The sequence below is a fragment of the Dasypus novemcinctus genome, chromosome 22 (assembly GCF_030445035.2).
Source record: "Dasypus novemcinctus isolate mDasNov1 chromosome 22, mDasNov1.1.hap2, whole genome shotgun sequence".
Lineage (NCBI taxonomy): Eukaryota > Metazoa > Chordata > Mammalia > Cingulata > Dasypodidae > Dasypus > Dasypus novemcinctus.
In genome coordinates this window covers 67,510,022-67,628,398 of record NC_080694.1, presented here as the reverse complement: position 1 = coordinate 67,628,398, position 118,377 = coordinate 67,510,022, and the positions used below count along the sequence as shown (strand labels likewise).

At 44.8% G+C, this 118,377-nt stretch overlaps 1 protein-coding gene, 1 non-coding gene and 4 pseudogenes across 3 annotated transcripts; 1 reads left to right on the top strand and 5 right to left on the bottom strand.

Annotated features, from left to right (window-relative positions):
* Window positions 1–22,319: 22,319 nt before the first annotated feature.
* On the bottom strand, window positions 22,320–34,437 carry LOC111765018 (U2 small nuclear ribonucleoprotein B'' pseudogene; annotated as a pseudogene).
* LOC111765056 (small nucleolar RNA SNORA73 family) lies at window positions 33,284–33,489 on the bottom strand. The gene has a single exon (XR_002797517.1). It is a non-coding gene; the product is annotated as a small nucleolar RNA SNORA73 family (small nucleolar RNA).
* A 13,214-nt stretch (window positions 34,438–47,651) lies between the features above and the next one.
* LOC101427472 (patr class I histocompatibility antigen, A-126 alpha chain-like) lies at window positions 47,652–53,826 on the bottom strand (annotated as a pseudogene).
* On the bottom strand, window positions 47,652–99,896 carry LOC101432742 (patr class I histocompatibility antigen, A-126 alpha chain-like). Of its 2 annotated transcripts, XM_058285443.2 has the most exons (9): window positions 99,712–99,896; window positions 99,310–99,579; window positions 98,799–99,074; window positions 97,962–98,237; window positions 97,738–97,848; window positions 97,316–97,348; window positions 97,116–97,163; window positions 96,925–96,951; window positions 47,652–51,249 (listed from the first exon to the last, which is right to left on the bottom strand). In XM_058285443.2, exons 1-8 carry the CDS (start codon window positions 99,773–99,775, stop codon window positions 96,947–96,949), a joined length of 1,083 nt encoding a protein of 360 aa, XP_058141426.1. In that variant the 5' UTR covers window positions 99,776–99,896; the 3' UTR covers window positions 47,652–51,249; window positions 96,925–96,946. The 2 variants fall into 2 exon arrangements, with proteins under 2 accessions (XP_058141426.1, XP_071067141.1); XM_071211040.1 differs by lacking the exon at window positions 47,652–51,249 and having other exon boundaries at window positions 94,013–96,951.
* Window positions 67,055–68,013, bottom strand: LOC101431852 (general transcription factor II-I pseudogene; annotated as a pseudogene).
* Window positions 74,951–76,211, top strand: LOC101432287 (neuroepithelial cell-transforming gene 1 protein pseudogene; annotated as a pseudogene).
* Window positions 99,897–118,377: the final 18,481 nt, after the last annotated feature.

The following is a 118,377-nucleotide window of genomic DNA, read 5'->3' as shown; positions in this document are numbered from 1 at the left end:
TATGGAGAATATATAGATGAAATAAAATAACACACAATGAAAATACTTACTTTATACCAGGCTCTGTCCTTTTTTTAAAATTAATGTTAATAGATCACAAAGAACATTACATTAAAAAACTTAAGAGGTTCCCATATAACCCACTCCCCACATCCCCACTCCCATCATTTTCATAAATTGTATTTTTTGAAGATATATACATCTCAAAAAATGTTACATTAAAAAACATAAGAGGTACCCATATACCCCCCACCTCCCCACCCTACTCCTCCCACACCAAGATCCTCCCCTATTATTGCGGCACACTCACTGCACTCGTGAACATATTTTGAAGCACTGCTGCACCACATGGATAATAGTTTACACTGTAGTTCACACTCTCCCCCAGTACATTCAGTGGGATTATGGCAGGATATATAAAGTCCAGCATCTGATGCTGCAATATCAATTATGACAACTCAAAGTCCCAAAAATGCTCCTACATTACATCTCTTCTTCCTTCTCCCTTCCCTCAGCCATTACTGTGGCCATTTTCTCCACTTCAATGCTAAAATTTCTTCTATTACTAGTTACAATAGTTTCAAAGTAGAATATCAGTAAGTCCACTCTAGTCCATATTTTATTCCTCCATTCTGTGGACCCTGGGATGGTGATGTCCACTCCACCTCTAGATCAAGAGGGGGCTTAAATTCCACATGGATGATGGATGCAATTCCTCTGCTTTCAGTTGTAGGCACTCTTGATTCCACGCTATGGTGGTTGACCATCATCACCTCCCTGTTAGCTGACCTGGGTAAGTCCAATGAAACAGAGAGTAGGAGTTGAAACTCTGCTGAGGCTCAGGGCCCAGCTGGCACAGGGGAATCCAGAAATTCAGGTCCCCTGAGTATACACAATCTCTAGCACCAACCACAGGTTCAGTAAAAGTGACAGAAGAGGCATGAGTAGAAAGGTCACATCTGAGTCTAGCTCCATTACACTCAGGAGCTCAAATTCCAAAGTAGGGCCCTCAGACATAGCACAGAACTCCAAATCCATCTGCCATGGCTATGTACTCTGTGGGTCTCTGTAGCCTTCAGGAGAACCAGTACCTAGGGTTGTATCTCCTTTGGCCTTTTCTAGGATCCTGCTGAGGTATGCATAAGCACAACTCCTCTGATGTCCTCCCATCTCTTTTTTGAAGTCTCTTAGCCATATAAACTCATTTGTCTTTGCCATTTCCCCCTTTTATTCAAGGTCAAAAAGCAGTTTTTAACACATGATCCTACATGTCGGCTGAGATATTCTCCTGGTCTGAGTTGACCCTTTTATTCAAGGTCTCTTTCTAGTTGCATCACCAGCTAGTGATTGGTAGTAATCCCTCAGCACCAGGGAGGCTCATCCCTGGGAGTCATGTCCCACACTGTGGGGAAGGTAATGCATTTACATGCTGAGTTTGGCTTAGAGAGTGGCCACATTTGAGCAACATAGAGGCTCTCAGGAGGTAACTCCTAGGCACTCTGAAGCTCTAGGCCTAGTGCATATTTCAGGCACACAGGCTCATAAGCATAATCATCAGTATCAAGGTCTCAATATTGGATCATCCTTCCTTGTTGGTCTTTGCTGTTGCACTTGGGGGATTATTGCTTTTCCATTGGGGAATGTAACAGAGCTCTCCTGGGTAGGAATTCAGCACTCTCTCAGTTGATATTTGTAACTGTAACTACTATGAAAATACTCAACATATATCAGAACATTTTTTATGTCTCCTATATATGTGCCCTGGAATTCCCTCCCACCCATGTACCCCCCATCAATAACACTCTACACCAGTGTTCCTCCCCTGCCATAGTTGAACCTCACTGTGGTACAAAACTTCTTCAACAATGAAGCCTAACATAATGTCAAATTCAATTAATAGGAAATTGAAATATAGTGATGGCTTTAAAGTTTAGAAATAGAGTACACAGTAATTTAGAAATAATAAAATAAAGTAAAAAAAGTTGGTGTATTAAAAAATGAAAAATATTATAAGGCTTTGTTTTTAACATTTTGCCTTTCATCACTGTAATATGTGTTGCCCTGTATGTACAGTGGCAAGGCACTTTCTTTCATTTCTTCCTTAGTGTCTACATTCTTTCTTTTTTTTCTAATTTTTAATTTTGTCTTCAAAAAAGGTTTAGATCACAGTAATTCACACATACACTATAGAGGACTCCCATATATCCAACACCAAACCCTTTTCCCCTTTCCCCAGCAATGATCTTTTTACATATTCATGTTATATTTGCTTTAGCTGATGTACAGATTTTGAAACCTAGCTATCAAACATGCTTCCATTTTGATTTAGATTATGGTTCATATTTTAGGCTGTACAGTTTTCTAAATTTTTAGTTACATTATGGTTTACATTTTAGCTTATAAACTTTTATACAATTTTGGTGTAAGTTAACATGTCCTATATCCATCATTACATGAACTTATGGAGGACTTCCATTGGACCCCAGTTGCCCTGCTTCCATCTATTCTACACCTCTCTCCCCCTTCCCTCAGGGCCCACAGTAAAAAATCAATCTTCACTACTGGAGGGACCAGATTTACAGGTACTTCCAACAATGTTGAGGACTTGACATATTAGACTGCCCTAACTGATTGGGAGCCCCTGAGTCTCTCGAGAGACACAATTCCCTCTGTTTGAGAACATCAGGTCTCCCCAGGATGTGGGTACACCTTTACACTCATTGTATGGGTCTCCACCCAATGATATAACACACTATGAAAATATTTGCACTCACATATTCTGTAGAAGCCTGCCCCTGTACCATATGCCCCCCTGTTAAGCACCTTAAGCATGTAATCCTTCCTTATTATATTTTCTAAAGAGTTTTCTTAACATTATTGTTTCAACCATATACCTGACAGTGTCCCATATTCAACTGTTTCCCCCATCCCTACCTCCAATTCCTTGGGCGATCTGACCCATTCTCCAACCCTAGCCCCTCTCAAGCTTGCAAAGCCCCATCCAAAGATATCCCTATGTCCCATCTTATCACCTTCCTATACAAATACTTACACCAGCTTATCATAGACTTCACCCAAGTAGGCAACAGCTCACAATTTTCCTCTCCCTCCAAATTCCATTAAGCCTGTCTTCCAGTCTCTAGCACTGTGAGACAGCTTGGTTTGCTAGTTTCATATCAGAGAGGTCATGTAGTATTTGTCTTTCAATGCCTGGGTTGCTTCACTCAACATAAGGTTCTCAAAATTCATCCATGTTAATACATGTGCTTATAGTGTATTCATTCTTAAAGCCGAGTAGTATTCCATTGTATGTATATCACATTTTATTTATCCATTCATCTGTTGATGGGCATTTGGGTTGATTCTAACTTTTGGCAAGAGTGAACAATGCTGCTATGAACATAGGTATGCATATATAGGTTTGTGTCCTTGTTTTCAGTTCTACTGGGTATATACCCAGGAGTGGAATTGCTGGGTCATATGGCAAATCTATGGCTAGTTTTTTCAGAAACCACCAAACTGTCCTCCAGAATGGCTGGAGCCTTCTGCATTCCCACCAGCCGTGGTTGAGTGTTCCCTTTCCTCCACATCCTCTCCAGAACTTGTAGCCTTCTGTTTTTTCGATAGCTGACTACCTTATGGGAGTAAGATGGTATCTCATTGTAGTTTTTTTTTTTTACCAAAATATTTTTTATTGATTTTGTAAAGATATTACATTAAAAAAAAATATATGAGGATCCATTCAACCCCACCACCCCCACCCCACCACTCCCCCCCCAGCAACACTCATTCCCATCATCATGACACATCCATTGCATTTGGTAAGTACATCATTTGCATTTCCCTAATAGCTAGAGATTTAGAGCAATTTTCATGTGCTTTTTAGCCATTTGTATTTCTTCTTTTGAGAAGTGTCTGTTTAAACCTTTTTCTCATTTTTAAAATGGATTGTTTGTCCTTTTATTTTCAAGATAAAGGAGTTCTTTATATATGCAGAATATAAATCTCCTATCAGATATATGGTTACCAAATATTTTCTCCCATTGTGTAGGCTCTTTTTTCACTTTCTTGACAAACTCCTTTGAGATGCAGAAGGCTTTAATTGTGAGGAAGTCCCATTTATCTATTTGTTCTTTTGCTGCTCGTGCTTTTGGTGTGAAGTTCATGAAGACATTTCCTATTACAAGATCCTGTAGATGGTTCCCTACATTGCTTTCCAAAGTCTTTACAGTTTTGGCTCTTATATTTATGTCTTTGATCCATCCTGAGTTGATTTTTGTATAAGGTATGAGATGGTAATCCTCTTTCTTTCTTTTGCTTGTGGATATCCAATTCTCTAGACACCATTGGTTAAAGAGGCCATTATTTCCCTGTTGTGTGGGCTTGGTGGCCTTGTCGAATATCAGATGAGCATATATATGAGGATCTAAATCGGAACTCTGAATTCGGTTCCATTGGTCAGTGTGTCTATCCTTGGGCCGATACCATGCTGTTTTCACTACTGTAGGTTTGTAGTGTGTTTTGAAGTCAGATAGTGTGATTCCTCCAATTCCATTCTACTTTTTCAATATGTTGTTGTCTACTCAAGTTCATTTTTCTAGTTCATTAAAAAATGCTGTGTTGATTTTTTTTGGGATTGCATTGAATGTGTAGATTAATTTTGGTAGGATAGACATCTTAATAATATTTGGTCTTCCTATCCATGAACAGGGAATATTCTTCTATTTATTTAGGTCTTCTTTGATTTCCTTCAACAGTGTTGTGTAGTTTTCTGTGTATAACTCTTTTACATCTTTAGTTAAATTTATTCCTAGGTGTTTGATTTTTTAAAATTTACTATTGTAAATTGTAGTTGTTTCTTGATTTCCTCCTGAGATTGCTCCTTGTTGGTGTACAGAAATGCTACTGATTTTTGCACATTGATCTTATAACCTGCAACTTTACTGAGCTCATTTATATGTTCTAGAAGTTTTGTTGTAGACTTCTCAGAGTTTTCTATGTATAGGATTATGTCATCTGTATTTCTTGAAGGGCAGGTTTCCTGTTGGCATACATGCTTAGACTCTATTTATCTGTGAATATTTTGTAATCTCCATCACTTTTGAATGCTAACTTTGCTGGATAGAGTAATCTTGTTTGGAAATTCTTTTCTTTTAGTACCTTGACTATGTCATACCACTCCCTTCTTGCCTCCATGGTTTCAAATGAGAAATCTGCACTTAATAATATGGAGCCTCTCTTGTATGTGATGTTTTTCTTTTCTCTTGCTGCTTTTAGTATTTTCTCATTGTCTTGAGCATTGGATAATGTGACAAGTATATGTCTTTGGGTAGGCCTGTTGAGATTTATGCTCTTCGGGGTGCATTGTGCTTCCTGGACATGTACATCCATCTCCCTCAATAGTTTTGGGAAGTTTTCAACCATTATTTCCTCCAACCCCTCTTCTGTGCCCTTTCCCTTCTCTTCTCCTTCTGGGATGCCCATGATGCATATGTTTGTGCATTTTGCATTGTCATTCAGGACCCTAAGTCCCTGCTGGATTTTTTCTATCTTTTATTGATCAATTCTACTATCTATTTGATTTAAGATGTACTGTCTTTCACATCACTAATTCTTTTCTCTGCATCTTCAAATATTTTGTTATTTGCTGAGAGTGTATTCTTGATTTCTTGGATTGTGCTGTTGATTCCCATCATATCCGTTATCTTTTGTGTTTGATTACAATTTCTCCTTTATGCTCTTCAAGTGTTTTCTTAATATTCTTAATCTCTTCCTTCACTTCATTAAATTGGTACATGATACATGTTTTGAGAGCTTTAATTAGTTGTTTAATGTTCCACTCCTCTTCCTGGTTTTCTAGTTTGTTAATTGGATTGGAGCATGTTTTCCTGATTATTGACATGATCTGTAGTTTTTTCTTGCTGTGTGGTCATTATTTTTTCTTGTTGAGTTTATGCAGTTGATTAGCTTCTTCATCTTGAGGTTTAATAATAGTTATTTTTGTGTCCATGTTAAGTCTTCTCTTTGTCACTTTGGTCTTCTTATTCTATTTCCTTATTGTTGGCTAAGTTCACTTGAATGAAATATTAGGGCCAGAGAAAGCAAAAGGGGTAAGAAAATAAAAATATAATAGTAGTATTGATAGTGAATGTTAGCAGAAGACCCATGTGAGATATAGCAGAATGGACATTGAACTCATTTAAGCTGTGTAGAGTTATACAAGTAAAAAAGTGGAGTACCTGTAATGAGATAGTAAACTATATATGGGGAGGAATATAGGGTGAATTAAAGTGCCAGTGTGGTCAGGAGAGAGAGAAAGAGAAAAGAAAGGACAATAATATAAAGAGGGCTAAAAGATAGAAATCAGAATAGAGGTATTAGAGATAAAAAGTCAGAAATATTGGGGGCTAAACAGAGAGGTGGAATGTAAGAGAAACAGCAAATGATGGAGGATAGAAAGATGTAAAGGAAAGGGGATAGTGTTGTTAGCCAAAATCAGTACACACAGAAAAGAGGAAATTGAGGATGAGGAAGCACAGCAAATAAGAAATGTTCCCTACAGCACCTTGAGCAAGCACTAATTTTGGTGTAGTCTCACCAGATAAAAGGCCAGACTCCTCCTGCTGTGTTGGTTCCTGAAACAGCCCACTCCTGCAGGATTCCATCTCTACTCTGCAGGCCCTGGGGTCCATATTGGTCTTTGGTGGAGGGCTGTGTAGATGTTTCTATTCAGCTGGCAAGAACTTGTTGAGTCCTGCATCCAGCTCTCACTCACACTCTTTGGATGGTGAGGGTACGGCAGGGTGGGGGTCCCTGCTCCTAGCAGCCTGTCTCACAGTAAACAGTAGAGTCCCCACTCTGCCCTTGAGGACAGGCACAAATCCAGGCTCCAGAAGGCAGGCACTACCTCCCTGCCTGTGGCTTGTGTTCCCTCCCACTCTCGCACTCCCTCCCATTTTCCTGCTCGCCCATCATATCTCTATGTTGTCTCTCCAGGTGTGCTGTCCTTTCTTCTTTCTTTTTTATCAGGATGTCCTGGGGATTGAACCTGAGTCCTCCATATGGTGAAAGGAAGCTCCATTGCTTGAGTCACATTCACTTCCCTATACCAGTCTTAACATTTTGTATGTTTTTGGGGGGGATTTTTTCCCCAATGGCAGCAAAAAGTATCCTGGTTCCTGCTAAATTACAGTCTTCTTTCTCTTAAGATATGATTTTCTGGGTTCATTTATAATGTGCAAGCTTGGTATTTTTAATCAAATGAAATTCTTATGAAATAGATTTTCTCCTAAGTCTGGATTCATCATGACTTTTCAGTACCACACAATTGTGATATTAACAATATTTGCCAAAACTTACAGAATTTTGCAGATATTTGTATTATTTAGCAGTGTTTCTTTATTTTACCAGTGTTTCTTTGGTAAATCTTGCATGCAGATTTTGAAATTTTAACATGGGCACTTAAGAATCTGTGTGGGATATACATATGTCATATTTCAAAATTTACATTGAAATATAGTTTCCGTGGAGAACCATAAAAGTTAAATTTTTCCATTTTATCAACTGGAATGCTATTAGTTTTCACTGCATATCCTCATTTTCATCTATTTAACTTACAAATTATTTTATTATTGTAGTGTTGTTTTTAGCATTTGCTTTTATTTTTTCTTTAATAGCTTTTCAAATTGGCATGTCTTTTAAATATTTTTCTTTTTGATTAAAAGTGTGTGTATGTGTATACATTTTAAAATGTAGTATTTTGGGGTAGTGAATGCACATGAAATGATGTAGTATATATTCCAGACTACTGAAAGAAAACCACCTTAAGAATTTTGTTGAAAGTTTTAGCATCTAAAATGCAAAAAGAAGACAAATTGATGGGTAATAAGTTAAAAAAAAAAAGGAAAAAATAACTTTGTCTTAAAATAAAAATGTCTGGTTGTGTCAGAAGGTGAAAGAAGATAGAAAAAGCTAAGCTTGAGGGGGTATAGTAAGTTGTAGAAGGCTTGAGGGACAGCAAATGCTTTTTGCCTTGGTTTATAATACCTGCAAATAATGAGCTTGAAAATATATAATGAAATATGTGAAAATTTCACAATATTAAATCAATTTTAGTGGATTTATTAATTAGATAGAAAAAAAGACTGGTGAATCATTTACCATAAAATTTTACATGGAGGGTATATAGTGAAATTAGAAATTAATTTCTCTCTGTTAAAAATAGCAGTGGGTACATGGTCTGGCCCCAAAAAAACCTAAATCATGGTATGTTTATAATGATGTCAGTTCAAGTTAATGCTACTATTATGTAAAATACATTTGGCCAGTGGAAATGAAAATTGGAAAAGACTGTAAGTAGATCACTCCAAAAGATTTCTCTGTATAAATGAATTATACAATTTTAAAAATATTTTGGGAGTAAACAGAAAAAAATTCGTAACTTGCAAACCAGGAAAAGAGAAACCATGGAACAAAGAAAGCTCAATCAATTCAACAAAAATATGAAAAAAGGGAGAAAGAAGACAAAGGACTGATGAAAAGAATTCATAAAATAACATGATAGAATTGATATATCAATAGCTATAGTAAACAAAAACAGAACAAAATCATTTGTCAAAAGACAAGCTCCTAGATCAGGTTGTTAAAATACAGCTATGCTATTCACAAAAGAACTCATAAATGATGAGACTGAAAGATTTAAAATGAGGGAAGTGGATGTGGCTCAAGAGATTGGGCTCCCACCTACCATATAAGAAGTCCAAGGTTCAATTCCTGGAGCCTCCTGGTGAAGGCAAGGTGGCCTGTGCAGAAACAGAAGAACACACAGAGAGCAGACAGCAGCAAAAAAAAAAAAAAAAAGAAAAAAAAAGAAAGGATTTAAAATAACTCCAGGCAATGACTTCCAAAGGAAGGAAAGTTGAGGTCACTGTATCAATATCAATATTAAAGAAAATATAAAAGGCATTAGTAGGTTAGATAAAGAGGGGCACTATATACTGGTAAATGAACAATTTATCTGGAAACTAACAATTCTCAGCTTTAATGCATCTAATAATTCATTGCAGAATTACACAGAGACTTTGATAAGGCAATTTGGAAGCAGATGTTCAACACATCTCTCTCAGTTGCTGATATTTAAAGACAAAAATATAAGGACATAGACTATTTGAACCACATAATAAGATCCTTCTGTGGGAATGTGGAGAAGCATGGGAAAGATACAATTAATATAACCTATGGACTATAGTTAACAGTAATAGTTATCTAGTAACAGTAATACAGTTAATATCCTTGCATCAATACCAAAGATGTCCTTTGATAATAATAGGAGGGTATGGAAAAATATGCCTAATATACTCTATGGGCCATAGTTAGTGATAATAGTGTGATGATATTATCTCATGATCTCTAACAAATGTTTCACAATGGTGTGTTGTGTTGGTTAAGGGTGTTTTATAGGAATTCTTCACATGTGCTTGATTGTTTTGTAAGTTCACAACTTCTGCAATAAAAAAAATATTTTAAAAATACCAGGATTCTTGTAATAAAGATACAGCATATCTGAATAACAAAATAAGAACCTTCTAATGGGTGTACATAAAATCATGACCTTAGTGAAAATATACACTTTTGAGCACTCTTGAAACAGGAAAAAAAATGACCATGATATGGGTGCAAAAGCAAAAGATATCACTATCAAAGCAAAACATTCCATTTGTTTAAAATTCTCTTCATTTTCTTCTTCCATGTGTAAGTGTTTTAGCTTCTCAGCCTGCTCTTTTCTCCTGCTGCTAACCCATAGAATTCCCATGGTCTGGGGAATGTTGGCTCTTCTTAGTAACTGTGGAGAAAGGACAAGCAGAAAGAACAGGTGGAGGCGGGGCAAGATGGCATCTGAGTGAGTACATCTCATAATCTCTCCTGCAAATAAGCAGCTGATTAGGGTTGGAATCTTGCCAGAGCGGGCTGTTTCAGGGGCTTGCAGGGCAGGAGGTGTCTGGACATTGATTTGGTGAGACATTGACAAAAGAGGTTCTTGCAAGAGCAATAACTTTGGGTTTCTGACAAGGAGGTCAGAAGTTGTGGGTGGGACCCTTTCTCCTAGGGCTGGTGGCTGTGGCAATCCCTGAAAACTGTTGGTTGTGCTCCTGCATTTCCAAACCCCGTGTTTACCAGATGCGTGGTTCCCAGGTCCATATCCCCTAAACCCCTGCAGCCCATGCTCCACAGACTCACATACTTTGAGTCCACAATATCCCAGACTTTGCATTCCTGAATCCAGCACACCCTGAGGTCCATCTGAGGTCTGTTATTACCCTAGCCTTCTGCTTTTTTAATTTTTTTTTGGAGCTTTGAGGAACATACCAGCTGGCTTGGGGAGAGCCTGGGAGGAAAGGAGAGGCAAATCTGCTGAGAAAGCCCAATTTACCTAAATGTTCTGGGATAGGAAACTTGGTATGGGAGAAGGTGGAGTCAGAAAATAAATTAGCCTTCCCTAGCACACCTAAGGTGGAGGGACAGTAGGACATGCTTTCCAAGCTTCCAATAGCATATTTGGGGTCTCTTGTGAAGTGTAGGTGCTCTCTCACTGGAAATAACGAGTCACTGTCTTCTGTGTTGAGTTGGTTCACCAAGGACCCACTTGAATCTCCTACTGGACCCCTCATGCAGCTTTCCTGCTGCCCTGGGAGAGAGGGAAGGGAGGAAGGGAGAAAGGGGGAACATCAGATCCCTAAGCATTTTATTTAACTGCAAAGAGGATTCCTAGCTTGAAACTTTGGGTTTTTGTTGTTGTTGTTGTTGTTGTTATTTCTGCATTGTCTCCCGGTTTTTCTTCCTTTTTATCCCCCTAAGACCCTTTTTCTTTTCTTTTCTTTTTTTCTCTTTTCCTTGCTTGCTTCCCCCCCCCCCTTTTTGTCCCTGCCACTTTTTTTGTCTTTTTCTTCCTTTCTCTTCTTTTATATTTTTATTTGTTTTATATAATAGGTACTGCAGGGATTGCTTCATATTTGCTGTGTTTCCTCATCCTCCATTTCTTCTTTTCTGTGTGTATTGATTTTGGCCACCAACACTATCCCCTTTCCTCTACATCTTTCTATCCTCCATCATCTATTGTTTTTCTTACATTCCACCTCCATTGTTTTGCCCCCAAATTGTCTGACTTTTTATTTCTAATACCGTTATTCTCTTTCTGTCTTTTATTCACTCTTTATATTATTGTCTTTCTTTTCTATTTTCCTCTCTCCTGAAAACACTGGCTTTTTAATATATACTTTATTCCTCCCCATATTCAGTTGGCTGTCTCATTATAGGTACTCTACTTACTGTTATAACTCTACACAGTTTACATGAGTCTAATATCCATTCTCCAAGATCTCACATGGTTCCACTGTTAACATTTATTATTAATACTACTTTTCTTTCCTTACTCATTTTGCTTTCCCTGGCCCTAATATTTTCCTTCAAAGTGAACATAGCCAGCAAGAAGAAAATAGAATAAGAAGAACAAAGTGACAAAGAGAAGACATAACACATACACAAAAACAACAACTAATTAAACCCCAAGACTAGACAAAGAAGCTAAGGAACTGATTGAACCCATCAAGATAAAATGATGACCAGACAGCAACAAAAAACTACAAACCAAACCAATAATCAGGAAAACATGGCCAAATCCAATGAACAAACTAAAAACCAGGAAGATGAGCAGAACATCGAACAAGCAATTAAAGCTCTCAAAACATATATTAAGGACCAATTTAATGAAGTAAAGGAAGAGACTAAGAATACAAAGAAAACACTTGGAGAGAATACAGAAGAAACTGCAATCATACACATAAAGATAACAGATATGATGGTGATGAACAGCACAATTCAAGAAATCAAAAATACACTCTCAGCAAATAAAAGCAGTTTAGAAGGGGCAGAGGAGAGAATTAGTGATGTGGAAGACAGTACATCTGAAATCAGATAGTCAAACTGATTGATAAATGATAGAAAAAATCCAGCTAGGACTTAGGGACCTGATGACAATGCAAAACACACAAACATACACATTATAGGCATCCCAGAAGGAGAAGAGAAAGGAAAGGGGACAGAAGGGGTGTTGGAGGAATAATGGCTAAAAACTTCCCAAACCTACTGAGGGAGATGTCCAGGAAGCACAATGCACCCCAAACAGCATAAATCTCAACAGGCCTACTCCAAGACATATGCTTGTCAAATTATGCAATGTTCAAGACAAAGAGAAAATTCTAAAAGCAGCAAGAGAATAGAGAACCACCACATACAAAGGAAATTCCCTAAGATTAAGTGCTGATTTCTCATCTGAAACCATGAAGGCAGGAAGGCAGTGGTATGACATAGTCAAGGTACTAAAAGAAAAAAAAATTCCAAGCAAGAATACTCTATCCAGCTAAGTTAGCATTCAAAAATGATGGAGAGTTCAAAATACTCACAGATAAACAGAAACTAAGAGAGTATGCCAACAAGAACTCTGCCCTTCAAGAAATACTAAAGGGAGTTCTGTAGGAGGAAAGAAAAAAACAGGAGAGGCAGTGTTAGAGGAGAGTGTAAGAGCAACTAAAAAGACAAAAAGAGAAGGAAAAAATCAAACAAAATATGACAAACACAAGTCCAAAGAAAATATTGTTAACATAAATAATTCCTTGAACATAATAACACTGAATGTCAATGGATTAAACTCACCAGTCAAAAGATTCAGATTGGAAGATTGGATAAGAAAATATTACCCATCTATATGCTGTCTATAAGAAACACATCTTAGACCCAGGGATTCAAGGAGGTTGAAAGTGAATGGCTGGAAAACAATCTTACAAGCAAACAATAACCAAAAAAGGGCAGGAGTAGCTATATTAATATCAGACAACAGAGACTTTAAATGCAAAACTATTATGAGAGACAAAGATGGAAACTACATATTAGTGAAAAGGATAATCTTTCAAGAAGAATGAACAATCATAAACATTTATGCTACCAACAAGGGCACCTCCAAATACATGAGCCAAACACTGGAAAAACTAAGTGAAAGAATAGATGACTTTACAATTATCGTGGGGGACTTTAATACACCACTAACAACTTTGGAAAGAACATCTCAAAAGAGAATCAATAAAGAAACAAAAACTTTGAGCAGTATATTAAAGGAGCTGGACTTAATAGATATATACAGAATATTACACCTAAATACAGCAGGATATACATTTTTCTCAAGTGCACATGGATATTTTTCCAAGATAGACCATAGGCTAGGCCACAAAGAAAGTCTCAATGATTTCAGAAAGATCAAAATCATACAAAATAATTTCTCTGACCAGAGTGGAGTGAAGCTCAAAATCTGCAAGGGCCAGAGGCCCAGATTTCACACCAAGATTTGGAAGTTAAACAATACAGATGGGCCCAGGATGATATCTCAAAAGAAAGAAATAACTACCTTGAAACTACTGAAAGTGATAAAACAACATACCAAAAACTTATGGGATGCATCAAAAGCTGTACTGAGAGGGAAATTTATAGATGTAAATTAATACATCAAAAAAGAAGAAAGGTAAAATTGAAGAACTAACTGTACACTTGGAGGAATTAGTAAAAAAACAACAAAGTAACCTCAAAGGAAGAAGAAATAAATAAATAACAAAGATCAGAGCAGAACAAATTGAAATAGAAAATAAGAAAGCACTTGAAAAGATAAGCAAAACCAAGAGCTGGTCCTTTGAGATGATGAATAAAATTGACAAACCCTTAGCTAGACTAACAAAGAAAAAAAGAGAGGAGATGCAAATCCACAAAATAAGAAATGAGAAAGGAGATATCACCACTGACTCCACAGAAATAAAGACTATCATAAGAGGATACTTTGAAAAACTATATTCCAACAAGAAGGACAATTTAGAGGAGATGGACAAATTCCTAGAAACACAAAAGCAGTCTATATTGATGAAAGAGGAAATGGATGATCTCAACAAACCAATTCAAGTAGAGATAGAATCAGTCATTAAAAACCTCCCAATCAGAAGAGCCCTGGGCCAGACAGCTTCACAAGTGAATTCTACAAAACATTCAAGAAAGAACTAATGCCAATCTTGCTGAAACTTTTCCAAAAAATTGAAGCAGAAGGAACATTGCTTAATTCATTTTATGAATTACTTAATACCAAAGCCAAACAAATACACCACAAGAAAGGAAAATTACAGACCAATTTCTGTAATGTACCTAGATGCAAAAATCCTCAACAAAATACTTGCTAATCATACTCAGCAACACATTAAATGAATTATACCCCATGACCAAGTGGGATTCATTCTGGATATGCAAGGATGGTTCAACATAAGAAAATCAATGAATGTAATACACCATATAAACAGATTGAAGGAAAAAAATCACCTGATCATATCTATAGATGCAGAAAATCATTTGACAAAATACAGCACCCTTTCTTGATAAAAACCCTGCAAAAGGTCAGAATACATGGAAATTTTCTGAACATTATAAAGGGTATATATGAAAAATCCACAGCCAATATCATTTACAATGGTGAAATCCTAAAATATTTCCCTCTAAGATCAGGAACAAGGATGCCCACTATCATCCCTTCTATTTAACATTGTCTTAGAAGTAAGTGCTCGAGCACTGAGGCAAGAACTAGATATAAAAGGCATTCGAATTGGAAATAAGGAAGTGAAAATTTCATTATTTGCAGATGACATGATCCTCCTATACATAGAAAACCCAGAGAAGTTACAACAAAGTTTCTAAAACTCATAAATGAGTCAATAAAGTTGCAGGTTATAAGATCAATGCACAAAAACCAGTAGCATTTCTGTACACCAATAAGGAGCAATCTCAGGAAGAAATCAAGAAAGAAATATCACTTACAATAGTAAATAAAAAAATCAAATACCTAGGAATAAATTTAACTAAAGATGTAAAAAACTTATACACAGAGAACTACACAACACTGTTCAAGGAAATCAAAGAAGACCTAAATAAATGGAAGAATATTCCCTGTTCATGGATAGGAAGACTAAATATTATTAAGATGTCTATCCTACCAAAACTGATCTACAGATCCAATACAATCCTAATAAAAATCAACACAGCATTTTTTAATGAACTAGAAAAATGAACTATGAAATTTATTTGGAAAGGAAAGAGGCCTCAATTAGGCAACAACATATTGAAAAAGAAAAATGGAATTGGAGGAATCACACTATCTGACTTCAATATGCACTACAAAGCTACAGCAGTGAAAACAGCATGGTATTGGCACAAGGATAGACACACTGACCAATGGAACCAAATTCAGACTTCTGATTTAGATCCTCACATATATGCTCATCTGATATTCGACAAGGCCATCAAGCCCACACAACAGGAAAATAATGGCCTCTTTAACAAATGGTGTCTAGAGAATTGGATATCCACAAGCAAAAGAAAGAAAGAGGATTACCATCTCACACCTTATACAAAAATCAACTCAGGATGGATCAAAGACGTAAATATAAGAGCCAAGACCATAAAGACTTTGGAAAGCAATGTAGGGAACCATCTACAGGATCTTGTAATAGGAAATGTCTTCATGAACTTCACACCGAAAGCACGAGCAGCAAAAGAACAAATAGATAAATGGGACTTCCTCACAATTCAAGCCTTCTGCATCTCAAAGGAGTTTGTCAAGAAAGTGAAAAAAGAGCCTACACAATGGGAGAAAATATTTGGTAACCATATATCTGATAGGAGATTTATATTCTGCATATATAAAGAACTCCTTTATCTTGAAAATAAAAGGACAAACAATCCATTTTAAAAATGAGAAAAAGGTTTAAATAGACACTTCTCAAAAGAAGAAATACAAATGGCTAAAAAGCACATGAAAATTGCTCCAAATCTCTATCTATTAGGGAAATGCAAATCAAAACTACAATGAGATACCATCTTACTCCCATAAGATTGTCAGCTATTGAAAAAACAGAAGGCTACAAGTTCTGGAGAGGATGTGGAGGAAAGGGAACACTCAACCACGGCTGGTGGGAATGCAGAAGGCTCCAGCCATTCTGGAGGACAGTTTGGTGGTTTCTGAAAAAACTAGCCATAGATTTGCCATATGACCCAGCAATTCCACTCCTGGGTATATACCCAGTAGAACTGAAAACAAGGACACAAACCTATATATGCACACCTATGTTCATAGCAGCATTGTTCACTCTTGCCAAAAGTTGGAATCAACCCAAATGCCCATCAACAGATGAATGGATAAATAAAATGTGATATATACATACAATGGAATACTACTCAGCTTTAAGAACGAATACACTACAAGCACATGTATTAACATGGATGAATCTTGAGAACCTTATGTTGAGTGAAGCAACCCAGGCATTGAAGGACACATACTACATGATTTCAATGATATGAAATAAGTAAACCAAGCTGTCTCAGAGAACTAGAGATTGGATGATAGGCTTAAAGGAATTTGGGGATTAGAGTAAGGTTGCGAGCTGACACCAACCTAGGTGAAATCTATGATAAGCTGGAGGTAAGTATTTGTAAAGGGAAAGGCTAAAATGGGGGTATAGGGATAATTTTGGGTGGGACTTTGCAGGCTTGAGGGGGGCTAGGAATGGGATGATGGGTAATATGGCCCAAGAACTTGGGGGGAGGTTTGAGGAATATATGAATATAGGAGATTGTCAGGTATGTGGTTGAGAGCATAATGTTGAGAAAGTTTTTTCAAAAATATAATAAGGAATGTTTCCTGTTTAAGATGCTTAAAGGGGAGAATCTGACACAGGACAGACTTCTAGGGAGTGTGAGAGTGCTCATTTTTTAATAGTGGGTTATATCATTGGATGGAGACCCATAAAATGTGAGTGAAGGTATACCCACATCCTGGGGAGGACTGATGTTCTCAGATAGAGGGAATTGTATCTCTTAAGAGAAATGGTGGCTCCCAATGTGTTAGGGCAGTCAAGCATGTCAAGCTCTCAACACTGTTGCAAGTATCTCTGAACATGACCTTTCAAGCAATGAAGACTGATAGTCACTGTGGGTCCTAAGGGGAGGGTGAAAGAGATATTGTATAGATGGAATCAGTGTAACTGTGTGGCAATGAAAGTGTTCCACAAGATTATGCAAGGATGGATATAGGACATGTTAAATTACACCAAAAATGTATAGGGGCCTATATGCTAAAATGTAAATCATAATGTAAAACATAAGATAACTAAAAATTTAGAAAATTGTGTAGTCTAAAATATAAACCTAATGTAAACCCAAGTGTAACCTTTTTTGAAAGCTATTGTCTCAATATCTGTACATCAGTTGCAGTAAATACAGTATAAACATGTAAAAAGATTATTGCTGGGGATGGGACAAAGTGTCTTATGTTTGATATGTGGGAGTACCATATATTGTATATATGAATTACTGTGACCTAAAACTTTTGTGAAGACAAACTTAATAATTAGAAAAAAAAGAAAAAAAAAGGACATAGACACTGAGGAAGAGATGGAAGAAGTTGCCTTGCCAATGTGCATACAGGGCAACACATTGCAGTGATGGAAGGCAAAATATCAAAAACAAAGCTTTTTCTTTTTTAAATTTTTTGATACCCCAATTTACTTTTACTTTAATTTTTCTAAATTAGTATGTATTCTATATGTAACCTTTAAACCTATCATTATATTCCATTTTACAATTAATGGACCCTGGCAATATATTGGGCTTCATTTTTGAAGAAGTTTTGGATCACAGAGAAGTTCAACAATGGCAGGGGAGGAGTACTGGTGTGGGATATTATTGACAGTGGACACATGGTTGGGAGGGTGTTCTCCAGGGCATATACAGGGTACATAAATAAATGTTTGGATATTTTCATAGTGGTTACAGTAAAAAATGACAACTGAGGGAGTGCTGAGTTCCTAGCCAGGGGAGCTCTATCACATTCCCTAATGGAACAGCAACAATCCCACAAGTGCCACGGCAAAGATTGAAAAAGAAGGACGGTCCAACAATGAGCCCTTGATACTAATGACTATGTGTGTGAGCCCGTGTGCCTGAAATAAGAACTAGGCCTAGAGCTGCAGGGTGCCTAAGAGTTACCTCCTGAGAGTCTCCACATTGCTCAAATGTGGCAAGTCTGGAAGTCAAACTCAGCATGTAAATGCATTGCCTTTCCCCCAGCATGGGACATGACTCCCAGGGATGAGCCTCCTTGGTGCCAAGGGATTATTACCAAGTATCAGCTGATGATGTAACTAGACAAAGACCTTGAATAAAAGGGTCAACTCAGATCAGCAGAATATCTCAGCCTACATGTAATATCAGGAGGAAAAAATGCTTTCTGACCTCGAACAAAAGGGGGAAATGGAAAAGACAAATGAGTTTATATGGCTATGAGTCTCCAAAAAAAAGCTGGGAGGACATCAGAGGGGTCACCCTTATGCACACCTCAGCAGAGTCCCAGAGACAGCTAAAGTAGGTACAACCCCGGATATTGGTTCTTCCGAGGGTTTCAGAGACCCAGGTTTTATGGTCATGGCAGATGGAGTTCAGTGCCATGTCAGTTGGCCCTACTTTGGAGTTTGTGTTCCTGAGTGTGATGGAATTGGACTCAGATGTGATCTTTGTTCACAAGGCTCTCCTGTTACTTTTACCGGACCTGTGACTGGCGCTGGGGTTTACTGTATACTCAGGGGACCTGAATCTCTGGACAGTCCATGTGATAGCCAGACCCTGATCCTCAACAGACTTGCAACTCCTACCTTCTGGTTTATTGGACTTACCCCAGCCAGCTAACATGGAGTTGAAGAAGGTCACCCACCACACCAGGGAAGCCAAGAGTGCCTACAACTGCAAGCAGGGGAATTGCATCCATCACCCAAGTGGAATCTAAGCATCCTCTTGATAAAGAGATGGAGTGGACATAACCATCCCAGGGCACACAGAATGGAGGAATAGAGTATGGTTTAGAGTGGACTTACTGATATTCTATTCTGGAACTATTGTGATTAGTAATAGAAGTAAATGTAGCATTGATGTGGAGAAAGTGGCCATGGTAGCTGCTGAGGGTAGGGAATGGGAAGAAGAGATGTGATGTGGGGGCATTTTCAGGACTTGGAGGTGTCCTGGGTGGTACTGCAGGGAGTTTCTGGACATTGTGTGTCCTCCCATGGCCCACTGACCATGTAGCAGTGCTCAGAGATGTATTCACCAAGAGCAATGGATGTCCCATGATGATTGAGGAGGTTATTGTTATAGGAGGAGTGGAGTGAGGGGGGTGTGGGGTGTATGGAGATCTCATATTTTTTAATGTAACATTAAAAATATAAAATAAAGACAAAATGTAAAAAAAGAAAGTAAAAAAAGAAAGAACAGGTGGTAGAGTTACTGGGACTCTAACAATGGAAGAAAGTATACCACTGATGTGGAGACAATGACCATGGGAGTTGCTGAATGCAGGAACAGGGAAAAGAAGACATGATATGGGGGCATTTTCAATATGTGTCCTGAATGATGTTGCAGAGACAGAGGCAGGACATTATATATATTATATATCCCACTGAAGGGACTGGGGGAGAGTGTAAGCTATAATCCATGTGGTGTAGCCATGCTCCAAAATACATGAATCAATTGCAATGAATGTACCACTCTAATGAAAGAAGTTGTTGATGTGGAAAAAGCGGGGGATGTGGAGAGTGGAGCATATGGAAATCTCCTAAATTTTCTAATGTAACATTTTGTGTGATCTATGTATCTTTTAAAAACAAATACCAAATATATTTTAAAAATAAAGAAAGAAAAAAATAAAAAGAAAGATCAGGCAGTGATGCCCTCTTCTCAGCTTGTCCTGCTGAGGTGTCTATCCAAGAGTGAAGACCATCACAGTTCCATGGTCAGAGTTGTGTGATGACTTAAAAGCACACTGTTCTTTCTGTTGTCACAAAACTGTTCTTGTGAATATTATTTGTAATAAAAGATTCTTTCAACACCCTTGAACTCCAAATATTATCACTATGCTCTGTAGGATACAGTAAATCTTTTAATTTCTAAAGTGTCTACTTTGTTATTGATTTTCTATTTAATAATAATGACTCTGGTAAATATATTTGAATAGACATTTCTTTCTAAAATGTAACAACTTCTCAGACCTTGGTGTCAGCATGCAGGCCCCTGGCTTCTTCCCCTCCTACCAGGGGACCCAGTGGGAAGCTGATAGGACACTTCAATCTATGTCTGAGCAGAGTGAACGATAGTGGTCAAACATTGTCCATGAAGGATATGTTGTTGCTCTAAAAATATCAACAAGAACTAAAAAATAAAATGTGCCACTCAACTGAAAATAAGACAATACTTTTATTTCACTTAGGAATCAAAATTTCACCTTGGGACTTAGGTCATTATCCAAATTCTAGGCATAGTTCTACCCAGCATCAGCACCAGGCAGGAGGGTTTCTAGAAGTCCCCAGTACCCAGCTTCTTCACATCACACATGGCCACAGCCACTTTTCCTGCATGCCACTTGACTGCCTGTCTTCCCAGAGCTCTCCACTCTAAATCCACTCATCTCCAAATCTCTCGTTCTTCCCTTCTTCCATCCAGTCCTTTAGGTGTCACTTCCTGTCCAGCTCTGGAGCAGTCTCAACTCTTTGAGTTAAAGGTCACAGGCTATCCAATCCATTCCCCTGCCTCCCGCTGGGTTACTATACACCCAGCACAAGTGTGCAAGGTGCTGCTTCTGCTCCACAGCAGATCTACCTGTGATTCTCTCTTCTCCACCATGTCTTTCCTTGGCCTCCGATGGTAACCAATGTATTGGGAGGCATATTTTCCCCAGGAAATGTGTGTGAACCTACACAGAGGTGGGGCAGGGTAAATTAAGTGGCCACCACCCTGGGGTTATGGTTCGTGGCTGTGCCTCCCCTCAAGGCCTTCACCCTCACTTCAGAAGTGATCCTACCTAGAGGAGGGGGCTGTAGGGTGCCAGGTGGCAGCACCCCTGGAGATGACAGGACTCTTCTCCTGAGGACGATGGAGGTGACCCAGTGCTCCAGGCCAGCCCCTACCACCCTCAACACGCTGTGCTCTAATTCCCTTCTTATTCTGTGTCTTCCAGAAGATCCTTCAGAGATAGGGCAGGTTTTACTCTTTGCCTTTGCACATCCCTGGTGGCCACCATTCTGCTTGGTGCATAGTGGGCACATAGGAAATGCTTCTTGAGGGTATGAGTAATTAATCCCAGTATTCTGGGGAGAATCCAAGATGAGCAGTGGGGTCCCACAGGAACTGCTTCCTCAAGGGCGGGGCCCACTATCCACTGCTGGGCACTGCTTGGGGCATCCATGGCTACACTGAGGATGGAATGGGGTGTGTGAAGGGTCACAGGTGACGCTATGTCCTTGATGTGACTATGCCATGTATCTGTGTGACAATCGCTAGGTGCATGTGGTTCATCTTTGTGGGAAAAGAGAAGAGAGATGCTCATTGCTTACCTTATTAGAGTGCTTCTGATGTCCTAGGAGAGAGAGAGAGCAGGGATTCAGGTGTCACCACTCCCAGTCGCCTTGTAACTAGAAAAGACAAACACGACACTGCTAGACCAGTGTCCAGGCCCTGGGTGAGGGGAGGTCACCTGATCCCTGGAGGCACCAGGTATCAGGGGTTACTGCACTTCAGGGACATGGGGATCACCCACTTCTTTTAAAGACTGAGGGGGCGTGACCTGTACCTGCTGGTGAGAAGTAAAGGCTCACCCCAAGGTCTCGTTTCCTCAGTGCAGAGTGCTGCCCCTAAACCATGTTGCCCTCCTGGTGCCTCATTGCACCCCCAAATCTCTCCCACAGTGCAAGGAAGCAAAATACACCAGGATGTACTTCCCGGCTGATGGAGGGGACACTGGGGTTATGTTTGCACTGGAAATACCACCTGCCACTTGTTTGCACAGTACTTGAAGTTTTCCAAAGTGCTATGCTCACTTCTATTATATTGTTGGAGTCTCACAAAATCTCTGCGTGGTCATTAAGTAAATTATCGTCCTTATTTTAGGGGTTGTGAGATGGAAAGATTGATGACAGAGAGGAAAATGGCAGAGGATGCTTGCTGAATCATGGACTGGGATTCAACCCTGCCAGCCCTGTGGTCCCCCTTCCACTCGGGGTGCAGAGGTGTTTGAGTAAAGGAGAGATGTTTTAGGAAAGGAGAAAGTGCAGGAGCTCCTAGAGCAAGAGGGCACAGGGAGGGACAGGCTTAGAAGCCTGTCAGGAGCTCTGCTGCCGGTCTCTTCCTCTCCTCCAGCTCTGCAATCAGGGGCTGAAATGGCAGATCTCCCTAGTGGCCAGGAGGTCGACCTCTTCCTGGTGATGCAGGATGCTCTGGTCCAGCCCCTCCAGCTGGGCTAGGAGCACGCTCTGCTGCTCCTCCAGGAACCGGCTCAAATGAGCTCAAATGAGCAAACTCCGAAACCACCTTCTTTCTCTTGATGGCGCCTTGAGTCTGAGGGTGGGGGCAAAGCCAGGAGAAGTCACACCTCTGCTCCTCCCCTCCTTTTCCTTCTTCCTTCCATCACTCCGTCTCCCTCCTGGCTCAGACCCATGCCCTGAGGTTCGGTAGTTAAACCAGACTTGGCGCTGTGGCATGCTTTCCTTCTTACCTGCACCCGTTTCTGAGAGATACTACCATGTGCTGTCTCAGCTCCACCTGCTGGAACTTCCCAAAGGGATGGGGCTTGAGGAGGGGATAGGAGGCAGGGGAACAGGCTACCTGCCTTTTATAAGTGGGTGCCATGGGCACAGCACTCAGCTCCTCCAAGGCAGAGCCTCACTTGATCTCTACAGCAGCTTGAGGGGCCATGACTATTTTTCAATCTCTATTTCACAGATAGGTAAACTGAGGTCAGGGAGTTGTTTGAGGTCATTTGGCTCCTTACTGCTGGAGTCAGGACTCAAGCCCAGAATGGCCTCAAGGCCCAATGTGCTCTCCCGTCCTGTTTCAGGGAGGCCCTGGGCCCTGATAGAGGGGGGGGGGCAGGGAAGCTGACCACCAGAAGGACGTGAGTCTCTGACTCTCTCTTGTCTGGATTCCTTGAAACTCCTCTCTCTTTGCTCAGACTCTCAAGACACTTCTGAATTTGATCCTGGGAGAAGGAATATGAACTATTTAGATATTATTCGTTGAAGGTGTCATCTCCCCTACCCTCTGTGTGACCAGGAAGGAACCACGGCCGTAGCTGACCCTGCCTGGACCTCACTCCTCCTGGACGGCGTGTGCTCTTTGGTCCTGTTCTTCCTGATCTGGACGGCGTGTGCTCTTTGGTCCTGTTCTTCCTGATCTGCCCCCCAAGAATGTCCATCAAGCCTGCCCTGATAAGGGGCCATCAGAGGCCAGGACTCAGTTTCCACTCGAGCTTTCCTTTCTTCAGTAAGCATCCTAATTTGTGTCTTTGGTAAGTGACACCGGGGATCTGTCCTGAGCTTCTGAACCTATGATCTGCCTTCTTTGAAATTATTCCAAGTTTGTGCTCATGTCCCAAAGGGAGTGAGTCCAAGTAACAACCCTCCCTTATGAACAAATCAATCATCTGCATGTGATTCTGGAGTGAGAAGAACTCGGGTAATGCCAAAGCCATCAATGAAATGCTTTATCAACTATTAGCTCTAGAAATAGAGTTAGGAACATAAACAGGTACATACTCTTTAACGCCCATATGTATGTAATTTCAGAAATACACATGGAACTCACAAAGTGTGAGTTAACTATTAACACATCCGCACACTCCTAGACAACAGTTTGTCCTAAAGCACAACACAGGAGGGGCAGGGGTGGGGTAGATGGGAATCCCCTTTCCTTTCCATGTAACATTTATGTGATCTAAAGGTTCTTTAAAAATAAAGAAAAAAAAAAAGGAAAAAGCACACAGCACAACTAATAAAAGCGCACACTCACTCGATGTGAACCCACAGCACTTCGTAGCTGTCAGTGCTCTTCCCTTCCAAGCACTAGTGCTCACACAGCTGCCCTTGCCCTCCACAGACACGCAAACCCCAACCCAGACCCCTGCAGTCCACCCCCCTGACACGTGCGCAGACACCACACTCACATTTCGTTCATACGCTTATTCAACGAGCGCATATTCAGGTCCTACTGTGTGTGACGCACAAGGCAGCAACACAGAACACCCAGGAAAACCCAAAGCAGACACACAGCCCCACCCCAGGGAGCGGCCCCCTTTCCCACCCGGTAGGGCCCCCGCGGCCTCCAGGCGGCTCCCACGATGCACACGGTGCCCCGTCGCCTCCCCGCACAGCGCGCACAGCTGCGTCGCGTCGTCCTGGCAGAAGTGGAGCTTCTCGCGTGCTCCGGGCGCACGGCCTGCTCCTCGGGGCCCGGCGCGGGCAGCAGCCGCAGGCGCTCGAGGCGCCACCACGCCGGGAGCTGCCAGGTGGGCCGGAGGCGCCCGGGGCCGAGGGGCTCCCTGCAGAGCGGGCGGCTGCGGGGCGCGTCGGGGCTTCCCGCGGGCTCGCAGTAGCGGGCGCGGCAGGAGTCGTGGCCGCAGGCGATGGTGACCCGCTCCCTGAGCGCCCTGGCAGATGGGGCAGGGGACCTCCTCGGCCAGGCTGCTCATGGAGGGGCCGCGGTCATGCGGGCGCCGGGAGGGCCGGATTCCAGCCGGGTCCTCGGGCTGGCCCTGCATGCTCGGCTGAGGATGAGGGCCGGGCGGGCAGAGGAGCGGGCCACGAGGTCACACTGCTGGGCGCGCGCAGGCAGGGCACACCGCACACAGGGTCGCCCGCGCATTCACGCATGCACTCATGCATGCAATTATGCACACACACGCACGTACTCGCACACACACACTTGCACACTCATGCAATCACACTCACACACGCTCGCACAGGGGAGGCCTCCACGTGCATCTCTGGTGGCCGCTGTCCCCTCTACTGCGTTCTGAAAGGAGTCACACACCTGCCACCAGTGGAGACCAGAAAGCAGAGAAGAGCCCCCACCCCTGATGGGTCACCGTTCCTTCCCATCCCCCCACAGACACAGAGGAAGGAAGTGCTGGCCTCTCTCTGCCCACGGTGGAGGGAAATCGCTCTTCTCTGGGGTGTGGAGGGGACAAGGCCATCCCAGCCTCCTGGCAATTCCTCAGGCTGTCTCCAGGAAGACTGGCGTATCAGCCAGCCCAGGTCCACCGGCCAGTGGGCAGGGGTCCTGGGGACCCAGATAAGATGCTGTGCGCGGCTGTGCAGGCTCAGATGCCCTCGCGGAGGTGCACTGCCGGCCCCCGCAGCCCCCACACTGTGCCCTGCTGGGGAGGAGGGAGAAGAGCAGAAACGGCCCGCCTTTGTCTATGTGATTCTGTACCGCAGGATAGAAGCACTGCAGCATTTGCTCTTAGTTATTCTGCCTGCTACTCTGCAATGTCAGTGCACATAGGCTCTCCATTTTATAAATGAGGTTTTTTTGCTTGCCCAAGGTGACACATGTGGGAAGGTGGAGGGACCGTAATTGACAGGGAAGTCCTGTGTGTCTCCAGAGCAGGGCTGCCGACAGAAATAGGATGCGAGCTACATGTGAGATGTAAACTTCTAGTAGCCAAGTGTAAAAATTAAAAAGAAATGGGTGAATTTAATTTTTTCGTTTTTATTTGTCTTTCTTAAAGATACATAGATCACAAAAAATGTTACATTAAAAAAATATAAGAGGTTTCCATACACCACACACCCCACCCCACCCTCCACTCCTCCATCAACAATCTCTTTCATCATTGCGGCACACTTATTGCATTTGGTGAATACATTTTGGAGTACTGTTACACCACAGGAATTATAGTTTACATTGTAGTTTACACTCTCCCCCAGTCCATTTAGTGGGTTATGGCAGGAAAGATAATGTCCTGTATCTGTCCCTTCAATATCATTCAGGACAACTTCAAGTCTGGAAAATGCCCCCATGCCGCGACCTGTGTAGGTGAAGCGAGAACCTGAGGGGAGGTGCCGGGAGCTTAAGAAAGACACATAGAGACACAGACAAGTTTAGAGGGGACCAGGTGGGCCAGGGCTAGCTGATGGCAAAGCCAAGGCGCCAAGCTGGCACCACAAGCTTTATTTAAAGCAGTTAACTAGGTCACTGTTCTCAGAGCAGGAGCCTTCAGGCGTGAAGTTCTTTGAGGAGGGTTTTCTTAGAGTTACTTCTTATCAGGACATCAGTTCTTCTTTGCTTACTTGCAGGTACAGTCACGGTTGACGACACCCTCACCTCTCTGCGCACATTGATCCTCCCTAGCAACGTGGCTTGAGCCCCGCACATTACTTCAGGAATCCCTACACCCCATATCACACCTCTTCTTCCCTCTCCCTGCCCTCAGCAGCTCCTGTGGCCACTGTCTCCACATCAATGATACAATTTTTTCCATTACTAGAGTCACAATAGTTCTATATTAGAATACCAGTAAGTCCATCCTAATCCGTATTTTATTCCTCCATCCTGTGGACCCTGGGATGGTGATGTCCACTCCACTTCTAAATCAAGAGGGGGCTTATATCCCACATGCCTGATGGATGCCATTCTCCTGCTTCCAGTTGTAGATATTGTCAGTTCCCTGGTGTGGTGGTGGATCATCTTCACCTCCCTGTTAGCTTATTTGGGTAAGTTCAATGAACTGGAGAGTAGGAGTTGCAACTCTGCTGAGGCTCAGGGCCCAGCAGGCACATGGACAGTGCAGAGATTAAAGTCTCCTGAGTATACACCAGTGCTAGCAACAACCACAGGTTCAGTGAGTGTGACAGAAGAGGTATGTGTAGAAAGGTCACATCTGTGTCAAATTCCATCACACTCAGGAGCAAAAATTCCAAATTACAGTCCGATGGCAAGGCACTGGACTCCAGAGCCATCTGCCATGACTACAAAACCTGTTTGTCTTTGTAGACATGAATTTAATTTTGATGATACTTTTTTTTTAAAGATTTATTTTTTATTTATTTAATTCCCCTCCCCTCCCCCGGTTGTCTGTTTTCTGTGTTTTTTTGCTGCGTCTTGTTTCTTTGTCCGCTTCTGTTGTCGTCAGCAGCACAGGAAGTGTGGGCGGCGCCATTCTGGGCAGGCTGCACTTTCTTTCCCGCTGGGCGGCTCTCCTTACGGGGTGTACTCTTTGCGCGTGGGGCTCCCCTACACGGGGGACACCCCTGCTGTGGCGAGGCACTCCTTGCGCGCATCAGCACTGCGCATGGGCCAGCTCCACACGGATCAAGGAGGCCCGGGTTTTGAACTGCGGACCTTCCATGTGGTAGACGGACGCCCTAAGCACTGGGCCAAAGTCCGTTTCCCGATACATTTTATTTAACCCAAAATATCCATAATGTCATTTCAACATGTGATTAGTATAAAATATTAAAGTGATATATACATTCTTTTTTATTTGTGCTAAGTCTTTGAATCCAGGGCACACCTCAGCTCGAACCTGCCACATTTCCATGCTCAAGTATGGGACAGGGAAGCTCCAGAGCCTGCATTCTTGGGGTGGTGGGGTCAGGCAGGGTGGGAGGGGGGCTGATGTGCTCAGCATTTTTAGTGAAAGAGGAAAACAGGGCGCTGGGCTGGTCCATGGGAATGGAAGGAGGCCAGTTCTCTCCCAGGTGCAGGCGAGGAGACCAGGAAGCTGGCGTCTGACCATCCTTCTGGCCTGTCCCTGCTCTCTGCTATATGGCCTGGGAAAGTCACCCGGCCTTTCAGTTTGCATCACCTTCTCTGTAAAGTGACACTAATGACACCTGGCAAAGAGCTGTTGCCAGAATCAGATGTAACAAAAGAAAATACTAAGCCCTGGATAAATGTGACCAGATTTGTTTATTCCTTCTTTAAAAACTTTAACTTTATTTTTTAAAAATGTTACATTCAAAAAATGTAAGAGGTTCCCATACACCCCCACTCCCCTCACCCCACTCCTCCCACATCAACAACCTCTTTCATCATCATGACACATTCATTGCATTTGGTGAATACATTTTGGAGCAGTGCTGCACCACATGGATAAGAGTTTACATTGTAGTTTACAGTGTTCCCCAGTCCACCTTGTGGGCCATGGCAGGACATACAATGCCCAGTATCTGTCCCTGCAATACCACCCAGGACAACTCCAAGTCCTGAAAATGCCCCATATCATATCTCTTTTTCCCTCTCCCTGCCCTCAGCAGCTACCATGGCCACTTTCTCCACATCAATGCTACTGTTTCTTCCATTACTAATCACAATAGTTCCATAGTAGAATATCAGTAAGTCCTCTCTAATCCATACTCTATGCCTCCATCCTGTGGGCCCTGGGATGGTTATGTCCCCTCCACCTTTATATCAAGAGGGGGCTTAGATTCCACATGGATGATGGATATAATTCTTTTGCTTGCAGTTGTTCGCAATCTTGGTTCCCTGGTGTGTGGTTGACGTACTTCAACTCCCTGTTAGCTGGCCTGGGTAAGTCCAATGAACCAGAGGGTAGGAGCTGCAAGTCTGCTGAGGCTCAGGGCCCATCTGGCACATGGACAGCCCAGAGATTCGGGTCTCCTGAGTATACACCAACCCCAGTGTCAACCACATGTTCAATAAAGTGACAGAAGAGGCACGTGTAGAAAGGTCACATCTGAGTCCAACTCCATCACATGCAGGAACACAAATGCCAAAGTAGGGCCAAGTGACATGCCTCTGAACTCCAGAGCCATTGGTCATGACCATAGAACCTGTGGGTTACCCTGATTCCATCTATTCTATACCTCTTTCCCCCTCCCCTCAGGGCTCACAGTGACAATCAATCTTCATTACTTGAAGGACCACGTTCACATATACTTGCAACAAAGTTGAGGGCTTAACATTCTCAACTGACCTAACCCATTGGGAGTTGCCAATTCTCTCGAGAGATACAATTCTCTCTGTCTGAGAACATCAGTCCTCCCCAGGATGTGGGTATACCTTCACTCTCACTGTATGGGTATCCACCCAATGATATAACCTACTATGACATAAGGAGCACTCACACACTCCCTAGAAGCCTGCCCTGTGTCAGATGCCCCCCCTCCCCCCAAGCATCTTAAATATCTTATTATATTTTCTAAAGAGTTTTCTCAACATTATAGTTTCAACCACATACCCCACAATCTCCAATGTTCAAATGCTCCCCCCAGCCCATTTGACTGAGGTAGCTTTCTCTCTCTCTCTCTCTCTCTCTCTCTCTCTCTCTCTCTCTCTCTCTCTCTCTCTCTCTCTTCTTTCCCAACACCAAAGTATTGCATGAAGGTTTCTCATTTTCTCCAACCTGCAGTGAAGTAAGACTGAACCCCAGTGGTCACTGGCGCCGGGCGGTGGCAGTGTTGGGAGTAAAAGAAAGACCAGCGCGGTGAGATGGGAGGATGCGCAAAGCAGGGCAGCGTTGCGACCCTGACGCAGCCCCCACCTCCAGGCCCCCGGAAGCCAATCGCCTGCTGCAGCACCTGGACTTGTCCGGGGCGCCCCATCCTGAAGTCCATGCTCTGCTACTCGTGCAGACAGGAAGGGCGTCCCCTCCGAGTTCTTCCGTCCCCTGCTCATGACAAGCCCTGGCGAGGAGCGGACATTGGGGTGCTGGCCACTTCGAGGTGCCCGGAGAGTGGACCACGCAGCTGGCGGGGGCGTCAGGCGGCTCCCGCTGGCCTTGCCGCCATGCTCTCTGGCCTCTTCCTCTCCTTTGGATCATTTGAAAGTGACTCGGTTTCAGGGAAAGGGGATTCCTGTGCACAGGAGGGAGCCAGAAGCTAAGGGGCCTGGGAAGGCGCCCCCAAGCATGAGAGGTCCCCCCACCGTGGGCGGCTGGGAGGGGGCACCTGCCCGGCTTGCCTGGGTCCCTGGAGGAGGCAGCGACGTCTCCGAGCACACACCTGCTGCTGCCCTATCTCCCCCACCCCTCACCCAGGTGGGTCCAGCACCCAGCAGGTCCTGCACTGCCAGCTCTGCAAGCACGAGCGGTAGAAGTACAAGGCCCTTTGCCCCTGGTCCCCGGAGGAGACGCGCTTGGAGGAGCTTGGCGAGGAGATCTACGTCTGCGAGAATGACAGCGCTCCTGGGCGAGCTCTGAGCCTTGGGTTCTTCGAAGAGGCTGTCCTGGTGAAGCATGTGGCTCGAACAAGCAGGTGGGTGCCCGCTTACCACATGAGGGATCCGGGATTGGGTTCTGGTGCCTCCTAAATAAGAGGATCAAGACAGTGAGCTGAGGCAAGGAGATGACACAGAGAAGACAAACAGCTAAGAGACACAAGGAGAGACACAACAAGCAGTAGCAGAGGTGGCTCAAAGGAGTGGGCCTCTCCATCCCATATGGGAGGCCCCAAGTTTGAGTCCCAGTGCATCCTAAATAGAAAACAAACAGGGAGAAATAAATAAAATAAATCTTTTTTAAAAAATAACTTTCTAAAAAGTAGAGTCCGTGCAGCCATGCAGGATAGGAAGCCTGGTTTCCCCCATGCTGTGTGGGGCACATAGCAGGGTGGGCACATGATGAAGAGCTTCCACTTCTGCCCCAGGGGACCCTGAGTTTGAGGGACCCCAGGGGACATGGCTGCAACTGGCTCTGTGGGAGCTCACTCTTAGGGGTCTCGAGCTCCAGGCTCAGAGGACTCTCCACATGGAGTCAGCCCCGTGGTTGCCCTATGAACCCTCCAGTGCAGTGAAGAATTGGCCTCACTGCCGGCAGAACCCCACCTGAGAAGATACACCCCTGCTGGCTGTGGGCAGGTGCTCCTGCCCCAGGATCCACCTGAGCCATGGACTGACCACGACCCTGAACTGGGGTCTAGGTAAGGGAGGAAAGGGAAGGGCATCCCGCAGGCACACCCCTTAGTTTTGAGAAAGGGAGGTGCAGAGGAGCCCAGCACTGCAGGAATGTCCCCTGGGGTCAAGGGCACTGGCCACTGCCTGCCTCTCAGAGCTGGCCCATCCTCCAGTCACCAGGTCTTAAAGAGGCTTCCCCTGAAACATCTTGGTGTTTAACTCTGCCTTCCCCACAGCCAGGCCCCCCCAGCTCTCACCAGACTCAGGGTGCTCTCAGGATGCTCCCTCCTGCATTCTCACCCCTTCCATCACCCCCTCCTGTGCCTTCCACTATCCCAGAGTGACTTGAGACCCCAAGCCAGACCATTTCCCAGGATCTGGTGATTCCACCAGGAATTTAGTCCAGGATCTTGTTTTTGAAACCTATATTAGGAATGAAGAATTGTATTTTTTAAATATATATATATATATATTTTTTGGTATTAAGTAGTATTTTCTTTGCCTCCTGCAGACCTAGAGCCCCTCCCTGGAGTGAGCGCCATCTTCCCTATTAGCTCAGATCTCCTGTACAAACCTCTCTCTGGTGCTCTCTCCTCCCTCTTTCATCTCTTCTTTCTTCACAGCTGTCTGGACTCTGGACCAGGTTTCTCTACCCACTGGCCTCATCCTTACAGACAGTTTCCTGGAAGCACCAAGCATCTCATGGAGTCTCAAGTTCCTTGCTTCAGAATGAAAAACTCAAGAAGGTTTTTTTTTCTTCCCATATTTTGAATGTTGGTAAATTACATTTCAATAGTGATAGGTTTGTAACTGAGAGTTAAACATTAACAAATGGCTAGGATCCCTGAGTCATTATATGTAGTTGACTTTGTACTTTCCAGTGTATTGCAGAATAGCCAAAAGACAACATCTGAAATTATTGGAACTTGCTGAACTGGAGCCTAGATGCCTTGATCTTTGATACTGGTGGTAAAACTATGTAATATTTTTTTTGTGACTGTAGAAACCTGGTGACTGGCCCCATTTGTAACCCCCTTGGCTTGTTTTACAAATTTAAAGTCTTATGATCACTGGACAGCCTCCTAATGTTTATTAGTGAAGGCACTTGAGCCTCCCAGGACTACCCACCCTAATTCCTAAACTCTTACTAGATGGACCTCGATTGAACCAAATCAGCCCCCTGACATGGCAGTGGTTTCTGTGACTAGGCATGAGGTCAATCTGCACATGCTCAGTAATTAGTCATCTCAACTTCCTCATTCATTAGCATAAAACTGCCTGTCTTTGGATACTATAAAATTATCATAATTACTGCAATTAGTAGAGACAGATTTTAGGCCCCTAGGTCTTCTGATCTCTTGCTTTGCACTTGGCAATAAACTCTTTCTCTCTTTAAAACGTGGTGTCTCAGGAATGGGTTATGGGAACACATCGGGCAGAGAATGCCCCACTTTTGCTCCATAACAGTTTCTTCAGAAAATTGAACTACTGAAGAAAGTAGCAGTTTCCCCCACCCCCAGCTAATTTCCTGTTGAATGGAATATGAAAAGGTAAAAGAATACTGGTATATATGGCCTAATTGTAAGGCCTCTGGTTCTAGGTTTGAAGATTGAAGGTTCAAGTTTATCTGTGGATACTGCTTTCATTCTATGCCCTTCCTAATGCAGGTTGCAGAAGCTCTAGTGTCTTCTGGATTTCACTGCCAGCAGCTGAGGATCTGATGTGCTCGAGTTTCTTTTTTCTCTAAGAGACTCTCAATGGATGAAAATAACATCCTCAATCAAAGAACCACTCAGCGACTATACTGGCTGGCTCTGGTGAGACTGTGAGCAAGAGGCAGCCTCTCTTTCTGCCTTTGTAGCCTCCCTCCAACCTGCGATGATGGTCGTAAATTTACCTTTTCTCCAAGTACAGGTTCTGCTTCCCTTCATAATTCTGCTGCTAAAACAGTAGCAGAGGTAGTGCCATCAAATGTCATCATCTTGAGCCTTGACTCATCAACTAAGACGTCAGTGGCTGGGTTGTGAACATCCATGGTTTTTGTTTTTTATTTAGAATAGCTGCACCCTAACCTTTTTTTTTTTCTTTCTCAAAATCATCTTTGTTTGAATTCATAAGTACGTTAGTTTAATAGACTAATCTACTTTGCTCTTATTCTCAGAATACATGAGTTTATTTAGTACTTTAGATATTAAAACTGGTAATGGTTTTGTTGTGACCTGAAAATTTGTATTTCTATCCAATTCCCATGATTCTGTCTTTAAGGCTGGAATTCTTTGATTTACTCAGTTTTTTAAAAAGCTGAACATGGAGATGTGTGTCAATTTTCAAACCTCCATGATCATCTTTATGATAGCATAGCATCCACTTTCACACCTTATATTTCAATGTCAAGGCTTTGCTCCTCCTCTCTCCTCAAATCTGAGGTATTTTCGAATTCTTTTGAGCATTCCTAGATCCAGATTGGGACTCATGAGAGAAGTGTTTCCCACATGATTTGTCTCCTCAGTCCTTGTCCATAAGAGTCGGAGAAGCTATAGGAATATGCAAGTGCAAGCTCCAGAGCTGGCTTCATCTCCACTGTCATGGAATGGGACTGTGCGTCACTGCAATGAGCCCTGTGCTCACCCATGCCACCTGGAAACCCCAACCTTCTTGAGGACACTTTCCTGTCCTCCTCCTTGCTCACTTTTTCTCCTTCTCTTCCTGTCCTTCTCTCTACCCCGCCTCTGTAGGTGGGCACTTCTCCCTTCCCCTCCCTCCTTCTATTCTTGAGTGAAATTCAGCACACTCCAGGTCCAGCTTCCAATCGTTTGACTTTCTGTGTTGAGATTCTCCTGTAGCTGATATTTTTATTTACCATGTCACTTTCTAATTTCTTTCTGTCCCTGTACCCCAGCACAGCATTTCCCCAGCACAGGCTGAGGCATGGCCGAGTGGAGGTGAGCTCTGCAGCTGGGGGAATAGAAAATAAGTGAGTGTTTGAACCTGGTGGGGCCGTAAGAATCTGTGAGGATCTAAAATGTTTTTGGAAGAAATCATCCAAAACAATAAATATGAATTAATAGCCACACCAAAGTTTGAGTAAAGGCAGAAAATCCATGTCTTCCAGGTACCTAGGGACTTCCAAGGGGAACTGATTAGACATCACGAATAAGATTACCTCACTAGTGTCTTCTGGTAAGTGGAGGAATAAAAATAGGTGGGGGGTCAAGAACCCGAGGATTTGCTGACTACTTCCTTGGGTGTTAGTTGAATTTGGTGTTCCCTGACCTGGCATTGGTCTGAAGTTGTTGCAGTCTCTTACACAGTTTTGACTTTTTCTTTTCTTTTCTTTGTTAACTAATATGCCATGCATTTGAGTTATTATATAGAATCTATTTTTGCATTCTGCATTGGTACTGGTTTACCATAAAATGGAAATCTTTGTAACTGACTCAAGATGTTTGTGGATGAGCCCAATTCCTTAAAGATATCCAAAACCTGTCCCCTCATCTTGGTAGTCTTTAAAGCTACCATATCTACCACAAGGTCAAGCTGAGAAAACAGGGCACACAGGGATATCTCATTTTTTAAAAAAAAATTGTCATTCTAGTTGTTGATATAAACTGTGTGGTTTGGCCTGATATCCATGCCTTGGTTTAAATGGTCCAAATAACCTGAGGCCTTCGTCATCTCTCCTGTGGGCTGAAAGCCAGAAAGTGGTGGGCATTCTCTTTTGTGAAGTGCATATTTGCTCTTCCTGATTGAATTTTCAGCCTTTTCCACAGTTTTCTGTAGGAGTTCATCACATATTCCAGATAAGGATCCTTTGTCAAATTAAGTATTGAAACATCTTGTCTCAGACTATGACTCATTTTGTTTTCTAAGGATGGAGCTTGAAACTTTTTATAAGGAGAGAGAAGAGAATAGCTACAGAGGAAAATGTTGATGACACAAGAAAAGCTGCATCTGGCATCCTTCCAGGTGCTTGTGGAAAATGTCTCAGATAGTGTTCTGGGGAGCAAACCTTGGAGCAGGCTAATGGGGTAGAATATTTTAGGATCAGAGGGGCTGTTATCTAGTCTATGATCCCATAACAGGACAGCATCTCAAGAGGACATGTTTCAGAGGTTTAAGAAATCATGGGTGAGCAGTTGAAGAGGGTGCATGTTCAGGGAGAGTTTTGCCATCCCAGGATACAGAGAGGGTGGAGCACATTCCCTGAGGATGAGGGCGGTTAAGGTCAGCACCCCACAGGTCTGAGAGGGGTGGATCTGTCCCCCATGGATTAGGGAAGGCCAGCTGGTCACCTCATTGCTCTGAGTGTGTTGAGCTTGTTTGCCAAAGGTTAGGGGGAATGTTGTCTTCATGTCACTGTACTAGGGGTGTTAATTCTCTAACCCAAACATTGGGTAAGGTGTGGCAATCACCCCAACACTCTTGAAGGGAGAGGTCTGGAGATTGGTTGACTCTCAGATGCTTGATGAGGTAGAGTCAAGAAAACGACCATTGGGCAAGCCTGTTGAAAGGATGGGTTCTCATAGGCACCAAGGAAAAGAAACCATCATCTCAAGAATGACTCTCAGATTTTTAAATCAAATGGAGGAAGCTCTGTAGGTTTATTGAACCATAGAGGACCATTACTCATGTTTCCCTCCCAATTTCTCCTTATTGCAATAAAAATGTTTATCCTTTGTCTGTTCATTTGTGTATTGGAAACAGATAAATTGTTTTGTAAGTTTCAGCAGTCTATAGCAGACTAGACTTTGCCCCAAGACAAACTGTATTTCTTTAAATTGATTGTGATATGATTTAGTACTGGCATTGTTACTGATTTACGGTGTTTTCAGATATTGTAATGTCTTTTTGTAATTCAGAGTACGGAGTATAGCAGTTTGATATGGTTACAAATTCCAAAAATAGATATTGGATTATGTTTGTAATCTGGTCTCTACCTGGGCATGTTTAAGTTATGATTAGGTCTTTGATTGGGTCACATCATTTGGGCATTGAGTCCCCACCCCTTTGTGGGTAAAATGTAAAAGATAAATGACATGGCAAAGGACAGAGTTGAGGGTTTTTGATGTTGGAGTTTTGATGTTGTAATTTGATGCTGAAGCCTGAAGCTGGAGCCCTGGGAAGTAAGCACACAGAGGAAAGAGATGCAAGCCCCAGGAAAAGAGGAACCTGAGCCTAGGAAGAAGCAATCCCTGGGAAGAGAGGAACCCTGAACCCAGAAAGAAGCAAGACCCTGGAAGAGAGGAACCCTGAACTCTCACAGACATCAGCAGCCATCTTGCTCCAACACATGAAAATAGACTTTGGTGAGGGAAGTAACTTATGATGTATGGCCTGGTATCTGTAAGTGCCTACACCAAATAAATCCCCTTTATAAAAAAAAAAGAAACTGTGGGTGTATAACAGTGGTCATTCTATCTGGCCAAATATGATATCTTCAAAGCACCTCTTCAGAAATATGGCAGATGCGGTCACCCCTCCGGCTGAAGTGTGGTTTGCTGGCCTGGCAGGGGAGCGGCCGCGGTAGGCCTAATTCCGCTGCCCCCATAATAGGGTGGCTGGTCGGACTCACCGCCACCCCTGAAGGAAGCTCGGCATGGGCGCAGAGTGCCCTCGGGTCTCCCCTTCTCGGCAGCCATGCTTCCGCGGCCGCCCCTCCTCCCGGATTGCGCCACACGATGCCTTCTTTCTCCCTGCGCAGGCGCAGGGCAGAAAATTCCAGTCTGCCCTTTTCCCCTCCCCCGACAGCAGCAACAGCCAGGTGTGGGCGGAAAGGTCCAGCCCGCCCTTTTCCCCTCCCCCGACAGCAGCAACAGCCAGGTGTGGGCGGAAAAATCCAGCCCGCCCTTTTCCCTTCCCCCGACGGCAGCACAGCCACCAATCCCGAAACCCTGCCCCTTCCCCCAGCAACAGCGACAGCCAATCTCTAACCACCACCCCTCCCCCGTCCAGTACCGCCCACTGACCTTTCGCCGGCGGCCAATCAGAATAGGGCGTGGCTTCGACCAATCAGCCTTCCCCAGCCCCTATAAAACTGTTGCCTCTCCCTCAGTAAAGTGGACTTGCGTGTTTACCTTGTCTCCGCGGTAGTTCTTCTGCCGTGCGCCCTCCAGTCCTGAGAGCCCCCGACAAGGGCCTGGCCTCCCTTGTCCCCAGTTCGTCGCCTGCTTCTCCGGGCGACCCCTTCGTCGCCGGCTTCGCCAGGCGACCCCATCAGCCGAACCGCGCAACCCCTTGTGAGACCGATCCCTCGTCTGCTGCCGGACCGACCCCTCGTCCCAGGTGGGACCGACCCCTCGTCCCAAGCGGGACCGACCCCTCGTCCAGAGCTGGACCGACCCCTCGTCCGCAGCCAGACCCCACCTCTACCGACCGAGCAAGCCGCCGCAGGCAGATATTTCCAGGAGCATCTTCATGTAATTTCTGTCTTGAGGTAAGTGTGGCTCAGTGGTCATGTGACTTTTCCTGCTGAGAGGGTGTGAAACCATACACATCCATCTGCTTTCACAATCCCCAACAATTCTCTACTTCTCCCTTTTAGATGTTCATATTGAGGTAAGCACATTCCATGATGTTTTTCTATTTCTACTCCATGGGTCTCTGTACCACCCATTGTGGCCATATCAGACAAGGAAGAGAAAGAATTAGAGAAAAAAGTGTTGGCCAGCTCAGGATTTCTTCAGTCATGGGGGTGGCAGGGAAGAGGCTCAATAATTCATTTTATTCCCTAGTTTTCTGAGTAGTGTTTACGTCATGCAACTGCTGGAGGCGACCAGTTGGAAACCTTCTTCCTGCTTTGCCTCTTCCACCTTTTCTGCCCCCATCATCTGACAATTCATTTATTGTCTGGAAAATTGGATCCTATTTTCAAATTTGGATAGCATGGGAGCCCATATGGTTTGGGGTGAGTGATTAGGTGATGTTAGCAAAATACAATTAAATATGAAAGTATCCAAGAACTTTCCTAAGGAAAACCTTAAGTAATATTTTTGAAAGATTATCTGAAGAAACTATGAATTTTTTGAAAAAGTTCAGTTGGAAGCTGCTGGACTGAAGCCCTGAAGGTGCTTCCTTTGATCCTGGGCTTCAGCAGCACTAGCTCCTTATCCCTCCCTTTACAGTTGCATTCCAATCCCAAAAAGTGTATATTCAAATATAATTTTTACCCTTTTTACAAATACTATCAGGGTATGTATATGTGTGTGTATGTCTATACATATATCACATTTTCTATGATTATATATTCCACTGAGTTCTTCCCTAGTTGTTCATTGACAGAGTGCCTATTTTATTCAAAATTTCAAAACCTAAGAAATGTGGGGGTAAAAAATTACACTACTGCAGTTTCAAGTATTCATATCTGATTTGATGAAATGGATGTATCTGGAGGAGTGTTTTTAATCACAGGAAATGTGGAAAGACCTGTTTTAAAAGAACCATATTATTATTCAAAGCATTTTGTCTCCTGTGGGAATTAGCAACTGTCCACACATCCAGCAGTCAGTCTGGTTTTGAGTTGCAGCCACTTCAGCTGCCCATTTCAGGTTTCATTTCCTTCTGCTTGGCCTGATATTGCTTCTATTCTTTCTTTTTTTTTATGTATATAGAAATGCCTTGCTTAATAGTGCCTTTTAACTTAATAGAATAGGGGTTGTGGATGTGCTTTACTAATTTTCCTCTTGACATTAGCAAGCATAGGTATTAGTATAAATATTTTATATTGTTGACTTGGATTCTGCCTCTAGGTGTGCTTGTCCCTCAATTACTGCTCCAGGATATTCTCAGAAGAGGGGCATGTAGAATGTAAGAATGGGTTTCTTGAGGGTGTAGTGGGAGACCAAAAACCAGAGAAGCCATATATTCATAGACAATACAAATTCACCCCTACCCCGACCCCATATGTGCATCTTAAGGCACACTGTGCATATTCCTAAAGCACAATAGCTGTCTGTACTAGAACCATTCTTACTACCTATCAGTAACTTCAAAGAAACATGTTTAGCATCTTGCAAATCCTAACTTGGCTCTGTGCCTTCCTTGTTCTTACCCCACATAACCCCCTGTAACCCACTAAGTGGCATGGAGTGCTACTGGGAACGTCCTGCAGCCACCCAGGATCAGCTTCCTGGTTTGTAAATTCCTTAATAGAGTATTACTATTTTGCTAAAAAGAAAATAGAACCACTTTACTGTGCAAGTTTTGGTGCAGTATATGCAAGGAAAATCAAATTTTATAAATTAAAACACCAATTTTCTGTTTGAATCCACTCCATTATTAAACTTTTGGATAAGGAATATTGAACAATATCAGAATGCTGTTGAACAATTTCAGGAAAATCATAAGTATCATGTCTTCAAAATATCTCTCCGGCCTTATGCTCTTGCATGGAATATCCACATTTTAAGTTATTTATGCTTTGTAATTCAGGAAAGGACAAAAATAAGCATTTCTGTATGAATGATTTCCTCAAACATCTACAAGAGGACCTAGAATACTGAAAATGAAAGCAAAAGGGAAAAAAAACTCATCCAGGCACTGATATGAATACTCTTCTTTTTCCCCCTCTAATCAACTTATTTCTTGAAAATCTGTAGGTTATTTTTGTTGCTGTTGTGGTTTCAACTATTCTTTCTTCTTTGAAAATCAATTTCACTTTCACAGTCTCTGCTTTTCAGTGACAATTCCTGAACACTGTGCCAGGAGAATGTATTCTATAATACTCCAACATCAGAACTGCATTAAGTTGCAAAAGGAAGATTGATATAAAATGGGAATCAACATTAAAGTAGGGGCATTGACTGTAAAGGAACTGGGAACCACATACTTTATAAATTAGACCACCTAGATCTTCTCAACTCGGAAACTTGTATTTTCTTTCATTTGACAAAAAGTTACCTCATTCTAACATTGGAATTCCTCCAGAACAGACTGTGAAAGATGCTGTGACCAATGCTAGACCTTTCTAGGACTGGATCATTATAGGCATGGTATCCAAATTCTGGGTCTCCTAAGAAGTACCCCTTTTTCCATTCCCTCAGTTGCTGGTGCTGAAGTAATGTGTTGAGGGGAAAAAAAACAAACCAAGATTGGCTATTTGCTGAGAGGAGGTCATATCTTGGGGTTTTAGGATGGTGGCAGTAGGAATAATAGATGCTAGAGTGCAAGTTCCTGTCCATAACATACGAAGCGTTAGGTATGCAGTGTTAACACACAGAAAATAAAAACCTGGGCCTGCAAGTGTTAGTGCCATTGAGGGGCCTGAGGGAATAAAATAGGAATGTGGGTGGTTGGGAATGTCGAGTATTTGGTTTCCACCATATATTTCATTAACACCTAAAGGAGAGTAGTGGGGTTTGGAAATATCATATGTCAGGTTAGTCTGACAGAGGAGATTTCAGAAAAGAGAAGTGAAGAAATTTGTTGTTTTTTTCCCTCGGTTGTAACCTGGTTAAATTGTGTAATTGTCCTGATCGTGTTCCTACTCTGAATAACTTGGTTTGTCTACAGTACATTTTTTACTATATTTTTTATTGCTTACTCGTGTAGGTAGTGTTTGATTGATGTCTCAGTCATCCCCAAATAGGGTTGAATTAAGATGTTTGCTTGGCACTTTGAAATCTGCCTGTCAGTGCAGTGTAGTAGTGTTAAAGAGTGGAGTGTGAATACAAGATGTAGTGGGTACATGTCCTAAAGTAGTTGCATAAGGTCATGTGGATAGGTATTTAAAGCATAAAAAAGGTTTGCCCATAGGACTATGACCATACCAATAGTATATGAATTTTCCCCCAAATGAGAGATGTTTAAAACCTGATGGAGAATAAGGATATTTTCATATTCTGGTCAACTTGGGGGGGGGGGTCTGTAACTCATCAGCCTCCAAAGCCTGTGTGCTGTGGGTGGACATACAGAAGAGTTCCTGCGCTTAGAGGAAAGGTGAGCAAAGATGGCATTCCAGTGTGGGCATGCTCAGGGCATATCCAGCAGTTGGAATGGTTAATTGAGGTTGCTAAGGTTTGGATGGTGTCTGTAAGGGGATGGTAAGTGGTCTTTTGAGAGGTTAGTACAAAGACGAGTGAAGGGTAAAATATAGGATGTTCATCATAGAGACACTTTAGTCAGTAAAAAGGAAGAGGGTGGCAAAGAAGAAGAGGATTTCTTCAGGGTAAAATTCAGAAAGCTCTCCTTGTTTCCACAGGTCCTGAGAGATGTTGAGGTATTGCTCCAGTGAAAGGGAAGAGGGGGTGACAAAGCCAATCAAGTGTGAGGAAAGAATGATACAAACATGGTGACCTTGAGTAACAATTTATGAGCTGGCGCCTCCAGATTTAAGTGTAGTTACAACTGAATGGCAGGAAAGAAAGGGAGAGAGAGTAGAGGGAAATGGGGCCAGTGGTAACTGGAACGTTGTCTCCTTGGTTTCTTGTGAGCTTCAAGTGTAGGTCTCCAAGGTGTTCACAGGTGTAGATACCTTGAGCCTCAGGATCTATTAATTTGCTGTCTACAAGAAGGCAGAGGAGCAGGCTCTAATCTGGAAAAGTGTATCCATAATGGAAAGTGTACAAGTTTTGCTGCAGTGAGAGTGGTCAGGAGAACAAGAAAAGGAGCTGTCCACTTTCGGGTTAAAGGCTGGGGTGAAAGGCCTTTAGGGACACCCAGTCACCTGCATGAATAGGCAGCGAGGGGCGGAAGGTTCCAGCACAGGAAGAGTGGAGTCAGGTAGCTGGTGCAGGAATGAACGCATTTGGGTTAGGCCGACTATATTGCTTTCAAAATCTGATGATTGGGGGTATATTGGCAAGGGTGAAAGGGCGTCCATACAGGATTTCAAAGGGGCTCAGAAGTGTGGTTTTCGAGGAAGGGTTCAAATTCTAATGAGAGCTGAGGGCAGTTCAGCCCATGGTGTCTGAATCTGCATTGTGAATTAGGTTAAATATTGTCTTAGAACCCTATTCATACACTTAAATTTTCCAGAGGGCTGAGGTCTGTACGGCATATGTAACTTCCAGGTAATTCCTAAGGCACTATAATGCCCTTTTGTGATCTGTGGGGTGAAGGTTGTCCATTTACCTGACTGCAGAGAAGAGGGAAGGCCAAATCTGGGAATTATTTCTGTTAACAGGATGTTAACTACAACATCATCCAGCTTGGAGGTGATGGAAATGCTTCAACCCATCCAGAAAAGGTGTCTACAAAGACCAAGAGGTATTTAATCTTCTTACAGGTGGCACGTGGGTAAAGTCTAGTTGCCAGTCTTGTCCTGGCTTAGAGCCTCTAAATTGGTGCACTGTGAAAGAGAGAGGTGTGGAGGCTCCATGGATATTAGTTTGCTGACAAATAGAGTAGCTGTTTGTAACTTCTTTTAAATGTTTTAGAGTTCAGGACAGAGTAGAGCTAGATAAGAGTTGTGAAAGCATTTTGTGTCCTACGTGGTACTGGTTGTGCAGGGAGGTGAGAATGTCATGGGTTTTTATTCAGGTAAAACAATCTTCCTGTTTTTCATGAACCACCCCTCAATTTGCATTGCTCCAATAAGGGGGATCTTTGAGGTTTCCTCAGGTGTATAGGGGGAGGATATGGAAGTGCTGGAGAATGGGTGTGACGGTGGAGTGGGAACCTGAGTGGGGCTGGGTAGCCTGCGCTCTGGCTTCAGTGTCACCTCAGCTATTGACAACAGATATGGGGGAATTTGATTCTTGGTGCCCTTTGCGGTGAATTACAGCAGCTTGGCTTGGAAGTGATGTCATTTTGATAGATTGTAGATGAGATTTTCTTCACAATGGAGGATCGGCTAGAAGTCAGGAACCCTCTCCCCCACCAGACAGGGGTGTGTGAATGTAGGGTGTGGTGTGCATGTTTGGAGCCAGTAGATGGATATTTAGGGCATGTCTGTGCCTCTGACCAGTGCCCTGGTGAGGGCTGTGGGCTCAGCTTGTTGGGCGGTTGTGTCAGGGGCAAGGGGTGATCTACCTCAACAGGCTCAGTTAAGGTGACAATAGCATATCCAGCCTGAGTGGTGGTGGCAAGGTTTGTAGAACTGCCATCAGTAAACCACATATGAGTAGGATTAGGAAGAGGGGCATCTAGAATATCAGGAAGGGGTTTGGCAAGGAGATCAAGCACTTCACCAGTCATGTATGGAATTAGTGTCAGGCACTTCTGGGGATGGTTGGGTTCAGTGAGAAGGAGGTGGCAGGGTTGAGAGGAGAACAGTGGTGCAGGGAGACTCTGGGTTTTGTAGAAGGGTTGAGAGGAGGAAAACGGTGCAGGGAGACTTTGGGGCTTTGTAGAAGGGTTGAGCGGAAGGGGAGGGAAGGAGGAAATGAGGGGAAGGGGAAAAACAAGAAGGGGTGCTGGATTGTTTACAATTGTCCTTTCTGCATTATTTGTTATGATCATTGTTCTGTTAATGTAACAAAATACTTTCATCAATTCCTTTCATGGCAAGTGGCATTTCATGGCAAGTGGCATTAGGTAGTAACTCAGAATTCCAGAAAGGGCAATTAACAACAGAAATTATGTACAGATAGATAGATGTAAACACACAAAAACATGTTTCCTGTCCATCTGAAAGACTTCCTTGAAAATTACTTGTAATTCAGTACTGACAACAATGAATTTTCTCAGTTTTTGTTTATCTAAAACAGGGGTTCTTAACCCTTTTGTTCCCAGTCCCCCTTGCCAGTCAGGGGAAACCGTGGACCCCTTATTAAGTCCATGCTATCCTGTGTATTATTTAATAAATATACCACACCCACAACACGTCCCACAAGAATAATGTTTCTTTTTTTTTAATTTGAGCTCATGGACCTCTTGTTAAGAATATCTTATCTACAAGATCCTTTACAGTATAATTTTTTTTTAAGATTTATTTTATTTATTTCTCTCCCCTTCCCCCCCCCTTCGCCCCCCACCCCAGTTGTCTGTTCTCTGTGTCTATTTGCTTTGTATTCTTCTTTGTCAGTGGCATGGAAATCTGTGTTTCTTTTTGTTGCATCATCTTGTTCTGTCAGCCCTCTGCATGTGCGGCGCCATTCCTCCATGCTGGGTGGCTCTCCTTACGGGGGTGCAATCCCTGCGTGTGGGACTCCCCCTCACGGGAGACACCGCTGCATGGCAGGGCACTCCTTGCGCGCATCAGCACTGCGCGTGGGCCAGCTCCATATGGGTCAAGGAGGCTCGGGGTTTGAACCGCGGACCTCCCATGTGGTGAACAGACTCCCTAACCACCGGGCCAAGTCTGCTTCCTGACAGTGTAGTTTTAACAATATTGATTTTCCAATCCATGAGCAAGGTCTATCCCTCCATATCTTTAGGTCTGCTTTTATTTCCTTTTACAATCTGTTGTAATTGTCAGGGTAAAGGATTTTCATCATTTTCATTAAATTTATTTCCAAATATTCTTTTCCAATTTTAAAGGAAGCTTTTTGAATATTAGAATAATTTTTAATTTACAAAAAAGTTGATGAGCTATTACAGGCAGTTGCAGTTATCCTTCACCCAATTTCCCCTTTAGTTAGTACCTAAGCATTGTAATTTACTACAACTAAGAAATAATGACTAGTTTATTATAATTGCTGAAGCTATAGACTTGGATTTCACCAGTTTTTCCATAAATGCCCTTTTCTTTTTCTATTCCAGGATCCAACCCAAGATACCACATGGTGTCAGATAAGGAGTTTACAATATTTGTAACTATTGATAAATATTTGTATGTGGAGGACTTTTAAAATTTCATTTTCTGGTTGTCATCACTAGTATTTAGTAATAGAATTAATGTTTACATACTGACCTTGCATCCTGTGGCCTTGCTAAATTCATTTCTTTATTCTGATATCTTTTTGGAGATTTTTAAAATGGTTTTCTAACGTATACAATCATGATTGCAAATAATGGCAGTTTTACATCTTCCTTTGCTATCTCTAAGTCTTGCATTTCATTTCTTGCCTTCGTGCACTGCTTAGGGTGTCCAGAATAAGGTTAAATAAAAATGATGTGAGTGGACCTCTGTAACTATTTGATAATAGGAAGAAAGCATTTAGCCTTTCATCATTGAGTATGATGCTAGCATGGACTTTCACTGATGCCTGAAACCATATAGAGGAATCTGCTTGTTATTCCTAGTTTGGTGAGAGATTTTGTCTTGAAAGTGTTGTATTTTGGCAAATGCTTTTTTTGCATCTGCAGTAATGGTGATATGGTGTTTGAGCTTTATTCTATTTATTTTGGTGAACAGAGATGAGTTGCAGGTATTAAACCACCTTTATAGTCCCAGCTAGTCCAGTTTGGTGTGATCTATAATACTGTTTATGGTTAGGGGAAAAATATTTTGTTTAGAAGTAACATTTTGACAATGTTCTTCAATTATTAGTTAAAAAGATTTAATAACAATGCCAGTTATTGGTGGTAGGGTGAGATGTTATATATGTTTGCTTGATGTTATATGTTTGTTTTTTAAGTTCACAACTATTATACATTTATTGTTTATGTATGTTTATGTATTAGTGCTATATTTCAATTTTTAATAAGTTTAAAAAAATAATACTGTTTATGTATTTTTGCCTTTGGTTTGTTCCCTTACATTATGTTTGGATTTTTAAGACCAGAATCATGAAGGATAGTGTTTTGTATTTCTCTTTCCTTGTGATGCCTTTGCCTGGTTTTGAATGAGGGTAACTCTGGACTCGTATATGAATTGGGAATTGTTCTTCCTTTAATGTGTGAGAGGGTTCTTTAATGTGTGAGAGGGTTTGGGTACCAATGATACTATTTCTTTATTATGTGTTTCATACAATTCAGCAATGAGACCTGCTGGACCTGGAGTTTTTTCCTATGGGAAGGTTTTCAATTACTAATTCAATTTCTACAATTAATAAAGGCATGAACAAACTTTTGTTTCTTGTTTTGTAATTTGTGTTTTTCAGGGAAACTGTTCCTTTCATCTAGGTTGAGAAATCTAATGTCATGTTCCCTCGTCCTTTAGCTTTCTAAACAATCTGTATAAATAGCTTTTCTTTCATTGCTGATATCGGTATTTTGTGTCTTTTTTATCTTGATCAGTCTAGCCACAGGTATATAAAATGTATTGGTATTTCCCCAACAGACAAGCTTTGTTTATCTTTTTTTCCTCTATGTTCTATCTTATTGATTTTTGGTCTTATTTTTATTATTTTCCTGCTGCTGTTTGCTTTGGACAACTGTAGAACTCACCTCTTCTGTGATTCTCATCTCAGTCACCATAAATCCTTATCATATCTTTTATTCCAGTGCCTGAAAAATTTGTTTCTTATATTTATCTGAATTTGAAGTTGTGTAGGACAGGTTGCTCTTCTATATCATGACCCAAAACATAATTCCAAACTGAATTTCTAACTTAATGTGTTGTATTTTTAACTTCTGAGAAGTATATTTGGTTCTTTCACAAAACAGCTGGGTCATTTTTAGTTTCCCATGTTCTGCAGGAATTTTCAAGCTAAACATTTTTTTCTTACACAAAATAATTTGGGTTTTGTTATACTCTACAACTCATAATTTCAATATTCAAGTTTTCTGAGCCTCTCTTTTTGATATATTCTTTCTGATCATATTGCTTTTTTTCTATTTCATTTACATATTTCTTGCTTTGAGCTGCACTTCTTCCTTGTGAAATCATGTAAAATCTGGTCTTAAAAATCTAGAGGCTTTTGTTTCCTTCAGATCACCACCAATACAGGATATTACACACTAAATCCAAGGCTTGAAGTTATTTGGTTCCACAGGTGTGGCACATTTGGATAACAAACCACAGGAGGACTGGCTGGTGGTTACAATTCCTCAGAAAAAGGTGCTTTTTCCTTCCCACCACTCAACCCCTGTCCTTGCATGAAAGGCACATTTCCTCAGAACACTCTTCTTTGGGGGATGACAGAGATTTATTTTGTTCCTCCCTAACTCTGAGGTTATGAATCTTTGGCTTCCTAGATTTCCAGGGTGGTGGATTGACTCCTATTTCACTCCCCACAAGAATGCGGTTTGGTATCAGCTCCTGTCTACTTCAGTGTGTGAGGCGAGAAACCAAAGATACGATTTTCAGATTTGACACATGGCCACGGGATGAATGCAATTTCTCTCTAGATGCCTTTCCGTATGGATATTTTGGCCTGAATGATTATTCTTTTTCTGTAATACTAATTAGATGCTCTTATATTTTACCTATTATTTTTAGTTCTCTTCAAAGGAAGATAAGACCTGAAATGTGCACCAATCTTATTACTGAAAATGGAATCTCCTTAGCCACTCATTACTTCCTGCCTGGTACTGGACATCAGGGTAGGTGCTGGAACACGGTCCATCTCCCCCAATGCTCCTCAGTGTGGTCTGTGGCTATCACTAATCTGTGGACCATTTACCAGCCACAGTGAGATCCAGAAGACTGAGACCAACAAGTGAACATGTACCTTATTGTGTCCCAGACTGGAGACACACAAGCAATAGGGGAGTGTGTATAACGTGTCCTTGGGTCTCCTAAAAAGTTAGCTGACCAGCTGCTCATGACCAACTTGTAGTAGCACAGTTTCAAATCCTGGGGGTTATGTTCGACTCCTACGGAGTTGCAAAAAAACTGTAAAGGTTATGGATCCTCTCCACAGAAATACGTGCATGGACAAGGAAATGTAGATGTTAAATGAAATGTCAGTGCACACATGGTCCTCTGAAATCTTATAGATCTGGGGTTCCTTAATCCAAGTAAGAGAAAAAGACAGGGAGAGATGTTTTCAGAAATCACTTACCGATCCAGCATTGTCCTCTACTTATTTGTGAAGATAAACTGACAGAGATAAAAGGTGAAACCATAACAGACTATAAGGAAATGAATTGAAAGATGTCATTTATTAGTCACTCACTTTTCCAAACAAGTCCGAGTGCCATCAGGGTACCAGATAAAGTTCCAGGCTGATCTCAGCTCCAGGAATTGACATCTGTCCTCACTTTCCATCCTCCATGCCCATCCCGCAGCACCTGGACCTCTTCCCACATCAGGGAATTCCACACTTAGGAGCCCTGGTAGAGGCAGAGCCACCACCCACCATGAAGAGGGAAGCTCACCTTTCCAACACGCTTGAGCTGGACACGGAGGAGCCTTGGCCTCCCCGTCAGACCACAGCAGACTCTGGCTCAGGACAGGCTGACCCAGTGATGCTGGACAGTGCAGAGTCCAGTGGACAGGGACACGTGACTGGCACGGGGTCATCCGGGCAGGATGGGCTCCATGTGGGCTCCGTGTTCAGCGTCAGGCCAGTGGGTGGCCAAGCCCCTTGCCCAGCAGCAGCAGCCTTGGTTCCCACAGGGGACCCCACCTAGTATGATTGTGGATTCTGTTCCTGGCTGTGGGAGATAATCCTGGTTCTGTGGCTTTCTCCAAATAAAATGAGACCCAGGATCATGTGTATAAACACCTTATGTTGAAATTAAAAACATTTAACTGCATTTAATTACCCCAAATAACTGAGTTGGAAACCTGAGTCTTTGAAATATGTCACACAGCAAGAATTGAGAGTTTTGATTTATGGAGAACTTTGAACCACTTTATAAATGCCCACCTGGCTATATCCCATCCTAGAGAAAGTGCATGCATTTCCCAACATCACCCTCAAAACTGATGATAGATTTTCTCCTATTATTTTCCAGAAAGGACTTTTTTACATGGTTTAGGCACCATGTCAGGTGCTATGCTCGTGGCTGTCAAAACAAGCTTGACTGTCCAGCTGAGCCAGGATGGCCTGAGGGGCTTGTGATGAAGCATTCGGGCTTCTCCCCAGATCCCCTTCTCAGGACATGGGGTGAGAGCCCAGAAGGCACATTCCACCACCCCAGGGAACTAGAGCACAGACACGGGGCCTCCCTGGTCTGGTTCTTGCTCTAAAGATGGACCTGAAGTCCAGCAGCTCAGCACCCCCTTGTTATGAACACAGAACCTTGTGCTCCACCCAGACCTTCTGGACCCTTGTGGGATGTCCAGGAGGTTCTTGTGCACAGAAAAGTTGGGGCTCCCTGGTCTATGTGCCTTCCAGACATGGTGCCAGAGCTGTGCAGTCACTTGAGTGTGGTCCATGGATGGCTGAGCTCTGGAGATCCAGGGTCAGTCCTTGCTCCTCTCCTTTCTGTAGCTAATCACACCCTTGGTGACCTTGTCCTCTCCTTAGGTTCAAAACATCACTCATATGGCCTCAACCCCTAATTTGTGTCTCCAGCCCAGATACTTCCCCTCATCTCCAGATTCATATTTCCAATAAGAACTGACAACATCACTTACATTTCTGATGGGCATCTCAGATCCACGTTTTCCTAAACAGAATGCCTGTAATGACCTTCAACTATCCTCCTTCAGAGTCTTCCCCCTCCACTGACAACCTCACTTTTCTATTTGCAAAACCATCTTTCCTTTGTATAGATGAACTTTCTTGTGTCCTAATTTCTTATTCTCTCACGGTCCAAATTTCATCCACTAGGAATCCCTACAATATTTATAAATGTACACTTCTATTTCCCACTGTTTTCCCTCCTCCTATCCAGGTAGACCAACTCACATCTCTACTTGGAACACTGCACTGATTTCACACTCTTTTCCCTACTTCCCCACTGACCCCTTACCTCTCCATCCTATTTTCAGCACAGCAGCCTGAGAGATTATTTGAAAGAAATCATAACATGTGTCTCCTTTTCAAAAATGTCCCATTTTATGGAGAAAACATAAGACTTCCTGTCCCCCAAGATCTGGCCAACCTCTGCCCGTCTCCATGAAGCTGCTGTGGCCACTCTGCCTCCTGCTCTTCCCAGAACCGCGGGCCACCCCTGCCCACCACGATGCGTTGCCCAGTTCCCCGCCTGGGAAGACCTTCCCAGACATCCTCACGGATATGCCCTTCATGACCTTCAAGCTGTTCTCAAAGGTCACGGCCTCTGTGAGGCCTGCACTGACCACCTGAGTTCACACAGCACCTTCCCTCTCACTAAGGCCAGAGATTTCAGCTGTTTTTAGTTCATAAATGTTTCCCAGAAGCTGAAAATGGGCGTCCTCCACAGTCCTCCACAAACGCCAGGAGCAGGAATGGTCAGTGAGGATCCCCCCTCCCGTGCCTTTATTAACACAGCTGTGGTCTCCTGGCAGCGACAGCACAACCTCCACTCACTGTCCTGCTGAGGCCACCAGGACTGTCCTCAGAAGTGCTACTCTCCCTCCCCTCCCCTCCACCACCTGTGACTACAGCCCAATTTCAACTCCCTCCAAGACAAGAGCAATCCAGGCTAAGACCCCCATTGCCCACCTGTGGGTCTACACTAGGGCCTGCTCTACAAATCCATGGGCTTGGGCTGCAGCCAGCATTGGGGTCAGGGGAGCTGGGTAAGGGCAGAAAGGGAGGGCAGGCGGCAAAGAAGGACCAAACCACTAGGAGTTAAATAAAGTCAAAACTGTTAGTGCTCCTCAGTGCTAAATCCTGAATCTGATTCCTTATGAAAGACTGAGGGAAAGTGTGGAAAGAACAACCAGGTAACAGCCCAGCACGAGGCAGGAGCTGGACGGTCTGGAAATCAGTCTCTTGTTACCAGAGACGCTCATGGGCAGGAGCTGCCCTGGGCCTTGTGGGTCAGGGATGGTCAACATGATGCCTTGTGGAGTCAGAGACAGGGACACAGAGCAGGAGGAGAGCAGACCTCGTGGAGATGAGCAAGAAAAGCCACATTCCTCCATCATCACAGAACCCTCAAGCAAACAAGAAATGAGTGGCGCCGAGGGCGGACCAGGCTGAGATAGGATGAACGGCCACACGAGCACTCACTGCCCACAGTTCTGTAGATGGGACAAGGCCCGGTGACGTCTGAGACCCTGTGACCTCAAATCCTGGAGGGACAGAATCCTACTGCAGGAACAAGGACACAGGGACAGAGAGTATGGCCCACGTGAGGAGTGGACAAGTCAAAGCCTATGTGAACAGAGAACAGACTGGACACAGGCATGTCCACCCTTGGCTCTTCACAGCAGCAATCAACATAGCAGACACATGGGTTCTGGAATGTTCTCTGGGCAATTCAATTCCTCTCTCTAGATTAAGAACCTTCCTCTCTCAATTAATTCCTTACTTTAATTTAATAGAAAGGATTTGTAAAACCAAAACCTACCTAGGTTCTCAATTTCAAGGGAAGCAGGAAGGGGCAACTCAGGGCACCATGAAGTAAGACAGGGCTGTGGACACTCCACACCCAGCTCTCCTGAGCAGGATGGTCGGTCGGGGCAAGGAACACAGGTCAGTGTGGGGGACATGAGGGGCAGGGGGCAAGCTACCTCCCCATCCTCCAGGATACAACAGGAATGCAGACACACAGATGCCAGCTGAGAAAGGAAAGTCTTCACATCCAAAGGAAGGGGTGCTTGAAGTCACAGGAGGAGTGTGAACAGCTCTGGAATCTCTCCATCCTCCACGAGGCAGCTTTGTCACGCTACAGAAGAAAATAATCAAGAGCACATTCAGGTCATCTCTGTAAATGCTGACGTCATAACCAGCCCACCACTGTCCTCATGTCCATGTCCAAGGAGTCCCCAGGAACCAGGCGTGTCCTCTAGGCCCAACCCCTCTCCCCTTTCAGGCCCCCCAGGTCTCACCTCTAGAAGCCTCGAGAGACACTGCAGTGCCCTGGGCACTGTCGCTGGCTGGAGAGGAACAAACACAGGGTGTGGTCAGAGCCACAGGGAGATGTGAGTCAAGGAGTGATGGGGTGAGCTGCCCGGTGGGCTCCATCTTCACTCCCCAAAGCCTCAGGTCAGCCTTGACCCTCCACACCACCTCCCCCTCTGGCCGCCACTTACAAGAAGTCTGAGCATAGCTCCCTCCTGTTCCACCTGTGGAAAAACAACTTGTGAGTCCAAGACATGAGGTCCTCAGAACTAGTCCTGGACTCAGGGAAGATTCCAGAACTATGGCTGCAGACCCAGGGCAGGATCAGGAAGCACGAGGTGGGGGTTGTGTGGGCTGGACCTTCTGCCCTTCTGGAGGTCTGTCCTCAGTAGCCCCTTCCCTCTGACTGTTGGGAACAGGGGCCTCCACGTCATTACTGGGCCTCATTGTCCTACTTCTCTCACAGGTTTATAAAGTAAGTGTAGTAACAGGCCCAGACTGGATGGCACGTGTGTGAGGAGGGGCTTCACGGTACCAGGAAGGGGCAGGGCACACTGCTACCCAGGCTGGAAACCCCCTGGACAAGAAACCTCAGAACCGCCCCTCCCCTACCTGAGCTCTTCCTCCTCCAGATCAGAAGTGCAGTCACCACGGACACTCCAAGGATGACCAGGGCAGCCACGATTCCCACGATGAGGATGGTGGGCCAGGAAGGCTGCTCTGAGAAGGGGAGAAAGTCAGGGGCCCTGACCCCAGGCTCAACCCTGACCCTGCTGGAGGAACTCAGAAGGGCTCCTGCTTCCCTAGAAGAGGCCCCACCTCGTCCCACTTACCCCATCTCAGGGTGAGGGGCTGGGGCAGCCCCTCATGTAGTGACACGTGTATCTCTCTTCCTCCCCAGAAGGCACCTCCACAGCCGCCCACTTCTGGAAGGTTCCGTCCCCCGCAGGCCTGGTCTCCACAAACTCCATGTCCTGGGTCTGGTCCTCCCCGTCCCGCTGCCAGGTCAGTGTGATCTCCGCGGGGTAGAAGCCCAGGGCCCAGCACCTCAGGGTGACCCCACGGTCAGGGATAGGGTGGCCGGTCATGTGTGTCTTTGGGGGGTCTGCGGGAAGGTCAGAAACTTCAGGAACTTTCCATTTCTCTCCTGGCCATTCTAGCAGCGTTCATGTGACCATCAGAAATGGACAGGACATTTGGGGTTGGGGGGGCCCCGCCCCCCTGTACCTGTGCGCAGCAGCGTCTCCTTCCCGCTCTCCAGGTAGCTCTTCAGGTACTCCACGCACTGGAACTTCAGGTAGGGTTTATGCTGTAAAGCCCAGATGCTCTGCTCCCACTTGCGCCGGGTGATCTGCGCCGCGGTGTCCGCCGCCGTCCAGGAGCGCAGGTCCTCCTTGAGGGCGAGGTAGTCGGCGCCGTCGTAGGCGTGTTGTTCATACCCGCGGAGGAGGCAAACCTCGGGGCCCACAAGGCAGCTGGTCATCCTCTGGAAGGTGTGAGACCCTGGCCCTACCCCCTAGGTCAGCCCCGCCCACGACCGGCCACCGCCGTTGGCTCCGCCCCGAGTTTTGCTCCGCCCAGGGGCCCCGCCAAATTTCACCCCGCCCGGCGGTCAGCTCTGCCCACTCCTCGCCGCGCCCCCGCGGTCATTCCTGCCCACCTGCTCGCCCGCCTGTCTGCCTACCTGATCGCTCCGCCCCCGGCGCTGATTGGTTGCGCCCGTCTGGTCTAAATGGAAAACGAAACCGAGGAAAAGTCCCTCCCGCGTCCCGGGGTGGAGGTTCCTGGTCCGTGGCCTCGGGGTGCAGTGGGGGCCCCGGACTCGGGAAGGACCCCCGCCCCGCGTCGCTCATCGGCCTCGCTCTGGTTGTAGTAGCCGCGCAGGTTGCTCAGGCTCTCGCAGGTAGTCTGCGCGTTCCCCTTGGCCCTCCGCGTCTGTTCCCCCAGTACTCGGGCCCCTCCTGCTCCACCCACGGCGCCCGCGGCTCCATCCTCGGACTCGCCGCGTCGCTGTCGAACCGCGCGCCCTGCGTGTCGTCCACGCAGCCCACGGCGATGTAGTGGGTGTCCCCGCGCTCGGGCCGGGACGGCGGTCTCTAAATACCGTAGGGAGTGGGAGCCTGGGGGGCCAGCGAAGAGGCGGGTGTCAGCGTGGGGGATCAGCGTGGGTGTCAGCGTGGGGGGTCAGCGTGGGGGTACAGGAAAGTGGCGAGGTCAGCGGGGAGGAGTCAGCATGGGGGCCCTCGGCTTCCGGGATCCTTCCCCCCACTCCGGGAAGTCCCCTCACCCCCTCCGAGGACAGCGTCCCCCGACCCTGGGTCTGGGTCAGGGCCAGGGCCCCCGAGAGCAGCAGGAGGAGGGTCCCCGGCGTCATGATTGGATCCCCGGGTGTTGCGGAACCTGAGTCCGGGCGGGGCGGGGCGGGCTCTGGATGGGCCGCGGGGACGGCGATTGGCTTCTCCAGAACCGGGCCCGCAATGGGAGGCAGCCCTGGGCCCGCGTCACGAGGGTCGTTGCAGAAGGACCTGACTCGGGTTGGGAGACGGAGAATGAAACTGCGGGGACCAGGGACTCCCCCCTCCGCCTCCCCGCCAGCCTGGGGGCGAGACCGAGAGCCGAGATCGGGTCCTGGACTGGCCCGACCCCTCCCCTGCACCGAGCTCTCTGTCATCCTCTGTCTGTGAGGCCTCTTCCTGACTCTTCGTACCTTACAGATTCGTGAGGAACCCAAGGAGATTCTGGTGACCTCTACGGCTACTGACCGTACTGGAAATTAAAACGGAATTTAAAATACTGATTCCTATAAATTATTACTTATACCAAAACTCATTGCACATGATAACTCATTCCAAAAGAAAAACAATGTAATAAGAAGAGTGGATCAATTTACATTTTTGCAAATCTTTCTTAGCTGCCTCACTAGAGCATCCATGGACTTTCATATCACATTCAATCTGTTATTTGGGTTTGAACAAAAATTCAGCCTCTGATATAAATGTTGGAAAAGAGAGGAATATTTTTAATAGCCTTTTCAGGAGAGTGGTGACATTCATCTTTGATACTACACTAAAAGCACGCAATTGTAGTTTCTAAAGGTGACTTGCAGTCTGAATCTTAATGTTGAATACTTCATCTTGTGAAATTGAAATCCTCAGTTCTTTCTTTGCACATTAAGTCGACTTTGCACTAATGCATGAAGATTTTAAAGCAGCACATTGGCCCACAGAGGTATGTAGATCTTCCATTATGGACACATACTTGTCACAATTATCACACATTCTACCAGAAAACGCCCGTGTATTGGAAAACTGTCAAGCTTAGGATAATGGATACCAGTTTTCCAAAACTCTAATTTTCTCTTGAGAACTTATGTTTTATCATTGGCTGAAGCCAGAGAAATAAAATATTTCAAATCACATTTCTGATAGAGGATTTCTGCCCAGAATACATAAAGAACTCTTAAAACTCAACAACAAAAGCACAAACCAGATTTTAAAATGGGCTCATGTTTGAACAGACACTTCAGAAAAGAAGATACACGGGTAGCAAATAAGCACATAAAAACATGCTCAGCGTCACTGTCATTAGGGAAGTGCAGATGAAAGCCACCATGAGATGCCCCTGCACACACCTGTTAGAATGGCTAAAATAAAGTAAAATAAACTGGTGGGTTTCCTATTGTCAGTTGAATGAATTTTCACTTTTGGTGGCTTTAAAGAACAGAGGTTGGGAAGCAGACCTGGCCCAGTGGTTAGGGCGTCCGTCTACCAGATGGGAGATCCACTGTTCAAACCCCAGGCCTCCTTGACCCGTGTGGAGCTGGCCCATGTGCAGTGCTGATGCACACAAGGAGTGCTGTGCCACGCAGGGGTGTTCCCAGTGTAGGGGAGCCCCAAGTGCAAGGAGTGCACCCTGTAAGAAGAGCCGCCCAGCCCGAAAATGTGCAGCCTGCCCAGGAGTGGCGATGCACACACGGAGAGCTGATGCAGCAAGATGACGCAACAAAAAAAGAAACAGATTTCCCAGCCGATGATAACAGTAGAAGCAGACAAAAATGGACACAGAGAACAGATAACTGGGGTGGGGGTGGGGGGGAGGGAAGGGGAGAGAAATAAATAAAATAAATCTTAAAAAAATAAAGAATAGAAGTTAATGTTCACACTATTCTGCAGGCCAGAAATCCAAAATCAATACCCCTGGTTGGAATCCAGATGTCAGCCAGGCCTGGCCCCTCTGAAGGCTCGAGAGAGAACCTGTGTCTTGCCTCTTCCATTTCTGGGGGCTGCCAGCTCTCCCTGGCTTCTGGCTGCATCACTCTAATGTTAAGGGCAACATCAAATCTCTGCTCCATCTTCTCATCACCTTCTCCTCTGGGTATAGTAAAATCCACACCTATTTCCCTGTTATGAGATCCATGTAATCACAACTAGGGCCCATGGGGATAATCCTGGCTAATCCCCCAGCTCTGGATCAATTACTTATGCAAAGGCCCCTTTTGCCATATAAGGTAATATTCACAGGTTCCAGGGTTTAGGATGTAGAGGACATGGGTGGGGGTGGAACATGTTTTTCAGTCTGTTACAAGTGGTGACACCAGCACTGGCAAGGACATGGAGCTCCAGGAACCCATACTGAATGCTGGTAAGAAGGCCAAAGGGTGCAGTCACCAAGGAAGGTATTCAATCCATGGTACCTCATAAAAAAAAAAAAAACAGTGCTAAACCATTGATCATAGTACATAATACTACTCAGCCATCAGAAGGAATGAGCTGTTCATTCACACAAGAACATGGATGAATCTGAAATGGACTTTCCTAGTGAAAAAAAGCCACTCTGGGAAAACTACACATTGTCTTTTTCCATCTACATGAAATTCTGGAAATGAAAGACTATCGATACTGAAGGCAGATCCCTGGTTGCCATGACTTTGATGTGGGGGAAGGGTTGTTTAGGTGAAGCATACGGGATTTTAGGGCCCTAACAATACTCTGTATGATACTGTAGTGTGGATATATGACACTGTCCACTTGTCTGAACCCATAAACCTTGCAGTACAAAGGGTGGACCTTAAGTGTGCAGACTTTAAAAAGCCATCCAGGCAGGTGGGGAGTTCCAGGATAACTGCAGACTGTGGCAGAAAGATCTAGCTCTATTACAGGTGCTTGGCAGGACCTCACTGAAGGAGTGGGAAGGAGCTGCTGGACTGAGGAATTTTGGAGATGGCTGGAAACTGTAAGAATGAAGATAAAAGGAACTATGAATAAGCACTGGCTGTAGATGACAAAGTTATTTTTCATGGGGTAGAGGCTAACAATTCTGAAATAACTCCTCATATGTATGAGAGCTGAACAATAAGTAAATATGTGGTGGGTGGTGAGAGCCAAATTTCTCACTGTAGAAGTGGGAAGTCACAAAGAAGCAAGGGGGAAAGCCAGAATGAAATATATGATACTGGATTAGAGTTCGAGACATGGAATCAACTCATGTTTATCATAACACAGCTTAGTAGAAATATTAATATATGTGTATGTATATGTATTATAGATGTGTTACATATGCATTGGTATACACACATTTCCTAGTTCACTCTACTGATGTCCTAGAAGCATTGATGCCCCAATAGCAATGAGCAAACCCAGTACCTAGACCTCAGTTTCTAATAACATTATCTCAAACTGAACCAAGGCTTCTTGCAGAAAAGGCTGAATCTAGGGCAGGGTTATGATATACTTAAGATGAGTCTGGAGCATATGGGAGTGCCAGAAAGTCAGTATTGCCCAAAACATAAAACAATGAGGACATGTCAGAAGGACTCAGAAGCCAAATGGAATGACTATGACCAGAACTGGAACAATTTGAATAACAATATAATTAGCACAGAATTGGATTATAGTCAGAAGTACAAAATTAATAATCTTGAGCCTGTAAATGACCGAATAATTAAATGTGGCAAGAATAGACAAATCTCCCAAACACAAAGAATTTCCAGTGATTTATGTAGATGCTCCACCCTCACTGAGTTGATCATAACTTCCCACCCCTTAAGTGTGAACTGCACAGAAGATGTCCTTCCAAAGAGGACAATGCCTCATATTTTCCATACTGCCTCAGTACCAACACAGCACATCTTTTGCATAGATGCAAGAATATTATATGCTTACCACTAATCACAGACCATAGGTCACTCCAGCTGGACTTTTCCCATGCTTCTCCACATTCCCAACACCCTGCAGTAGTGATATATATTTGCCCTAGCTGACAAAGGACACACTTGCATCTGTACCATCAACCACAATTCTCAAGGAAGGTGGATGTAAATAGTAACTACAGGCCGTGGAATCCTTGGAAACACTGCCTTGGCCGGGAATCCCAACTAACATCGCCAGACATGAATGCAGGTCATATCATGTCCTCTTATTATTCTGTTGATCCATGGCATCTCTGTGGCCTTTTCCCTAAAACCCAGAGCCTCTGTCTAACCATGAGGGAAGCATCAATGAAACTCAAATAGAGAAGCAGTCTACTCATCCTGACCAAGACTCCTCAAATCTCTCAAGGTCACCAAAAACAAGGAAAGTCTGAGAAACTGTCACAGCCAGAGGAGCTGAACGAGACCCACTGGGACTAAATGTAATGCTGTGCATTGGATGGGATTGTAGGACAGGGAGAGGACATGGGGTAAAGCTAATGAAAGCTGCATGAAATCGGGATTTGGTTACTTCATTAGCAGGAGCAAAGTGCCAGGAATGTAAGATAAAAATAATGTGGGAAAATGGGGGTTGTCTGTGAGCTCTCTGAACACCTTCACCATTTTTGTGTAAGTATAAAACTATCCTAATATTAAAAGTTTACTTAGAGAGTCAATCAGCAAGATGGCAGCAGACTAAGGAGCTCCTAGATTCAGCTCCTGCTACAGGGCAGTTAGTAAACACCCAGAGCTATTTGGAGCTAGCTAAAGCACCTGTTAGGGACTCCAGGAGGCCAGAAGAACATCCTGTCACATCCTTAAAGAATGGAAGGAGGACTGTCCATCTGCAGAGAAGACTCATAAGTAGAGTGCTCCATACCATGGATGCCACTGCCCATCCTCCCCCAGTAGCAGAAACAACCTTGGGAGCTGTTCTGTGGCTGGAATTGAAAGCTCAACTTCCCAAAAACAGGGGTGGAGGAAGACGGTTGTGCACCAGTTTCAGCTACTGATGAGTAAATTCAGCAGGCTAAAGTATAATCCTGAGAAAAGCTAGAGTTTGAGACTGTCCAAGTCAGAAAGAGGCCAGTAGATGCCATTTTAACTCTGTGCCTGGCACAAGGGGAATTGGGACGGACTGTAAATCACAGTACTGGTAAGGACTGGCTTCTTTCCATCCAGATCAGATTGCAGCTCTAGCCTAGGCCCTAGTGCCACCTCCAGCAGGGAGGATGCTACAGGGACCTGTGCCAGCCTCTCCAGGAAATTACCAGTCAAGCAGTGGAGGCTGGTGATTATCCTACTCTGGAGGCATGAGCAACCCCAGGAGCTACTCTGTGGCTGGAACTGGAAGCTCCATTTCCCAAAAACAGTGTGGAGATGGTTTTATATTTCTTACCCTTCCAAATGAATTTGATGATCATGCTCATCCAGTTTCTTCTCAATATAAGTAATCTCTTCAACCATGTCATTGAATTTATTAGGGATATTTCTTTGAATATTTATGATTAGTTGTCTCAAATCCTTTATGTCACCTGGAGGCTTATCTTGTTCCTTTAACTGGGCCATATCTTCCTGTTTCTTGGTAAAAATATTTAATTTTTGGTTGCTGTCTTGGCATCTGGCTTACTAGAGTATTTATTCTGGGTGTAGTTTTTTCTCTTTAGTTTAGGGCTTCCTGCCTTTTCTTCCTTGCTGGTTGTGCAGTAAGAGCCAAGTCTGTAATTTTTGCTATAAGCTGTGGAGGCTCAAGCTGCCCTCATTGTGCCATGGTCCAATGAAACTTCTCCAAATTTTCTCCTTTGCTGGAAGTAGGGACAGAGTCACAGGTGTGTGGAATAATCCAAGTAATTCAGGTTTAGACTGTAGTTGCCCACAGAGACTGATGAAGCTTCACACCCCTTCCTCCCCTGCCAGGGGTGGGGATGGAGCTGCAGGTGTGGACAGCAATCTATGCAGTTCAGGTCCAAGATGACAACTGTTGCCCTGGTAGACTTCCAATTTTCAGTCTGAGAGAGACAAAGGTAACTGCAGTTACCTGGATTGGCTGGTGCAGGACCCACCAACCTCCTCCCTGCCAGAGGTAGGCTGAGACCTAGGCTAGGGCTGCATGCCAATCCAGTGAAAGAAATCTGTTCCTTCCATCACTGAGATTTTGGTCAGCCTGGCTTCCCCCCACCCTGTGCTGGGGGTGGAGTCAAAATGGTGGACACTGGCCTTTTTCCGACTTGGGTAAATTCATACCCCAGCTGTTCCCAGGGTTATATCTCAAACCCTCATCTCCAGACTTTAAATCATAATACCTACCTATAGTGGTAAAAACAGTGGTATTAGCTTAAAGACAGATACAGACCAGTGGACCCAAATTGATGGTTCAGAAACAGACCCTTACATGTATGGTGAAGTGATTTTTGACTAGCCTGTCAAACCCACACAGCTCAGTCAGAACAGTCCATTCAACAAATTGTGCTGAAAGAATTGGATATCCATAGCTGACAGAAGGAAAGGGGACCCCTATCTCACATTTATCCAAAAATTAACTCAAAATGGATCTAAAGCTTATAAATAAAAGCAAGAACCATAAAACTTCTAGTGTTGTAGAATTTGAGAGAGGTTCAATTATTTGCATATAGAGAGGCTAGGATTCAGGAATGATTTTGAAAAGGAAAAATGGTTTATTGACTGCTGGCCGGCTGGACTCGGGAGGTTTCTGTTTCAGTCCTTAGCCTGGAACAAGATTTTTGAGTCCCTTTTATACAGAGAGGAAAGGCCAAATGGTCCTTTTGTTTCAGTTCTCAATAGGCTTGAATTAGCATATATATCTTCCACATCTTAGGTAAGCTTTTAGCATGGACTTCAGGCATTCTAGATAAGCTTTTAGCATATTTTGTTTGCATTTCCCTTGAATACTTAAAGTTTATAGACCTTGCATTGTTAAATTGTTTCCTGGGACTGGAGTCCTTGCCATGGTTACCAAGGGCAGAACTGCAGCCTCTTATCATCCCACACCCACAAGTCACAGATAGTTTAGGTTATCTCTGAAGAGAAAAGAGCCTCCCAGCCATAGCCCACATCACTAGAAGAAATTTTAGGAAAATATCTTCAAGACCTGATGGTAGGTGGTGGATTCTTAAAGGAGATAAGAGGAGGTCTGAGATGGATTATTAATTTTTAAGCATGTAGAAGTTTTAATTAGCTTTACTGTAAGAGGGTGGAAATGTATAGAACGGATGGTAACACATAGTGAGTAACAGGTAGTTTATAAATGTGGATGTGGCTGAAAATGGTAGTCTGGGTATGTAAATACCATTTGACAGAATGCTAGAGAGTAATCTAGGAATAGCATAGTAAACCAAGCATTGGATGAGAATTGTGGTTGACCATACTGATGCAAGTGTGTCCTTTGTGAACTAGAGCAAATGGGCATCACTCCTGCAGGGTGGTGGTAAATTGAAGAAGCATGGGAAAAATACAACTGGAATGACCTTTAAACTGTGGTTAGCAGTAATAATATAATATTCTTGCATCTATGCAAAAGATGTACTGTGCTGATAATGAGGCAGTATGTAAAATGTGGGCCAAATGTACACTAAGGACATGGTAACAATCAGATGATGTTATCTTATCTGTAGCAAATGTTGCACCACAGTGTGGTATGTTGCTGGAGGAGTGGTGTTTGGGAATTCGGCACATGTGCATGATTGCTTAACAAGTTTACAACTTCTGTCATAAAAAAAATATATTTAAAAATAATAGTAGGGTGGGTTAGAGAAAAACACAAGAAATGTAAGATAAGGATTATGATTAGTAGTAAGAATTTGACAACATTCTTTCATAATTTATAACAAATGTCTCCTGACAATGCAAGGTGTGGAGGAAGGTTGATGTACGGGAACCCCATATTATGTTATGCATGTTTGCTTTGTAAGTTCACAACTTTTACTATACACTATTGTTTATGTATGTTCATACATAAATGATGTAAAGATAATAATAATAGGGCTGATTGGGGGAAAATACTTTGGTTAGTAGTAATATATATATATATTTAAAGATTTATTTTTTATTTATTTCTCTCCCCTTCCCTGCCCACTACCCCCCCACAGTTGTCTGCTCTCTGTGTCCATTTGTTGTGTGTTATTCTGTGCCCACTTGTATTGTCAGCACCTCCCAGAATCTGTGTCTCATTTTGTTGTGTCTGCGTTAGTTCTCCCGTGTATGTGGCACCATTCCTGGGCAGGCTGCACTTTTTTTGAGCTGGGCAACTCTCCTTACAGGGCACACTCCTTGTGTGTGGGGCTCCCCTATGCGGGGGACACCTCTGCATGGCACAGCACTCATTGCACGTGGCAGCACTGCACATGGGCCAGCTCATCACTTGGGTGAGGAGGCCCTAGGTTTGAACCTTGGACCTTGCATGTGGCAGGCTGACACCCTATCCATTGGGCCAAATCTGCTTCCCAGCAGTACTATTTTGACAATACTCTTTAATCATTAATTAAAAAGGTTTAACAACAATGCAAGCTACTGGTGGGAGAGTGAGGTATGAGAGTCCTGTGTGATGTTATATATGTTTGTGGTAAGTTCACAACTATTATTATAGAAAAAGATAGGACGTAGACACTGAGGAAAAGATGGAAGTAGGTGCCTTGCCAAGTTGCATACAGGACAACACTTATTGCAGTGATGGAAGGCAAAACATCAAAAACAAAGCTTTTGCATTTTTAAATTTTTTGATATCCCAATTTCTTTTTACCTTAATTTTTCTAAATTAATATGTATTCTATATCTAACCTTTAAACTCATTGCTATATTCCATTTTACTATTAATGGAACCTGGCAATATATTGGGCTTCATCTTTGAAGAAGTTTTGGATCACAGAGAGGTTCAACAATGATAGGGGAGGAATACTGGTGTAAGATGTTACTACAGGGGACACATGGTTGGGAGAGATTTCTCCAGGGCATATATCCAGGGTACATAAAAATGGATATTTTCATAGTGTTTACAATTAAAAACAACAACTGAGGGAGAGCTGAGTTCCTAGCCAGGGGCGGTCTATCACAGTCCCTAAAGGAACAGCAACAATCCCCCAAGAGCAACAGCAAAGATCAAAAAAGAAGGAAGGTCCAACAATGAGCCCTTGATACTAATGACTACACTTGTGAGCCTGTGCACCTGAAATAAAAACAAGGCCTAGATCTGCAGGGTGCCTAAGAGTTACCTCCTGAGAGCCTCCGTGTTGCTCAAATGTGGCCAGTCTCAAAGTCAAACTCAGCATGTAAATGCGTTGCCTTCCCCCCAGTGTGGGGCATGACTCCCGGGGATGAGCCTCCCTGGCACCGAGGGATTACTACCAAGTACGAGCTGATGATGTAACTAGAAAGTGACCTTGAATAAAAGGGTCAACTCGGACCAGCAGAATATCTCAATCCACATATAATACCAGGAGTTAAAAATGCTTTTTGACCTGAATAAAAGGGGGAAATGGAAAGGACAAATGAGTTTATATGGCTATGATTCTCCAAAAAGAGCCGGGAGGCTATCAGAGGGGTTGCCCTTAAGCACACCTCAGCAGAGTCCCAGAGACAGATAAAGTAGTTGGAGGTTTTTAATGGTTGAAAATATGTTGACAAAACTCTTTAGAAAATACAATAAGGAAGGGTTACTTGTTGAAGGTGTTTGATGTGGGGCATCCAGCACAGGGTGCACCTGGGCCAGGCTTCTAGGGAGTGTATGGATGCTCATCTTGACATAGTGTGTTACATCATTGGATGGAGACCCATACAATGTGTGGGAAGGTGTACCCCCATCCTAGGGAGGCCTGATGTTCTCAAATAGAGGGAAGGATGTCTCTTGAGAGCATTGGTGGCTTCCAATTGTGGAGGACAGTTTAGTATGTCAAGCCCTCAGCACTGTTGCAAGTATCTATGAATCTGGTCCTTCAAGCAGTGAAGCTTGGTTGTCTCTGTGGGCCCTGAGGGGAAGGGGAGAAAGGCATAGAATAGATGAAAGAGGGAGAACCTGGGGGGCAATGAAAGTGCTCCACAAGATCATGAAATGATGGATATAGGCCATGTTAAACTTCACCCAAAATTCATAAAAGTGTATAGTCTAAAATGTAAACCATAATGTAAACCATGATGTGACTAAAAATTTAGAAAAGTGTGCAGTCTAAAATATAAACCATAATGGAAACATGGTAACTATGTTTCAAGATCTATACATCAGCTGTAGCAAAATTACCATCCACATGTAAAAAGATCATTGCTGGGAAAGGGGTAAAAGGATTCGATGTTGGGCATCTGGGAGACCCTATATTGTATATGTGACTTGCCTAGAGTGATTACAACTGAAAATGGGAGGATTGCATCCAGCATCCATGTGGAATTTGAGCCTCCTATTGACATAGAGGTGCAATGGACACAACCAATCCAATGTCCACATAGAAGAGGTGGTATTGGATTGAGAAAAGTGGACATGGTGGACGATGGGTATGGGGAAAGGCAGGAAGAGATGAGAGGTGGAGGTGTCTTTGGGACATGGAGCTGCCCTGGATGGTGCTTCAGAGGCAATCACCGGACATTGTAAACCCTCACAGGGCCCACTGGATGGAATGGAGGAGAGTATGGGCCATGATGTGAACCATTGACTATGAGATGCAGAGGTGCCCAAAGATGTACTTACCAAATCCAATGGATGTGTCATGATGATGGGAACGAGTGTTGTTGGGGGGGGAGAGGGGGGGTGGGGGAGCGGGGTTGAATGGGACCTCACATATATATTTTTGATGTAATATTATTACAAAGTCAATAAAAAAAATAAAAAATAAAAAATAAAAATAAAGCATTTTTGAAGACAAAACTAAAAATTAAGGTAAAAGGATGTAGTAGACACAGAGGAAGGAGTGGAAGAGATTACCTTGCCATGGTACATACAGGGCAATGCCTATCAAAGTGATGAAAGGAAAAATGTCCAAAACAAGTTTTAACATATTTTTCATTCTAATACCCCAATTTAGTTTTTACTTTATTTTAGTTTTTCTAAACTAATATGTATTCTATTTACTATCTTTAAACCTATATTACTATTTCATAGTATTTTGGCAATATATTAGTCTTCATTTTTGAACAATTTTTGTATCACAGATGGGTTCAATGGCAGGGTTGGGGCACCGGTTTGGGGTGTCATCGATGGGGATGCAAGGCTGGAAGGAGTTCTCCAGGGCATATATAGAGGGTATATAAAAATGTTCAGATATTTGTTGGGTATTGTCATAGTAAGTAGAGTTACACATGACCAGTGAGGGAGTGCTGAGTTCCTAGCTGGGGGAGCTCAGTCACATTCCCAAATGGAACAGCAACAAGCCCCCAAGTGTAAGGGCAAAGGCCAGTGAAGAAGGATGGTCCAGTGATGGGCCCTTGATACTGTGACTATGCTTATGAACCAGTGTGTTTGAAATTCCAACTAGGCCTAGAGCTGCAGGATGCCCAAGAGTCACTTCCTGAAAATCACCATGTTTTTCAAATGTGGCCATTCTCTAACCCAAACTCAGCATGTAAATGCATTACATTTTCCCCAGTGAGGTACATGACTCCCAGAGATGAGCCTACCTGGTGCCGAGGGATTAATACCAATGACCAGCTGGTGATGCAACTAGAAAAAGATTTTGAATAAAAGGGGGAAATGGTAAAGACAAATGAGTTTATATGGCTAAGAGACTTCAAAATGAGTCAGGAGGTCATCAGAGGGGTCACAATTATGCACATCTCAGCAGGATCCCAGAGACAGTCAGAGTTGATACAACCCCAGGTACTGGTGCTCCTGAGGGCTACAGAGACACACAGATTCTAATGGTCATGGCAGATAGGTCTGGAATTCAGTACCTTGCAAGTGGCCCCTACTTGGGAATTTGTACTCCTGAGTGTGATAGAGTTGGATTCAGATGTGACCTTTCTACACATGCTTCTTCTGTCATGTTTATTGAACCCGGGCTGATGCTGGGGCTGGTGTACATTCAGGAGACTTGAATCTCTGGACTGGCCATGTGCCACTTGGGCTCTGACCCTCAGCAGAGTTGCTACATCACTGTCAGGTCCATTGGACTTACCCAGGTCAGTTAACAGGGAGGTGAAGATGGTGAACCACCATGCCAGGGAACCAACAGTGTCTACAACTGCTAGCTGGAGAATTGCATCCTTCAACCGTGTGGGATCTATGCCCCTCTTGATTTAGAGGTGGAGTAGATATCATCATCCCTGGGTCCACAGGATGAAAGAATAAAATATGCATTAGAGTGGGTGGACTTACTGGTATTCTCATAAGGAAATATTGTGACTCTAGCAATGGAAGAAATTGTATCATTGAAGTGGAGACAGTGGCCATGGGAGTTGCTGAGGACAACGGGGAAAGAAGTGGTGTGATGTGGGGGCATTTTCAGAAATTGGAGTTGTCCTGAATGATATTGCAGGGACAGATGCAGGACATTATATATCCTGCCATAACCCATTGAATATACTGGGGGAGAGTGTAAGCTACAATGTAAACTATAATCCATGTGGTGTAGCAGTGCTCCAAATGTATTCACCAAATGCAATGAATGTGCCACAATGATGAAAGAGGTTGTTGATGTGGGAGGAGTGGGTGTGTGTGTGGTTACATGAGAACCTCTTATATTTTTTAATGTAACATTTTTTTATGATCTATGTATCTTTAAAGAAAAGACAATTAAATAACAATTAAAAATTTTTTTAAAGATTTATTTATTTCTAGGCCCCCCTCATTGTTTATGCTAGCTGAGTGCTTGCCTTCCTTTTAGAAGGCACAGCAAATTGAACCTGGGATCATTCATATGGGAGGGAGTTGCCAAATCCCTTGGGCCATATCCACTTCCTTCTGTCCTTTAAATGACAAATTTAACTTGACCGACCACTTGAATGATTTTTTTCTGTCTTGGAATTCCATACTATGCAGGACTTCTAAAAGGCGTGTTTTCTGGTACACCTTCCACATAGAAATCATTAAAATGTGCCTCAAATTTCTGATAAGGTACAACCTTGGCTTCAGTGTTCCTGAAGTCTTCCAATTTTTTAAAAATTTTTTGCAGAAAATTTGATGTACCATCTTTCCTAATTTCATGATCCTGACTTACCCTTCTTCCTTTAATCTTGATGCTGGTTTATTAAGTTGTCAACCTTCATGTGATGACTTCAGAAGTTCATGCTTCTTAATCACAAAATGAATATTTTCCTTTGCAAGTATTAATAATATCATCTCAAGGCAAGTAATTCCATTAAATAGATGGCTATCTAAAAGGAATTCCTTCAGAAAGTTCTTCTACAAAAAGATCTGTAACATGTGACTGGAAAAGGAGTCATGGGATCATCACAGGACTTTTGGCTTTTATGGCTTGAGTGTATTTTCTTTCAAGCAAATCTTTAGCTTGCTTACGTATGTAGATCAGTAATTTGAACATTCCATTTCTCAAAGATAAACTCCCTCACTCTCCATTTTCCGGCATTGGCAGGCTCAGTAACTGGGGACTGTGGTGGTTCATTGGTCTTTGTCTCTTGGTAGATGGAGAATGAGCATCATCCTCAACCTCGTGGTCCTCAATTGTTTCTGAAAGGATGTGCTGGGTAGGACCTTTGGCTGGTGCTTCCATTTCTGTTCTGTCATTGCCTTCTAAAGAGTGGTGGCTTCCTTGAATGTTGGAGTGAGAGCAATCAGGGTCTCTGGATTCTTCTTTAGGTCTACAGCTGCCATTTCTAGGGAAATTCCAGAATCTTCCATGGCTTCAGTCTTCACTTTGATGGGGCCACAACTTCCATATAGAGACCGTATTGACCTTTCACCACCTGTTACCACTGCATGAATACCTACATACTACTTTGGTTCTAGGAAAATTGTCTTAGTAAATGAAATCCCTGCTTTGTTCTCCAGAAATCCATTTCAAGGTTGCAAAATCAAAATTCTCAGAGCATTTAAAGGCAGCTCCTTCAGGAAGACCTGAACAACCACAGCCTAACATCTTCTGTACGGAACGGGCACCTCTGCTGATCTACCTAAAGCTTTTCCACAGTAAAAGCAGAAACAGTCCTCAAGTGTTCTGAGATCCTTGATTTCTGCACCATCCACACTCATCACATATGTCTGGGTTGTACATTTCATTTTGTGCATCTCTACAACCTATTCTTCTCCATCAACAGGTTTTTTATGGACTCTTTCTGAAAATCTGCCCTGGTTTTGTCAGAAACACATCCTCTCTCTGTTCCAACAACAAACACGTCTGTGTCATCCTCTGCAAGGCTGGCTATACGACTCCAAAGCAGATGTGAGGAAGGGACCACATCCCGCTCTCCCCAGACTCTGCATCATCAACAGGCAGGGGAGACCCTGCTGCTTGGGCCAAGATTCCAGAGAGCAGCCATCTCCAGGCAGCACTGGGGTTGGGGTGGGGGGCTGGGGGAGATGAAGTGAAGTGAGGGGGAGTGGGCAGGAGGCGAGGGGGAGAGCCCATGCATCTGGGCAGCTCCTGTCACAGCCATATGGCCATGGCAGGGCCTCTCAGTGCCTTGACCTGGTCACAGGGATGGAGGCAGTGGCTGGGCAGGATAACCAATAGCCCCTGCTGAAGAACACCTGCGGGAATGGGGGCAAGAAGCGGCTCCTTTTCTCTGCTCCCCCCTTCCCCATGTTTTTGATGTAATAGTTGTATTCTAAAGCTTCTTTTTTTTTTTTTCAAAAATGTTTCTTAGCCTTCTATTCTTTTGCATCCTTCTTTTCCTGACCAGTGCATCCTGTTTCATGGCTGAACATCCAGTAGGTTACACACCTCTCTTGGCTCTTCTTTTTCAAATGTATCTTAGGTAGTCATACGATTTTTGCTTCCATGTATACTTGAGAATTTGTCAATTTAAAAAAAAAATCCTGCTGTAGATAACCGAAATTATATTGACACAGGTTCATATTTTATTGGATTTGGAGAAAATAGATATTATTTTATCTAATAAGCATGTTGTTCCTCCCCATATATTAGATCTAGTTTTATAACTTTTAGTAGGATTTTGAAACATTCTCCATAGAAAAACTTGGCAATACGTAGCAACATGCGTATCACACAGTAATTCTCCCACTAGAGAAATACTCATGCATGTGTACAAGGAGATAAATTCAAAATTGTTCAGTACTACAGCACAGTTTAAATTATGGAATGACAATAAATTACATTCTATTTATAAAGTACACCAACACAGTAGTTTAAATGAATGAAACACAGCTACATGTCTCTGCATGGATACATTTCAAAAACAAACCATTGAACAACCAAAAATACAAATTAAGTATATGGATAGCTCTTACTGTAAAAGGCAGTAAACATGCAAAACAATGCTACATATTATTTAAGGGAAATATTTAGATGGTAATAGCATAAAAATAAGTCATAGAAGTTACATTGGGTGGGGAAGGTAGAATGGATATAGGGTTGGAAAGATATAACTGCAATGCTTTATCTCCTAGGGAAAAACTAAATCCCATTAGTCAAAAGATACAGACTGGATGTGCTTGGGTGTTGGGTACATGGTTATTCATTAGGTTCCTTAGAGCACTCATTGTAGGTCTGAAATATTTTATAAGGAAAAACCCAAAATGAGTTCTTCATAAGGTCTGTGCATTTTTCATAGGCTATATGATATCTGTATGATTTTTATTACTATTCTAAATTTTGTTTTCTCGTAATTTGTTTTTCTAAGTCAATCTTGTTTTCAGCTATTTTTTTCACACTCTAATATTAATTCTAATAGTGTATTGATACTGCAGGGCTGTTTGTAGAAATTGTCATTATTTCATCTCTGAAAATAACACTTTTGACTCTGTTTCTAGTCATAATCACTCTTCTTTTTCTCACCTTGTTGTGTGGGCTGAGCCCTCCAGAATGGTGTTGCACTGTAGCCATGACAGAGGGCAGCCTACGCCTTCTCCTACCGTGAATTAAGTTCACTGAGGTCACTGTTAGTAGAATGAACATTGTGGCTTTGTGGTAGACATCCTTATCAAGTTAGAGTCCTTTTCATTTCTAGTTTTCTTAGTGTTTTTCAAATAATACCTTTTTTCATCCTTGAGATGGTCACTATCTGTCCATGGATCTAGTCATCCCCTTATCAGATTTTCTGATATTAAACTATCGTGGCCTTCCTGAGATAAACTCTCTATCATTCACTGTTGGAGTGCTAAGTAATTATAGATTTTTTTTTACTTCAATTTGCCCAGGCTTTCTTGGTTGTGCTGCCATGATCTGTAAAGAGCTTCTCAAAGCTCAGAGTGTTTAGAGGGCACAAGGGGGCAACTGGGTCCTGCAGATTCACATTTAGAAGGGGGGTTGTGATGCTGTGTTTCTGAGGAGCTCCTGGGTAGGCTGGTGCCAATGATCTGCCCAAACTTTGAGGTAGGCTTCAGGTCACAGCTCTCTTCCTTCAGTCTTATGATGAATTTCCAAACTCTAAATTCCTGAGGATGGCTTTTAAAAGCCTTGGTGCTGCTTTGTGGCCAGACACAATGGTGGCTGGGTGTCTGGAGAAGGGATCAACCTCTAGGATAATCGCTGTGTCCAGCAGTGCCTGGTACAGTCCACCTCCCTTGACATCATTATTAAGACAGTTCAAATTCCTTCTCTGCCAGAGGCATGTTACTTAACACCTCTGAATTTCAGTCTCCTCCTGTGGAAATAGAGATATGGGACCATGGTGAGGCCCAAGGGGAATAACAGCTCCAGGTGTGGCACAGTTCCTGGCATAGAACATGGCATTCAGCCATGCTGATGAAGTTGGGGCAGATTTCTCCAGAATGAGACCTGGCTGTAGGCTTGGTGATGATGCCTCATGCAGCTAGTCTGAGTGTCAGAGTTAAAAAGGTGTGAACTACTTCATATGCACCAAACAGAACCTACTTAGAGGCAGGGAAATCCTCACTTTTCTATTGTTTTGTTGTTGTTGTTGTTTTTGTTTTGTTTTCCATTTCCTTAAAAATTTTTAAAAGACACATAGATCACACAAAATGTTACATTAAAAATGTAACAGGGGTGGGGTGTACAGTATATGGGAAACTCATAATTTTAATTAAATATTTTTGTCATCTATCTTTAAAAAAGGTAATTAAATAAAAAATTTTTGAAAAATCAGAATACCAATCCATGTGATCCTAAGTTTTATTAAGATTTTAATGAAGAAGGTAGACTAAACATTACTCCATTTTTTAAATTTCTGAGTGTTTTTGTTCTAATAATCAGTTAATACTTTTATAATTACAAAAGGCTAATAAATGACATTAAAAGACAAAAGAAAATGTAAGAGATTCCCATTATCCCCACTCCCCACATCCCCACATCCCCACACCTCCCACATGGACAACTTCTTTCATTAGTGTGGTGCATTCATTGCATTTGGTGAATACCTTTTGGAACACTGCTACATCACATGGGTTATAGTTTATGCTGTAGTTTACACTCTCTCCCAGTCCATTCAGTGGGTTATGGCAGGATATACAATGGCTTCCCTCTGTCCCTGTAATATATTGAGGACAACTTCAAGTCTATTGTTTATATCATCTATGCCTGAGAGGTCAAAGATGAAGATACCTGATGTAGCCGAGCTCATCCTCAGAACCAGACTGATGGATGGTGTGGGTTTCTCACAGCCAAGTCTCTGCTAATCTCTAGAGCTGAGTGTCCTCAGTATTCCAAGAAATGTGCAGTTTCCCTGCAGGGAAAGAGGAGGTGGGAAATTGGGGGAGAAAGACCAGAGCAGGCAATTAAAAAAATATAGATGTATTTTATATCTATAAATAATAGAATAAAAAATAGAACTAATGAGAACTACTGTGTGAATTCCTTTTAATTTATGACTATAGGGCTATTACAGTGAAGCTTATCTTTGTAAATTCTCCCACTGTTAGAAGAAGATACAAGAGCTAATTATCCTGGGAATACAATAAAGCCATTGCCACCAGCATCACCCCCTCACAGAGGGCCCTTGTAGAGGGATTCTGAGACTGGGTGAATGAACCTAAAAAACAAGCAGGATTAAGATGGCTACAAATGTGCAGGTGTGAGCCTGCTCTGCTCTGGCTCTGCCAGTAACTTTAACCTTGGGGAGCATGTCTTCTGCCAGGTCCTAGGGCACTGACGATCCTCCCAGCTCCTCGGCCTCCTGACCTAACTACTTTTCAAGGAGCTGTGCACCATGGGGAAGAGTGTTGCTTCTACCCTCTAAGTTTCTCCCTGTTTCTCAGAGAACTGGGGTAAGTTTTATCTTCTTCCTTCCAGGTCTCTTGAGGAAATGATGGACTCTCACTGTTATGGTCAGTAGTGAAAAACTTGGGCTCCAGAAGTAGGAAGACCCCTGGTTGTGCACTTGACTCATGTTTTAGCTGTGTGACCTTAGAGAGGTCCTTTTAGTTGCTGGGAGTTTCTAGACCCCTGCTCTCCAACTGGGAAAGGATAGTGGTTCCTTCCTTGCACTAAAGAGGAATAAATGAGACAAGACATGTAGAAGAGCTTAGCATAGTGAAGCGCTCAACAGTGATGATGATGACAATATTGACAATGGTGACGATGACAATGAAGATGACAATGATGACTATGATAATGACGACGATGATGATATGATGCTGATGATGATTATGATGATGATGTCAATGATGATCATAGCAGTTTAGCATTATTTATATATTCCAAAAATGGATATTGGATTATGTTTTGAAAACTGGTCTGCACTTGGGGTAATTGAATTATGATTAGGGCAGATATCGCCACTTCAGTAGTGTGTCGAGTCCCTGCCCCTTGGTGAGCAAGGACTCAGATAAAAGAGATGGCAAAGGACAGAGTTGAAGTTTTAAGGTTGGAGTTTTGATGTTGGAGTTTTGAGCTGGAGCCCCAGGAAGTAAGCATACAGAGGGACTTGTTTGTGAGGAAAGAGATAAGCCCCAGGGAAGAGAGATGAGCCATTTGGTAGTTTGCAGCTTTAGAGACAAGAGAGCAGAGCAGCTGAGCCCATAGAGAAACAAAGCCTCCAGGAAGAGGAATGCAAGAAGCCTGAACTCTTGGCAGACATCGATAGTCATCTTGCCCCAACACGTGGCAATAGAACTTGATGAGGGAAGTAACTTATGCTTTATGACCTGGTAACTGTAAGCTTCAACCCTAAATAAATATCCCTTATACAAAATCCCTTTGGCTTACTAATGTAATGGTGGTGATTATGATGATGATGATGATGATGACATTGAAGGCCTACAGTCTTGGAGGTGGGGAGTTTGTTCATTTTTCTCTGGAATTGTCTCCTACGTTTTCCTCTGTAGTTCTGCATACACTTTGGATTGAAGTCATTTGTCAGTTTTATGTATTGAGAATATATTCTCCCAGTTTGTGACTTGTCCTTTCACTCTCTTTCTGTGTCTCTGATAATCCAAAGTTCTTAATTTTTAATATATTTTTTAAAAAATTTCATTGCAGTAACATATAGAACACTAAGTTTCCCATTTTAACCATCTTTAAGTGTATAATTCAGTGGTATTGATTACATTTAAAGGGTTGTGCTACAATCATCACCACATCCATTTCCAAAACGTTTCATCATCCCCAAAAGAAACTCTGTACCCATTAAGCAGTAACTCCCCATTGCATTCTCCTCCTAGAGGGACATCATTTTAATGCTGGATAATTTATCAGTCTGTGCCATTGCAAGAAATGCTTTTTATCTCAAGAAATCTTTCCTTTTCTCAAGATCATGAAGATAATCAATTTTATCTTCTAAAATTTTAAAAAATTTCCTTCAAAGTTTAATGCTTAATCTTTCTGAAAATGATTCTTGAACCTAGCTTGTGATAATATGCCACAGAATTAGTCATTATTATTGTTATCCTATTGAGTTGATGCTTCTATTTATTTATGTGTTTACTTGTCTCCTTGCTCATCTTTGCTTCATGCATCCCCTGCTTCATTTGGGCTTAATTTCCTTCTTACTGAGATGTAATCTTTTTAGGTGTCTCAGCAAGAGTTTGTGGTAAACTACCTTTTTTTCACTTGGTGAATTTTCTTTCATCCTCATCCTATACCTGTGGTACTGCTGAGAATAGAAATTTAGTTTAACAGGTATTTTCTCAGAGATTTGGAGAAACTATTCCATTGCAGTTGAGAAGTTGGCTGATGGTTTAATTGCTCTTTGCAAGGTGATCTGACTTCTTGTTTGTCTCTGTTTCCTTCAAATTCTCTATAATGTGCCTAGGAGCAGACTGTCATTATGTATCCTGTTCAGACTTGTGTTTCTCGGATTTATGGTTGGTTTCTCTCATCAGTTCTAGAAAATCCATAGTCAATACCCCATTGTTACTCTTCTTTCCAACCAGAAATCATAATTCACATTTTGGAGCTCCACATTCCATTCTCAAAACCTCTATAATTGTTTCTTATTTTCCATCTCTTTATCTCTCTGTGCTGTATTTTGGTTCATCTCCTCAGAGTTCATAAACTTTCTCTGCAGCTGTATTTAATCTATTGTTTAACCAAGTCTATAAGACTTTATTTTCTTTCACCATGCATGCATGTCTAGAATTTCTGCTTGTTCCTTTTTAAAAATCAACTTGTTATTTTCTATGAGATTTTAATCTTCTCTTCTTTCATTTTAGTCCTTTAATCCTTCTTTTTCAGTTGTGCTCCTGTTTGTGACTCCTGATGAGGGAGTGTCTCCTCTTTGTGTGTTTTTAATGAATATATTGAGCTCACCTTCAGCAGGGCTTTCTGAGCCCATGCCATGAAGCACCTCTGCAGGAAACCCAGGTGTGGTGCCAGTCCAGTACCAAGTGTTTGTTGATTGTTCTCTTAAGGGTTCCTGCCACACTGATGAAACAGCTATCATGGTACATTCATTTCTTGGAAGGCTTCTAGGAAGGGAATGGCTCCCCTGTTCTCTTCTGTGCCATGGATGACTTCTAAATGTGCACTCCTTATTCCTGGCCAGTGTGACCCCCTCTTTTATTGCACCAAGTCTCCATCCCCTGACCTTACAAGGATGTTAAGCCTAATTCCAGAGGCAAAGGAGGTGCTCTGCTGCATCCACTGCATCCTTGACTCTCCATAGAGATGTGGATGTGGTGGTGGTAGTATAACTACTTTAAATATTATTAACACCACTGAATTGTACACTGAAAATGGTTAAAATGGAAATTTTGTGTCCTACATAAGTTACCACCATGGCATTTTAATTGGCTGTAGGGCTGACTCAGATGTGGATTAATACCAGGGAGGTCTGGTAAAGCATGGTGGCAAATGATGAGACTGGAGGTCCTCTTCCTCCTAAGAAGACTATTTGAGTCCTAGATATCAACAATAAGCCCTCAGAGAACAAGAGCCATAAAAGAGGTAGACCTCTAGCTTAGGTCACATCCTTGGCAATGTTAATCCCTCCTGCAAGTAATGGAGCAGTCAGAAGCTTTGGTCCAACAATACAGTCATTTACCCTCCATGCTGATAACAGATCCCCAGCTTCTGCTCAGAAGTCATACAGCAGATCGACAGTCCCAACACCTTGAAAATAAGAAATTGTGTACTTTAATCAGAGATGTCAGCCATCAGTATGAAGGAGTCTCTGACAACCTGAGAAATCAAACATCATAGGCAATATATGAAATGGCCAAGGTGTACAGGATTTAATTGAGGGTCTCAAGCTTGCCAGAAAGGCCTACCATGACCCCATGTTAAGGTCATCTGTACATTGGAAAAGGAACTCACACATATATTTGGTCATTTGTTGGCAGCACTAGGAGAAACAGCCAAGCCCACTGGGGCAGTAGAGCCGACTGGTCACCTTCTTATGCTTGAATGCCTAGAGAACCTATTGTAGAGACCAGATGGCAGCCAAAGCCCCTCTTGATCAAAAGAAACAAGGTGCAAGAGTCCAAGACTTCCTCCAGCAATGTCCTGAGTCTACTTTCAGTCAAAAACTAGAGCTTTGGAGCTTCCTATGTATTCCTTGAAGTTGCCTAGTCAAATACCCTTTTCTGTTAAGAGAAATTCCCAGACACACCCCAATCCATCTTGATGGTCAGCTTCTGGAGGACACTGTACTGATAATACAAGGACTTCTCTATAGCACCAGGTTGAAGAAAAATGAATACAAATACCATTGTTACAATGATAAACTGAAATAACTAGATGAAAAACAGAGGACCTAGAATTGAAGCAAGCAAAGGTTTGCTTTGCTATGGGAGTTGGAGAATACAAATGGACATAAACTTTACATTTTCCTCTTTCAAGACATCTTGCTTTGGACTCAGCCTGTTAGATGAAATGTGGTCACTTTTACCTAGTTTCCCAGCCACCGTTCCCAGTCCAGAGATGGTCTTAGGAGACTTGAGGAGGAGATGTGAGAATGGGAAGATCCTTTTGAGGGGCTTTCAGCAACTTGGAAAAAGTAATCATATCTTTAGAGCTCACTTCCAAGGCCTCTGTCCCAGCCAAACTCACCCTCTACAAGTCAATGACGTGTTCCAAAGGCATCTGTGGTTCCATCATGTTTGAACCACTATTGCCCTGTCCAGCAGTCCACAGTTCACAGACCTTAGGATTGACCAGAGCTCAGTGAAGAGTACAAAGAGAACAACTCTACTGTGTCAATCATCAGAGCTCAGAGCATCAATAACACTGGGCACCAGCTGTTTCTAGTGTTATTCAGGCAGAAGTTGATGGAAATGCTTCAGAATGTAGATCCAGTGTCCACACAGAAGATTGTAGAAACACACCAGATTTAGCCTGGCTCCCAAACCAAGGACAAAGCCCAGTTAAGTGGCAAATGGAAAGAGACCTTGGTATAAAGAAAGCTTCCAATTTACAAGTGGGTAGTTTTTTATTTTCTTGTAATGTGAGCATGGGAGCATGGTAGGGTTACTTTATAGTAGTCTTTTGGTTTTTTTTTATCTAGTTGTGTTATCATATCTTTTTGTTGCCTCTCCAGGTGTGCTGCCCTCTCTTCTTTCTTTTTTATTGGCAAGTCCCAGGGATTAAACCACATGGTGAAAGGAACTCAATTGCTTGAGCCACAGTCACTTCCCTATACCAGTCTTAACATTTTCTATGATTTTTGGATTTTTTTCCCCAATGGCATCTAAAGCTACACTGATTACCATTAAATTAGTCTTCTTTCTTTTAAGACACAATTTTCTGGGTTCATTTATAACATGTAAGTTTGGTATTTTTAATCAAATAAAATTCTTAATAAATAGATTTTCTCTAAGTCTGGATTCATCATGACTTTTCAATACCAACCAATTGTGATATTTACAATATTTGCCAAAACTTAGAGAATTTTGTGGATATTTGTGTTTTACCAGTGTTTCTTTGGTATGTCTTGCATGCAGAATTTGAAATTTTAACATTGGCACCTAAAAATCTGTGTGGGATATACATATGTTGTATCTAAATTCACATTGAAACATAATCTTTGTGGAGAACCATAAAATTTAAATCTTTTCATTATATCAAATGGAATGCTGTTAATTTGTTTTAATTGTATATCCTCATTTTTGTCTATTTAACTCGGAAATTTATTAATTATTTTATTGTTGTAGAGTAGTTTTTAATATTTGCTTTTATTTTTTCTTTAAAATTCATTCAAATTGGCATGTCTTTTAAATATTTCTCTTTTTATTAAAAAAGTGTATGTATATGTTTTTTTCCTTAAATAATATTAACTTTACCAAGTGAAACCAAGACATACAGTTTTTGAGCCAAATAAAAAAAAATTACAGGGAAGTGGATTTGGCGCAATGGATAGGGGGTCTGTCTACCAAGTGGGAGGTCAAAATTTCAAACCCAGGACCTCCTGACCCATGTGATGTGCTGGCCCATGGGCAGTTCTGATGCATGCAAGGAGTGTGCCCTGCCATGCAGGAGTGTCTCCCGCATAGGGGAGTCCCACATGCAAGGAGTGCACCCCATAATGAGAGCCACCCAATGTGAAAAAATGCAGCCTGCCTAGGAATGGTGCTGTGCACACACAGAGAGCTGCTGCAGCAAGATGATGCAAGAGAAAGAGACACAGATTCCCACAGAAAAACACACAGTGAATGGACACAGAGACCAGACAACTGGGGGTGGGGAAAGGGAGAGAAATAAATAAAAAATAAATCTTAAAAAAAAGAAAATTACAGTTTTTAAAATGTAGCATTTTGGGGTATTGAACACACACGAACTGATGTAGTATATTCCAGACTACTGAAAGAAAACCACCTTAAGAATTTTGTTGAAAGTTTTAGCATCTGAAAAGCAAGAGAATGGCAAACTGAAGTGTAACAAGTTAAAAAATAAAGAATGGAAAAGAGAGGAACTTTGTCTTAAAATAAAAATGTCTGGTTGTGCCAGAAGGTGAAAGAAGATAGTAAAGTCTAAACTTGAGGGTGTATAGTAAGTTGTAGAAAGCTTGAGGGGAACTGAACTTTTTTTTGCCTTGGTTTATAATACCTGCAAATAATGAGCTTGAAAATAAATAATGAAGTGTTGAAAATTTCACAATATTAAGTCAATTTTAGTGGATTTATTGATTAGATAGAAAAAAGGACTAATGAATCATCTACCGTAAAATTTTACATGGGGGATATATAGTGAAATTAAGAATTAATTTTTCTCTGTTAAAAATAACAGTGAGTTCATGGTCTTTAAAAATTCTGGCCCAAAAGGTCCTAAATCATGGCATGTTTATAATTATGTCAATTCAAGTGAATTTTGACTATTATGTGAAAGGCATTTGACCAGTCCAAATGAAAATTGGGAAAGATTGTAAATAGATCACTCCAATTGATTTCTCTGTGTAAATGAATTAAATATTTTTTAAAAATATATTGAGAGCAAACAGAAATAGAATTCATAACCTCCAAACCAGGAAAAGAGAAACCATGGAACAAAGAAAGCTCAATCAATATAACATGATAGAAATTGATATATCAATAGCCATAATAAACAAAAACAGAAAAAATCACTTGTCAAAAGACAAGCTCCTAGAGTAGATTTTTAAAATGCAGCTATGCTACTTACAAAAGAACTCATAAATGTTGATACTGAAAGATTTAAAGGAAAGGAAGCAGATATGGCTCAAGTGATTGGGCTCCCACCTACCATATATGAGGTCCAGGGTACGATTTCTGGAGCCTCCTTGTGAGGGAAAGGTGGTATATGTAGAAACAGAAGAACATACAGAGAGCTGATAGAGAGCAAAAATTTAAAAAAAGATTTGAAACGATACTGCAGGCAATGACAACCAGGGAAAGTTGAGGTCACTGTATCAATATCAATATTAAAGAAAATATCAAAAAGTATTAATAGGCTAGATAAAGAGGAGCATTATAAATGAACAATTTATCTGGAAACTAACAATTCTAAGCATTAATGCATCCAGCAATTCATTGCACAATTACACAGAGACTTTGATAAAACAACAGAGAAGCAGATATTAAACACATCTTTCTCAGTTGTTGATATTTATAGTCAAGAAAATAAGGACATAGAATATTTTAACCACAAAATAAGATCCTTCTGTGGCAATGTGGAAGCATGGGAAAAATACAATTAATATAACCTATGACTATAGTTAACAGCAATACTGTAATATCCTTGCATCAATGCCAAAGATGTATTGTGTTAATAATAGGAGGGTATGGAAAAAATATGTCAAATGTACTCTATGGGCCATGGTTAGTGGTAATAGTCTGATGATACTATCTCATGATCTCTAACAAATGTTCCAGAATGGTGTTTTGTGCTGGTGAAAGGTGTTTATGGGAATTCTACACATGCACATGATTGTTTTGTAAGTTCATAACTTCTGTAATAAAAAATATTTTTTAAATATCAGGATTCTTCTAACAAAGATATAGCATATCTGAACAATAAATAAGATTCTTCCAGTGGGCATAATAGAATCCTGAACTTATGGAAATATACACTTTTGAGCACTCTTGAAACAGGAGAAAAAATGACCAAGATCTGGGTGCAAAAGCAAAAGATACCACTATCAAAGCAAAGCATTCCATTTGTTTAAAATTCTCTTCATTTTCTTCTTTTTTTTAAATATTTATTTATTATTATTTTTTTAATTACACATTTTCTTCTTACATGTGTAAGTGTTTTAGCTTTTCAGCATGCTCTTTTCTCCTGCTGCTAACCCATAGAATTCCTGTGTGGTATTGAGAATGTTGGCTTTTCTTAGGAACTGCAGAGAAATGACTCTCAGAAAGAACAGGCAATGGAATTATTGTGACTCTAGCAATGGAAGGAATTGTATCATTGATGTGGAGACAGGGGCCACAGGAGTTGCTGAAGGCAGGGAGAGGGTAAAAGAAGGTGTGATATGGGGGCATTTTCGGGACATGGAGTTGTCTTGAATGATGTTGCAGGGACAGATGCAGGGCATTATATATCCTGCCATAACCCACTGAATGGACTGGGGGAGAGTGAAAAGAAAGATGAAGTGGTCATGCCCTCTGCTCAGCTTGTCCTGGTAAGGAGTCTACCCAAGAGCCAAGACCATTGCAGTTCCGTGGTTGCAGCTGTGTGATGATTCTATTCATGAACTATTGTGATTAGTAATCGAAGAAAATGTGACATTGGTGTGGAGAAAATGGCCATGGTGGCTGCTGGGGGTAGGGAATGGGGGGAAGAGATGAGATGTGGGGGCATTTTTGGGACTTGGAGTTGTCCTGGGTGGTGCTGCAGGGACAGTTATGGGACATTGTATGTCCTCCCATGGTCCACTAAGTGGAATGTGGGAGAGTGTGGGCTATGATGTGGACCATTGACCATGAGGTGTAGTGGTGCTCAGAGATGTATTCACCAAATGCAATGAATGTCTCATGATGATGGAGGAGATTGTTGTTATGGGGGGAGGAGTGGGTGGGGGGTTAGGGGGTAAATGGGGACCTCATAATTTTTGAATGTAATATTAAAAAATAAAGACAAAGAAGATACAAAAAAATAAAAATAGAAAAAAAATTAAAAAATAAAAAAATAAATTGTATGGAAACATTTCTTAGTTTGAAAAAAAGCACACTGTTCTTCATAGGAGATTATCAGGTATGTGGTTGAAAGTATAATGTTGAGAAAACATTTTCAAAAATATAATAAGGAAGGTTGCCTGTTTAATATACTTAAAGGGGAGCATTTGACACAGGGCAGGCTTCTAGGGAGGGTGTGAGTGCTCATTTTGTCATAGTGGGTTATATCATTGGATGGAAACCCATAAAATAAGAGTGAAGGTATACCTACATCCTGTGGAGGACAGAAGTTTTCAAACAGAAGGAATTGTATCTCTCAAGGGAATTGGTGGCTCTGAATGGGTTAAGGCATTCGAAGATGTCAAGCCCTCAACATAGTTGCAAGTATCTCTGAATATGATCCTTAAAGTAATGAAGATTGATTGTCACTGTCAGCCCTGAGGGGAGGGGGAAAGAGGTATTGAATAGATGGAATCAGTGTAACTATGGGGCAATGGAAGTGTTCCACAAAGGTATGCAAAGATGAATATAGGGCACATTAAATTACACCAAAATGTATAAAAGCCTATAGGCTAAAATGTAAACCAAAATGTAAACCTAAGTGTAACCTTGTTTGAAAGCTATTGTCTCAATATCTGTACATCAGTTGCAGCAAATATAATATGAACATGTAAAAAAATCATTGCTGGGGAAGGGACAAAGTGTTTGATGCTGGATATGTGCGAGTACCATATATTGTGTATGTGAATTACTGTGATCTAAAACTTTTGTGAAGACAAACTTAATAATTAGAAAAAGAAAAAGAAAAAGAAAGGATGTAGACACTGAGGAACAAATGGAAGAAATTGCCTTGCCACTGTACATACAGGACAACACTTATAGCAGTGATAAAAATCAAAACTTCAAAATCAAAACTTTTTCATTTTTTAATTTGTTGATACCCCAATGCGGTCACCCCTCGGGCTGAAGTGTGGTTTGCTGGCCTGGCAGGGGAGCGGCCGCGGTAGGCCTAATTCCACTGCCCCCATAATAGGGTGGTTGGTCGGGCCCACCGCCACCCCTGAAGGAAGCTCGGCATGGGCGCAGAGTGCCCTCGGGTCTCCCCTTCTCAGCAGCCATGCTTCCGCGGCCGCCCCTCCTCCCAGATGGCGCCACCGGATGCCTTGTGGGGCGGCACCCTTCTTCTTCCTTCTCCCTGCGCAGGCGCAGGGCAGAAAATTCCAGTCTGCCCTTTTCCCCTCCCTCGACAGCAGCAACAGCCAGGTGTGGGCGGAAAAATCCAGCCCTCCCTTTTCCCTTCCCCCGACAGCAGCAACAGCCAGGCATGGGTGGGAAACTCAAGTCTGCCCTCCACCCCAGCAACAGCAGCCACCAATCCCTAAACCCTGCCCCTTCCCCCAGCAACAGCGACAGCCAATCCCTAACCACCACCCCTTCCCCGTCCAGTACCGCCCACTGACCTTTCGCTGGCAACCAATCAGAACAGGGCGTGGCTTCGACCAATCAGCCTTCCCCAGCCCCTATAAAACTGTTGCCTCTCCCTCAGTAAAGTGGACTTGCGTGTTTACCTTGTCTCCGCGGTAGTTCTTCTGCCGTGCGCCCTCCAGTCCTGAGAGCCCCCGACAAGGGCCTGGCCTCCCTTGTCCCCAGTTCGTCACCTGCTTCTCCGGGCGACCCCTTCGTTGCCTGCTTCTCCGGGCGACCCCTTCGTCGCCGGCTTCGCCGGTCGACCCCGTCAGCCGAACCGCGCAACCCCTTGTGAGACCAATCCCTCATCTGCTGCCGGACCGACCCCTCTTCCCAGGTGGGACCGACCCCTCGTCCAGAGCTGGACCGACCCCTCGTCCGCAGCCAGACCCCACCTCTACCGACCGAGCAAGCCGCCGCAGCTGGCGCCCAACGTGGGGCAAGGCAACCCCACCACAGCCTCACTCCATAACCTGGCGGCCCCCCCCTCCTCTCTTCTCACTGTGGGACTTCTCTCGTGCAACATTGCTGCTACCTGAGCCTTGGCTACCTCATACGATCCACGGCGGTCTGGGAGAATCGCTGGATGGCTTTCTCCTTCCATGTCGGGGGCTTATACCAACCCGCTATGATTAAGAGGAGCCTTGGATTTCTCGGGAGCGCGCGCTTGCACGTCTGAAGTAATCCTACCACAGCCCTACCCCCTCCTCTCTTCTCACCTTGGGACTTCTCTCGTGCAACATTGCTGCTACCTGAGCCTTGGCTACCTCATACGATCCACGGCGGTCTGTGAGAATCGCTGGATGGCTTTCTCCTTCCATGTCGGGGGCTTATACCGACCCGCTATGATTAAGAGGAGCCTTGGATTTCTCAGGAGCGCGCGCTTGCATGTCTGAAGTAACCCTACCACAGCCCTACGCCCTCCTCTCTTCTCACCCCTATCTTTTCACTCTGCATTGCTGCTCCTGAACCTTGGTGACCTCATATGATCCGCGGCGGTCTGGGAGAATCGCTGGATGGCTTTCTCCTTCCATGTCGGGGGCTTATACCGACCCGCTATGATTAAGAGGCACCAATAAAACTCTCAGGAGCGTGTGCCTGAGCACCTCCACCCCTGCCTTCACCTCTGCCTCCTCCCCTCCACGCTTGCTCCCCTTTGCCTTGCTCCACTGCTCGTCGTCCCGCCCTCCCCTCGTCGGGGCCTTCTCTTGGCCCGCGACCACCGTCGGAGCCCCACCGGCTCCGACCCCTCGTCTCACCGCGCACCTCGGCTCCCATCACCGCGCTCTCAAGGTAAGGGCCCCTTTTCTTATCGGCTCCAAAAGGCCATTAGCAATGGGTAACATCCTATCTGCTAAGCAAGCCCCACAAGTTCGGGCCCTCGCCGGTCTCCTAGACACTCACCGGTGTAAGATCTCTTTGAAACAGCTTCAAGTGTATTGGGACCTTCTTCTCCCCTTTAATCTGTGGCTTACCACGTGTCAGCTTTGGGACCCGGACACCTATACTCGCCTTATAGATAGGGTCACTTCTGCTGTGGAGCAGGAAGGTAAAAGATTCCCTCCTGGCTTATTACCGGCGCTTTTTACCATCCGCTCCTGCCTTCAAGGCGCCCCTACCATCGACTCCCCCCGGCCGAGCCACCGCCGCTGCCGTGATTGTCAGGACGGCGACTTTAACAGGGACCCTAATTGGAATTCTGATACCGACTCCGATTCCGACTCTGAGTCGCTTGTTGAGCGCCTTAATAACGCGCTCAAAAATTGTCCCCCTAAACAATGTAATCTAGCAGTGCCGAGCGCCGGTGAAGATGGCGAACTTCTGCCTTCTTCCTCACTCGTAAAGGGGAGGTCCCTTTGCCCCTCCCTCCCCCGATGACTTCCTGCCTGGGTGGGCCGGAAGCTCCCTCCCCGCCATTTTGTAGCACCGCTGGGGACGGCCCGCAGCCATTTTGTAACACCGCATGGGCAACGGCTCCTCTCGCGCCCTCCGCGCCAGCGGCCCCCCCCGGCTCCGCCTCCCCCTGGCAGCCCCCTCCATCCGATCCGTGGCAAGCTGCTGCATGTGCGGCCCCCTCTAGCCTATTTTTGGACCCGTATTCCTCCCCCGTCGGGGCACCTCCACCTACCTCCCTGCCGCCTCCTACCACCTGCTTTCCCCTTAACGTAACTCCCACCCCTCAGCGCCCCTTTCCATGGTACCCACATGATGCGGAAAGTGTTAAACAGCTCCGCAAGGCCATTAAGGAGGACGGGTTAGGCAGCCCTTATGCTCAGCATTTGTTAGAGGAGATGTCCACCCTTCTGTGCATCCCCCTCGATTGGCTCCAACTGGCCCGTGCCATCCTCACGCCTGGCCAGTTTATAAATTGGCGCGCCCATTTTCATGCCGAGGCTGAAAAGCAGGTTGCGGCCAACGTCGCAAGGGGTGTTAATCACCCACCAGAAGCCTTCACCAGCACCGGTCAGTTTAGCCAGGCTGCGGCCTACTACCGTGCTCCGGCTGGCTTCTGGCTTCAGATTCGCGAGGTCGCCCTACGGGCCTTTCGCGCCTGCACTGCCAGTAGTGCTGACAAGTTCACTAAGCTCACACAGACCAAGGATGAGGACTTTTCTACCTATGTTTCCAGAGTCCTCTGGGCATGTGAGCGCAGGGTCCACGATGAACAGGCTCAGTGCGCCCTCGCCCGTGAAATTATCCTTGAAGGGGCCAGCCCCATTTGTCGACAGGCGATCGCTCCCATGAGAGAAAAGTCGATAGACGATTGGGTAATTGCCTGTAACGGCCTTGACCAACAGGCTGCTTCTTTCGCCAAGGCTGTCACGACAGCCATGGCACTTAACTCCTCTTGTTTTAGATGTGGCGAGCCAGGACATTTCGCCCGTGAATGCCCGGCAGTCTCTGCACTGCCGGGCCCTCCTGTTCCTCCCCCCCCACCGCCCCGACCGGGCCCTTCTACCCCCTGCCCCCGCTGCGGCCGGGGGTACCATTGGGCTCGCGACTGCCGTGTGCAGCCTCCCCTACAGCGGCAACAGCCATCTTTAAACTCCAGGAGGGGCAGGCCTCAGCCCCACCCCAAAGAGGCTCCCCATCCCAACCTTCCAAAGCCCTGATGTGGACAGTTCCCATCACGTCCACCAGGCCTACCATGAGGTTTAAGATTCACCACCGCTGGTATTCTGGGACCCTCGACTCGGGTGCAGAGGTCTCTTGTTTCCCTGCTCATTTCGCCGCCCAGTGGTCTGTTCAAGAAGGCCCTTCCGTCCAAGGGGCCACTGGCTCCTCTACCTCCCTTCGCGCCAGTCACCCTATTGCCTGGGAGGATGGTGAGGGACATGTGGTCACATTCCGGCCCCTCTTCCTTAGCACCCTTGATACTATACTTTGGGGGCGAGATGTCCTGGAGGAGTGCGGTGTTCAGTTAACCACTCAGCCCCCCCAATAGTTTGCACCACTGCTCAATTAACACCTCCCACACCCACTCCTCTGCGGTGGGATACAGAGGAGCCTATTTGGGTGGAGCAGTGGCCCTTGCCATCCCACAAACTCCAAGCTCTTCGTGAGTTGGTTTTGAGAGCAGCTTGAAGCTGGACATATAGAACCGTCCACAAGTCCCTACAACTCGCCCGTTTTTATCATTAAAAAGAAGGCCACTGGCAAATACCGCCTCCTACATGATTTGAGGGAGATTAATAAGCATATCCTCCCCATGGGAACTCCCCAACCGGGACTCCCTCACCCAGTGGCCATTCCTAAACACTTTTTTGTGGCTACTCTAGATATTAAGGACTGCTTTTTTTCCATTCCGCTTCACCAAAAGGACCGCCCGCGCTTTGCCTTTACTGTTCCTGTCCCCAACCACTGAGGGGCAGCCGATAGGTATCAGTGGAAAGTCCTTCCACAAGGCATGCGCAATAGCCTGGCCATCTGCCAGCTGTATGTGAACGCGGCAGTCGCCCCCTTGCGAGATCTGGGCTACCTCATTCACTATATGGATGATGTCCTGGTTGCATGTGAGACCCATGAGAAGCTGCAGTATGTCCTCTCTCAACTTCGGCATAATCTGTCCGCCATTGGCTTAACAATCCAGAATGACAAGGTCAAATTTGAACCCCCCTTAACCTTCCTGGGGTTCCATATCTCCCAGCATGTAACCCCAATGGCTGTGCGACTAAATGTGCCAGACCGAGTCACCCTCACAGAGCTCCAGCAGCTCTGTGGGAATATCAATTGGGTCCGTCCGGCTCTGTCTGTTACCACGGCACAGCTCCAGCCATTATTTGCTCTCTTATAAACCAGTCATAAACCCCCCTAGGCCGTGTCCGCAAAGATAGCCATCACACCCGAAGCTCGAGCCGCCATTGCCGCTGTAGATAAGGCCCTTAATAACTGCTGCCTCCAGCGGTTCGATCCCCAGCAGCCTCTCCAGGCGTTGGTCCTCCCCACCAAGGGAACGCCCACCGGAGTTCTTTGGCAGGACGGCCCCTCCTCTGGCTCCATCCTTCTAAAAGCAAGATGCAAAAGATCTGCCCCGCAGTAAGACTATGGATCGCTCTCGCAGCCGATTTAGTGCAGCTGTCCGTCCATACGTTTGAAACTCAGCCTGCTGTAATTGTTTGGCCGCTTAATGCGAAAGAAACCACCTCCCTCATTAGGGATAATGAGCAAATGCAAGTACTGTGTGAGGGATTTGCAGGCGATTTCAATTGCCATTTCCCTAGTCACCGCCTACTCCAAGGCGTGTCCAAATTTCCCTTCCGAAGTCCTTTTTTCCCCTTCCCGTCTTCCTCCCCCTTTCCGAGGTCCGTCACTATTTTCACGGATGCGTCTAGAACTAAGTACTCCATGGTTGTGTACCTGGACAGAGTCGCAGAGCCGAAAGTCTTTACGCATCTTAACCTACACTCCATCCAGACGGGAGAGCTTTTGGCTATTGTAGAAGCGCTTCGCGCCTTCCCCTGTGAACCTGTTAACATCTTTACAGATAGCCTCTATTCTCTGCAAGTCTGCAGGGTCTTGGCATTAGCTACATTCTTCCCGACCTCCTCTCCTATTGATGAGGCACTGGATGCCCTTAAGACCCTTCTTGAAAAACGCATGGCCCCCTGGTATATTGCTCATATCCGGAGCCACTCCGGGTTGCCTGGCCCCCTAGCGGCAGGCAACGACACCGCGGATCAGACGGTCTCCGCCCTTGCCCTTGATTCGGTCAGAGATGCTATCAATCAGGCTAAGTCCTTACATTCGAGGTTTCACTTTTCTGCCGCCTCACTCCACCACCTTTTGCCTGAGTTGCCAATTGAGACTTGTAAGCACCTAGTGCAGACATGCAAAACCTGTGCCCCCTTCCTGCCTCTGGGGCCTCTGCAACCGCAGGGGGTGAATCCCCACGGCCTTAGGCCTAATTCCAGGTGGCAGATGGATGTCACGCATGTCCCGTCCTTTGGACGCCTTAAGTTCTTGCACGTTATAATTGACACCTTCTCCCACATGTGCTATGCAGTCCCCTTGCCTGGGGAGACTGCTAAGCACTGCATTAAGGCCCTTCGGCAAGGGATTCTCTTCATGGGGGTCCCCTGGGACCTAAAGACGGATAACAGCCCTGCTTATCGCAGTGAATCCTTTGCGAGGTTCCTTCAGCTCTACCAAATCGCCTACCATTTTGGTATCCCATATAACCCACAAGGACAGGCCATTGTGGAGAGCTCCCATCGCCGTCTGAAACAACAAATTGAAAAACAGAGGGAAATCCTCCCTCACGCTCCTCCCGGAGACATCATCACCGCTGTCCTAATCCATCTAAATCTCTTGACCTTTGATAAGGATGGTCTCTCGGCAGTCCATAGGCATTGGGGCCCCTCGTATCACCCCACACAGGCCCCCCTGGTCCTTTGGAAGGACCCTCAAACAGGTCAGTGGCGTGGCCCATGCCCCCTTCTTACCCAGGGCCGAGGTTTCACTTGTGTCTTCCTGCAGGATGCCGCTCAGCCAATCTGGGTCCCCGGGAGATATGTCAAACCCGCCACCTCAGCAGCGGATGTCCCGCAGGGCACGGCACCAGATGCGAGTGATCCAGCACCAACTGAGCCAGCTCACCCTCCACCCCGAGAGGCAACCATCCAACCCTGAAGTCCGTTCACTGCTCGCACTCTACCGTCAGTGCAGACACCGCAACCCTCGCCATGCTGCCGAGCCAATTAACATAGTCTCTCTCCTTCTCCTTATGCTCTCCCTCGCCACCTCTGGCCAAGCTAACCCCTCTCACCAGCCCCGCTAAAAGGCCCGCAACCCACTTTCCCCGGCCCGCAGCTTACGGAGCTTCCTCCTGTCTCGACCTCACTCCTCTTCTCAGCCATCCAAAGCGTCCTTTCTTGTCCCCCGCCCCCCTCCTTTTTTCGCTTGAACCCCTACTGCGTTGCAGATTGGGCCGCCCCGTGTCGGCCCGCCCCATTAACATTGGCCTCTCTCGCGCCCGTGAAGACTTTGGCCTTCTTATTGTCCTTGCCTACGTCTCCACCACTCCCGACGCTGCCGCCACCACCGTCGCTGGTGCCCTGACGCGACTTGTCCTCACTGCTGCGATCCTCCAGACCATCACACAGTCTGCCTCTACCGCTCTTCGCCGCCAAGAAGAGATCAACTACGTGTAACGCGCTGTCATCCTGGACTTTTAACAAGCAGATGGACCTTATAGCCACCGAGATCAATGAGAATTGGACATTGGCCACCCTTGCTTGCAATGGCAAGATACCGCCCCCCAAATTGTACATTTGTATCCCCGTCATACTCACCTCCCTCTTCAGCCCCGCTTCCCTCATTGCTTACTGCCTCTTGGGCCTCGACTACTTGTTGCTGCTGCCATCCTGGCCCTTATTTGAAAAGAAGGGGGACCCCAATTTATTTTTACTTTAATTTTTCTATATACATTCTATGTCTAACCTTTAAACCCACCACTATATTCTATTTTACTATTAATGGAACCTGGCAATATATTAGGCTTCACTTTTGAAGAAGTTTTGGATCACAGAGAGGTGCAACTATGGCAAGGGAGGAATACTGGTTTGGGATGTTATTAATAAGGGGCACATGATTGGAAAGGAGTTCTCCAGGGCAAATGTATACAGGGTACATAAAAATGTTTGGATATTTTCATAGTGGTTACAATTAAAAACAACTGAGGGAGTGCTGAGTTCCTAGCCGGGGGAGCTCTATCACATTCCCCAATGGAACAGCAACAATCCCCCAAGTGCAATGGCTATGACCAATAAAGAAAGATGGTATAACAATGAGCTCTTGATACAATGACTAAGCTTCTGAGCCTGTGCACCTGAAATAAGAACTAAGCCTAGAGCTACAGGGTACCTAAGAATTACCTCCTGATAGCCTCCATGTAGCTCAAAAATGGCCAGTCTCTAAGCCAAACTCAGCATATAACTGCATTACCTTCCACCCAGCATGGGACATGAATCCTGGGGATAAGCCTCCCTGGTGCTGAGGGATTACTACCAAGCACCAACTGATGATGTAACTAGAAAATGACCTTGAATAAAAGGGTCAACTGAGACCAGCAGAATATCTCAGTCTACATATAATATCAGGAGATAAAAATGCTTTTTGACCTGAATAAAAGGGGGAAATGGAAAGGACAAATGAGTTTATATGGCTATGAGTCTCCAAAAAGAGCCAGGAGGTTATCAGAGGAGTCACCCTTATGCACACCTCAGCAGAATCCCAGAAACAGATAAAGTAGACACAACCTCATGTATTGGTTCTTCTGAAGGCTACAGAGACCCATAAGTTCTATGGTCATGGCAGATGGACCTCAGTGCCATGTCACTTGGCCCTACTTTGGAGTTTGTGTTTCTGTGTGATGGAGCTGGACTCAGATGTGATCTTTGTCACAAGCCTCTCCTGTTACTTTTACTGGGTCTGTAGTTGGTGCTGGGGTTTAGTGTATACACAGGGGACTTGAATCTCTGGACTCACCATGTGATAGCCAGGCCCTGAGTCTCAACAGACTTGCAACTCCTACACTCTGGTTTATTGGACTCACCCCACTCAGCTAACATGGAGATGAAGAAGGTCAGCCACCACACCAGGGAGCCAAGAGTGCGTACAACAGAAAGCAGGAGAATTGCATCCAACATCCATGTGGAATCTAAGCCCCCTCCTGATATAGATGTGGAGTGGACACAACCATTCCAGGGTCCACAGGATAGAGGAATAGAGTATGGATTAGAGGGGACTTACTGATATTCTATTCATGAACTATTGTGATTACTAATTGAAGAAAATGTGGCATTGGTGTGGAGAAAATGGCCATGGTGGCTGCTGGGGATAGGGAATGGGAGGAAGAGGTGTGATGTGGGGGCATTTTTGGGACTTGTAGTTGTCCTGGGTGGTGATGCGGGGACAGTTACCTGACATTGTATGTCCTCCCATGGCCTACTGGGTGGACTGTGGGAGAGTGTGGGCTATGGTGTGGACCATTTATCATGAGGTGCAGCAGTGTTCAGAGATTTATCCACCAAATGCAATGAATGTCTCATGATGATTGAGGAGGTTGCTGTTATGCGGGGAGGAGTGGGGTGAGTGGGGTGTGGGGTATATGGGGACTTCATATTTTTTTAATGTAACATTAAAAAATAAAGACAAAAATTCATTTCTTTATTCTAATATCTTTGTGGAGTTTTCTAACATATACAATCATGCTGAACCAAATAATGGTATTTTTACTTCTTCCTATACTATGTGTAGGTCTTGTATTTCATTTTTTGCCTTCTTGCATTGCTTGGGACATCCAGAATAAGGTTAAATAAAAATGGTGTTAGTGGACTTCTTTAATTAGTTGATCTTAGGAAGAAAGCACTTAGCCTGTCATCATTGAGTATGATGCTAGCATAGACCTTCATTGATGCCTGAAACCACATAGAGGAATCTGCTCATTATTCCTAGTTTGGTGAGAGATTTTGTCTTGAAAAGTTTGTATTTTGGCAAATGCTTTTTCTGCATCTGCAGTAATGGTAATGTGGTATTTTTGCTTTATTCTATTTAACTTGGAGAACAGAGATAGTTGCAGGTATTAAACTACCTTGTAGTCCCAGTTAGTCCAATTTGACATGATCTATAATACTCTTTATGTATTTTTCCATTTGGTTTACTCCATTACATTTTATTTTGATTTTTAAGACCAGGATCATGAAGGACAGTGTTCTCTACTTCTCATTCCTTGTGATGTCTTTGTCTAGTTTTGAATGAGGGTTAACACTAGATCATACATTAATTGGTTATTGCTCTTCCTTTAATGTGTGAGAGCATTTGGGTAGAAATGATACTATTTCTTCATTATGTGTTTGATACAAATCAGCAATGAGACCTTCTGGACCTGGAGTTTTATCTATGGGAAGGTTTTCAATTACTAATTCCATTTCTTCAGTTGATGAAGGCATGAACAAAATTTTGTTTCTTCTTTAGTAATTTGTGTTTTTCAAGGAAACTCTTCATCTAGGTTGAGAAATCTAATGTCATGTTCCTTTATCCTTCTACTTTCTAAAGAGTCCTTATAAATAGCTTTTCTTTCATTCCTGATCTTGGTAATTTGTGTCTTTTTTATCTTGATTAGTCTAGCCACAGGTGTATAAAATGTATTGGTATTTCCCCAACAGACAAGCTTTGTTTATCATTTTTTTCTCTATGTTCTATCTTATTGATTTTTGGTATTATTTTTATTATTTCTCTCCTGCTGTTTGCTTTGGACAACTGTAGAACTCACATCTTCTGTTATTCTCATCACAGCCACCATAAATTCTTGTCATATCTGTTCTCCAGTGCTTAAAAATTTGTTTCTTATATTTATCTGAATTTGATGTTGTGTAGGGCAGGTTGCTGTTTCTTTTTTTTTTTTTTAAGATTTATTTATTTATTCATTTCTCTCTCCTCCTCTCCCCGCCCCCCCCCCCCCACCATCCTGGTTGTCTGTTCTCTGTGTCCATTTGCTGCGTGTTCTTTGTCCTCTTCTGTTGTTGTCAGCAGCACAGGAATCTGTGTTTCTTTTTGTTGCGTCATCTTGTTGTGTCAGTTCTCCATGTGTGCAGTGCCATTCCTGGGCAGGCTGCACTTTCTTTGGCGCTGGGCAGCTCTCCTTATGGGGCACACTCCTTGAGTGTGGGGCTCCCCTATGCAGGGATCACCCCTGCGTGGCAGGGCACTCCTTGCATGCATCAGCACTGTGCATGGGCCAGCTGCACACGGGTCAAGGAGGCCCGGGGTTTGAAGCACGGGCTGTAGATGGACGCCCTAACCACTGGACCAAGTCCGCTTTCCAGGTTGCTGTTTCTATATCATGATTCAAAGCACAATTCCAAACTGAGTTTCTAATTTAATGTGTTATATTTTTAACTTCTCAGAAGTATACTTGGTTCTTTCATAAAACAGCTAAGTCATTTTTAGTTGCCTATGTTCAGCAGGAATTTTCAAGCTAAACATGTTCTTCTTACACAAAATAGTTTGGGTTATTTTATACTCCACAACTCATAATTTCAATATTGTAGTTTTCTGAACCTCTGTTTTTAATCTATTCTTGATCATGTTGATGTTTCTCTTTCATTTATATATTTCTTGCTATGAGCTGCACTTCTTCCTTGTGAAATCATGTAAAATATTTGACACAGAGGTTAAACATGGAATTCTCTAGAGACTTGTTTCCTTCCTCCAGTTTTCAGACCACCACCAATCCAGGATATTACACACTAAATCCATGGCTTGAAGTTATTTTGTTCCACAGGGGAGGCACATCTGGACAACAAACCACAGGAGGGCTGGCTGTTGGTCACAATCCTCAGGAACTGTTGCTTTCTCCTTCCCACCACTCAGCCCCACCCTTGGCTAAAAGGCACGTTTCCTCAGAACACTATTCTTTGGGGGATGAGACAGATTTTTTTCTTCCTCCCTTACTCTGAGGTTATGAACCTTTGGCTTCCTAGATTTCCAGGGTGGTGGACTGACTCCTACTTAACTCCCCACAAGAACAAGGTTTGGTATCAGCTCCTGTCTACTTCAGCATGGAGCCCAGGAAATTAAAGATACGATTTTCAGATTTGACACATGAACACAGGATGAATGCAATTTCTCTCTAGATGCCTTTCCATATGGATATTTTGGCCTGAATGATGGTTCTTTTTCCTTAATACTAATTGGATGCTCTTATATGTTACCTATTATTTTTAGTTCTCTTCAATGGAAGATAAAGCCTTAAAAGTACACCCACCATATTACTGAAAGTAGAATCTCCTTAGCTACCCATTAACTCCTTCCTGGCACTGGACATGAGGGCAGGTGCTGGAAACGGTCCATCTCCACCAGCACTTTTCAGTGTGATCAGGAACTAGCACTGTGGACCATTTACCAGACACAGTGAGATCCAGATGGAAACTGAGCCTGAGAGCAACAAGGAGCCTCTACCATATCATGTCCTAGAGAGGAGACACGCAAGCAAAGGGGGAAAGTTTACATCATGTCCTTGAGTCCGCTTAAAAGTTTGTTGGCCAGCTGCTCATGACCAACTTGGAGTAGCACAGTGTCTAAACCTGGGGGGTGAATTAGACTCTTATGGGGTCACAGAAAAATGAAAAAGTTTATGGATCTTCTCCAAAGAAATATGTGTGTGAACAAGGAAATATAAAAGTTCTATGAAATGCCAATGCACACATGATCCTCTAAAGTCTTAGAGATCTGGGGTTTTTAATCCTACTATGAGAAAAAGACAGGGAGAAATGTTTTCAAAAATCACTTATCCATCCAGCAATGCCCTCTTCTTATTTGTGAACATAAACTGACAGAGACAAAAGGTGGAGCCAACAAACTATAAGGGAATGAGTCGATATATGTCATTTATTAGTCACCCACTTATCCAATTAACCCGAGTGCCATCAGTGTACCAGATAAGTTCCAGGCTGACCCAGGCCCCAGGAATTGATCTCTGTCCTCACTTTCCACCTTCCATACATCCTGCAGCACCTGGATGTCTTCCCACATCAGGAAATTCCACACTTAGGAGCCTTGGTGGAGGCAGAGCCACCACCTGCCATGAAGAGGGATGCTCACCTTCCCAACATGCTTGAGCTAGACACAGAGGAGCCTTGGCCTCCCTGTCAGATGGCCACAGCAGACTCTGGCTCAGGATGTGCTGACCCAGTGATGCTGGACTGTGCAGAGTCCAGTGGGCAGGGGCTCGTGACTGACACGGGGTCATCCAGGCAGGAGCAGCGGGAATTACAAGTGGGCCCCTTGTTCAACGTCAAGCCAGTGGGTGGCCAAGCCCCTTGCCCAGCAGCAGAGGCCTTGGTTCCCACAGGAGACCCCACCTAGCACGGTTGTGGATTATGTTCCTGGCTGTGGGAGATAATCCTGGTTCTGTGGCTTTCTCCAAATAAAATGAGACCCAGGATCATGTGTATAAACACCTTATGTTAAAATTAGAAACATTTAACTGTATTTAATTGCCCCAAATAATTGAGTGGGAAATCTGTCTAAGAAATATGTCACATAACAAGAATTGAGAGTTTTAATTTATGGAGAACTTTGAACCACTTTATAAATGCCCACCTGGCTATATCCCATCCTAGAGAAAGTGCATGCATTTCCCACCATCATCCTCAAAACTGATGATAGATTTTCTCCTATTGTTCTCCAGAAAGGACTTTTTTACATGGTTTAAGCACCATGTAGGGCACTATGCTCATCACTGGCAGTACAAGCTTCACCATCCAGCTGAACTAGGACAACCTGAGGGGCTTGTGATGAAGCACTTGGGCTTCCTCCCAGACCCCTGTCTCAGGACATGGGGTGAGAGCCCAGAAGGCACATTCCACCACCCCCAGGGGAGCTGGAGCATAGACATAGGCCTCTCTGGCCTGGGTTCTTGCTCTAAAGATGGACCTGAAATCCAGCAGCTCAGCAACCCCTTGTTATGAACACAGAACTTCATGCTCTACCAGACTTTTTAGACCCTTGTGGGCTGTCCAGGAGATTCTTGTGCATAGAGAGGTTGGGGTTCCCTGGACCACGTGCCTTCCAGACATGGTGCCAGAGCTGGGTGGTCACTTGAGTGTGGTCCATGGATGGCTGAGCTCTGGAGGTCCAGGGTAAGTCCTTGCTCCTCTCCTTTCTGTAGCTAATCACACCGTTGGTGACCTTGTCCTCTTCTTAGTTTCAAAATATCACTCATATGGCCTTACCCCCTAATTTGTGTCTCCAGCCCAGACAATTCTCCTCATCTCCAGATTCATATTTCCAATGGGAACTGACAACCTCACTTCCATTTCTGATGGACATCTCAGATTCACATTTTCCTAAACAGAATGCCTTAATGACCCTTCAGCTCTCCTCCTTCCAGAGTCTTCCACCCTCCACTGACAACTTCACACTTCTATTTGCAAAATCTTCTTTGCTTTGTATAGATGAACTTTTTTGTGTCCTCTGATTGCTTATTCTCTCACAGCCCAAATTTAATCCACTAGGAATCCCTATAATATTTGTAAATATACACTTCTATTTCCCAGTATTTTTCCTGCTCCTCTCCAGGCAGATCAACTAATGCCACTAATTTGAACACTGTGATGATTTCATCCTGTTTTCCTTACTCCCTCCCTTCCCCTTCACCTCTCAATCCTATTCTCAGCACAGCAGTCCAAGTATCATTTAAGAGAAATCACAGCATGGGTCTCTTTTTCAAAAATGTCTTTTCAGTACCATATAACACAGAAAAATTACATCTTCCTGTATCCACAAGCCCCAAGATCTGGTCGACTTCTGCCCATCTCCATGACGCTACTGCATCCACTCTGCCTCCTGCTCTTCTTGGAACCCCAGGCTACCCCTGCCCACCATGACATGCTACCCGATTCCCTGCCTGGGGGAACCTTCTAGGACATTCTCATGGACATGCCCTTCATGACCTTCCAGCTGTCCTCAAAGGTTATGGCTCAGTGAGGCCTGCACTGACCACCCGAGTTCACACAACACCTTCCCTGCACCAAGGCTTTTTTAGTTCACAAATGTTTTTCAGAAGCTAAAAAGGGGTGTCCTCACAGTCCTCCACAAACACCAGGTGCAGGAGTGGTCAGTGAGGACCACCCCCCCCCAGTGCCTTTCTTAACACAGCTGTGGTCTCCTGGCAGCAATGGCACAACATAAACTCACTTGACACTGAGGCCACCAGGACTGTCCTCAGAAGTGCTGTTCTCCCTCCCCTCCCCTCCACCTCCTGTGACTACGACACAATTTCAACTCCCTCCAAGACAAGAGCAATCCAGGCTAAGACTCCACTGCCCATTTGTGGATCTACACCAGGGTCTGCTCTACAAATCCATGGGCTTGGGCTGCAGCCAGCATTGGGGTCAGTGGAGCTGGGTAAGGGCAGACGGGGAGGGCAGGTGGCAGAGAAGGACCAAACCACCAGGAGTTAAAGTCAAAACTAATGATCCTCCTCACTGTGAAGCCCACGTGAATAGAGCACCGACTGGACACAGGCCTGTCCACCCTCAGCTCCTCACAGCAGCACTCAGCACAGCAGACACATGGGTTCTGGAAAGTTTTCAGAGCATTTTGTATCCTCTTTCTTTTTAAAGAATCATCCTTTCCATTAATTGATTCTTCAATCCCTCTTAATAGCAAGTGTTTGTAAAAGAAAATCATACCAGGTTCACATTTTCAAGGGAAGCAGGAAGGGGCAGTTCAGGGCACCATGAAGTAAGACAGGGCTGTGGACACTCCACACCCAGTTCTGTCCCCCACAAGGCAGCTTTGTCACGCTACAGAAGAAAACAATCAAGAGCACATTCAGATCGTTTCTGTAAATGCTGACGTCATGACCAGCCCTCCACAGTCCTCATCTCCATGGCCAAGGAGTCCCCAGGACCCAGGTGTGTCCTCTCAGCCCAGACCCTATCCCCTTTCAGGCCCTGCAGGGTCTCACCTCTAGAAGCCTCGAGAGACACATCAAAGCCCTGGGCACTGTCATTGGCTGGAGAGGAACAAACACAGGGTCTGGTCAGAGCCACAGGGAGATGTGAGTCAAGGAGTGATGGGGGTGAGCTGTGGGCTCCTTCTACCCTCCCCAAAGCCTCAGGTCAGCCTTGACCCTCCACACCACCTCTCCCTCCATTCCCCACTTACAAGCAGCCTGAGCATATCTCCCTCCTGTTCTACCTGTGGAAAAACAACTAGTGAGTCCAGGACACGAGGTCCTGAGAACTAGTCCTAGATCCAGGGAAGATTCCAGAACCATGACTGCAGACCCGGGGCAGGATCAGGAAACACAAGGTAGGAGATGTGTGGGCTGGACCTTCTGCCCTCCTGGGGGTCTGTCCTTAGCAGCCCCTTCCCTCTGACTGCTGGGAACAGGGGCCTCCATGTCATCACTGGGGACATTGTCCTACTTCTCTCACAGGTTTATAAAGTAAGTGTAGTGACAGGCCCAGACTGGATGGTCACATGTGTGAGGAGGGGCTTCACGGTACCAGGAAGGGGCAGGGCACACTGCTACCTGGGCTGGAAACCCCCCTGGGACAAAAATCTCTGAACTACCCCTTCCCTACCTGAGCTCTTCCTCCTCTTCCAGATCAGAACTGCAGCCACCACGGACACTCCAAGGATGACCAGGGTAGCCACGATTCCCACGATGAGGATGAGGGGCCAGGAAGGGGGCTCTGAGAAGGGGGGAAGGTCAGGGGACCTGACCCCAGGCTCAGCCCTGACCCTCTGGAGGAGCTCAGAAGGGCTCCTGCTTCCTGAGAAGAGGCCCCCACCTCGTCCCACTTACCCCATCTCAGGGTGAGGGGCTCGGGCAGCCCCTCGTGTTGCACCTGGCACGTGTATCTCTCTTCCTCTCCAGAAGGCACCACCAGAGCCGCCCACTTCTGGAAGGTTCCGTCCCCCGCAGGCCTGGTCTCCACAAACTCCATGTCCTGGGTCTGGTCCTCCCCGTCCCGCTGCCAGGTCAGCATGATCTCCGCGGGGTAGAAGCCCAGGGCCCAGCACCTCAGGGTGACGTGACGGTTAGAGATGGGGTAGCGGGTCATGTGTGTCCTTGGGGGGTCTGCGGGAAGGTCAGAAACTTCAGGAACTTTCCATTTCTCTCCTGGCCATTCTAGCAGCGCTCATGTGACCACCAGGAATGGACAGGACAGTCATGGGGGGCAGTGGAAGCCCCAGACACCAGCCTGGACTCGGGGTTCCGGGATAAGCCCTATTCTTGGAAATTCTGGGGTCAGGTGAGACCATCCAGTGCAGGAGGCCCCAGGTGTGTGATGTGAACAGGGACCTCTAGCCCTGACCTAGTGGAGGCTGAGGGGCTCAGAAAAGCTTCAGGAACAAGGGCTGAGAACGTCCCGGTGTTTCCCGAGGCTGACCTTCTGCCCAGGTGCTTCAGGGATGGTCTCCTCCATCCCGGGGGAGGCTGGACACTTCACTGTCCTGACAGAGGGTGGGGCCTCTGCGAGTCACTAAGGGTTCAGGGTCTGGACACCTGGGCCGACCCCGCCCCTGGACCCCAGGCAGGAGAGTGTTCCAGCATCTACTGGATTTCCCTCTCCCCGTGGACGCAGGTGGGGCGCAGCCCAGCCCTAGGAGATGGGGGGATCGCCCCGGGCCCCTGTACCTGTGCGCAGCAGCGTCTCCTTCCCCCTCTCCAGGTATCTCTGCAGCCACTTCACACACCTATCCTCCAGGTAGCCTTTCTCAAAGTGTGCATTACGTTCCTCCTCCCACTTGCGTTTGGTGATCTGAGCCACCGTGTCCGCCGCGGTCCAGGAGAGCAGGTCCTCGTTGAGGGCGATGTAGTCGTCGCCGTCGTAGGCGTATTGATTGTACCCGCGGAGAAGGCGCCCGTCGGGATCCATGTCACAGCCATACATCATCTGGTAGGTGTGAGGCACTGGCCCCGACCCCGTGGTCAGCCTCGCCCACCTGTTCGCGCACCTGCCCGCCCCGCCCCCGGTGCTGATTAGTCAGGTGTAATCAGTAAACGAAACCGAGGTAAAGTCCCTTCCGCGCTCCCTTGTCGGGGGTCCCGCGACTTCGGGGTGCAGTGGGGACCCGAGACTCAGGATGACCCTGGCCCGTCCTGGGAATCCCGGTCGTGCGCGGACCCTGGGCCCCGCGTGGCTCACCGGCCTCGCTGTGGTTGTAGTAGCCGCGCAGGGTCCACAGGTCCTTCCGGAAATCCTGCGCGTTTTTCTTGGCCCTCCGCGTCTGTTCCCCCCAGTACTCGGGCCCCTCCTGCTGCACCCACGGCGCCCGCGGCTCCAACCTCGGACTCTCCGCGTCGCTGTCGAACCGCACGCCCTGCCAGTCGTCCACGTAGCCCACGGCGATGTAGTGGGTGTCCCCGCGCTCGGGCCGGGACACGATGGTGCTGAAATACCTGAGGGAGTGGGGGCCTGGGGGGACAGGAAAGGGGCGGGGGTCAGCGTGGGGAGTCAGCTAGGGGGACGCGGCTTCCGGGGACCTGCCCGCCCTCCGGATTTCCCTTTTCCCTCCTCCGGGGCAGCTTCCCCAGACCACGCACTCACCCTCCCGGGCCTGGGTCAGGGCCAGGGTCCCCGAGAGCAGCAAGAGGAGGGTCCCCGGCGCCATGGCCGGACCCCCGCGTCTGGCGGAACCTGAGTCCGGGCGGGGCGGGCCCTGGATGGGCCGCGGGGCCGGCGATTGGCTTCTCCAGAACCGGGCCCGCAATGGGAGGCAGCCCTGGGCCCGCGTCACGAGTGTCGGGGCAGAAGGACCTGACTCGGGCGGGGAGGAGAAGTGAAACTGCGGGGACCGGGGACTCCTCCCTCTGCCTCCCCGCCCCACACGCCAGCCTCCTGGACTGGCCCGATCCCTCCCTGCACAGCCCCTCCCTTGCACTGAGCGCTCTGTCACCCCGTCAGTGAGGCCTGGTCCTGACTCTTCACAGTTTCAGATTAGTGAGGACCCCGAGGAGATTTTGGTGACCACTACTGCTACTGACCATATTAGAAATTAAAATGGAATTCAAAGTACAGATTCCTATAAATTAATACTTATACCAAAACTCATTATACATTGATAACTAATTCCAAAAGGAAACAATGTAGTAAGAAGAGTGGATCAATGTACATTTGTGCAAATCTTTCTTAGTTGACTCAGTAGAGCACTGTCTTCTCATATTAAATCAGTTATTTCGTTTTGAACCAAAAATTCAGGCTCACATACAAATAGTTGGAAAAGAGAAGAGCAATTTTAATAGCCTTTTCAGATGAGTGGTGACATTCATCTTTGATAAAACATTAAAAGCACACAAGTGTAGTTTCTAAAAGTGAGTTGCAGTCTGAAATTTGAGTATTTCATCTGGTGACCTTGAAATCCTCAGGTCTCTCTTTGCACATTGAATGGATCTTTTACTAATGCATGAATATTTAAAAATAACACATTGGCCCAATGAGTTATGTAGATCTTCCAGTATGGACACATTTCTTTAAGTATTTCCAAAAGGTGATATTTATTACAATTAACACAGATCCCACCAGAAAATGAGTAAGCATTGGAAAGCTGTCAAGCTGAAGGTGATGGATACAAGTTTTCCAATATTCTGACCTTCATTTGAGAGCTTATGTTTTATCATTGGCTGAAGCCAGAGAGATAAAATATTTCAGGTCACATTGCTAATAAAGAATTTCTTCCCAGAATATGTAAAGAACTCTTAAAAACAAAAGAATAAGAAAAAAAAAATTTTAATGGACTAAAGTCTGAATGGACACCTCATGAAAGAAGATACACAGGTGGCAAGTAAGTACTAAAACCATGCTCAGCGTCACTGTCATTAGGGAAGTTTAGATGAAACCACCATGAGATGCCCAGCACACACCTGTTAGAATGGCTAAACTAAACTAAACTAAAATAAACTGGTGGGTTAGTTTCCTGTTGACAGTGGAACAAATTTTCACAATTGATTGCATTAAACAACAGAAATTTATGTTCTCACAATCCTGGAGGCCGGAAATCCAAATTCAATGCCCCTGGTTGGAATCAAGGTGTCAGCCAGGGCTGCCTCCTCTGGAGGTTCAAGCAGAGAGAGCACCTGTGTCTTGCCTCTTCCATTTCTGGTGGCTGCCAGCTCTCCTTGGCTTCTGGTTGCATGAGTCTAATCTTGAGGCCAACATCATCAAATCTCTGCTCCATCTTCTTGTCACCTTCTTCTCTGGATGTAGTAAAATCTTCCCCTACTTCCCTCTTATGAGATCCATATGATCACTCCTAGGTCCCATGGGATAATCCTGGCTAATCCCCCAGCTCTAGATTAATTACATATGGAAAGGCCCCTTTGCCATATAAGGTAATATTCACAGGCACCAGGGATTAGGATGTAGAGGACATTGTTGGGTTGGGAAGCAATTTTCAGTCCATCACAAGCAGTGACACCTGCACTGGCAAGGACAAGGAGCCCAGGAACCCACACTCCCTGCTGGTAGGTAGGCCAAAGGGGGCAGCCACCACGGAAGGTATTTGGCAGGTTCTTTTAAAACACTAAGCGTGGACTTCACTTACAACCTGGCAGTGCCAGTCCCAGATATTTGCTCATCTAATTAAAAAACTTATATTTACATAAATGCCTACACAGAAATGCTTATAGCAGCTTAATAGTTCCCCAAAACTTGATGCAACCACATTTACTTTCTCTATGTAAATGGATAAACCAGTTAGTGGTTGTGAAGTGAGTGTAGCTCAGTAGTTGAGCACGTGCTTCCCACGTTCCATCCACAGAAGCTCATCAAAAAAAACCTGGTGGTGATCCATTGACCCACACTACACAATACTACTCAACCATCAAAAGGAATGAGCTATAAATTCATGCCAGATCATGGATGAATCTTAAATGCCTGTTTCTAGTGAAGGAAGACACTCTGGCAAGGCTGCATGTTGTCTGGTTCCATCTACATGAAATTCTGGAAATATAAGACTATAAACACTGAAAGCAGATCCATGGTTGCCATGACCTTGGGGAGAGTGAAGGGTTGTTTAGGTGAAGCACAGGTATTTGTAGGTCCGAGACCCTAGTCTGTATGGTACTGTTGGGTGAATACACGACACTTTGTCTAAAACCATAAACCTTACAGCACAAAGAATAAATGTTAAGTGTGAAAACTATTAAAAAGCTATCCTGGAAAGTGAGAAGTCACAGGATGGCTGCAGACTGTGGTAGAAGGATCTCGTTGTGTTACAGGTGCCTGGCATGACCTCACTGAAGGAGGGGGGAAGGAGCTGCTGGTTTGAGGACCTTTGGAGATGGCTGGAAATTTTAAGACTGAAGACAATAGGAGCTATGCATAAGCAATGGCTGTTGTTGGCAAAGTTCTTTCTCATGGGGTAAGGGCTAACAATTGTGAAGTCACTACCCATTTGTATGAGGACTGAACAATAAATATGTGGTGGGTGGTGACAGCCAGATTTCTCACTGAGAATTGGGAGGTTACAGATTTACAAGGGGGAAAGCCAGAATGACATATATGATATGGCATTAGAGTTGGAGACATGGAATCAACTCATGTTTAGCTTAATGTAGTTTAGTGTAAACCTTGATATATGTGTATATATATGTATGATAGATGTGTTACACATGCACTGGTATACACTCACATTTCCTAGTTCTATCTGCTGAGGGCCTAGAAGCAATGAAGCCCCAAAAGCAATGAGCAAACCCAGTGCCTGGACCTCAGTTTCTAATACCATTATCTCAAAACTGAACAAAGGCTCCTTGCAGAAAAGGCAGAATCTAGGGCTGGGGTAGGAAATACATAGGATGAGTCTGGAGCATATGAGAGTGCGAGCAAGTGAGTATTGTCCAAAAATAAAACCATGAGGACATATCAGAAGGACCCTGGAGTCACCTGGAAGGGCTCTCTATGACCAAAACTGGAACATTATTTTTTAAGATTTATTTCTTTATATCTCTCCCCCACCACCGCCCCTCTGTCTGCTGTGTCCATTCACTGTATGTTCTTCTGTGTTTGTTTGTAGTCTCATTGGGTGGCTCTGGGAACCCATCCTGGGACCTTCAGAGTGGGAGAGAGGCAATCATTCTCTTGTGTCACCTCAGCTCCCTGTTCTGCAATGTCTCTTATTGTCTCTCCTCTGTATCTCTTTTTGCATCATCTTGCTGCACCAGCTCTCCACAACAGCCAGCACTCCTCATGGGGTGACACTCCTGCATGGACCAGCTTGCCTTCACCAGGAGGTCGTGGGCATCGAAACCTGGACCTTCCATATGGCAGACAGGAGCCCAACTGCTTGAGCCAGATCCATTTTCCAAAACTGGAACAATGTGAGCAACAAAATAAATAGCACAGAATTGGATTATAGCCAAAAATACAAAATTAATATCCATGAGCCTGTAAATGACTGGATAAATACTTAAATGCAGCAAGAATAGACAAAGCTCCCAAACACAAGAATTCCCAATGATTTATGTAGATGCTCCACCCTCATTGAGTTGACCATAAGTCCCCACCCATTAAGTGTGGACTGCACAGAAGACGTCCTTCCAAAGAGGGCATTGGAAGGGGATGTGAACAGTGACTTCAGGATGGAGAATCCTGGGAATCACTGCCTTGGCCAGGAAACCCAGCTCACATCACCAGAGATGAATCAGGGTCACACCACATCCCGTTCTTATTCTGTTGAGATATGGCATCTCTGTGGACTTTTCCCTAAAACCCAGAGCCTCTGTCTAACCATGAGATAAACATCAACCAAACTAAAATCAAGAGGCAGTCTACACATCCTGACCAAGACTGCTCAAAACTGACAAGGTCACACACACACACACACACACACACAAACAAACAAACAAAACAAAACAAGGAAAGTCTGAGAAACTGTCACAGCCAGAGGAGCTGAAGGGACTAAATGGAAATGTGGTGCCCTGCATGGGATCCTGGGACAGGGAGAGGATACAGGGTAAAGCTGATGAAATCCACATGACTTCAGGTTAGTTACTAATAATTCATCAATATTTCATCATTAGTAGGAGCTAAGTTCCAGAGGAATATAAGATGTTAACAATGTGGGAAACGGGGTTGTCTGTGAGCTCTCTGATCACCTTCATCATTTTTCTGTAAGGGTAAAATTACTCTAATAACAACAGTTTATTTTTTAAAAGAACATCCCACTGAAAAGGAATAGAGAGTAGATAAAAACTACTTCAACTCTCCAGTGCTCCCAGGTACTGCATTCAAGCGGGCTGGGGTGGGAGCTCTGGGGAAGATACAGAAACCTCAAGGAGGTACAAGGGCTGCTGAGCGCCCTCCTCTCCCTCTCTCAGCAACCCCTGGAGTCTGACTCCAGTGGATTCCAGGGATGCTCAGAAGGCAAGTTCACACCCTTTCCCATCAGTGCTGAACCTCCCGGTCCCCTAGCTCTGCATCACTCAAGCCCGACCCCTCCTCACGTCAGAATCCCAGAGAGCTGGGTGGCGTCCCCGCGTGGCCACCGGCCGGAGGACAGAAGACCCGTGCTCCCCTTTGCCCTTAGGGGAGCCCTCCCCGGGGTCTTCCTGTGACCCCAGCATCCGGGCAAATATCTGCTCATCAGGGGCGCCCACGATCCTGGGCAGGGTCGGGTGCGTCCACGCTGATGTAGACGTTCCCTCTGTCCTCAAAGCAGACCGGCATCTCCAGACCATTCCCTCTGGTTCCCGGGCCCAAGGTGGACCCCAAGCTAGGGGGCCCCTGTCTCCTAGGAGAGATCCTTGGACGCCCACGTCCCTGACACTTGTTTCTGCTTCTGCTTCCAGGGATGAGGGCGCCTCCTCCAGGAATCCATCCTGTGATTCCCCAACTCTAGGATCTGGGGGAAGAGGGAGCGTGAGCTCCCCTGGCATTGGCCTAGGAACAAGGGGGCTCCTGAGAAGAGAAGAGAAGGAGGAAATAGGGACGACTGGGGATGGAGGAGAAAACAGTGGATGGGAAGGAGCCAGAGAGGAGGGGTAGCCTCGTGGACACAGTGAGGGGAGGGACCGGGTCTTCTCAGTGAGAGGCAGAGGGGGCTTCTGGCCAGGGCGATGGTGGAGGTCTCTGTTTTCACCTGGATGGTAATTACTCCGGTGTTACCCTGTACTTGGTTGTAAGTATTTAGTGTTGAACATTTTCTGTTTTGCAGGAATGGTGTAATCCAAACACACCAGGAGTAAAAGGAGAAGTCAGGGTGGGAGAAGGGGAAGTGATTGAGGGGAGGCGACCTAGCAACTGGAGGCCCCGGAGATGTGGGTACTGGAGGGTGGAGGGCAGGACGTGGCCTCGGGGCGGGGAGGTGGGCGATTAGACCAACCCAGGCTCTGCCCACACACTCCACGAACCCGAGGGCTGACCCTCCCGCCTCCCCCAACCCCAGGACCAGGCACCTGCCCACCATCCCCACACCAAGGTGGACCTTCCCCCAGGCTGAGCGCAGGAGCCCGGCGTCCCGGGTCGTTTCTCCTTCGGGGCCTTAGCTGTCCAGGTCCCCTCGGCCTCGCCCCCGCCAGCTCCTTGTATCAAACGTATTTGAAACTTTCAACCATTTCTTGAAAAAACTACCCTTTTGCCACTGGATTACTGTGGAGTTGTCATGAGCATGTGTACCTGTGGTTCTATTTATATTCTTATGTTCATTGACCTACACTGCCCTGAGGCTGCTACTGGAGCTCTCAGTACGTCTCAGATCTGCTCCATGGATCCTCCACATTTATTCTTTTAAAAAACATATAAGGCATTTAACTAATTTATTTCATCTTTGTATTTTTCTGAACACTACAGGAACAACAGAGTTAGTAATTTGAATCAGATGAGATAAAAGTGCCTGGACAGAACTTTTCAGGAGTAATGCTTCCAAAGTTTATTGAGCTGCCTTTTTCTGTTATTTCACTTTTTTAAAAATTCAATGTAGGTATTTTAAGAAACGTTTTGGCTATTCAAAGTCATTTGTGCGTCCATATAAATTGCACTATCAGATGGTCAGGCTTTTTTTAAAAGCCTGTCATGATTTTGATTAGAATTGTATTTAAACAATAAGCCAATTTGGGGAGAACTGATACCTTAATAATGAATATTCCAATCCTTGACATGGTATTTCTCCACATTTATTTAGGTTTTTTCACTTTCCCTCAGCAGTAGATTTCAGTGTAGAGATCTTGCACACTTCCTTTAAATTGATACCTAGGTATTTTGTTATTACGATCCTGTTATAAAGTGAATTTCCAATTTTCTTTTCCTAATTTTACATTGTGTATAGAAATAAAAATTACTTTTTAAAATTGTCCCTGAATCCTGCCATCTTGCTATACTCAGTACTGGTCTAGGAACATTGTTACCATAGGATTTGCTATGTGCACAATCACGTCATCTGCAGAATGAGACACTTTATCTTCTGTTTCATAATCGGTATGCCTGTTATTTCCTTTGATTGACAGCATATTGTGTAATAGTAGTGGCAAGAACACAAATCCTTTCTCCATTCTTGATCTTAAAAGTATTTAGTCTTTCATGATAAAATATGCTGATATCTGTAGACTTTTCATAGGTGCCCTTTACCACCTTGCAGAAGTTGCCTTCTATTCCTAGTTTACTGAGAAATTTTGTTATCAGGATATTGGACTTTTAAATGCTTTTTTCTACATGGAGTTGCTATTATTGATATTCTACTTTATTCCATTAAATGATAGATTAGATTACTTTCCATATACTCATCCCAACTTGCATCAGGGGTAAAACTTACTTGGTCATGATGTATTCTCATTTTAAAATTATTTTGGATTCAATTTACTGGTATTTTGAAAAGCGTTCCTGAGAGACATTGGAACAAAATTTTTATGTTAATCAGGGTTCTCTGAGGAAACAGATTTTTATAAAAGTTGCATCACATGAGCATAGGAATGGGGAAGTCCAAATTCTGATTTCCAGAGGGCAGGCTACAACCTGGGAACACCAATGAATGTTTTCCATGGGTTACCCAGGAGAAGCTGACTGAAGTAGAGATGGAAATTCCCTCCCCTGACTGCTGAAACCATCGATTCTCCTTTTAATGCCTTCAACAGATTTGATCAGATGTCTCTAATTATTTAAGGCAAAATCCTCAGTCGATTGGAGATATCACCAGCCATACATGCCATCAAAGTACTGACGATTTAAATCCATGAAATGTCCTCACAGTAACAATCAGGCCAGTGCTAGCTTGACCAAACAAATGGGTACCACAGCCTGGTCCAGTTGACTCATGAATTTAACCACCACAGTTTCCTTTTGATACCTTTCTCCGCTTTTGGTTATGCCTCACGAAATGTTTTGGAAAGTGTGTTTTCCTCCTCCTCTATTTTCTCTAAGAGTTTCCAAAAAAGTGATATAAATTCTTCCTCAAATATATGGTAGAATTCAACACTGATGCCACTTGAGGCTGGAGTTTCCTTTGTGGGATAATTTCTCATTATGATTTTAATTTAATTTATATAATGCAATTCACATTTCCTATTTCTTCTTGATTCAGCTTCTATAATTTGTCTCTTTAAAGGAATCTGTCCACTTAGTCTCAGTTATCAAACATATTGGCACAAGTTGTTTCTATTTGTCCTTTATTATTCATTTCATAGTAGAAATTTACATTTAATACTTTCTGCCAGTGTTAAGTTTATTTTGAAAAATATAAAATGTGGCATTTCTCAGGTCCAAGTGTTTTGGGAACAGTTCCCAGCATTGCATCATGGCCCGTCCCCCCTGCCCCCCCCCCCCCACCAAGACCTGGCAGTCCACTCATGCTCCAGCCTCTCCCCAAGTCCCTGGCCTTATGCCACCCAAGATAGTACTGTCAGGGTGAGGGGGTAATTATTTACTTTTACCCTATCTCATCCCAGAGGGACTCTAAGTAGCAACAACAGCAACAACCACACAGAACAAGATTTTTAAAATTAAATAAGAGGCTAAATTGGACTGAAGTGAAAATAAAGGCATAAAGTAAAACCAGGAATATGTTTAGCACCCACAAATGGCCTTAAACTTTCACCCTCTTACCCCAGGGTCTCCCTGAGTTAAGCTCTGAGTCTCCTGGGAGCCTGCTCAAAGAGAAAAGTTAGTGAAAGGACTCAAAACATACACATTAGGCAGTTATTCCCAAGAAGGCTGGTAATGCCTTACTACCATGGGAGAGAAGTTTCTTTCTTGGAGGTCGCCAAGAGAACACTATGGCATGTACTGAAAGTCTCCTCAACGTTATCCCTTCCACAGGTACAACAGCACAGGCGTGCCTCAGAGATGAGATGGATTCAATTCCAGACTAAAGCAATAAAGCAAGTATCACAATAAAATAAAACACAATTATTTTTGGTTTCCCAGTGCATATAAAAGTTATGCTTACATTATACTGTAGTCTACTAAGGGTGCAATAGAGAACTTTATGTCTGAAAAATAATGTACAGGCCTTAATTAAAAATACTTTTTTCCTAAAAAGTGCTAACACCCCCCTGAGCCTTCAGGGAGTCATAATCTTTTGCTGGTAGATGGTCTTGCCTCGATGCTGATGGCTGCTGAATGATCAGGTGGTGGCTCTGAAGGGTGGGGTGAGGTGGCAATTTCTTAAAATAAGACAACAAGGAAGTTGGCTCCGTTGATTGATTCTTTCTTTCACTAAAAATATCTCTGTAGCATGAGATGCTGTTTGATAGAATTTTACACAGAGTGGAACTTTGAAAACTGGACTCAGTGTTCTCATACCCTGCCACTGCTTTATCAACTAAGTCTGTGTAATATTCTAAATGCTTTGTTGTAGTTTCAAAAATGTTCACAGCATCTTTTTAAAAATTTGTTCATTAACAATTTTATTACAAATTCACAAAAATAAAAGAACAGAAAAAGGCTAAGGCTGCTCAACAAATCATGGAAAAATTACTCCTAAAAAGTTCTTTTTCAGGCATTTTTATCTCACCTAATTGCAACTGCTAACTCAGCTATTCCTCTAGTGTTCAGAAAGACACACAGATGAACACAGATTAGTTCAATGACATAGTCAAGGTCTCCTTATTATTCCAAAATAAATCAAGAGAAAAATGCATTATCATATTCATATCTCATAAAAACAAATCCCATATTCTTTTTTTCACCTTAATAAAATTAATATAGTACCAACTTTGCTTTTGTTACAAAAACATTACTATGTCATTAACTGTAGTCCATAATTATTTTAATTACATTTTCCCATATATCCCCAAATACTTAACACCCCACATACTTAACACTTAACATACTTAATAGAAAAGCATTCCTTATATTATTAACCGCAATCCTTATATTTCTACATATTGTTATATATTCCCAATATTATCCTCCAGCTGTTCTCAAAATAACATGAATCTTCTTAGACTACTAGTTTCAGCCACAATCACATCCATAAATCAGCAGGGTAACAGTCACTATAATATGTTACCATCAAGTCCAACCATTACACCATATTTATGGTGGACCTTATTAAACATTCTACATACATACAACATCTTCACCCCCTTCTCATCCTACATTCCATCTCCCACCAATCTACACTTCAGAGTCCAAATACATAAGTCTAGTCATTATATTAAGTTAATATCAGTGAGAACATACAATATTCATCCTTTTTGTGTCTGGCTTATTTCACTCAACATAATATCCTCAAGGTTCCTTCATATTGTCATGTGCTTCCCCAAATGATTCCTTCTGACAGCTGAGAAATATTCCATCGTATGAATATACCACTTGATGTTTATCCATTCATTGGTTCATGGACACTTAAGTTGTTTCTATCCTTTAGCAATTGTGAATAAAGCTGCTATGAACATAAGTGTGCAAATAGCTGCCCACCTCCTTGCTTTCAGTTCTTCTGAATATATTTCTAGTAGCAGGATTGCTGGGTCATAAGGCAGTGCTATATTTAGTTTCCTGAGGAACCACCAGATCATCTTCCACCTAGGTTGCATCATATTACAGTCTCACAAACAGTGAAGGAGTGTTCCTATCTCTCCACATCCTCTCCAGCACTTGACGTTTTCTGTTCTTTTAAGAATGGCCATTCAGTATAGTGAGAGATGATATCTCATTGCAGTTTTGATCTGCATTTCCCTAATAGCTAGATATGTGAATTTCTTTTCATGTGTCTTTTGGCCTTTTCTATTTCCACTTTGGAAAAAATGTCTGTTGAAGTCTTTTGTCCATTTTTTAATAGGGTGGCTTGTCATGTTGTCATTAAGGTATAGAATCTCATTATATAACACAGAGAGCAATGCCTTATCAGATATATGGTATCCTTTTTTTTTTCACATTTAGTTGTTTACCTTTTTACTTTCTTGACAAAATCTTTTGAAGAACAGCAGTAGTTAATTTTCAAGCTGTCCCATTTATCTATTTTTTTCTTTTTTTCTTGTGCTTTGGGTGCAAGGTCCAAGAAACCACCACCAAGCACAAGATCTTGAAGATATTTCCCTATATTTTATTCTAAGAGTTTCATGGTTCTAGTTTTACATTTAGGTCCTTGATCCACTTTAAATTGATTTTTGAATAAGCTATGAGACAAGGGTCCTCTTTTTCTTTCTTTGAGATATGTACATCCAACTCTCCCAGCACCAATTTTGAACAGGCTATTCTGATCCAGCTGAGTGGATTGACCGCCTTGTCAAAGATCACTTGACCATATATGGAAGGTCTGTTCTGAACTCTAGATTTGGTTCCATTGGTCAATCCTTTTATCTTTATTCTGTTACCATTCTGTTTTTACTCCCATAGCTAGATAATATGCTTAAAGCCTGGAAGTGAGTGTCCTCCAACTTTGTTCTTCTTTTTAAAAATATGTTTAGCTATTTGGGGACCCTAACTCCTTTAGATAATTGGCTTTTCGAACTCTACCAAGAAGGGTTTGGGAATTTTCTATCAGGATTGTATTAAATCTGTAGCTCAGTTTGGGTAGAACTGACATCTTAATGATTTTTAGTCTTCCAACCTATGAACATGGAAATATCCTTCCATGTATTATCATTGGTTTCTTTTAGCATTGTTTTATGGATTTCTGAATACAGATCCTTTATGTCCTCAACTAAATTTATTTCTATTTGACCAGGCAGTCCCCATACACTGCCCCACCCCTCATGCATCTTTCCATATTAATGTTCTCCAATAGTGTGGTAGTTTGGTGTCACTGATGAACCAGTGTCTCTATAATTACATCACTAACTATATTCCACAGTTTACATTAGAGTTCAATCTTTGTAGTGTACAGTTTTGTTTGCTTTTTATATTTTTATTCTGGCAACATATGTACAGCACAAAATTTTCTATTTTAACCACTTTCAAATCATGAAATTTATTACACCACACGGTTGTGCTGCCATCACTTCCACCTCTTACTAAAACTCTTCCATCACCCATCACCTTAAATGATAGTAAATATATTGTGATCCTCTTGGATCCCAGCTCTGTGAGCCCCTCCAACCATGCCTGTCTTTCTACCCCTCACAGGATCTGATGGATTTCAAGAAACAACAGGTGGAAACAGCTGTGGAGAGGCTGCAGCTGAGCTGGGGGCAGAGCACTGCCTCCTGCTGGCCAAACTGAGGGAGCTGGAGCAGGTCCTGCAGGAGCTCAAGGACTAAATCTGGAAGGTCCCTGATGAAGTCACTGGCTTGGTCAAGGAACTGGAGAAGTGTTGGCCACCAGCACTCGCCAGGACTTGAGCCCCTAAAAGTGAGGGACTCCTGCCACTTGGGATAGAAGAAAGACAGAAAGCCCTTTGGGGGGATGCTGGAGAGAGGGAGGAGGGGCTGGGATTATTTCTAATGGGGGACTGGGGGGCACCTGACTCCTTCAGCCCAGAGAGGAGACAAGGATGACAATGCGGTGACTGCCCTGGTCACACTGTGTCCTCTTAGGGCACTGGGGAGACTCTTAGGACTGAGATGTCCCTTCTAGCTGTGTGGTCCTGGCAAGTTTCTTAGATCCTGTGGACAAGGGAGTACAAATAGCACTTCCTCACAGGACTGTTGCTAAGATTATGAGAACTAATCCAGGTATACACTCAGCGTGTTGCTAATTATAAGAACTAATCCAGGTAAATGCTCAGCATGTTGCTAAGATTATAAGGACTAATCCAGAAAAGCAGATGTGGCTCAAGTAATTGGGCTCCCATCTACCACTTTGGAGGGCCAGGGTTCGATACCCAGGGCCTCCTGGCCCGTGTGGCAAGCTGGCGCATGCTGAGTGCTGTCCCACACAAGGAGTGCTGCCCCATGCAGGAGTGCAGCCCTCCCAGGAGTGCCACCAACATGGAGAGCTGATGCACCAAGATGATGCAACAATAACAGACACAGAGAAGAGACAATAAGAGACAGCAAACTATGAAGCTGAGGTGGCACAAGAGAAGGGTCACCTTTCTCCCACTCTGGAAAGTTCCAGGATCGATTCCCAGAGCTGCCTAATGAGAATACAAGCAGACACAGAGGAACACACAGTGAACAGACAGAGAAAGCAACACCAGGGAAAGGGGGAAGAAATAAATAAATAAAATCTTTAAATAAAAGAAGAAGAAAAACTAATCCGGGTAAATGCTCAGCATGTTGCAAAATTATAAGAACTAACCCAGGCAAATACTCAGCATGGTCTCAGCACCCAGGAAGACTGCAGGAGGTGGTAGCTGCTGTGGTATCACCAGGGTCATCCCACCCAATTAGCAGAGCTGGTTGGCATCCTGAGGCCCAACTGAAAACTCAAGGTCCAGTCCCTGATCTCCACACACTTAACTGCTGGAGGCAGAACACTTCCCAGGATGAGATGGGGACAGGAACCTGCACAGAGGAATGGGCAGGTCCAGTTAGTGAGGAAAGTCAAGGTGAAAGAGATCCTGGAGCAGGCAATTCAGCAGGTGGAGCTCTCTGAGGAGGAGCCTTTGAGCTGGAACATCAAGGAGGAAAGGATGTGCAGGATCAGGGAAGGACATGTGGAACTAAGTTCTGCTCTTGTCTGCTTTTGTAGGACGTTGGAATCACCCCGACCAGGGAGGCCTGTTCCCCAGCCTCGCCTCCAGGTAAGGGGGCATTTCCAAAGAAGGGGGCTTTCTCCACCTGCCCATGAGGACGACTCCACAGAAAATCACAGATGCTCTGATATGTGCACCCTCTCAATCACTCACACAAACACCCAAGCCCACTAAAGGGCTGTGTTCAAGCTTCACATCATTAAAAATTGATTATTTGGTATTGGGGGGACACTTCCCTGCTGGAAATAATTATAAATAATAATCACGTTTTTAAGCTGGTCCTGGGACATCTATTTAATCTATGAAATGATTAGTACTCAAGCCAGTATCTAACACCATTTAAAATGTAAAATTCTGAGTGGAACTAAGTGGAACTGTGTTCTATAGAATACGATAAATATGGAACCCAAGAGGACCAGAGATGCCTTCCACTCCTCTTTCCCACCCAACTGCACTTTTTCCTCCAGAACTTTCAAATGCTGTGAGGAAGGGCAGCTTCCAGGCTCTGGAATACAGGCATTTTCTTTCCTCCATGCTTAAGCATTAGCCGTCTGCCCTGGGAGGGAAAGAGAACACTTACCGTGCGCTGTGTGCCCTCCATGAGCTGAGGGGCTGAACCAGGTACCACTGAGTCAGGAGGTGCCTCTCACCTGCTTGTCCAGGAGTCTGGAAAGGCCTTGGGGCTCCTGGCGAAACAGCCCCAGAGGATGAAGCGCTTCACAAGATCACCAGCCAGTGCTAGCAGGGAACCAACTGGGGGCTTTTTCACTGTAATGTGTATTTCCTTTCCATTTCACTTTCATCTCCTCTTCTGTCCCATCCCCCTTGAAAACACAGCACACAAGTTAGAAAGCTGGTTGAAGGCTGCTTTCTGCCCTGTGCCATACCGCCCTCTGGAGGTGAGCAGAGGTAATGCCTGCATCCCCTCCATCCCCACTGGCCCCACTGCCCCTTCCCCTTAGGTCTAACTGAAAGCCTCCTGCCCTGGCAGCTGGGGAGAGAGGTGACACCATCTAATTTTCACCACAGACCTAAGAGCTTCCTTTCCTGCGAGTTTAGCCTCACTCACTAGGAATTTGGACATAACTGGCAACCAACTTGCCTGCAGAGGTGGAATGAAGACTTTCATGAGTCCAGAGCCCATTTCTCTGACCTTGTCAAAGAGAGCTGCACCCTCCATGGGAAAATACTCACCTCCCAGAGATGATGAGAACGTTCTCGGGTACAGGGAAGGGCCGCAGCTCCCCCGTTCCCATCAGCTGCCCTTCTGCTCTCCCCCATCTCTGAGTTTTCCCTCCTCCCCACCCCGGTAAACTTTCCCTCAGGGACCCCCTCTCTTGGGGCATCCCTTCCCCTTCCCAAAGGCAGGCCTTGTGTGCCCAACACTGACCCTGGAGGGGGTGCACCTCTCTCCCCAGACCCCAGAAGGCTTCTCCCATGGCCTCATGCTGCACCCAGCACCTGCTATGCTGGGGATGCCCATAAAGAACACGTCACAGCTCTCTCTATTTCTGCTTCCCTCACACAACGTGGTGCTCCACCTGGAAACAGATTCAGGGAAAGAGCTGGGGCATGGGGAGCTCCACTCCAGCCCATCAGGACCACATCCACACAGGATCCCTGGAGCCCAGCTGCGTGGGTTCTCTGTTCTGGCTCTTGCTAGAGTGAATGAGACCACGTTATTGAATCTTTTGGCTCCACAACATCTTCATATATCATACGGGTATAATAATAGCACCTACCCATAGCAGCTGTGAGGGCTAAATATGGCCATATGCAGAGTTGAGGACAGTACCTGGCATGTAGTAAGCACTCAATAAAAGTTACTTGTACAGCTGTTGCCATTCAAAAACATCTGTCAAGCCATTGTTTTATGCCCAGCACTAGGCATAAAAACTTTAATATTTATTGAATTGAATAAATATCATCCCACTTTGAAAATAAAGCTTTTGGTATTAAATTGCTTCATAATTTAGACCCTGCTCCCCCTACCTCATTTCATTCTGACAGAGACCCTTATGTTAATCCTTGACGTGCTGATGGACCACCTGGGGAGCTTGTTAAAGGCAGGTTCTGATTCTGGAGGTCTGGGTGGGCTGCAAAGCTCATTTCTCTCTCTTTTTTTAATGTTTATTTATTTTTATTTATTTTTCTCCCCTTCCCCTCTCCAGTTGTCTGCTCTCTGTTTCCATTCACTGTGTGTTCTTCTGTGTCCATTTGTATTCTTGTCAGCGGCACCCAGAATCTGTCTTTTTTTGTGTGTGTCATCTTGCTGCGTCAGGTCTCTGTATGTGCAGCACCATTCCTGAGCAGGTGCGGCGGCTTGCTCGGTCGGTAGAGGCGGGGTCTGGCTGCGGACGAGGGGTCGGTCCAGCTCAGGACGAGGGGTCGGTCCCGCTTGGGACGAGGGATCGGTCCCGCTTGGGACGAGGGGTCGGTCCGGCAGCAGACGAGGGGTCGGTCTCACAGGGGTTGCACGGTTTGGCTGACGGGGTCGCCCGGCGAAGCAGGCGATGAAAGGGTCGCCCGGAGAAGCAGGCGATGAACTGGGGACAAGGGAGACCAGGCCCTTGTCGGGGGCTCTCAGGACTGGAGGGCGCACGGCAGAAGAACTACCGCGGAGACAAGGTAAACACCCAAGTCCACTTTACTGAGGGAGAGGCAACAGTTTTATAGGGGCTGGGGAAGGCTGATTGGTCGAAGCCACGCCCTGTTCTGATTGGTTGCCGGAGAAAGGTCAGTGGGCAGTACTGGACGGGGGAGGGGTGGTGGTTAGGGATTGGCTGTCGCTGTTGCTGGGGGAAGGGGCAGGGTTTAGGGATTGGTGGCTGCTGTTGCTGGGGTAGAGGGCAGACTGGAGTTTCCCGCCCACGCCTGGCTGTTGCTGCTGTCGGGGGAGGGGAAAAGGGCAGACTGGAATTTTCCACCCTGCGCCTGCGCAGGGAGAAAGAAGAAGAAGGGTGCCGCCCCACAGGCATCGTGTGGCGCCATCCGGGAGGAGGGGCGGCCGCGGAAGCATGGCTGCCGAGAAGGGGAGACCCGAGGGCACTCTGCGCCCATGCCGAGCTCCCTTCAAGGGTGGCGGTGAGTCCGACCAGCCACCCTATTATGGGGGCAGTGGCTTGGAATTAGGCCTACGGCGGCTGCTCCCCCGCTAGGCCAGCAAACCACACTTCAGCCCGAGGGGTGACCGCAAGCAGGCTGCACTTTTTTTGCACTGGGTGGCTCTCCTTGCCGGGAGCACTCCTTGCAGGGCATACGCCTTGCACGAGGGGCTCCCCTATACGGGGGACACCCCTGCATGACAGGACTCCCCTTGTGTGCATCAGCGCTGCGCGTGGGTGAGCTCACCACATGAGTCAGGAGGCCCTAGGTTTGAACCTTGGGTCTCTGGTGAGGTAGGCGGACGCTCTATCCGTTGAGCCAAATCCGCTTCTCCAAAGCTCATTTCTAACAAGCTCCCGGGCATGCTGGGAAGCTGCTCTGGGCCTGGACCACACTGAGACACAAGGTACCGACGCCTACTTGGCGGTCAGGAGAAGAGTGGTGTCCTCTGTCCTGGAGAGACAGACAGGGAAACTGAGCCAAGGGGGCCCAGCCAAGGGCAGGCATCTGACCCGACGCTGGCCTTCACCTGCTCCAGGGCCTTACCTGCCGTATGGCCCTCACCTGCTCTCCGCATTTTACGTGCTGCCAGCTCTCCCCAAGCCACTCTCTTCCCCCTAGAACAGGGGTCTTAATGTTTCTTAATGTCCACAGACCCCTTCCCTCGGCCGGTCAGGTGAAAACCACGGACCTCCCCCTAAGTCCACACTACACTGTGTGCATTTAATAAATACATACACCCCACCAGCACGTCCCCACAAGAAGAATGTGTTTTTGAATTTCAATTCAGGTCAGGGACCCTGGTTAAGGATCCCTGCCCTGGGGGCTCCCTGGACCCGCAGAGCAGCCCGAGTCTGGCCCTGGCTGGGGACAGGCCGTCCGGGAGGGGCGTTGGGCTGAAGCGGTGCCTGCCCCACAGCCCCCTGCGCAGGTGGAGGTGCGGCCCGAAGGCGGTGGTGGGGCAGGGGCAGGGGCTGGAATCGATGGGAGGGACCTGGGAGGCGCCGAGGGGTCGCGGGCTGTGGACCAGCGCTGGGCAGGGCGGGGCCAGACCTGAGGCTGGGGCACAGGCAGCGCTGAGCGCGGTCCCGCCTGGTGGGCGCCGCCTGGCCCTAGACGGGCGATCCTCCTGGATTCCCAGACGAGGGCGCCGATCTCCTAGGCTGTGTCTTTCTCCGCCAAGCCTTTTCTTCCTTACCTTGGGAAGGGAGGTTCCTGGTACCCTAAAGGCTGGGGCGCAGCGAGCCTTGGCGCCGGCCCTGGGGTCCAGGGGAGGGGGCGGCCGCGCAGGCAGGGCAATCCGTGGTTTTGATTTCATTTTATCCTCCCACGTGCTCCGCCTTGTCTCCTCCTCCAGTGGAGAAGGAGGGGCAGGCTTGGCTGGCCTAGGGCACAGCACAGCCAGGCACCAGCCAGTTTTAGGGGAAAAATCTAAAATAAAAAACTCCTCAAATAATCGACATGGGAAAATCAGGTCTGTTAGTCTGGCACTATGTTTACAGCTGAGGCTGCTCCTCTCGACGTCCACTGGGGCTGCATCACCGAGTAGGACTTGGACCTCCTCCCCTGCTGGACCTAGGCCCCCTCTGATCTGGTTCATCCAGGCCACTTCTCTAGGGCCACAGAGAGTGTCCTAATAAAGTGAGTGGCCAGGCTTTGTGCATGTCACATGTGGAGTGAAAGGCTTGGGCTAGTGGCTGTGGGGACAATTGGGGGGCAGCTGAGGAGGGCCCATCATTGTGACCAGGACTTCCCTGGTGACAGTGGAGCAAGCACTAGAACCCATCGTCCTGTGAAATGAGGCTTTACTCAGGTCTGGCTGCCTCCTAAATGTTTATTATTCCTGTTATTATCTGGACACAGGAGCAGGCTGCTACTAAAACCCTTGACAAACACCTTATGAATCACTGTTGGGGTGACAGCTCCCTCCCCTGCCCTTATGGCTCTAGCTCTCTCTCCTTTCAAGGCAGATCCTCACACTCTCACCCTCCCACCCAGCCCCTAAAGAAACCTGCCTTCACCTGCAGCCCAGGTCCCCGCAGAGAAGCCTCTACTCGTCTTGGCTGTGGAGCTCCACTCCTGAAGCCCGGGGTCAAGGCAGC

Coding starts and splice junctions, on each gene's coding strand:
- LOC101432742 (XM_058285443.2), bottom strand. CDS start 99,775: ATGGCGCCGGGGACCCTCCTCTTGCTGCTCTCGGGGACCCTGGCCCTG. Junction 99,580..99,711: donor CCTGACCCAGGCCCGGGAGG/GTGAGTGCGTGG, acceptor CTGTCCCCCCAG/GCCCCCACTCCCTCAGGTAT. Junction 97,349..97,737: donor GAAGAGGAGGAAGAGCTCAG/GTAGGGAAGGGG, acceptor GTTTTTCCACAG/GTAGAACAGGAGGGAGATAT.